Raw genomic sequence first — 144,179 nt, 5'->3', positions numbered from 1 at the left:
AGTACTGACGAGTAAAGGAAAAACCAACTCTGAACTTTCGTGGAAAATTACTTACTACTTTTCTAAATGCCGAAAATGTTGCAGCTAAAATTCTAATAAATATCAAGAACCATTTATCTCAACTCCGACGAATTAAGTTACGAAATAATTCAAAGCCCATTACTTTTTGTAAATATTTAATTTTTCCTGGAACAGAATATAGATATTCATTAATTTAAAATAGTCGTTTATTACAAATATAAATATTTTAGTTTAAAAATAATTTCTTATTTCTTCCATTTGAAATATCCCTTTGTAGGCTTTTCTATATATTTAAAAGGCTGACAACTTACGAGTGTTTCCCATTGTGTTGCAATTGCAAGTTTTCATAAGTGACGGTAGCCACTTTCCAACAGGTGGACGGGAAGGTTATTTGCGATCCTTTATGATCCTTATTGGTATTATAAATGTTAAAGTGTGTTTGTTTGTTTATTTGTTACCTATTGGTGTCTTAATAGTCAGCTAATAGTCATGAAATTTATTTAGTTTACATGTACTACATAGGATGGAGAAGGATATATACTTATCCCGATCTCGCAGACAAAGCTGCGGATGAAATTTTGTTATTTATATATCTTCGCAGTACTATAATCTAATTGAGACTAACTGTCTTCATCAATCATTGACCTTCACTATTAATAAAGGCTAAGGTTGCAGTAATTGGGCGTGCACTGACAAAATGGCGGCTATTTTTTATTTTATTTTAGTTTGTATCGCTCTTGAACACTAAATTACGATCAAATGTCACTGACCTTATAAGCACCGACTTTATTTATCTTTTGTAACACTAAAACCTTTTGTTATTGCTTTATAAGTGTGAGATTTAAGTCGTTAATTTTCTATTTATAAACTGGTAGGATTTACTTTTTATTTACTCTTAAGTTGAATTAGGAATGAAGTATGATAAATTATTTTTTTTACTTATAAACAAGCAAGAATAAATTTTAACATTAAAATATATATTCAATGATTTAATGTATTGTACTTTTTAAATTCTGTAGAACTAATCATAATGTGACATGGTAGATGTGATAATATCAGTGTGTTATTTTTTTTTTATTGATTTGACTAATCAATTATAAATACAAACCCTTAGGGGATCGAGTAAGGGTTCAAGTAGTAGAGTAAAATTTGTTATTTTTTCTTTTATCTAAAAAAAAATAATTACATAAACGAGATATTTTAAAATTTTTATATGAAAAAAAATGCTATCACCAAGGCATATTTTTTTGTATGAAATTAAAAACTTGTAAAACTGAAGCTCAGAGTTTCTACAATTATAAATTATACATACATTTTACATAGCACCGGTTCCTTTATCTCCTATACAAAATTTCCAAAATTAGCAATTTATATTTGCAAACCGTCTTTTTGTTTCCTTTAAAGGTGGCTTTAATTGGTCATGTAAGCATAGTGCGATTTGGCGCGGCTAACCACACTGTCAGGATTTCTAAAGCACCGGAGAGCCTCTCTAATGTGGGATAATGACAGTTATCTAATTGGTTTAGGAACGCTTCAATATATAAATATATTAGTTTAAAGTCTGAACTCATTTAAATTTTGTAAAAGGTTGTTTATAAGGTAGGAAGTTTCCCATGTAAAATCAAGGCATAATTTAGCCATGTAATAAAATATAAGATCACTTCATTAGTATAGTAAAAGGAATTTATATTAAGGTAGTGAGTCCAAATTCGCATCGAAAGAAATGTAAGAATAAATAGTTACATGTAAAGTTGTAAATCTAAGGACATCACTAACTTAGATGACATCTTTCATCATATTCTGTAGCTTAATTAAGATATTATTAATAAAGCACTTTATAATAAAAGCTTTCGCCCCACAAAAATAAATTGTGACAAAATAAAATTAATATGTTGCAGGGACTCAATTAGGAAAAGATGGCTTGGGGCTACTCTTTATGGCAGTCTATGATTACGTTCAGCAATGGACAACAAATGGATGATATTATGATAATAATGATGTAAAATATATATAATGGAGCAATATTGACAGCAACAATAACAATGATTTGGATTGTTTTGATTTTAATATCTCTTGTTATATGATGTCTCCTACTATGCAATCATAATAATTAGGATAGGTACTTCGTGTACCTATGGACGCCTGTAACACTAGAAGTGTCACGTTCGCGTTGCAGACTTGTAGAAATTTTGATACACTCAATATAGTATATATAATATTTAGTACTTTGGAGAAGGACATCGACTATTTTTTTATACGTGACTACACTATTCACATAAAGACCTTAGATAATTTTGAAAAGTTGTTTTCAACTGAGATTTGACATGTATAAAAAATGCTTAAAAATATTATTAATGAAACAAATTGATACTAAAACAATATTAATAATTTTAAATTACATTTATATGTTAATTTTATACGTGCAATTAAAAATCTCTTTTTATTTATTAGAGCTAGCCATTACAATTTAGCTACATTCATAAAATCACGTAGATTTATTTTGAATGATTTTTCAAATCTACAATTTGTACATAATTACATAAGTAAATAATTTTGCCAATTAATTAATAATTATTATTTTCATATATACATTCATGAACTTCTAGGTAGTTAGATACAAATTTAGAAATAATAATATATTTGTTCACCATTTCAGGTCGAATAACAACATATTCTCTAAAAATAAGCCTGTGTTGAACGCAGACATTGATGAGGTGATAGAGTGGGGTCGCGCTTGCCTAAAAACGGTTCATTTTTGTAATATGAATATGATGCAGTAAAAATAGGTCCAAAATGTTATACGCATTAAACATGCCGATTTGGTGAACCCTTTAGAGGTGAAAAGTTTGCATTTGATTCATATTAAATTTTCACTGACATCACAAGTAGTCAAAGGAAAATAGTGATAAATTTCATGTAGGCAAGATATCCATCCACATATTAAGATTATTATCATCATATCAGCCTTTTACTGTTCACTGTTGAACACAAGCTTCCCCTTTGAGGGGTTTTGCCAGTAGTTGCCACGCTTAGCTGGCGGATTGGCAATTGCAGTCAGGCTTTAGAGATATTTTAAGAGGGACGCAGCTACCTTTCCCTCGCCCTCCCTTAGTCGGCTCTTACGACACCTACACGGTAGGAAGGGGTGACCTCTTCTATGCCGAGACCATATGGCTATTATATTAAGATATACATATTAAGATATTATTAACATATTATTGTAGACTAACATTTGTAGATTGAGTAAATAAACTTGAAATAACAGAAATAACCTACGTCTTATGTTGGTTTATGTTTTCTTCAGAACTATGTTAGGTCTGTTTGTTTTTCTATTTACATTGTGATTATTGTGTGTGGGTTATACCCATTTTGTTGAACATGATACTTTTAGGATATCGTTTCAAAATAAATATTGGAAGATTTGTTAGGAAATAAGTTGTTAGTAGTGAGTATCTACATGTTATGTTTGTGATCTTTCTCTAATGTACGAGGTATATCAAAGTCAATGAGCTAAGAATGTGTTCCAGAAGAACTAAAGAGGTTGATATATAATGTAAGATTAGCTATTAGAAATGGCAATAGTCATATTAGATATATTATGTCATAAATAAAATAAATAAATATATTTGAGTTATGTTGGTGATATAAAAAAGGTTGTTGCATGGTGATACTGTACAAGCAAATGCAATGTTTCACATGAAGGAGTGCTGATCTTGAAACGGTGAGTTGATGAATGTGAGTAGTTTAGGATTGTACTTTGTGACGTCTACAGTTGACTGCGGTCGAAGTTATGCCGCTGGTGATGTTGTATGCCAGTGGAATGTTTTAAGCCTTGTTCACATCATATTAAAGGAAGGTGAGAAGTAACAGACTTCGCTTAGAATTATATATCTACTATAATCTTTATCTCAATAATTTAATATTAGTGTACAGCAGGTATATATAGGGGTATCTCGGGCGATATAATAACTATATCCTTTATTTATATATCCATATCCAATCTATTCTTTATAGTAGAACAGAAAATCCTGAATTAGTTTTAGTTTAGAATATAAAAGTCACAGAACATATACACCTAGGTTATATAAAATGCTCAATAATAATTTTATATATTATTATTACCTTTTAATACATTATTGAGAATTTCTAAAGTTATATTGAAAATAAATGAGCAACGAATATAGGTAACGTGCCGTAACGATAGTTGGGGAAAGGAATCATTCAATTTAAAGTTGTTATTGGCGAATGATTGTTTTAGATTTTCCTCATGAAATACATTTTATTTAGTTATAATGAAAAAAATAAACGTGACTTGATTAGGAGTTGGATAGGCACCTACGCAATTAATTAAATTCATTGTTCACACATTTTTAAGAGAAAATATTTCACAATCGTTTTAAATCTTTGTAGTTATTAGGCATTGTTCAGCTTAATAAGGTATTATTTTGTGAATGGTATACTGATTTCACGGAGACTTAGTTTTCCTATCACGTATTAGGGGATTGAGCGGACATAAGACGGAGGTTTTTGTAGACACCTAAAGGTTTGACAACTCAAATGCCGCAAAAATACTTTATTCGATTGCAAAGAAAATGTTGTTCAACTTAATATATATAGTTACGTATATATTACATATAAATTTATAATTAATAAGTACCTACCTTTAAGCTAGGTACTTATGGTTTAAGTCAAATATTATAATATGTTGGACATAATGGATTCACAAAATTATATGTTATTCAGTTGGTTGTGATAGATGTTACAGCTTTTTTATTGGATGGTAATGAAATGGTAACCCCGCTTGCGCTAACGGTATACGCTGGCGGGGGGATAAAGTGAGGCATGATAAGTAAAAATAAAAAGGCAGTTAGCCCATTGTGATGAATACAGCTGGAATTCAGCACGATGGTTTTTAGAGGGACCACGTAGAGGTCAATTATGACGTGTATAAATACTTGTACTTATATAGGTGGCGCTTTCAGAGGTATTTGTATACTGCTGCCGTTGTGGCGAACGCAACACATGCCAAGTACAGTAATGACATTAAAATTATAATAGGAAATAGATTGGTATTGATTGACACTGTTAAGCCACAATGTGGTCATTTCTGAGGTAACATTTATCGAATATTTGAATTTGATAATTTCGTGAAATTACTGTTTTATGGATAATCATAAGCTAAAATTATAATAATTTTGTTTTAAATCTATTGGAAAATTGATTCATATAATAAAAAATTGTTGTGATGTAAAATAGAAATTTAAATTAATATAAACGAATGTAAAAGATGACGCTTCAGAATTGACCTTCATATTTATAATTTTAAGCTATATATTCAACGTAATATATATTACATATCTATTTGAAATTAAATTCTACCCTAATTGATATTATAAGTGTAAACATTTGTAAATATGTTTGGATTTTTTGAAACCTGTTATTTATTTGTGAAATTTAATTGGCATACGGTATTAATACATAGCATTATACACATTTTTTTACGAGATATAGCTAGTATTTAATATGTGTATATAGATCGAGTATATAGTTTAAAAATAGATGTAAGAAATATTGCAGACAGGTGAATGGCGATGAAGGCAGTGCGCTGTCTGAAGAATGAAACCGCTTGAGTTACTGCAGTCTAATGAAGTTTTTCCTGGAACACTGCCGATGTAGCGGTCCTACGCTCCGTGTATGAATAATGACTTCTTTTATTGCAACTAACTCTTAATATATGAGTCTTAATACGAATATACTATTTATTTCCCAAGCGTATAGTTCTCATAAAGATTTGAGCTCGGAATGATAATCCGCTACGGATGCTGGTAGGTATTATTGTATATAGTTTGTGTGTCTACATTATGTGGAGATGAATATAACTAGAGGGAGTTTTTGTACAAAGGTCACCCGAGATACCCAAACTTTTGTTTCATCTGTGTTTGTGCCGTGAAAAATTTGTATTTGCAAGTCTGTGTTTCAGTTTCAAGAGTGGGATCATCATCATCATCATCATGTCGGCCGTTAACTGTCGTAAATACACATAGGTTTTCTCCGTAAGGAGGGTTTTGCCATTAATTGCTATGCTTGATAAGTAAATTGGTAACAACAGTCAGGTTTTTGGTGATGTATTAAAAGCTCATCCCTCGACCATTAAGTTCTCTTAGTAGCCTCTTACGATATTTACAAAAAAGGAAGGGGTGGCCCATTCTGCGCTGGCCTTTCGAACAAAAGCTGAAATATAAGTTTCAAATTTTGCAAATAATTAGAGCGATGTAGGTAGAGATTAAAAGAGAGATAGAGAGAAGAATAGAATATTCGTACAAAGAGCTGCCGTTGACGAGCTAGTCGTGTCAGCTATATGTATATCAGATTTAAAAAAGAAGTAAGTTTTCAGTTTGTCGGAATCTTAGATTTTTTATATTTTGTGTATGTTCTACGATTACTCGTAGATCAGAAACTAAATCAGAAAACTCTGTTTTGTTTAAAAGGATATATACGTATATACTTTAAGATTCGTCCAATAGACATTTTAACTAAATCAATTCAGTATTTTTTATCGCTCCTTCTTGTGGGGGATCGTCTTACACATCACATGTCGTTTCTTCGAGCTACGTAACTAGTCCATTGCCACTTCAGCTTACTTATCCTTCAGCCAAACAACAAATAGCAAAGTAATTATTATTTATTTTCTCCAAAATTATAAACAGAATATCGTACACGGCTCAAGTAGCTCTAAATCAGTCTTCGTCGCAAGTGGTACATTCTTTTTCTTCTTTATGCAATTCTTTTTAATTAATTTACTCCCTATTATTTAAAGAATGTTTTGTATTTACGTTTTATGTTTTGCGAGAGCAACAATTATTCTTTACGTGATACTGACAATATACATCTCAAATTTCTAACTCATTCTTCCTCTTTCTACTTCAAATAGATTTTTGTGCAAGTAATTCGTTTATGAAACTCCTCTCTCAATTCTCAGCTATTTTTAGAAACTTAGTTAAATCCCACTACCTATTTTCATAATAATTTAGTTCTCCTTCATTCTTACAAGAATTGTGGTATATATGTATATTAGTATATAGTAGTATTTATGTACTTATCTACGTGTTTACCTATAAAATTTTTTCTACGCGTCACCTACATTAAATTGAAATAAAATAAATTAAATTTAAATTTTTCTACCTTAAGGTTATCTGAAAGACATTGCTCAGAAATAAGACTGCCTCTTCTACTATATTGTATATTCATTGAAAATCCTTCAACATTTCATGTAATATTGGTCCAATAAAGTGTTAAATAAATAAAATAAAACGCAAAGAAAATAAAAATATTGTGTTCATAATTATTATAATTTACGTCCATCGTCAATCCAAACAATATGACAACTCAAAGTTCTTAATAAGAAAATTGTTTAATTGTTACAAAGTTTTAATGAAGGTGATACGTGATTCTATATCTATATATAAATTTGTATATGTCAATTTATAACTTGTAACTATTTACAAGTTACAAATTGATATATACAAGTTTGTAATTTGATGAGCATTAGCTAGTTCACATGCCATCTGTTTTAGTGGTTATAGTCAAAGAAATTAAAGTAATAAGATGATTTTCGGATGTATATAATATTATGTATCATACCTATGTGATACGTGTAGATGGTGTTCTATTTAAACGAGTTCAAATATTTTCAACCGACTTCAAAAAAGGAGGAGGTTCTTAGTTCGGTTCCTTTTATACAACTTAGAATGGCAAACAAGCTGACGGCCCACCTGATGGAAAGTAGTAACCGTCGTCTATAGACATGAGCAGTACTATGTACCATCGGTTGTATTTTTTATTACTGTTACCTTATAATTCTGACTATATGATAGACTTTCGAATTGTTCTCATATAAATTTTATCAAAATCTGTTTAGTAGTATAGTTCTATATATATAAATCAATATAACTGGTGTTCTTATGATTGAAGTCGGTTCTTTATTTGTGAAACACAATCTTAAATTATGTAAGTCTTTTTTTTTACAACACAGGGGGCAAACGAGCATGCGGTTTGAATGAAATCGTTTTAATCAATGAACAATATAATAAGGAAATAAATACTACACATAAAACAGATGCCAAGAAAATATAAAACAAATGGACATAAAAAACCTAAACAAAAATAAAACATACAAATATATAGAATATAAAAAAGGTCGCCGTCAGTACATGTTTGCTGTAGAATTTCTTTCAATGTTTACAGCATGATTCAAATAAACAAGCATTATTTGAATCATGTTGTAAATATGCGATTAGGATTCTTGAATTTTTTTGCACAATTGATTGCGTGAAAAATTAAAGAAGTCCAAGATAACTAAAATAAGAATAGAGAATTTATACATTTCGATGTTAGTAAAGAAATAAATTATTTTTATTCCAACTAAAACATACAAGCTAAATTATAGGAAACACGCTATATATGTAAATATTTGAGTATGTACGATTAGTGTTTATTTCATTTACATCATATTATCTTAAATACTTAGAAAGTTGACGTAAAATCAAACATTCGCCACCTTCAGTTTACGCATACGCAATTTGTAACTTTTTCGTGGAGAGTTCGTTACAGAGTTTGCTCATTTGGAAGTTAGTACGAGTACGTATCGTAGAAAAATATTTTGATCACGCTTGAAATACACGACTGAAGCCACGGGTTGTACGCTACATAGATATTTCATTTGATATCAGTGCTTATATTTTATTTACATCACTTAATCTTAAACACTGGGAAAGTTGACGTAAACAAACTTTTGCCGTCTTCCGTTTACCTCTGTAATTTATATTTTTTTCATGGAGATTTCATTGCAGATTGATTCTTGGAGACTCCTCTCTGTTTTGAATGAAGCGCGAAATGGTTTCCAAGTCAGTGAACTGTGATGATTGGAAATGAATTAATCAATAATTCTGTTAGCTGATTTGGATATTTCTTTGACCATTTACACGAAAACTGGTGGAAAAGTTCCGTATTTGAAACTTTAGATATTACTTTTGTTCTGTTGTTCACTGCCTTATTAGTAATTAGATATTAGATTTTAGAATAGGCCTTTTGACTTTGTTCTATCTCAATTTACAAAGAAATAAATGAAAAAAGATATTATAAGATATATAGGAAATCCTACTAACATAATAGCGAAAGTTTGTAAAAATATCAGGATATTTGAAAAGATTCAAATGTATTTGGGTAGTTTCGGTGGATATAGATGGACTATATCCCAGTTAAAAACATAGGAGACCTTTTAATTTATGCAGAGACAGCTGCGGGAAGGGACCATTTAAAAATAACATCGATTATAGATACGATTAAAGATTGGCTGTGTGGTTTCGGCATAGAATAGGCCAGCCCTTCCTTTCCAGTGGGTGTCGTAATAGACGACCAAGGGAGGCCTAGGGACGGGCAACAGTATCCCTCTTAAAACATATCTAAAGCTTAACTGCTAACCCGTTTGCCAAGCGTGGCAACTACTAGCAAAACTCCCCAAGGGGGAGGCTTATATTCAGCAGTGGACAGTTAAAAGCTGATATGATGATGATAGATAGATATGAACGCTATCATAGATATCACGCAATATTCTTTATTCATCAATATTATATTTTAATATTTCAAGACTAAGACCATCACAATGGATATTGTACTAAATTAATTAATTTTACGCAACTTAGAATAGCAAAAAGCTGACGGCCCATCTGATGTGTAGTAGGAACTGCCGCCTATAGACATGAAAAGCACCATCGATGTTACAGAATATATCGAATACACATAATATTACGTATATAATAAGTGAAGTGTAATCTGATTTGCAATGAGCCAAGCTGTATCAATTGTAACCAATGTTTGTAAAAACTTGTTATTGTCGAAGTGTGTGGAACACTACAAGTTTTATAATGAATAAATTTTGAATGTATTGAATGAATAAATTAAATTTCATTGAATTAGGTGTATTTTGCAAAGTTAAAATAATTGTTTATTTGATTGGAATTAAGAAAAATAGTTCTAATCAACTGATCAATAAAACCTATCTATTGACAATACTATAAAAATATTTGCTGTGTAAATAATATATGTTGGTGAAATACGATTTTGATAAAGTGGTAATCACGTGAGGCTCAGCATTCAAATTATTCGAACGAGAAATTCTGAGGTCTGTTCATCTAGAGAGAGATTGCGGTCTTACCGATAGCTAAACGTAGAAATTGTGTGTACCTAGTATTGATTATTATTAGTTATTTGATCAATTGTTTAGCCTATTAATATATTATACAGTCACATTGTAAGACTGAACTTTTTTGGTTACTATCCATTAAGATCTTGGCATTACATTTCTGTCTTTTTTTACAATGTACTCCAGGTTGTTATTAAATTAAACTACGGTTAGCACTTTCTATAAGGCGGGCTGTTTGCCATTCGAAGTTGCATAAAAAATATTTTGTTACCTATATTAGAAACGAGTGAATGTACACCATTGATACCCGATCGTCACTCCGCCCAACTGGTGTTTTCTAAAATCGGAAATACAGCAACCGTGCATATTGCTTCGCATTTGTCCATGTACAGGCGTGGCTCGATATCGGGTGTTAATTATATGTATACTTTATTTCCATTAAGGATAAAATTGCCAAATGTATGCCTGAAAAAGGGTTTTACTCACAATACATGTACATGGTGATATAGCAGTTTAACATACTGCTGCATTTTTCGATGGTTGTGTGTATATAATATTATACACACCATAATATTTGTGTAAACGTTTAATATACTACAAGCTCTGTTTTAGTTTGGAAGTAGTGATGTTTATTGATACTGATATTTTCTGTTCGGTTCTATGATATATACTTATTTATTTAATTACCTCAACTTTTTAATAAACAAAAGAATGTATGAAGTCGTTAAAAAAATTATGCACTTAGACTACGTCGCGTAACGAACGGTAATTGCTGAAACGTAATCTTGTTCAGTAGATACCAACATTTCTCAATATAGTTTGTCGGGAATAGATATAGAGTAAAACATAATTTATGGTAATAACTCATCTCATTCGACATTTCGACTTACTAAATAATTCATATTAAGACCCAGCAAGCCATATTTATAATCCTCATAATCATTATTATGTATGTACCTATTACATCCCTGTATGTTTAAGACCCCTTCATCAACTTTACTTTTTGGATGACCCAAATGAATTATATCTCTACTTTATTTCGAGTAAATTATGTTGGGAAGTGACAAGGGACTATAATCTGCGGCGGTTTATGGGTCACTGTGGTCCTAAAGCAGTAGAGTGTTTTAATATTACTGAATAATTTATTTTGGCTGTAAATATAATGTGTAAAAAGTGCCCCTTATTAGAAATCCAATGATGTATTTGTCGTTTATAGTGGGCAAAGTTCTCCTTCAATTGTTTCCACTTCCAACGGCCATTAATCGAACGTATCACATACTCAAAAAAGAGATCTCAATTCGTCTATTTGCCATTAATTCTTTTTTGCATGATACGCATTATCTTCCCCAATTCTGAATCGACAATGTTCTTTTTGCATTCGCGAGGGTTTTCTTCGGGTTGGTCCCATATAAATCTTGCGCCGAAGTAATTTTTTATATAATAAAATCTTAGGTTATTATTTTATATAACTGTAGTATGTATAACAAAACGCATAATTATTAAATGCATAATATTTAACTTAATGTAAACCAATATTTTCATGAAGTTAGGAATTTCTATGCTTTTTAAAATTTTCTCTCATGAGAAATTTCTGAAAACGTATTTCCGAACCGATACATCATAATCTTAAGAAAAAAAGCATATTTCTTTTTAAAAGGCCGGCACCTTCAATGCCATTGATGTTGTGAGTGATCATGGGCGGCGGTAGTCACTTATCATCAGGTGAGCTGCATGCTTGTGTTGTAAAAAAAAACTTATATACAATATGGTATTGAATGGTATTAGTTAAATGTTTTTTACAGGATTTTAAATATCAAATATAATTGAACACATACTCCGATACAAAATATATGATGATTAAATTGATTTGAAAAGAGTAACTGTTAAGTTTTTTTATATAGTTTCTTTTCAACTTACCTTTCGAAAGAGTAATAGTATTAGTAAATTATATTGTATAAATTTATTTAAATAAAATTAGGTATTTTTTGATTTATTATTAAATAAAAGAAATAATTTAGATAATATTTTTAATCTTAAAGCAAATGAATAGGTACTAAGAATAAGCGTTCTTTATTTTCGTATGCATACTCGTATAATGCGGAAATTGCATAAATGAAATCGCGAGCATAGTTTCAGAGTTTACGTCCAAGCTCTGTGCTTATAAGCTTTCCTTTTTATTCATAAAAACGTCAAACCTCTCATTAATATATTTTAGTTGTTAAATTGTTTTGTTTCTTTCTTTTATGCTAAAGTCCCAATTTGAAAGAAAGTGACAAAACAGGGTATATTTTAAATAATTTTATTATAGTATTCAGTTACCTGGGTATACGAGAATAGTTGTACTATAGAATTATCCCCTTTGCACTTTACTATAAGGTAGTACACATATATAAGCAGCATCTACATCCGTACAAGTTCCTGAACATTATGCTCATAATTTGTTGAAATGATAGATGTTCATACATTAAGGAGGGTTATGTTACCATAATAACTGACTGCGTTTGTCGGCATTACAGGATCGCTCTACGTAAATGTTACAAGAAATATTTCGTGTTTTTCTTGTGATGTGAGAAAATGAGATCACGTTTGAAGGTAACTGCTCCAAGAGAAAACACATTGTACATATACGTTGAAAAACTGCTGATATTTATCGTCCAGTCAACAACGGCCGATATCATCATCATTATTAATTACCATATTAGCCAATAACTGTCCATTGTTGAAAATAGGCCTTCCCCTTGAGAGGTTTAGTCAATAGTTGCCATACTCTAAAATCATACCATAGTTAAATCTAACTCCAAAATAGTTTGTGAGAAAAGATTTTTATGGATACGTAATCCATAAAAATATTGAAATCTTTTTATTATTCTCGAAATCTTTATCAGATTTCGAAGGGGCAGGGAACCCCTCTCTTAAATAAGGCTTTGGTTTTATTTGTACTCGTATGTTTTATATATATACTGTTTGAGATGATATTCACGGTTATATTTTATCATTGTATCGTTCACCATCGACAGGCCCTTGTACTCACATCCTAGTATCTCAATAGTCGTGTACAGAGTGATTTGCATGATTCGCGAACGGTCAGGGGGCTAAGTAAATAATAAAATAATTAACAAATTTTAAAATATTTAACTTTAAACAAGTTTAATTCACATGATTACAAACAGACCTATTTTGCCTATTATTTTAGTATCAATTTGCGTGGCAGTTTCATTTAATTTAGAAAGCTGTCAGGTTTTAAGCGCTTACAATAAATCCTTAGGTTGTGAAATGAGTTCTCTGTTGTGGTTTCTTCTAGAGACTATAGTTTATCAAAAAAGACGTAATAGAGTTTCTTCAGTATAAGCAATGGTATGTCCAATGTTGCAAGTGTACATAAATTACGGTAACTTTATGTGGAGTTCATAAGACGATTAGTTGAGTCGTTAAAGTATCGACCGAAATAAACTCTTTTTCAAATTTGAAATATTACCAGCTGTCTCTATAATTTTGTTCGTATATCGACCGTCCTACTAGCTGACTATTGTTATACTAGTATTGATTGAATGGGATAAAACATAATCTATACCCTTCTTTACTGTAATATTTTAAGAGTATATGACACGACGATTAATTGAGCTGAAGACTGAAAGAAGCAATATACCGCGCCCACAAATATTAATATTTTAAATGAGTCCCGAGCTTGTGGCATAGTCTCGAAGGAAATCTTGTGTGAACGCTAATGTCATTTACTTGATAGATTGCGTGTCTAGTATTATAATTGTAGTTTTATCAAATGATTTCAATATGATGTATATTACGTTTAAAGATGTGAGTTTGATCCTAGCTATCACCTATTACTCATATTATTATTTATGTTAGTACCTAAGCATTTTCAGTTAATAAATTACAAAATACAGTAGGTACGTTTTCTGACAATTGAGATCTGAATATTGTTGGTCAAACGTTACTAATTGAGATTATAGTCAGCGAGTTTACTATTAAGTTTATTACAATGACAACCGTCAACAAAATGGCTCAACTACTCCTCTGAGATTACGGTCGTGAAGATATTAGTTACTGTGTCCCAACTTATTTATTTGCTGTTTTGTTGATCTCTAGGGTACAATCAGTTGTAGACACTACTTTACTTAACATTATGTACGTAGGTACACGATTATAAAAAGACGTCACTCTTTAAACAGTTCAGGCTCGCGACTTCACAATTTTTTTTTTTAGTTCTGCTGACTATTTATTCTACACACAAATTATTTGTAAACTATGTTTCTATAAGGACCTTATAGTATCCCTGGTTAGTTGATTAGTTATTTTATTCAATTTTAATGAAATAATTAGTGATATATATTTCAAGGGATGGGCAGCAGCGCCCCTCTTAAAGCGTTTCTAAAAGCCTAACTAGAGTTGCCAAATCGCCTGCCAAACGTGGCAACTACTGGTAAAACTCTCCTTATGGGGAAGGCTTATGTCCAGCAGTGGACAGTTAACGGCTGAAATAATAGTAATAACTACTAATATGGACTTCAGCAAAACAACACCTAAGTTAGTAAAATTTTTATAGTATCTAATACTTATCATTGATTTCCTATAGATGCAATTATTATATTTTGACCTTAATTTATAAAGTTAGCAAAAACCCCTATCCAAAACCATTGCATGGTATCGATAGCTGCAAGTACTGAAGGACCGTACTTTGTGGCGAAATACGAGGGAGACTTATCTTAGAAACGTGATTTTGCACAAGAATTCCTTATTATAACGTATCATTAAAGGAACAACAAGGAAATTCTAGAAATTCCTACGAGAATATGATAGTGGTTATAGCAATTGAGGAATCGTGATAACCAGCTACTTATTCATATACTAAACACATGTACGAACTATATACACTAATAGTTATGCCCATCAGCTAAAAATATAATTTTGTGTATAAAGATGTAAGTCAATGTAATTCTACAAATAAAGATTTTAATTGGTTATTTGACGAATGTTGAAATAAATAAAAGATTTAATTTATCTTCTTCTGATAAATGAAGTTACGAGAAAGTTCTGTTTTTTTTTTTAACTAGATTATTCGCTTTCTAGATTATGTTCGAATAAATCTATCTATCCAACTCTATATTATTAAATACCTACATTATATATTATATTACGCAACAATTGTCATCTATCTACATATTCAATGTAAAGATGAACAACTGTTACTAGAATTAATATCAATTTCGAAGTACTTAATTAAATTCTAAGGCGACTTGGTTGTCTGTCTACCCGCACGAATAACCTTTGTTACTACGTCATTTACTACTAAAATAAGTACAAGAATATTACATTGAAAAATATATTTGAAATTTCAAATACAAGTTTTAATTTAAAGTTTAAAAATTTTTTGAACCTGAACGCAGTGAAAGTTTGTGAAGATGTTTGGATGTACTCGTATGTACTCCATAAGTCCATACAACTTATAGATTTGAATAACATTTTATTTACTTTATTTCCGATAATTAAATAGGATTTTTTCCAATTTAGGCAAACATAGTCACAGGCAACATGTGGTAAAATAATAATATTGTACTACAGTACCACACTGATAGTTATTACATCTTATATAGTAAAGCCATCCAACAAATACCTAGCAATAAAATTTAAAGTAGATTTAAATTAAATAAGACTCTAGCTAATTTAGGAAAGATCGTTTGACCGAGAATTGAATCTAAAATTTGCTGTGTATAAACCATGACCTATTTTGTATAAATTAGGTAACTATGCCTTTGTTGTTAATAAGAGGTTTAAATTTTAATATATATTATATAAAGTCACAATTATGTACAGGACAACTTTTAATGAGTGAAGAAATTGCATATTGTGTTCAATTTCTTATACATATAAGATTTTGTGGTTTTAATAATTTTGTTGCTGCTGACGCGAATTTTTTCTTTATTATTTGTAAGAAAGCGCTAATACCAAACCCGCTAATGCCGTGTCACAACAAAAATACGTGCTAGTGATGCAAATGACAGGTGCTTGCTTTTGCACCACGTGGTACGAGCGGATTGCGTGACTAAAATGCGTCTCCTAGAATTATGTCAACGTTTCAACTAGGTTACACCAGCTACGATCACACGCCGTCATGGTACGCAATAGTCTTAATATTAATGTAATCATCTTAGAAGAACGTCAGATTTATGTCGAGACAGATATAGGTACATTTATTAAATGCTGATCCATGATTTAGCATTATAGATTTAGTAATTCATAAATTATATATGGCCACTTTAGCTATTTTAATAGAATCTGTCATATTTAGCAGTCAACATTGTTATCTAGTAATTACAGATTTACTCTATTTTTTATATTTTTACATATTATTTACATGTTTGCAAAAGAATAATAAAATTGCGAAAAGAGGGCGTCTGAGATAACTAAAATGCAAAAGAGATGGGTTTGTCTGGCTGGCCTTGAACGGTTCAGTTGTGAATATGATAGAACGCTGAAATAATAAGTCTATAGTTCCTTTGAAAATGTATTTCACATAATTCTAAATAGAAGGTTGTTAGAAAATATATAAGGAAGAGCCTGAGGATGTTCCTTTGCATATGTGATGTATTTTATTTCCGTTTTATGCTGTAATAAAACCAGAATATGTCCTTAATAGATCGTAAAAAGCACTCGCTAAAGGTCTGTAAAAATGCAATTCAGATCTTGATACCGACATAATAAAATGAAAACATTCGATTTAAAAAGTCAATCGACGTTACAGTTTATTATCACTTTCACCAGTGTCCCGAAGACGATACAAATTGATGACTTTAATTTTCATTCAACACAATCGTCAATTTATAATAACAACTGGCTATTTGGTTCAAGTTTATGCAAATTACAAAACGAGCTACGTCGCGAAGAGTGTCCTAAATAATCTTTATTGTTTTGACAATTGAACTAAGTTATAAAATTAATTTTCAATTTCGTCACATTTAAATATTCAACCATTTTCTTTACATTACGTATTTCCTCTAGGAGCGATGTTGGAAATTGATTTTAAACTAATATACGTTTAAAACTAAAATTTAAACTAATCATTAATTTGCATTGAATTGTTTGATAAAGTTCTCTAGAAATTACAGGAAATTTCGATTTCATTATGATTGGTAACAAATTAATCTATTTAATAATTACTATACTATTACTTGTATAAAGATGGACATTTTTGTTATCAGGAGGTTCTAGGTCACCTTTGATACCATGAGTACTATGAATTCATAAAATACGAGTATGTATAAATGAGTGTATAATCAAGATCAAAATTGACAATTAAATATTAATAAATAAATTTAAAATTAAGAAATTAACTATACTAATAACATAACAAATTGCTGGTATTAATGGTAATACCGTAATCCTCAAGTTCGCGCAGACGAATGGATCAAAGATATGATATGAATACAAAATATAACCATACAATCTATAATTGAAGATTTTGCCACGTAAAAGAAAATCAGAGACTTCGATCGTGATATAATTAATATGGGATTAAAATGGGAGTAAAACATATATCATAAAAGATCATATAAGAAGGAATAATCAAAACCGGCACAGATTTTATCACAAAGAAAATACAAGCAGACTGAGCTCTCTTTATGAGGTCGCTTAAAATATCGATCAAATTTAATAAAAAAAGGGCACAATATTACGAGAGTATGCCAAAAAAAATGATAATATTATAATTTTTTTGCCGTACTCTCGTATCTAGCTACAGTATACAGGCGGCTGTAAACTTTTTATGAGGTAATTGTTATATAGTCTATTTCAATAGAGCTAACGAAATTGTAAATAAATGAATAAATCAATAATATATTTTATTCATGTCCAATAGTAGTACAAATTGTAAATCGCTTAATTGATTGAATGTTTCGATTTGTTACAAATTTTATTAAGAGAATGTTTTTGTAAAAATTTTAACAAAATTTGATTATCGTGTTTTTAAACAGACTATGTATACACTGACATTTTCTTATTTTTAACATATATTTTTACTCTAATTGGATAAATGATTAGTGAAGTTTTACATTCGCGTTTTTGTGTCTAATTTATGTTGGAATAGAAAATAAATAACCAAAGTGTATAAAACAAATCAACATTAGTAAGGTCTGGTGAATACAGGAGGTGACAGGATATAATAACATACCTAATATGTATTTTTTAATAATAATGAAATAAAATATGTTCTAAGAACTACATATGCCATAACCATAACATTATTTATTTACGCTAGTTGTAGATCTAGTTTGAAAATGGAATCCAAATGCGAGATATCTAATTTCAATGTAGACTCGTATTTTAGTTATTTACAAAATGTTAATTAAAATTTCCCATTAAATAGTGTGACAAATTACAAATATCTTGCATGGAGTTAGTGGATGCAGGTGACTCAGCATCGTGCCTTAGGGTAGAGAGAATATTATAATAATAAATAACTGTGAATGTGTCTATTATATACCATCGTGAAAGTGTTTATCAAGTAATAAGGGTATGACAGTCAGTTACTACCTGGAAATACATACAATAAAGAAGAAATATGTAATAACACGAGACACGTTCAGAAAGAGAGAAAATTTCTTTGAAATGAACATGTAATATGTCATAACTACCAACTAAACTAATGAAATAAATAGAAATATCTTTACAAATATTAGTTTTATACACATCGAGTTACACAATAAAGTTTGGAAGCAATTTGTTAGGATTTTAAAGACAATCAATCTGTGTATTGTCATGGATAGGTTGATAATTTTATTCTCTCTAAATGTTTATTAATGGTAAAAAATATAAATGATTATTTTTCTTTATTTTTTAGTTATCCTATTTTTCCCAGCGTAAATGTGCTGACTGATAAGTTGATAGATACAACATAGCTACAATTGGTGGTTCCATATAGAATTAACAATATAAAATATAGAACAGAAATTCTTAAGATATAGTAAATTAGGTGAGCACTAAAAATTGATTTCCCGATAGTATGATAACGGGAGTAGCGGGTTCACGCGGGTAAATCCGAGGCTAACAATTTGTTATAATTTTGTTTAATTTAATACTATGAGGTACACATTTAATATGTAACGAAGATATGAATATAAAAATCATAGAATTTAATTAATTAGGATTCTAGCCTCGTCTTTATTTTTCCACTAATGAATGAGACTTGCTAATTGAAGCCATCCATATCTGAACGCTTTCCACGTATATAATATAAAATATTGAAATATATGATACCTATTTCATAAAAATGTTATGATTACGATAAATAATATAGCTATTTACCTAATAAGCCATTAGGATGTACAGACTACTACAGGCGATAAAATATTGAATTGACATCTACGAAATAGCGCCATTTCTGTGCGGCTTAAAGATGTAATTGTATTGTTATGCCTACACATTTTATACTTCTGTAATCTTCACTTGAAATATATTATTAGTGATACTTAGAAACAGTTTCTGAACAGTTCTGTGAAGTTTCGAATAAAAAAAAAACGACAAAGAAAACCGTTAATAATATTTTTATTCTTGAATTTTTATAAAACTTTAGGTACAATGGAATTATACATACTTATGGAATAAAACTTGTCGCAAAATAGAAAGTATATTATAGTACAGAGACTTCACATGATCCTTTAGAGAGGTTTGATCTTATTAAACTTTTTTAACTTAGCGAAAGCAAACGAGTGAAAATTCTTCATAGGCTTTATGAGCGGCGCGCACCTAAGAGACTGATTACTTGTGAGGCAAGTCCTACTGCACTTTGACTTTGACATTACAAGATACGTACGTATATTACTTTTTCTCTAAAGGCAGTAGACAAATCCCTTTGGAATATACATACTTTAAAAATTCCAAATTAGTGTGCTTAGTTGAGACAAGGTTTTTACGAATTTGATTGATATTTTTTAAGCCAAATATTCCATTACTGTTCTATTTTAAGTACTTTTGTCATATTTTTGGGAAGGATTGGTTCATCAGAGTTGGTAATGTGTACATTACGATATATTTTACGTTTCGTGGGCTACTTTGCAACTTCGCACCAATTACGTAGTATATATATAATGTACGTAATTGTTGCAAATCCTATATTTGCAGATTAACAGTATCCCGCGACTTCACTTGCGATCTTATGGTAATGTTGATTAGCCTAGTACAAAAGTCGATTGCTTGGGTACCTCTGTCCCATTCGTGTTTCTACCGTGAAGCAGTTGTGTTTCGGTTTGAAGGGTGAGAGGGTGATTCGGTTAGATGGCGTGAATTTACAGGGTACAGAGGAATAACATCTGAGTCCTCAGGAATGGTAACGCATAGGGGGTATCATGGATGAAACAGTATACTGTGTTATGTCCATGGTACTGCTCATGTCTATAGGCAACGGTTACCACTTTCCATCAGGTGGGCCGTCAGCTTGTCTGCCATTCTATGTTGTATAAAAAAAACCAAATGCAATTTTTTTTTAAGAAATAAGTAACCAAATGCAAATATTTTTTTTAAATGTTATTTTTTTGTTAGTGAGGAAAGGGATTAGTAATGGGGTCTAACTAAGAGTTCTATTGTTAGCAAAATATTAGGTCGACCTCTACACAGTTCCCTTTGAACACCATCATGGTTAATTCTTATGAAATTTGTCATGTTGGGCTAACTGTTCTGTTTTTATCCATCCATCATCTCTTACTGGTGCCTCGCCAGTGTATACTGATAGCGCAGGTATATCTTGCACTATCGGAATCTATCAAATACGATATACCGTATTTCATTTTTACCCATAAAAAAATCCTAACTGATAGTTCTAGAGATGATCGCATTCAAACAAACAATTTTGCTTTATCTTATTAGTATAGATTATAATAAGTTTTGTAACTCTTCTAATAAAATAATAATTAATGAATGCTTTTTCTTGGAATATCGTCATGCCTAAAAAACTAAAATAAGTAATCACAACGTATTTTGTTATTCTATTACGTGTCCCTAATAAAATATTGAAAAAAAAGCAGGTAGCTACTATCATTTATTATATTGATTCATAATTCAGGAAGTATGGACCCCTGGAGGGAAAAGCATCTATGAGAGATTAAATATTGAAACTATCCCAATAATCTTAGTAACATATTACACTGAAAGTTTCCGGAAATGTTTGAATGTTCAGATGCAAGATTGAGATAGTTTATAGAAACATAGAACATAATACGCAACTGAGACAGTTCGTTTTATTTTTATATTATCTTTAAGTAATCAATTAACACATTTTCTTATTTACCTTAGAAAATATTTTTAAAATTAGAATGTATAACAAAAAGCAATAGAAAATAATAAAAACAGTAAACGCTCTTTAAAAGGAATAGTTAATGGTATTTCTTTATTTAGTGAACCATTCCTCCACCAATACAATAAATATATTACTTTTTTATTGTTCTTGCTACAGCATTTACATTTCATATATAATATTTCCGATTTTATCTATCCATTTTATGACTAGGTACGAGTATTACCGTGATCAGGTTTATTATATTTAGATAGAAATCTTCTATTATCAATAATTATGTTGATAAATGTTAATAACTGCGTAATCATAAGCATTGTATTATATCAGATACATAAATTTGTCAACTTTATATCTGTTATTATGATGCTGTCCGGACTGGCAAATACTAACGTTTTATGATGTGCCAAAATGACTCACACAAAAATTCGTTTATTACAGTGTTCTGAAATATAATTTATTATTGTGATTTGTTTCAAAGTTAACTAAATATGAATACATCCATGCGATATGGTACGTTAAAACGATATCGCTTCGATACTAGAAAACATGACTAAATATTATTTATCTTTTGTCTATTTCTTTTGAAAGTTTATTCTGAAATTGGTATCAAAAGATTTCTTTTGAACTTTCATTTACGTATGTAAACTAACTGCATTAATAGTAGAATAAAGATAGTGTGCCACAAAAAAAAAAACCTATTTCAATTGTGATAATCAACTAGTCATTTTGATTTAAAAATAATACTATATAATACTAAACTACATTATACGGAACCGTTTTTTAAAAAAATATGGAACCAATCCACAAGTATAATATCTTTTCAGAAAAAAAAATAATTTTATGGATCGATTTACAACAAATGGATTTTACGAGATAATAAACACAGAAAAAAAAACCGAACCGAGAACCTCTTTCTTTTTTAAGTATGTTTAAAATATTAATAGTTATATTAATAATTATAAATAAAAATGAACAGTAAAACTATAGATATGTACATATAAATGTTAAAATATAGCGCACTAATATACAATTTAATCACATAGTATCGCTTAATAATTGGAGCGTTTGTTTAATTTCATAATTACAAAAACATCTACTCAGTGTAATTGGCAGAGAATATTACATTTTAATGGTATTAATATCAGTGTGGGCGTTTCATAACGATTCATCGATGTGGTCGTGACGTAATAATACAGGTTCCTATTACGATGTCAGGCCACGCGTGTAACACGGACAGACAGATGAATGAAACAAGGCGACGGTGCTTGTAAACAGTCTGATCTGAAAGACTGATCAAAATTCTCATCACATTTGCCAATGCTCTCTATTTTATTAAGTCATTGTCGTTGGTATATGTATTTATGCATCAGATGCGGTGAAAGTAAATGGATGATTGGCGATGTGAGTGAAGTGATTGAAAAGGGGATGTCATGTTGGTATGGCTATTTGGAGAGGATGGATGGAAGGAGAATTACGAAAGAGATTTATCGAGCACGAATAAGTGGAGGTGTCAGAAGGGTCCGCTCTAGACGAACGTATGTCCAAATAGGTGACATGCTGAAAAAGGGCCAAATTAAATCGTAACCGGCGAGTTTGTATGAACAGATTGATGAATGTGGAGAAAGCGAATGAGGTCTGTTTAAAGTGAAGCATTTGATGTTTCATTATTTCTGTCTATCCCAATCGTATACAGGCGTCTTAAATATAATTATATTATTTACTAGAATCAGGTTTAATTATTTTTTAGGGTATTAAAATCGACAGAATAACAACGTATCTAATGTAAAAGTGAGAAGTACTGAGAAGAAGTGATGATGAAGGATTATTTGATTAACATAATATATGCTAGTGGCCCGTCCCGGCTTCGCGTGGTTTTTTGAAAATAATATTCAGATTATGTTACTGCTGACAAATATAGCTTTCTATAAGTAAAAAAAAAAAATTAATCACTTAAGTTGTTTTGGAATTTATCTATTATTAAAAAATATGAAAAAAATGTTTTGTTTTTTGTCCTGATAATATTAGTTTTCTTTTTATAATATTAGATTTATCAAAATACTTGGATGAAACAATATAGTATGGTATTTTTTTATATTTTGCATTATTTAGAAACTACTGTGTGAAATTGGTTTCGAGTTATTATATAAAGTAACCCCTAAGTCCTTCAGAATGATAATGCATGGGCGTCACAGTATATTCTGTGTTTGTGTGTAAGTATTCTTAATTAGTACATCAGATACGTTACATATATAGCAGTAATTCAGATTACTAATACTGTTCATAACGACTTACTTCGTAAAATAAATATATAAAGTTTTTTTACTATGCAGAGAGACATGTGTTTCTTAGATATTTTTAAACAAGCATAGTGATATTTCCAATGTGAGTATTTGATTATTTCTGATCGTTCCTTTCAATATGCATTATTTCAAATAAGAAAAGCAATTGAAATGTTCGCAAAATACACAATCCAGTATGTACATACGATATTGGATCGTAATTCTTTTTTTCCATTTCCGAGAATCTGGGTTGTAACTTGTAATATCTAATAAAGTTGATATCTTTGAGATATTGATGAAAGCACCTCAATTTCTTGCTCAATTTCTGCAACCGAGAATGACAAACATCTTTATGTACATAAAGGGAATTTTATAAACCTACTATATATATATATATATATATATATATATATATATATATATATATATATATATATATATATATATATATATATATATATATATATATATATATATATATATATAAACTTTAAAAAATAATTGTAAGTTTTAAAAATAATGCTAACACAATATATCTAATAAAAAGTGAAAACGTTTGTCTATAGACTTGAACATAATACGTGTGGTACACAATAATATTTCTTAAAATTAAGGTATTGTGCCTGTGTATCCTGTAATTTTACACACTATATTCTGATACTATTTTGTGTAAATTCTGAAATGATTTTTTATGATTCTTTTGTTAACAAAACGAGTTCTAGTTCTCATGTTGGCCTCGTACTAATTTTATTAAGTTTTTTATTATAATAAAAGCTTTGCATGTATTTATAACTATATATTATTTTTTCTTCTTATTCTCAGTTAATGCTTTTTTTTTATTATTTCAAAGCTATGTTTGTTATATTTATTTAACAGCGCATCAATAATACATGTATAAATATAAGTAAAATGAATATCTACCTACTATAATGTGAACATTTCTAAATGGAAAAATGATCAAACGACTGATCAAATATTATGTTGGTCCTCACAATGTGTTGTCTCTTCCAGTGTAAATACAGTTTATGTTACCCACTCTAATGAACCATTCATTCATCATCATTAATCATCAATATTAGTGATTACATCAGTATCAACAGAAAATATTTTATAATAAATATTTTTGTTATAGATAGGTCCAAGCAAAAGTATTAAATCTGAATACAATTCTTTGTTGTTTAGGTTTTCTTCTTTGTAAAAAATTTTGGAATAATTATTTACGTTAAGAGAGGGACATGGAGTGTGCATGTTGTACAGTAGCTTATGGTATAGTACTATAATAAAGTAAATTATAGTACTGAACTAAATATAATATTAATAAGCAGTTGTATCAGTCGACTTTCCACTGTTGAACATAGCTTACCGTACAAGGAGGGTTTTGCCAATAGTTGCCACGCTTGAGGCGGATTGGCAACCGCAGTTAGTGATGTTTTAAGAGAGACGCTGCTGCTCATTCCTCATACTCCTCTGACTATACGCTTCCTTAGTCCCCTCTTACGACACCTACTGGAAAGGAAAGGGTGGTCTATTCTGTGTTGGGACTAACACAGCTAAATAATAAGCACTCTATACTCACATAATTAATCTGCCTGTATAAGGTTTTAAGATCGTTCCCATTTTATTATAAGCAATTATAATTTGTTTCGTCTATTTAGATACGTAGAGAGCAATTAAAATAAGTCTACCTTAAAATGATGTAATAGATTAAGCTGCTTTTATTTTAATTATGAATAGTATAATTTTATAAAAATGATTGTATTTAATATGTTAGTATTTACACAGTGCTTATACATTGTAGGTGCTGTATGCTAACACGAACGTGATTTTGCAGTGTTAATAAAAACTAATGAAGGTTTATAGGGCATGAAGAGAATTAATTCCTGTAATAAACCCTTTCTTGATAAATAAAAGAAAAGCGTATACTAAACCTATTGCTTATATTTCACTCAGCAGGCAGGGAAGCAGACAGACTCACATCCTATCGCGTTGGTATATTATTCACAGATGGTTGATAGTAAACGTCGTGATATTGTCCTGAGTTTATTACATAATAATGTCGATATAAAAATTTACCCCTCCTACGGCGTATTCAGTTACTTATTAATTTTTTTATTGTATTTCAACTCATGTTTCTTTAGGAGCTTTCTATTAATGAAAAATAATATTTAATCTACTGGTATATATTATACCAGTAAATATATATATGTATATTTTACTAGTAGATTATATATTATGTATACCAGTATAAGTATACCATATATAGTATATGTATATATACTGATAAAATATAATCTAAAGTGAATATACGAAATGATACAAATATTGAAAAATTATTTTTATAAGGCCACGCAAACTTTATACGCATTCCTGGTGATTCAGATTTTATAATTTTACATATCAGTAAACTTATCATTATTAATCCTCTTCCTTAATAATATTATAAACGTGAAAGTGAATTTGTTTATTTTTTGCACTGAGAGCAGTGCTTATAAATAAAAAAATGTAACATAAAGTTCCTATAGTATTAGGAATGAAGAAGAGTATGGACTATGTATTATTGCGGTCAATTAATTTAGTAATGCAGATGAAGTTGGAAGTAAAAACTGGGCATTTATATAAACTATATTATATAATTAACTATTATAATTATAACTATATTTATATAACTGATATTATATGAAGGTATTACTTACAATGAAAAAATAACTCAAAGTTGTTCTGGTGGTTTATGGTATATTATATAGCGTTGTTTTGTGAGCAGTAAATTGTGCTCAGTGGCCCTTTTTCTTTGGCGAGGCCTTTTAGCCGTTATATTGTGCATTTGCGGGCTTTATGTCATTGTACTGATTTATGTCTGCGTGCTCTGCTGCATGTTTAATGGCATATTCTAATTTCTAGTCACATTTTGTAAAATGGTTTTGATTTACTACTTAAGAAGGAGATCTGAGTTAAAATTTCTACTTATATATACGATGAATGAATGTTTTAATTATACATTATTTGTCCAATGCACAATTAATAGTTATGGTTTAATTAAAAGTATCAAGAATGCAAGAATAGTAAATAATTACAGTTTTATAATTTTGTGCCTTCATTTGAAAGTTGGTTATGGTGTTGACAACTGTACAAACTCAAATGATTAAACAAAAAGAAAATTGTACGAATACCTACTTATTTATTACATACCAAACATAATATTTTGAAATGTTTATGAGTATGTACGTACAACTTTAGTATTCGCATTTTATTATTGTGTTACACAGAATTGTATGTCGTAATATAAAATATTCCAGAAAGAAATGTTACTGTCATCAAGATACTTAATAGAAAAGGCAAGGAAAAGAATAAGGAAACATTGAGATGTTTCCTTATTCTGAACAAAAGCTTCGCTGCATCTATGTCGCTTTTGTAGCGTTACACAGTTATCGCAATTATATGGTTCATTTAACAAACCTCTGTATAATAATGCGATAATACATCACGGAAATTAGACTAGCGACGCATAATGAATATTAACAGGCACGCCTGTAAAACTTCAAAATAATCGTGGAAGTGTTGTAAAACAAATTAACATGAATATAGGGTGTGGTTGGGTCGGTGCTTACAAATTAGCTCTTTATTAAATGCATGAAATAGGAATGAAAGTCCATGTTGACGGAGCCTACTACGCTGTTTTAGTAATTACAATTCATTGTAGGTACATACCTATATTTCACATATTCATAGTCATATCACTGTGAATTCATATAGGTACCTTTTAACATAGAGTGGAATCGAAATCGTTAGCATACGAGGAATGAAGTGTTCTACAAGCATGTCTGAATTATATCACAAAAAATAAATGGCTCATTAACAATAAAATATATTGACCCCCATTTTCATTTATAAGAATTAAAATTTTCTATAAATCTACTTTAACTATTACACTGTTTTAAGACTTTCTTACAAATTGGCAATTTAGTGTAAAAGAAAGAGACAAAACAGTGTGTATGTGCGTGAAAAACATATGATGGGTTGGACGTTTTTATGAATAAGAGGATGAATCTTCCATATGAACACGTGTTCATGTATGCGGGTTTTTTTTGTTGTTTTTAATTTTTTTTCATTATGTTTCTGTTCTAATATATTCATTTGATAGTATGAATGGATTCTTACTTTTATGTATCGCTAACGGTTTCGATTTGGCTTTGTAATGTGCTCTGTTTTGGACAATTTATTGCTTTGATTATAGCAGGTATTCATAGAAAGCTGTAAATTGTATTACTATAATCGCCTTTGTCAGCGACTACTTTCAGTAACAAATGTTTTTATTTAAAATAGCTAAAGGTCATGAGATAGTCTTTGTCTAAAGATTAGGTAATAATGTTTTATCTCCCTTAATTTTGTTATTATATAAAATTGTATAATAAGTGACCAATTTGTACTGATGTATACGAATAAGCAAGATTTTCAACTTAGTTTTTATACGTATCTAAATTTTTAAATTACCTGTATCGCTACTTAGACATATGTAAATATTAATTTGATTTTGATGGATGTGGAGTTTTACAGGAGACCAATAATGTTATTTAATATTTTAAATATTTTATTACGTGCAATGTTACAACGATTATTTTGGTGACAAGACACAAGTCCTTTTATTTCTCTATTTAATTGAGCTGTAGGTCTATGGCCGTGTACAACCTCTTTCTTACAGATTTATATCATTATAAAATACTTAAGAAACAAATAGATACATTTTATTACCAAATGATATAATGTAGAAAATTCTATTAATTAATTTAAAACTTTTGTTTTATTTAATAATATGTATACAAATGTCTATAACTAATTTTAAGATTTAATCAAGTATTCTATGACTTTTAGGAGAAGTTCTATAATTATTATTTTAAAATTATTTACATTGCTATAAAGATGATATATTGGATTTGTAACTAACTTACTTATTCACAAAAATGTCAAACCTCTCCAAAATCCATTTTGACTATTGAACTGTGTTGTTTCTTTCTTTAGTACGAAATTCCTATCTTGAAAGAAGGTGACAAAACAGTGTAATAGTTCAAAAAGGTTTGTAGAACGTTTTAGTTTTTATGAGTAAGGAGGTACGCATCTAGTGGAGTGAAGTAATAAATATTGTAATATATTTATTATTATTTTTAAATTCTTATATTTATCTAAATATCTTTAAAAAATTGTTGAAAACTATATAGCATTTTATTAGTACATCCATTTTTTTTTATGTAATAAAAAATAAAGGGCTTGTGAAAGTAACGAAGAAATCTTGACGTCAACATTTAATAGTCACGGTAAAATAAGGCAATAAAAAAAAGAAACATAAAATCTTTTTTTTTATACCAAGAATAACCCATAATTTGATGTTTCTATAAATACTCTAATTATATAGTTATTAAGGGATATTTCGTAGAAGGGTGGTTTTTAGAAACAACGATTTGTTTTTAATTACCATTTGCATGCATGGAATACTTAAAATTGTATTAATATATACATGTTTTACTGGGATAATGTTATTATAAATAAAAAAAAAATTGACGAATACCATATCGAGGCACTCAATAGGATCCTGTAATTACCGAGGCAATAATTTATCATGGATATATTTTTATTAAACTCCAATTATCTCTATAGTATTTAAAATATTTCCACATTGTGTTTATTAAAAGGCTATACTGAATTAATTCCGATTTTTACGTGAAAATGTAAGATTGCAAGCAACATATTCTGACTTCACACATTTTTTTTATAAATAAAATACAGCGTATGTTACTCGTCGCTAATGTAGCTTTCTACAGGTGAAAAAAATTTTAAAATCAATCTAGTAGTTTTTCAGTTTCTTGATTATAATCCAACAAACTAATAACATATGTAATTTGTATTATTATTTAGAGGAAACAATAAAGTGCTTTTCATTTATTTTTTCATTCAAACAAACAAAAAATCAAATATTAATATTTAAATATACATTATAATGAAGTATGGCGACGGAGTAAGATTACAGTGTGCCGCCACACCTTTTTATTCTCAGGAAGTCATTAGAGGCTATTACGGGAACGAAATACAATTACACTACTGCAAGAGAAGGGAAATTCGAAATAAAATGCTATACTAAGCAACCTAGTCAGAGCGTCGATAGTAAGGTATATTCTCTTCTCACCACGAGTCAGTCTTTTTATTTGGGTATTTTGGTACTCATTAAAAAAAATCTTAACTCGAGTCAAATGATTCGGAGAAGTATTCGAGTACTTGTATTATATTGGTATTCGTGTACTTAATTAGACTCGAGTAATGTTTCAATTTAAATCATTTCTTTAGCTTATTTTTCATGTAGAATGATGTTTAGTCATTTACTAATATCGGAATTTGTGAAAAGATAAGACAGAGGTATAAAAACTTACGAGAATGACGCGATTAGTATTCGAGTACCGTGTATCCGAATTTTGTATATTGTATATCGAAGTAATTAGTAGGTATTCAACTTGGTATCGAGTTAGTACTCGAATCAGCCTAATGCGGCACATCACTAATGTGGAGCTGAAGCTAGCTATGGGTTATTATATGTGATTATGGTAATACATTTAAACATTTCAAAGTAAAATTTTCAATTACATTTGTCTCTCAACTCTCTCACTCTAACATCATTTTACAACGTCCAATAAAAGTCTTCGTATCTAAATACATATATTCTAAAAACCTGCTATTAATTTAGGTATCGAGAAATTAAGAGATTTTTTTTTTTATAAATAATAAGCGCTGTTATTTCTATCGCTTTAGTTATTTTTCTAAGGATTATTAGGTCATCTATAAATAGTACAATGTCTCTGCATTCTATTTTATGAAAAATATTGCGAGAATGTACTAGTAATAAAATATTGTAGAATAATTATTAAAGTTATTAACGTTTCTTTTTTGTTTTGTTGGTCTTTCTGCTAATGAAACAATAATTTAGAAAATTAGAACTGTATCTCTTATTTCGATCGATTTTTTACAATCTTCAAAGGTAGTCGACTGTACCTGTAACTATTTTTATTAGCTCTCTTTGAAATAAACTTACCTCAAAGAAACTAATTGAAATATAGGCACCGTTGTAGGTATGTATTTGCCAATGAATAGAACCTTCTCTTATGTCGCAAATTGGACCGTTCTTGTGACGTAGGAGGACGGATGGTACCATTATTTATTCCGTCAGATGGTCCGACACCTCGTTTGATGGGAGTTGCATTTATATATTTTATGAGTGGAGAACCAATAAACTAGATAGAAGAAATGATAAATAAAAGAACTACTATACGGAATAAGAAACATTCATAAAACTTCTAAATGGATAACATGGAAGTAATAAAAGTAATAATGTTATGCTGATTGGTAAAGTTTTACGTAGGATTATGTTCCACATATATTTGTTTGCGGTTTTTATTTACAATTGTGATAAAATTAATATGGACCAACATAAAAGTCAATCTTATCGATTAAAGAAATTCATCAAATCCATTCGGACTTGGCGAAAATATCTCGTAATTTATTGTTATTTACATAAATATAAGAACATTGTAATTAGACAATGTATATGTACTGTAATGTTTCTTTATTCATCATTAATAGGTATTATTAATATACGTTGTTTGTACGTGATATGTATGTACTTGTATGTTACTAGGTACCAAATTAAAAAGTAAATTTGTAGTCATTACTATAACAACTCACTACTGAGCATAAGTGTCTTCTCATAAGAGGAGGACCTTAACTTACTGTTACCACGCCTATTACTTGTGAGCATTTTTATTTATTTACTTTTAATAAAAAGATTGATTGAAAAAAAAAGTCGTGGACATATCAAGTAATAATTTTCTTTTTTCTATAATACAACAAATGTATTAAATAGGCCGCAGATTTGAGTATAGTATTTGAAGTCTATCGTGTTGATTACTTGTTACTACTATTTCTCATGAAAGTCAAACACAAAAGTTAAGTTCGATTCGTTATTTTACCTGTCATGTCATACCCTGAAACTATTGATCAGTACTCCAGTATTACAAAAATCACGTTTCTCGGTTACTAACACTATGTCAAATGATCGTAGAAAGGTGGCGGTAGAAAGTTATGTAGAGAAGTCTACGTGACTTCTAGATTAGACTAGATTATTATGGTAATACATACACAGGGCTATAATCGTAATGTCCGTGAAATCGGCCGTGGGATCACTCGGTGGTGATATCGTATCAAATCATTTAATCGTGCGACTGATTACAATTAAATTTTAACCCTGAAAACAGGTATTTAATGCAGTATAAAAACTGTTCATCATATCACATGTGAACACCAAGATTGGATGCAATCATTCTCCTCAAGTACAGTGTCGTTAAGTTTTGCAAAATCTAGCGACTTTTAAATACAGTATGATAACTCAATGGTTTTTAGTAATTCTTTAAAACTTTTTGGCACTTTTTAATTTCAATGAATTCTAATACATCAGACTTTAATCCCGGTGGGGCACTCATTTATTTTATCTCATCCCATGATTCTGTCTTTATATTTCTTGAAAATAGTTTGTATCACACGTGCGTAGTAGGTATAAATAGAAAAATGAATTTTTATCGATCGAAGTCGATAAATCTCTTCAAACATGTGGGGCTTTAAATTTTCTAGATTTTGATAGTTTATAACTGTCATATTTTTAATATCATTATTTAGTCTATAAATATGCTACAGTTTATTACAATAAATCTAGCGATGAAGGTTTGCAGGATTTGGGTTATGCAAGCTACAACAAAAGGCATAAAAATGAAGACAATAAGGTCGTACTATTAATTATTTTATCTGTGTTAAACATATAGACTTACTTACATTATGGGCAAAGTCAAGACTGTTATTATCAAAACATTTTCGTACGTTTCAAAAACTAGACTACGTAATGTTTGAGATTCATTAAATTACTGCGCCATATTTGCAGTGAGACGGTTGTAATGACATGTTTACGGTATTTGGACAAAAGTTGACTCGTACAAATATAATATGAACATAAACCGATAATTGTATAGACTGTTCAATCTATGTCAATCAGCGAATGAACTGTTAATATATTTATGACATCTTACTTTTAGAGTCATATGTTATCATATTTGACTTAGAAAAATAATATATTTAGAAATTTTATAATTTTTTATGTATACGATTTATTACGATACTTAACATTACTTTTCCAGCTATTCCACTTCTTCAAGAAAATACCAATAATTGCTTTTATGAAAAACTAATCTCATGATTTTTTATCTGTGATGAGTTTATGACTTTTGTTTTTATTATACTGTTTTTGTTAAAGAAATTTAATGTGATATATGGTATATATATGTATATTTTAAATTTATTTTTATTTCCAAAGAGGGTTGACGTCACGCCGTCGCGTTACGCCGACCCCAAATAATAATTGGGATAAGGATATTTATTATATATATATATATATATATAGTGAGAAAAATTATACTATGTTATAAACGGTACTGTTTGTTCGGGTTATCAATTTCCCTGTATGATTTTTGTGTATTAAGTGATTTTAAATTTTCACGTTTTATATTGTATTCTAAATGTCGTAGCCTTAAGTAGTATGTTAACCCTATATAGATCTCAGTGTGAGTTTGGATTTGGTCGGTCGGTATTAGAAATTTTGTGTGAACATACCGACAACAAATTATAATAATCCGAGTAACTCTTTTTTTTATACCACTATCTATACATATATACTTATGAAAGCTCTGGCCGCGTTCGGCTTTAGACTTATGCCTCCTCTTTATCTTTCTATCCCTTGCTACTTACATCCACTTGGTCCCGGTTTGCTGGCGAATATCATTCGCATATCATTCAGATGATCGACCCCTAGGAGGGTGCTAGAAAAGAGGAGTGCAGGGTTTCCAGTTTAGCACCCTTTCACCTAACTATTTTGGTTTATTCTTGTTATATGAGGGATTCTTATATCCTCTATGAAATATGAGCATATCAACTGTTATGGAGGCAGTCGACACATTTTATTGACTATCCTTATAGAGATTATAGTCGAGAGTATATTTATTAAAATAGATATTTAATATGAAAATAAAGTTAGATGGTAAAATATTTGAGGAAATAAAACTACAAACTGATGTAATTGGTGTAATTTGGCATTCAGAGCGATAAAACACGTGAGAACGACGAACACACATCATTTGGTAGAATTTAATTAATAGGTATTTGGTGACAAAAACTATTAGACACTAGATACACGATGAATCATTAGGTACACTCTTGTGATTTCGTAAAAATATAAAAAAAATATATTCACTAAAGTTGCCATTAATAATGTCTACTTATTAAATAATTTGTGGGACAATATTATTATTTACAAGTTTTATAACGTATAAATGCAATATCTATATGAAATAAGACAAATTCGTTTATTCATTTCAATTAATAATAAAATCACTCTTTGGACCCTAGAAGTAAAAAAATACCTACTTTCTTTAAATTAAAATTACTTTTATACAGAATTAAACCTACCTTAGAAAATGCGTTAAGTTTTATTTTTGTCTAGGTCTTGCGTCTTGGCTCAAGAGACGCAAAAACTAGTTGACAATCATATTAAAAACATCTACAACATACAATTATTGTAAATCTTACAGTACATTTTTCTATACTTATCCTTATATTATTCTATAATATTGATGTCTTATATTAGAGAGCGTAGTCACCTGAAAAATAAATAAAAATAGATTAGTCGCAATAAACTACATACTTATTTGTGTATATGGATTTTTGAGAAAAATGCTTAAGAAATATATACTTCTATAAATGTAATATAAATATTTTTCTTTTGTTTATTTAAAATAAAAGTATACAAACTCCCTAATTACAAAGTTTAAAAATATTAACGCAGTACGAAAATAAGTACAATTAGTTGTAAATTTACTACTGTAAATAAAAAAAAGTAAATAAAAAAATGCATCACAGAACAAAGGTATAAAAAAAATAATATAATTTAATATAAAAAAAAATTTAATGATTTTACTATACTTTACAGAAATAAGTTTATTTTACGGAAGATCAATAGATCAATATATAAACTAACCACTGAATTAACTACGTTTAAATATTCGAAAAGTTTTATAACGAATTTCAATGTCAACATATATTTAATTAATGCATCCTAATTCGATATTAGGCAGCAATTTTTTTAAGTGGTCTCGTTCTGGTTATTCGAAGTGGTAACTCTCGTGTACTAATTTTCTGGTCCCTTATAATACAAGGTAATCTAGTGTGAGCATGAGACTAGAATGATTGTATAGTATTTTTAACATTTTTAATAGATACGTTAAATAAACAAATTGTTAATTTGTCAGACTTTCAAATTAAGGTACGTTACGTTATATCCGACCTAAGTTAGAAAAAACATTTTCAGGTACTTTAATCATAAACATAAAAATTGAATACTTTTTTTAATATTTGATATTCGTTGGCACAAAATTATGTTTTTGATTTTACCATTTGTAAGAGAGTTTGGAATTTCAATGAAATTACATTAAATTGTGTTTAAAATAACTATTCTGAATATTTACTTGTATATTTGTAATATATTCAAAATATGTTGAAATATAATAAGTTAGTCGATAAAGAATGAAGGCGACAGGTAATTGAATACATTCTGTCGTTCAGTTTCGTCGAAATTGAATACGCAGACAAGTGGAATTGTCAGACGGATATCTAAATAAATTTACATTATGCATCACAACTATGTAATATGTAATGAGAATAGAAAATGGAACTACCAATATTTGTTTGTCGTTTTCAGCTATTTTGTAGAAATAAAGCAGTACCCTTACCATTAAATAAAAGAACAATAAATGCAATTGTATGAAGAGGCTTAAATTTCCGTATTTGCATAAAATTCCATATTATATATTTTGTTATCGTGGCTGTAAAATCATATGATATTGTGTCGTACTGTGATAAATTATAAAAGAGCCCAAAATGAATATAGATTTGTATCCATCCATTAAATTACGTCTTGCCTCCAGCAAGAGACTTTTAAAAATATTTGCACATTTCCTTTGCGTCGATATACAAAAAATATAAAAATATATCAATGTTCTTTTAAAAAAATTCCAGCATTAACATCCAACAAGACCCATTCCTTTCCTTTCATCATTTTCTTATATTTTTTTAGTAAATGTCTCCGCTAACTGATGTTAAAGAAAATTTTAATTAACATGCTTCATTATCCGTCTGCCAAAGAAAAGGAGGCAATGTATCTTTGGCATGATGTGTTATTATTATGTTTTATTATTTTACAATTGGGATGTGGTTTTAACATGACTGTACCTTATAAAAAAATATGGAGGCCATAAAATAATGTACAATTAATTTTATAGTTGAGTTTCAATAACTAACACATGCATTTGTTTTTATGTTTATTTTAACTTAACTAGCAATTTCTTGAGGCTTTGTCCATGTTACCAGTATACAAAGTATCCTATTTGTCAAGTTAGGATAGATAGCACCCGTGTACCAAATTCCATTTAAATTCCAAACAAATAAAGCGATTGCGTAACAGAGAACACTCTGTGTTCATGTCTAAATTAAAAAGTTGATGTACCTCGCTATTACGTTTTATTTTTATTTTGAATTTAATTTGAGTAATTTGAATTGTTGGGTGTCATCGGATGAATGTAAATTATTGTTTTTATTAATTTGAAGCCATTTAATTGTTTAATAATTTAATTCTATTTTAACATTTAAACACGCATGCTGTGGTTGCCTTAAAATGTAAGAACAGTAATCCATAATCCACTAGTGTAATGCATCGAAATGTTTCGCTGTATCTTATGTTGGTAATCCTAAATAAATAAATAAACAGATAGTAAAATTTTTACAGACTTTCAATTCATAATATTAGTAGGATTTGGGATTGAGTAATAATTTGATTACTAATTACTTATTGATCTTGTTTACTATCATAACATTATTAATTAGTTACAAATATTGTTATATTACACATATAAAAGATTGTTTGGCATCATAACTAATCAATTGAACATTAAACCTGCAACCAGTTGATTAAATTTTTAGTTGGTTTCTTTTTTTTTGCAACTTAAAATGGCAAACAAGCTGATGGCCCACCTAATTAAAAGTGGTATCTGTCACCTATAGACATGAGCAGTACCTTGGACATAAGAGAGTATATATACTGTTTCGCCCATGATACCCCCATGCGCTGCCATCTCTGAGGACTCAGCTGTTATTCCTCTGTACCCTGTAAATTCGCTGCCATATCCCACCCTTCAAACCGAAACACAGCCACAACTTTTTCACAGTAGAAACACAAATGAGAGGTGCCCAAGTAAACTAATTTTGTACAAAGTCTCCCTCTATAATAGAATGTCCCATAGTCTTTAGAATTAAGATTAGACTGCTTTTTATTCCGGTGAAATATCACACTCCAATTACACGAGAGAAGTCGTAGTTAAACTAATCAGTTTAAATAAATCACTAAGTAGAATGGACAGTTTACAAAATCTCTAAGGAACTAGTTTCAAAAGTTGGTATAATTATCTGTCTACTTTACAGTTTTACTGAACATAGGGTATTCATAGTCACACGATATAGTGCTTTGAACTTTAAAATGCCACTCAAATCATAATATTAATTTTCATTGCTGACTCTTGCAGAATGGGCTAATGTAGAATAATAACAAATTATTATGATATTCATTTATTTACTTATCGTAGTGAAGCAGAGCCACATTAATAATTATGTAAACGGGTAATCATATTTAATTTGCAAATTTGGCATTAAATATTAGTTTATTAAGTGACTCCTACTTTTAGACAGATTTCAAAATCTCAATTTTTCTTTTTACTTAAATAAACTATTGTTAATAATTTATTTAAGTAAATTTTAATGAATACCTTATAACTATTATTATCAAGTCATCCATCATAAGTTTAAAGGTAAATAAATGACAGTGACGATGCAAGAATTTATATAATAATAATAATCATTAGTAAATTTACCAATAGTTTGTAGTACTAAGTCGTTACTTATATAGTTTAACATTTATATGATTAGACTCTTGGTTATTTAATATTTGAAAATTTGTATACAAATATTATTAATATTATAATATTCCAGTAATTATAGTTAGGTGCATGTCCAAAACACACCCGCTTTGATATTTTCAATTCAAATAATATTTATTAGAATATAATGCAAGTATCGTTAATAATTATGTTTATACTAAAACTAATTTGATGTTACAAAAACTATTTATTTGTAAAATTTTCCGAAATAATCTTTTAGAAAATACTTTCTATAATGCTGTTATTTAAATATCGTTATATGCATAAAGCACATACAGTCACCATATCTATTCAGACCCATGTAGGTATATGAGATTAATTAATCAACGTACTTGCAGTAAAGTCTACTAGGTATAGATACTTGAAATGCACAAAGGCATTAACGATTTTTGTTATATTTGTTTCATATGTTAGGAATAAAATATTACCATTTACTAATGTATTAGGATACACAACTCATTTGATTTTAAATCGCTGGTGATCGATTACATTTTTCTTTACCTGAATGCCTACGTGCTTCACTTTTATAACTGTTTTTATCAAAAAGACTATTTTAATGTAGGGCATTAAAATATAGTTTGTAACTATATTATACTACTATGGTTCACAATAAAAATGATTAATTTGTGCTGTTCCTCATTTAATCTAATAATAAAGAACGAGTTAAATTGCAGACCGCCGTAGAATTTGCTCCTGCAATAGTCTTGTCTATTGTGAAAATGGTTCACTTAGTAACAACAATAATTTACTACCTTTGAGATTGTAATAAATCCTGTGTATTAAAGCTATGTTCCTTAATAACTCACAATATTTATATAAGTACATATACAATATTTCATAACATAATATGAAAAGCTTGGCATTCTTTGTGTTCATTGAAACTTCCTTACTTGTACCTACGTCATTTTGATATACCGGTTATATTGTACTACTTATATGTTTCTTCAGTAATCTAACTTAATATGAATATATCAAAATCCCATGTCACGATGTTCGTTCCTGCTAATCTCTAAAATCGGTCAAGTGATTGTTATGAAATTTTGTAAACGTATATTGTTTGCTTTAACTTTAGACATAAATATATATGTGCTTAGTTTTTATCCCGTAACAAAAGATAATCCCGGTAAATGGCAGTATGGGGTAAAAAATAATTTGCCCGGTTATAAATAAGACTTAGTAAAGTTTAACCTGACTTGTATTAAAATATCGTGGACAGTGACACTTTGTATGTTTATAATTTTTTTGAATTATTTAAAAAGCGGCTTTAATCAATAGCCAAAGTTAAATTACTTAAAATATTTTGAATTGAAACTTTATATTGAAGCTATTCATGGAACATTTTAGATATTTTTTGTTCTAGTTTTGGTGTTTCATTCATAATTTTGTAAATTTTGAAAAACAATTTTAGATAAAATTGCTCACTTGAGTAATATTCGGTTGAGCACGTCTTTCTGAAAATGAATTTTTTCCTGCCATTAAAAAATGTATTTAAAACATTAATAAGTAGTATATAAACATAGTTACGTGTATATTTATTTTTTATACGCCATATTTTTTTTAATGTGACTTAGAAAAAAATTCTACCAAAGTACCTACTTGTCGCAATACATGTCACAAACATAACATGTTATGTGACATACATTTTTGTAGGTCATAATTTAATCGACTTAAGTAAATTTATTTGGCGTAATATTTTATTCAGAGACCGGTATTTGATAGCTATTTGTATTCTATCCAGATCCACCTACGTGTGCCGTTTTCATATGATCTATTCATATTTTCTTTGATCTTCTTCTCTCATTAAAGGCTTTCAAATTTATAATTACGACAAATTATCTTTTGATGTCGTGACTTTTACGAGTACATCTTATTTTATATTTCATTTAAAAAATTTGTTCAAATATAATTGAAAAATTAAGAAAAAATTGTACATGGATACCATCTAAAATTAAATTAAAAAAGTATTGCAAACTTTTTATGTCACATTTGTTTGAAAAAAAAAAATAAAAACGTCATGTATCTCATGTAGATACGTGACGTTTTTAATTTTTTTTAAAGTGTTAACCAAATATTTTTTGAAAACAATTTTTTTTTCGATGTTGAGTAACCACTTATTGCATTTAAAATACCTAAGTGTATAAAATCTTAATAAAATTATAATTGAATATAATCTGTTTAAATACAACTTAATGAAAAGGTAACTAAGTTCTGATGAATTGAAATTATTACAGAAACATTAAATAAAATTACTAATAAATCAAAATAATCAATATTATATTTGAATTTCAATTAATTGAAATTCTTTACTTGAATATTTGTACTACTATTCGGCATTTGCATACTATTATGGTCGGATCAATTATTCGATTTTTTTTTCACATTTTTATTAGTTTTATTAAAATAGACGATAGTAATTTGTGTGTCAATTTGCTTACCTCATTAAAGTTTATATGATACTTTCTTCTACCACCCTAATTAGGGTGGGTATTTGTCGCTATAGCGGGCCGGTGACCTGTGTGTGATAGAAGATAATTGTTAGTAATTAGGAATTAATATGTCACATACGGTACAGATGTGCCTAATTAATAATGATTTACTAATAATAACAACAATCTCATTAGTGACCAATTAGTAATGAAAATTGACATTATTGTTACATCGACGTTTGTACATATTGTCACGACGTTTAGATGTAGGTACATAATATACAATATTTAGTTTGTAATTGTAACTCGTAATATTGTGAGTTGAGTGCTTAACTAGATAAAGAATACAGAGATATTTATCTACAATAAAATAAAAATAAAATTACAAATTTGCCCCTTAAACAAACAGCAGTCTATTAATTGCGAAAAAATTATCAAAATCATTTCAAACACGCAAAATAACAAAAAAAGAGTAACATTTACATTTTGAAATTGCTTTAAAAATAATAACAAAAAAGAATTGGAAATGTTACTTTCAGTTAGGTATTATGTTGTTCTATGGATTTTCTTTTGTTCTAATATTAATATGGAATGTCTAATTCTGATTTCAATTATACCTAATGAACTTCGAAAATACTTATATCCTTATAGGAAAATAGATAAATCCCACATACATATCAATTACATATTATCCTAATGTTAAAAAAATAATAACTTCACAAAAAATCTTTAAGAAAAAAGTAAGGTATCATATATAATTAATAAGGTATCATAGGAGTAATCAGTCCTGCTTTTCAAAGTCTGAAAACAGATTCTAAGCAGGTTATGTAGTTGTATAAACATGTGTTATTATGGAGGGAGCTAAGGACGTGTCTATCTGTCACTTATCCGTCAGTTGATCGATGAGGGAAGATAAAGTTTGGCAAGCGTAAGGGTTTCCGATATAAGCGTAGGAGCAGCTAAGAATTTAGCGTCAATCAATAGCAATAACGAGAATTGTATCTTTATCCATTTTATTTATCTACAACAATACAAACGACATAATTCTACTAACAAAATGAAATACCAAAGAAAATAAATCGCTCAACGTAACAGCTTAACTAAATAATGTCGGCAGCATCATATTTTATTTAGCTTTTATGTTTTTTTTTAAATAATATTTTTATTATTTATTTTAGGTAATTTGATTTACTGTTATCGCCCTTACTACACTAACCATGAGAGTAAAATAAATGAAGAGTAAAAGTGAAACATTGTAATTATATGTTTCTAGGCCTACTTTGTTAGACATGATTGTTCGAGCTATATCGGTCACTTTGGTTATTTTACGGATATCTTCACAGATTTCTTTATAGCTCACTGAGCAACTTGGAATCGTTAACAATGTAGGACGATGTTTCTGTTTTGCAATTCATCACTGGCAATATTTATTGGTTAACGAGCTTTATCTATAAGTTTTGAAGTAATTGTATTAAAATGTCTACATCGTGTTGTAATTTATTTTTATAAGATAATAAATAAATAAAGGGATAAAATTGAAATAACAATTATTATTAATAGATACTTTCAAAATGATTAATACCTAACAAATGTTTATTGTAATACAGAAAACAAATACAATGAACTGAACTCGAGGCTCAAAGAGATTTGGGATTAAAAGTAGGCTCTAACAAAAGACATTTACTTAAAAGATTTGTCAATTTACTCCAATAAAATGTCGATTTATTGGTTTCTTTTTATTTCTGAAAAACGACATCAAAGACTTTATTTACTCAGTTTAGGTTAATTATTATTAATTTTGTTTTATCGTTGTGCAGAATCTGTAGAGTAAAGTTGGTAGACCGCATCTAAAACACAGAAAACCATGGAGTGAGAGAAAGAGTTTGAAAAAGTTATTTTAAGTGTTAGTTAAATATTGGTGTTAGTAAAATGATAAACGACTTATTATGTTGTTTCAGACCATATAATGTAGTGATTATTTGCTCTGTGATTTAGGCCCGTGGAAAGAATGTTGCATGAAAAGGCGATGAAGTGGATATACAATGTGAAAATGAAAGGATGCAGATGTCGGGAAGGCCTAGTAACTATGGTAATCAGATAGACTGTGTGTTGTCTGCCGGAAGGATCACAATATGTACCACCAGTATATGAAATTTGATGAAGCCAAAACATACTCAAGTATAGAAGTCTTTAGCATTCGATACATCTATTGGTTGATTTTCTAAGAGATACTGTAAGGACTGTTCATATTTATAGACGATGGTTACCCCATTCCATCAGGCGAGCCGTCAACTTGTTTGCTATTCTAAGTTGCATAAAAAAGGAGTGAATATATACCATTTTATTTTATTAAAATGTGCTACATTAGTATAAAAATATTAGGTACTTACAAAATTTAATACAATAATGGATACATGTGAAAGCAATTACAATATATAAATCCACAATATGTTCCATATTACGTTGATCCAGGAAATGATATTTGTGTGCCATATTTCATCTCAATTCATTTAGACGAATGGACGTGATTGATTTAGCAAACACTTTTGTATTACTAATACGGATAGACATATTAATGTCATAAGAACAGTAATTATTGGAGTAATCCTGGTACAGCCGCGTTTTTGTTTTGATATATTAAAAGTATCCTCAATATTTACTAACGATATAATGTTGTTTATTTATATACCAAATTCTGTTTAAATTTATTTAACTGTTCAGGTATTGATTTATAAGCATTTAGTTTCACAAAATTTCATTTGGTCAGATGGTCATCTGGTTTCTCTTATAAAGGCATGTAGATTGGCATTTAAAATTGTAAACTTAAGCCTTATTCCTGTGTTAAACGTATTTGCTTTTTTGTTAAAAAGTTGTTAAATAAATACGAGTTTTGATTTTATTATTTCCGAGTGTTTAGCTATTTTTTTCATGAAGCTAAAACTTAGATTAGTATATTATTATTAGCTTTTACCCGTAACTTTGTCTGTGATCACGATATGTTTATTGATCAAGTTAAAAATATCCTACATCCTTCTCCGTCCCATAAACTACGTGTATATAGACGCTGTAAGGTAACAAACAAACTCACTTTCATATTTATAATTTAATAAGGATTTTGAAAAATCATTTGTAACTTTATAATGCAATAGATAATAATGTTCAATAAACAAGAACAATAAATGTCTAGCAGAAAAATATGTTTGTAGTTGAAGCAATTGCGAAATTGTCATACTCTCTATTATTTTGATTCAAACTGAGAGCATTGTCAGATAAATTCATTTAAGAAATAAGTTGTAAACATACTTGTAGTGTTTTATTGTCTTAGAAAATTAGTTATAGCATCTTAGTTGGTAGAAGAGTAAATAAAGGAACAATGGAAGATGTCCGAAAATAGAAAAATACTGCACAGAAAACTCCATTATGATAAATATGTTACCATAATATATCATTTCCTTGTATGTTTCTTACACTGAGTGTCATAAAGATGAACTACACATGTGGTTCAACATATTTATACCTAAATATTTTGTTTTGTTCTATCTTCAAATGTATTTGTATAATTCTAAAATAATTACATCTCAACTATAATATTTGTTACGTTTTTACACAATTTAAATTTAAAGTGGCGATTATTGCTATAAAGGTTTCACGGAATACACTGTGACGCCTATATAAACAATATGGTCTTATACCTTCTAATTTGTAATTTTATGGCTATTCTTACTACCTACCCTTTAAATTAAAATATTGCTATGTGTGGACAGTTATGCAGTTCTTTACCATAAAAAACACGCTATACAGGTACCCCCATATTGAATTTATTAAAATCTCTCACTGTTATATTATTTTTACTTCATTAACATAATTTTGTGCACATAATAAATATAAAATAAAATTATAAACGATTCCATTGTGCGAATGACTAGACAGTCAATTTTTTACTTAAATTTGTACAATATGATGTATAAACTGAAATAAATAGTTACGGTGTAGGTATACATTCTTGTGTAATTTAATAATCAAGACATGCACATAATGATAATTATACTACATAAGTTACTCATATATGTGCTATAAAAGCGTTTATGATAAATAAAAGTGGCGATATATATTCTAGGTACAGTTAAATCTGTTTTAGTCTAGCAATCTTTATTTAAAAAATACAGTACAATTAATTATTTATTAGGCTGTACTATTTTTGCACATAATATAAAAAAAAAATTAAATAAAAAGCATACCTACATCATAGCTACAATTCTACGTGGATTACTATTGGCGTATGGTCACTTACACAATGGAATCTCGCCTTCTGATACCTGCGTTGTAGGCTCGAGTTTCGTAGCGAACTTCGCCGGTTCCTCGGTAGCGGACAGCATGCGTCGCGCTAATCTGGCGAACGTGCAACGGAACTGCCTACTCATGCTGCAGTACAGCACGAAGTTAACAGAGGACGTGAATAGCGCTAGAACGTCCATCAAGTCACCTGTTAAAGAAATTCACTGTTAACTAAATGCAAGTGTTACAGTCGTTATAAAACAAGCTACGTCAGTACAGGTAAATGACTCCTAAAAAATAATAGGCATTCCTGTGTACTAAATTTAAGTTCTCATCAAAGCTTTGACGTGGATTGCACTACGACAAAGCTACGGCAGAACTAATCGAATCATATCGAGTCCCGAAATAAATGTAAGTTTACTTATAATAATTTATAAAGTGTACATACATTCTATTTAAAAAAGGCTATTTATTAAACACCGATAATATTTACATTCATATATCTACAGTCATTCGAGGATAGATAATATCGTCGAGAAATATGGTCGAAAAGAAAATAAATTTTCCTAATCTTTTTAGTTTTTGTAAGTCCTCTTTTTATCTACTTAGGTATAACTTTAGTAGGATATTTTTTACGTATAACATTTATTTTCGTACAAAATTCTCAGTTTGCGAGTTTTACTCGTACTTGATTCGTTATATTATTAGTAGGTGTTTATATTCGTGCAGGTATATTGTAAGTTAAAATTTGTTTAATTTTAAGCAAGTACACAAGGTAAACCGCTAAAACTTTATGAATTATGTTGTACTTCATTTTTATTCTGTTTTAAAGACTTATTATTTTAACGTAAACTATATTACTGTTTTCTAACTAATTAAAACCAGATTTGAACAAAACGAACAATTTTGAATTGCCACAAAACAATATAAAATTTCCATGACATTTCAAAATGGAATTTTATTAATATTTATTAAAAATGTAGATATGACTTAAGTATGTGGATTGTAGGTTTATTTATTCTTAGTTAAATGTAATTTTCGTTCGAACCTAATTATAAAAAATATTGGCTATCCTTATAAATATGCTCCGTATACAAAATACATAAACGATTTGCAGGGTTTTAATAAATGGGGTATCGTTATGCTTGTCTTAATTAAGGGAAGTACATGATAAAAGAAGAAGAAAATAAATAAGGCGGCCATAAACTGTCAAAAACTTCGCAAAAGCAGCTGCTTTTTGCGAATTTGTCACGTCCGCTTGCTACTTTATGGTAGCCTTTTAAAGCTAGCTGCAAGATTAGAGAGCTGGTCAAGTGCGGACTAATGTAGCAGCGATCGAGTAAAGCGCTTTGCGCTAATGAACGGCACATGAAGTAGGTGCATTTGAGTGGTCAATATATAATAAATAATAAAAGCAGAAGAATATTTAGTGCATTATTAGAACGTCGAATGTTATCCTCAATAGTATTTTTATTATTTTATTAAGGTTTATATTTACAATATTATGAAAAACATAAAAAATAAATTTCTTATTAAAACTATTTTAGAAAATAAACTATACCATATATTAATAAGGAAATGAAATATATATGAATAATTTATGATGGTAACACGAACGGGGCTGCTAGAATAAAGTTACTTAAGCTTGGCTTAATGTGACGTGATGACTTTGTATAAAATTGGGACATACACTGTCACTGTGATTGGCAAGATTAATTAAATTGGATTAGGTACGTGGTTCCGCAATCCCAATGTCATACGTCAACATATTTCTTTACCTTCTTCATAACACTTTCGCACATCATAACCTAATTTCTTTCATATATATGTTATACTGGTATATGTATACATAGTAATGTCTCATTGCAGGGCATGGGTTTTATTTTTACATTTAGTAATAAGATATAAGAATAGTACATACATATAGTTTAGTATAGAATTTAATATTGAGGTTTCATTTTCTTTAACAGACGTATCCAATCGTCTCTTTTCACATTTTGGAGACAAGGGAAAAGGATTGTTTCTAATAAGGAATAGCAGTTTCATTATTAGTAATATACTCGATTAGGTTAACATTCAGGTGATCCGCGGTTAATTTCTGGTAAATTCGTCACGATGGACCAACTAACCTGATATCACCCTCACTGTACTAACAGCGCCGGCGAGGCTACTATTCTATTTTCATCAATTAAAAAATAAAATATCTTGGCAATGAAATTGAGTACAATGTATCATTACTGTATAAAAAAGAGTCTTTGTTATTTATTACTCAGAGATTATTCTGTACTTTCGCATACAGTATCCAAAATAACCAGCATCATTCAAAAGCCTATGACTCTTCGTCTTTTAATGTTAAAGAAAAATAAGCAATTCCACAAATCACAGATTCTATTGATCGTTAATGGATGTTATTTATTTGTATTGAAACGATTCATCAAACTCGTTAATGTATTCGATTCATAATATCACAAATCAATCTTTTTCTTAGCGAACTGTACTGGATCTAACTTATAATAATATTGTAATCTTTTTTGCAATTAGTTACATTTAGAGTAACTGAAATCAGTATTTTTTTTCGCAGTTACATATGATGTATTTATTATAGATTTCAATTGGCGTTTATTGTGTAAACATAAAATCGACTACTTGTGTAAACAACTTAGTTATCTCCATTTAATATTCAAAATAATAATATTTTAATTTACATATGTAACAGGCTTTTCTAATATAACCTATTACGTTTATATTATTTTTAAACTACTTTGATTGAGATTTAGCTTTCAATCAATTAATTTGAAATAAATATTGAAAACTCGTGAATACTATTCATTAATATGAGATCTACTGTTATAATCATCAAAACTACATTTTATATAATAAATTTAATATTCATAGGGTTCAACTCTAACAGAAGGAAGATATATTTGTTTCAAAAATTGAGGTATCTACTTAAGTACGTATTGACTCCACCGATAAAATTCATATGACTTACTGTAATAAACCAGAGACAATAATGATTAATTTAAAAGTATCAAGAAAGAAAATTAGTTTTAGTATATACCAATACACTTTTTGATGTTTCTACTACCAAAACAATGGTTATTTATTTGCTGCAGATGAATATAATATAAATAATAATTCTTTCATATGATTTTATTTTACTGGTATTCATCCAGTTTAGTGTACTATGTATATTTACTTAAGCTATTAGATTTGCTAATAGCTTTCAATTCCAGGCTGGAAACCAGTGGCAAAGTGAATAGATTTTATTATTAATAAAGGTATTTTTTCCTAAAAGAATCAGTTATTTTATGATAAAATGAAAATGACACAAACATAACATCAAAAAAATTATAATTAGGTAAAAAAAGAGAACTGAAATATTAAGTCTAAAAGCTCATGAAGCGTAAAAAAACTCGTCTAAAATATATTTGTTCTTTGCCCCTTTATTAGCTACTCGTTGTTACGGAAACTGTTTAATTGATTTTTAATCCTACTTTGTAATTACTTTCGAATGAAGTAAAGTTGAAATGTTCGGTCTTATTTACTGTTTTAATTTGATTTTTTTTTCTAGACTATCCGCAGTGCGCTGTTTTGAATTTGAAATATTTTTATCAATTTCGAGTATTAATTAATATTTTTGTAAAATGATTGGATATTAGGTACCTGTATGTTTGTAACATACCTACCTACATACCTACTTTTTTATATACTTTCCTTAATACATATGATTAAAGAAATGCGGTGGATCTATATTGATTTTTTTAATACCATGAACTATTAAGTATATGCGGCCTGCCTGATGGTAAGTCACCACTGCCATCTATACATGCTTGCAATAATAGTGATGGTAGTAAGACAAGATATTTAGTAACAGTAAACGAATATATCTACTAAACTAATAAATAGTAGATATGTTCTTAGCAACAGTCTATTTTTCATCGGTATGTAGCTAATAAATGTCTGAAACGATGATGATGAAGCGCTATCTAAGAATTGTTACACTTTTAGAAACTCGCTTGGTAACCTGTAATATAATATATAATACCTAATAATGTTCCGATATATTTTATGATTCTCATAAACTATTACAAAGAATATTTGCGCTGGTGATTGTAATTCGCAAGAGTCTCTATTCCGCCGTGATATATTATTCTATATAAAAGATATTTGTAATATTTATCGGTGTTAATAAGTAGTTATTTATATTTTTTCAAACATGCGTAAATTAATTCTACCTTGTAGGTTACGTCGTAAAAGATACAAATTTTAATATTTAGTCAAAACAATTTTGTAATAGCATTTTATTTTCGAATAAAGTTTTGATGTTGTGGCTAAAACTGATTAGACAGCTGCTTGTTAAACTGATGGATCGTGAAATTAATTTACGTAGCAATGTGAACGGTTTATTTATGGGTTTCTTGGCGCAGTTTTTGGCTGTTACACGAGTAATATAGGAACTTTATGTGCCCACTTTAACGAAACCGATATGTTTTTTACTATTTTTTTTTTATTGTTTTACAGATTTCCATTAAATTCCCCAATGAATATATATAGTAATTTATATGTGACCGTACCTTTCTCTGTACCTCTTTTTTAAACTATTTATTAAAACAATTTTTTTTGTATATCAGTCTAATGAGTAAAATAGTGCAGTCTTTGATGCAAGAGGCAAAATTCGGGTACCACGAGTTGTTCTAAATAAAGTACATTTCTAAGCCTTCCTTGTGTCCGTCAAAATGAGTTCATAACATGTTGTGTTTATGGCGTGTATTTTGGTGGAAACAGTTATTGTGTCACAGAATATAGTTGTAGTACAACAGTAAACCTACACACATTTAGTTATCACCACAGTATAAGTAATAATATTAAAGCAGTCACTATTATGATCACACATAAAAGTTATAATAAGTAAATGATGCTTCGTTAAGCGACTTCAATACGTGTATAATACATACCAAATACATCGAGGAATAACGAAACGAAGACGCCATTCTTCATTGTATTGTTGTATTTAAAATATTTGAATTTAGAATACTATAAAATGACGAATAGCCATAAAAGTAAATTCAAGTATAAAGAGAATCACTTTTTTTAAAGGCGTTTAAAATAATACAGATAAAAGCGTAAGTAACTTTATGTGTTACGACAATGAAAAGGTAACCAACTCATAGCAGCAGATTATGCGCAGTGGTATTCTTTGAGTACCTTTATAGAGATATTTTTATTATATTACAAAAATGTAGAGAAAAGCTTTTTAACCATATAAAATAGTACCTATTATATAATCTTTGCATATATGTGTAGATAAAGTGTGGCTATATAATGTAATATATAGAGAAGATAAAAATTAAAAAGCTCCAAAAAAAGGAAGTTTTTAATCCGTGATGTTGGTACGGTAACCTCGCCTGAACTTGCTTGGGTACCTCTATCCCATTCGTGTTTCAACCGTGAAGCAGTTGTGTTTGCATGGCTGTGTTTCGGTTTGAAGGGTGGGATATGGCGTGAATTTACTGGGTACAGAGGAATAACACCTAAGTCCTCAGGAATGGCAACGCCTGGGGGGTATCATGGGCGAAACAGTATACTCTGTTATGTCCATGGTACTGCTCATGTCTATAGGCGACGGTTACCACTTTCCATCAGGTGGAACGTCAGTTTGTTTGCTATTCTAAGTTGTATAAAAAAAAAAAAAAAAAAAACCATCGGTATACACTGGCGGAGCACCAGTGAAGTATGATAGATGAGGAGGAGTCTATGGAAGAAATGAAAGTTGACCTATCATGAAGAATTAAACTCGAATTAACAATGATGGGACCACGTGGAGGTCGACCTGACAGGCTATTACTAATAATCCCTTTCCCCCCAATAAAGAAAGTTATCAGTGACAGGTCAATTTATTTAAGGTATTTTGATTATTGTCATTAAAATCAGATAATAATGATGTCTCAAGGGTCTCCCCATACTTATATGCCATTAGCGTATTATTGCGTCAATCAAGCGAAAGGACATATTTTATTTTTCCTTATATTAGTTGTGCTTTCTCCCTTTGTCATCTCTTACAACCAGCGTCTAATGGTAGTGGAGACGCTATTGTATTTATGCTTCGTCACCATATCACTCGTCATAACTAAAAGCATCTTATACTTATTTAGCAGCAGGATATTTGTCTATGATTTCTATATGTATTACTTATTACGCAATTTGTTATAAAAAACAAGACACGGTAACAATATTATATAAAAAATTATATAATTTAGTTTATCTACTACTTCAGTCACAATACATTTTGGCCACCGTTTGTTTCTTGACATAAAAAGGATATGAAAAGAGAATCTCTAATATTACACAATATATTGTGTTTATTTATTAGATAATATTGTCAGGAATATATGGTTATGGGTGTACGTAAATTAAGTATTTACCTACATACTTTTGCAATGATGTAAACGTTAGTACACGCATTACTTGAGAACGGATGGATTTGGATTCTTTTAATTACACAAATAATAAGATTTTTAGGAAAAAAAGAAGTGGAAATCGGTCAGAATGATGTCTGACAGTTTAGCTAATAAACAATAAAACTAAGGAAACAAAGCAAAGATGACGAGTTTTGTATGTAAATATATTGTCCTATTATATACTAATATACATATAATTAAAATAGAGCAAATAATTGGCAATCCAGTTATATGTAGTATTCGTGAATGACTGAGAATAATTAAATTATAATAAATTTGAAAAATAATCTAAGTATCGATATATGTGCCTATATCGATTTTATTTAGATACTTAGATTATTTTTCAAATTTCAAACGAGTACCCGAGAATAATACGAGTATAATTATTCAACAACATTACATCGTAGTCGTAGAATACTGACGAATCTTTATATGTAATATTTGTCAGATCCGTCATTATTCTACGACTATGACGATTATTACATGTTATAACTACTTTGATTTTATTTATAGTTAGTCAGGCATAATATCTATTATCTGTGGTGTTCATTAATTTTTATGAGATATCCGGTCACCTTACCGAACATGCTGTAACAGCTTTTGAAGAAGTCCGGCGCGAGGGCGCTGGCGAGGCCTAACAGGCCTTGGGGGACCTCTGTCGACAGGAATAGGCCCAGGACTGCTAGCAGCATTCTAGTTGTACGGTCCGTCCTACTGGCACGCCGTGCACATGACTCCTCTGCTAGGCACTGCTTCTCCGGCTGCAACATATTTACATAAATTTATAAATTAACTTGCAACCCGTACCGGATTCACACGAATACATACAAAGAAGGTATTTTATTATTTCAAAGAAAATACGCCTATGTTAGTCGTTGATAATGTAGCTTTCTATAGGTGAAAGAATTTTAAAAATAGGTTAAGTATTTTTTGAGTTTATCCATTATAAAAAAAGAAAAATCATATTTTTTTCTTCATAGTTTTTTCTCATTCTTCACAACTCAAGTAGTTTAAGACTTCGATTTGTTTACCTTCTACGTATGAGTAAACTAGTTATTATGGCAAAACAAATTATTTCTTTAAAAACTGAATTAATCGATTTCGATAAAGTTTTGATGGTAGTTCCATCTGTAAGTATATCCAATAAATATATTATATCAGATAAAAAAAATCCAAATCGGCTTACAACTGGTGGAGTTATAAGGTAAATAACATACATAAAAAACATAAAATAGTAGCCTATGTATTACTTTATATATATATATATATATATATATATATATATATATATATATATATATATATATATATATATATATATGTGTGTGTGTGTGTCAAGTTCCGAAGTCAATAGCTAAATTGGAACCTTATTAATTTCATCATGTGTATCTGTCTGGCCATATATTATAAATTTTGGACCATATGTATATATAAATATAAATAGATAATAAATGTTAATAAGTTTAAAATTAAATGACTTTCAATGCAAATAATACAAGAGACAATAGTTTTCCCTAGTTCCTTAAATTATTGATTGCAAAATAGTGTATAGTCTCAATTTAATTGCATTTATTGCTTGACATCTTTCTTACGCTTTACTTGGATACTTCCTTTGATGCCCCCAATCAATAAGTACCGTTAAAATTTAATTCTAGACTGAGCTATATTAAATTAAAACGCACGAGTTCTGTTCACATTTTCCCCAGGTTTATGTTGATAACGGAAAGCAAAATCAATATGTAGTATGTCACAGTTATTTCATATTTCGTTAGATATTATTATTTATTTTTCCATCGTTACTTTTGTAAATATACGCTTTGTTAGGAAAATAGTAAGAGAATGTTACAATAAGAAGGGGTCAAGGTTTCTAGTACGTAGTATGAAAAATACTCGATTCACAATTCTGAACTAATTATAATGCTTCTTTATTTAATATCCTAATTTACCTATAATTAAAGTTATAACTACGTATTAATCTTATACTAATTTATTTATAATTTAAATTGATATTTTTCTTGGAACAAGCTCTTAATTCATTCATGGGTCATTATTTAATAAGGAGTTTTGAAAACGGCAAGTTATAAATATTTGTCAAAGTGAAAGGGTACTTTAACAAAATCAATTAATTTTAGCATTTATTAAATCATTAATCCTTCTCAAAATGTTATACTCGTAGATCTAATTTATTCAAACTTACACAAATTTAATAGATATTTTCAGAGACCGTGTAACTTAATAAGTAAATTAGAGCCAGCCCTTGCTTGTTATTGGACTTCTTATCCAACAAGATTTTATTCCATAAAGAAAACTGGCTTAAATCGGGACATAATTAGTATGGAAGTGACACTAGAATAAAAAAAAGAGGTTTTGTAAACAATAATATTTTATTGTTTACAAAACTTCTTTTTTTGTCAGTTTAAAAAGTATGCAAGTTGGTAAAATTTATTGTAATTATAATCTTTTACAATACATCTAAAATTAAACGTCACCATTTGTAAAAGAAGTTCTTATTTTTATATTAACCTTTTTATTACATTTTTTTATTTTTTGAAAGCTAGAATATTTTTTATTAATTGAAAGTTAATAAGAATATAACAACGTGTTTAATATTCAACACAGATTTGCAATAATTATCTTACTTTCTACTTTCACGCTAAGTCCTTTATGGGATTGGCAGAAAAGTATAATACAATATTCACCTCTTTCTACCAATTTTTCTATCCTTTAACTATGGATAGTCAGAGATATTTGCTCACATTATATATTTATATTTGTGGTAAACGTAACAATTTTTTTGCCCGATTGTTTCATAAGAAACAAATCAATATAATCTTTATAAAATTAATATAATGGTAGTCAACCCTTTTAATAAAAATAGCAAAACTATCTTATTAATATAATTATATTGTAATTGAACGATGCCTATACATGAAAGATATATAAAAATATATGTAAGGGGTTTGAATAGGAGTAATAAAAACTAAAACTAAAATTTATTTGCTTTTTCTCTCTCAGTCTGTCTATACATTTGTTTTAGCATCACGTAAAAATACTGCACCAAATTGAATGTGGTTTTTACTGATGTATTTCTGAAGGTCTCGCTTAAAGACTGGTATATGTTTCAGCTTCTACGCCATATAATAGTGGTATATTTTATTAGCTTTCCTATTTCTGACCTATTCGTGCGAAGTTGCGGACAAAAACTTGTTAAAAGTAGAATAGAGACGAATTAATTAAGAAAGTTAAACATAATACGAATTCATATTATAGTACTATAATACGTGAGTACTGTATAGAAAATGATCTTTTGAAAGACGCGTATGTCTAGACTTAATAACAAAAGCAAATCAAAGTACTTGGTTACATTCGGTTTGAATACGTTAAGTAATACTACTTAGGTTATGCTTTCAGAACAGTTGTTGTTTGTTTATCTAACAACTTTATGATGTTCTTACAAACTTCAGCAAAATTTACATAGAGCATCAATACTTAAGAATGTTATCGGAATGAATTTATTTCTGAAAGGTATTATTTTTAGTTATACCTACTTAATATATAACGATGATTTGCAATTTACATTTTAAAAACTAGGATCTGTATTAATAAGTACTCGTACATCTAAGTGAATAACAACATCGAATAAATGTTTAAGATGTTATTTTAATTGTCAATTAATATTTTCTTTAATGTACACTCAAGATTGTTGTTATATTTGAGATCGTTTTATTAATGTGGATCAAAGTGACTGGGATTTTATTTATTTATATTACACTTTATTGTACCGTTTATAAAATAGTAAATACATTTAATTGTAATGAGAAATGATACAAAAGGCGGCCTTATTACTACTAGCAATCTCTTCTAGACAACCTTTGGGTAGAGGACATTGAGAAAAGAAAGAAAAACAAAGGGTAGGTGGCGCACTATTATATATAAACAAACATATACAAAGATATATATATAGAAGAAGAAGAAGAAGAACACGGGAAAATAGCACTTAAAGGGAGAGATAATAGGATTTAACAGAGGTTTTGAAGCTAGCGAGAGATTGAGCACACCAAGTAGAGGTGGGTAGTGAGTTCCATAGGCGAACTGCTTGTACAGTAAAGGAATTAGAATAAAAGGAAGTGGAGTGAGTGGGAAATTTGAGACGGAGGTTGTTGACACTGCGTGAAGTATGGGATTTGTCTATATTTTTGTAATATTGTCGTTTATTCTAATCCAATATTAGTGATATTTTTTACAATGGATAAATTTTGCTTCCGAATTGATTCCATGAAAATTTTGTTAAAATCGAATTTTGTTATTGATTTTTAACAAATTCTTAAATAATTTTTAATTAACAGAAAAAAATAATTGTTTTTGTATACATATAATTTCATACCAAAATATATAGTTTATATATTTTAATATTTTATTTAACTGTATATTTGTTTATGTATTAATAGTTGTAGCACTTCAGCTACCCACTTACTGTACCTGGGTTGACTGGAAGAGATCTCTGTCAGAGATAAGTCCACCCTTGCTCACAACATTTATAAATACATTATTTTATATGTAACTTACAAGTGCGATAAAGAATATATATATATATATATATATATATATATATATATATATATATATATATATATATATATATATATATATATATATATATATATATATATATATATATATATATAGTTAAATAACATGTCCAGATATCTTGTTTAATAAAAATAAACTTTTGAATAAGGCATAGATAGATCATTAGATGTAAGTTAATTATTAGAAAGTGCGTGTATAGCACACACACTTTTTCTTAATGTTATACAGTATCACATTCTACAAACTTGAGATATCTTCAAGGAAAACTATGCAAAGACAAAGTTACGGTAGTTCAAATTGTGTGAAGTCACTAAATGCGTTTCAGATTGAGGAATTGGAATACTCAAATTGCTCAAGGCTAATGCTTTTCCAATGCGTTCAATTAGAACAAGGTTAGTTTGCAATATTAGATGCATTAATGGAGATAGGATATTACTGGGGAATTCTACTACGTTTATAGTTGACGGAATGAGCAATAGAATGTGTTTCAGTAGTCCAATAATGTTTCAGATCAAATGGGATTTATGTTCGTAAGTCCCGGGATTATTAATTAATTCCAGGTTCTAAGTAAATATATTAATTAATTTATTTGCGTGATGAGCACACCAGATTAATTAAATTTTCTCCCATTTGCTCAGAAATTATTATATTATTAAAAAATATAGGTAACACACACACACATATTTATATATGTACGAGTATACTCAAAAATTCCTAGTAATGATAAATAAAAGAATGTTGGTGGCCCATATTACAACAGAATGCTTGACAATTCCGTTTTGACTTGTTTTTTTTTTTAAATTAATCTTGGAATGGCATATATTAAAATAAATTATATATTTTTAGATATTTATTGAAGATTGCGTAAGTAAGTTTTTTTTTAATAAAAAGAATATGATTGAAGTTTGTATTTATGGTAATCAGCACGAATGATTTTCATAACATAATTTTGTATTGTTTAACCAAAAATTTGTAAAAGTTATGATACATATTTTTCGTTATTTAACTATACAAAATGCAATGTAATTTTAACTATAAATAAAACTTCCGTTTCTTTAATTATAGAAAATTTTCGTCTCTGTGAAATTAAAAACCAACGTTTAGATATAGGTATAACTCAGCAGGCGCTTCGTCCCTTCAAATTCATTTTGGATGTACTGGGCTTTGTCTCATCTTGCTAATATTTCTGGTTCTGACAGTAATGTATAATTATTTCTACAATGTCTGTTGAAATTTTCAGCTACACTCGATAACTTTTGAGGGTTCCGTAGAAATTCATTGTTTCGTTAAAGATTTCTGTTTGTTTATCATAGTACTTTTTAATGCTTCTAAACGAAATGATTAAACTGAATTGGAATAAAGTCAAATAAAAAATAAATATGCGCTTAAGTGATAGGTTAGTCAGATCCTAGATAGATTAGTCAGGACCATCAATCGAATTTTATTATTACGGTGAACGTAGCACTCAGTTGTGTTCATTTAAATCCAACGCAGAAGACCCTAGTATTACCTCACGGATTATTTCAGTTTGTTAATGATATTTATAATTTATAATAAGCGTCGGAAGAAATGTTTGATATTCAAACATGTAATATATTTACTTAATGTTAAACATCGAAGTCCAAAGCTAGAGAATTTAACAAAATAAAAATTTAAAAGGGTGTTCCGAAATAAAACCTATAAAAAAATTACACTATTTATTATAGGATATTTTTTGTATGTACTTACAATATATACTTGTTGTAATTTAGAATTAAGTATAAAACTTTTTTAAAAAGGTTGAGGTAACTAAATATAAGTAATGAATGGATTTTTTTTAAGAAAATACGCGGCTATTATATCACCACTTATCTTCAGGTGGGTCGTATGCTTGTTTGCCACCTCAGTGGTATAAAAAATGTACTTATGCCATGTTTGAACTTGGTTGTTCATATTCTTTTCTTTAGTAAAAGTACCTGCTGACAATATTGCAAAGGTTTTGGAAGCAACCACATAGACAGGCGCTGCCCCTCGTCAGAGACAATTCTTGCAGATATCACAATCTCTTATTCACACAGCCCCAGGTCAGAAACATGTCATCCGTTACCCGCGTTGACACGTATATCAGACAAGTCGGTATCAGTGTATTCTGGCATTTCATACTAAACTCTGTGACCAATATTCGACTTAAATATCTGCGCAATTTATATAGGTGTGTGTAAAATTTATATATATTTGCTCATCGAAGTGACTTTGTTTACTGCAGACAAATCGATAATTATCATGTACATTTTTGGTATTAATTTTATATACAAAAGCACAACTTCGGTGGCTCACAATGTGATCATCAAATCAGATAGCACATCTGATGTATAACTATACCATGCTAAATATTGATTCTATATAATACGATCACATTTTGCCAAGTATATTATGTACAGAGAATATCTTAGTTTATTAAAATAAAATAAAATATATTTTAATAATTTAAAAGAAATAGAGATCACAATTTGATAAAATCCAGAGAATTAATTTATGTCTTTCATTCAATTTTAAGAAATTTTGGAGAGGCACTTCAATATATAACGAGTACCATACAATATATATTATGTAAGTTTTCCAGTAATTTTATAGTATAAAAAAGATTATTATGTGCTAGTATCAGATATAAGAAAAGTATCAGTTACTTATAAATAGCTAACATTTATCAGCTGCTATAGGCTTAATATATGTAACTTAGCTGATATTATATGTAAAAATTTCAGTACGTATTTCCTAAGTATTTCGACTTCCTTTTCTAAGTGTTGTTCGTAATTCTACACTATTGCATTCTTTCAAGCTATTGTGAAAAGTAATAGGTTCAGGGGTTTCTTCAATGGCCTCTTGAAACGCAACTTCTCCGTCGTGTACATTCTTTTATTCTTTTTTGGGAAACAAACAGTACTCGCGGTGTAAGTGGTTTGGGCTCTGGGAATGTATCATTCGTTTGTATTAAAAAGCCTGTTGATAACTTAGGTACGTAGTATTATTATCATGATAATGACTTTTTGCACTTTTTCACTTTTAGAGAACAGTGTAATTAATGTAATTATATAATAAAATTATAAAGTTATTATTAATCGAAACATTAAAGTCAATATTTTTTTATACTTTTTTCCGCTGTTTTGAGAGATTTTTAATAAGACTATATTTCTATTGTATTTATATTTATAAGTCTATGTGTGAATAATATATGCCACCATTTTCGGTAGTTCTGACTTAGTTTTGTTATTATATTTGTATTGATCGTATTGATTACGAAATTCATTTCTTTTTTTGAAATATAATAAAATAAAATAAATATCATGTAAACTATAAGTATTTTTTTAATAATAATATTATTATGAATATACTGGCTAGTTTAGGTATGCAATTTCAGCTGAAAAAAATCTGCTGTTGCTTTTTTAAATAAAAGTTGAGTTTACAACATAAATAGTGAATAATTTAAAAACTACCATAAAACTGCATGTTTATAAAAAATAACTAGAAGAATAACATTATTTTTTATTTATATAAATACTAATAGGTATTAGGTAGGTAGGTATTTAGTACTTGGAAAAGATTCAGGCACAGAATTGAATGACGTCGTTTTGGTAGTGACAGGTCATATAAGTAGATATGATGATGGAAGTTGGTCCTGTAAGATCATGGAATAGAGACTAAGAACTGGCTGGATCAAAGCCGAGAGACTACCTATGTGGTGGGCAGACGTTATACCAAGCAAAAACAGTGGGTAGCATTTATATGCGCACAACGAAAGATCGAATCAATTGGCGGAGCCATGAACAGACCTATATCTAACAATAGATAAACCAGAGTTGAGATATATAAATAGATATATGTGTAATTACAAAAAATCAACGTAGGATCATTTGCGAACGTACATTACTAGATTAATTGTAATAAACAAAACGTCTAAATAAAATACGTAATGTTTATATAAATCTGGAAATAAAAAAAAAACATGAAAACGATCTAAATGCTTTCTATGTTTATAAATCACTTGTATATGTAGATAAAAGTATTTTAGGTTCAATTTTGAAAACAACAGAATAGTGAAAAAAAACTATTTCTATATTATTTTTTTTTAATATTTTTTACAGCTGCACAGTTACATTTGTGTTTTTAGTTTTATCAAATTAGTACAGTAAAAGATTCTTATCAGATCGCTAGTGTACTTCATGTCTATTTTCAATACAGTCTCATGAAGTTGTAATATATTCACCCTTGTGTTATGTCTGACCTGTCTGTTCTCGATCAATTTCGAAAGTTCAACGAAACGGATAAGTAGTTAATATTTCTTATAATTGGTTATCAGAATTACCTACTTATGGCTAATCTGTATTACTTTCTTATAACATACTCGGAGAATATAACTCAAACAACTCTCTTTTTTTTATACTTGGTTCACACGTGCGAAAACGTCTTAACAACTTCAATTTATGAAACACGTTTTTCAAACAGAAAAACGAATGTAGAAAGTTCCAGGTAATTCTTTTGTGTTATTACTCGTGCCTAACTTTTATATCGAATACAAACTTTGTAGGGACCTAAACAAGTTAATGGCTCAGCTGGTGGCAATTGATAACCGTTACAATGCAGAGTTAAAATTACATTAGGTCTTAAAGTCGAGGGATACAGGCATAGTATATACAGAAAGTTATAAAATCGAATAACTTACTTTATATGCAAACTGTGAGAATCGTTTTCATGCTTGTGTCTTTCATACATTGCTTATTATATGACTTAGCAATATGTTTGAAGGGTCGTTGTATTTTATTCCGACTTTTTCTATTATTTGGATAAGTTTTATTTTTAAATAACATCATTATACGTTAGAGTATTATAGCTTATCATTTTCCCTTTGTACCTTTTAAATGTAAGGAAGTTCAGAGGAATAAAATAATGTATGGAAAAATATCTTAAAAAGTATAGTTATTTTTATTACTGGGAGTTTTGTAACAATTTCATTATAAACTTTAGTAATTAAGAAGAACTTACAGAATGCGCTATTTGAGCTGGTAGGTCTTCTCGCAAAAAATTAAACTTAAGCCCACTTTAACTTGTAAAATTAAAGTTTTTAGACTTGAAATTTACTAACTCAATTATTTTGTTAACTAACTATATAACTGTATAGAATTATATGATATTATTAGTGATCCGCCTCGGTTTCTCAATAATAGATAGAATTTTTGAAAATAATTTGCAACTTACTTTACTCTCTGATCATGCAGCTTTCTATAAGTAAAAGAATTTTTAAAATCGGCTTAATAGTTTTTGACTTTATCCATTACAAATTAACAACAATAAAACCTTTCCTGATGAGGAAATATATATACATTGCTACATTATTAATTATTTTGTGGCAGGTAATGTGTAAATTGTATATGTGATGCGGGCCCAATTCTCGGCTGGACAAATTTAGGAAATGAATAATTCTAAATTGGGTTGGGTTGATGTGAGTGTAATCTGGTTAGTTACACATGCATCTATAGTATACCTAGCTCGAGAACCAGCTCCCCTAGACAAGTAGCAAACGAATCTATTGATAGAATTATGATTGCTACCGAGTCTATGACACAGAATGAGATGGCAATGTCCATTGTCAAACAAGTATATAAGTAAAAAGTACCAACTAAAAAGTGTTTATAGATAGAGTCTATGAGTTTTTGTTGCGGTATATTTATTTACTACTTCAATATAACTCGTATTTTAAAGTGGGTATATACAAATTTGTAACGAATTTTATTGCACTGTAACACCTGAATTCGCTACCATGTAGATACCTTTATTACTTACAATGACAATAATATATAGCATATACTTGCTGATAATATAGCTTTCAATTGGTAAAAGATTTTTTTTTATTTGTTTAGTAGTTTTTGAATTTATTCATTACAAACAGACAATTAAATATTTTCTCTTTATAATATTAGTATAGATGAAGTGATAAATAAATTGTTGTAACTATCGATTGCAAAAAGAATCATCAAAACTGATGTGCATTAAGATATCGTGCTGTTTAGATATTATTAGTTTCACAGAAAACTTTCTTCCTTTTTGATATGTTGAAAATATACCCCGTTCCAAGAACTATATAAAATTACATACATACATACGAGTACATATCTGTCACGCCTGTCTCCCACTAGGGTAGGCAGAAACAATGAAACGCCAAATGCTTCGATTCAAACAAACAAAAAAATATAAAATATATAAAATTCTTCTTCCTAAACTCTCTATTTATGTTATTAATATTTTAATTGAAAATATAATACGATTTCTTAAAATTCCAAACTTAAATAATGGCTTAAGCTTAAGACCAATAGGAGTTTAGTTTACTTTATGGATTTTATTAAAATATTTATAATAGCTTCATTCTTTTAAAAGTAAATAAGTATTATACCTAATTTTTAAAGTATTATTTACCAGAGGGAGACTTTGTATAAAAGTCAATTGCTTGGGTACCTCTGTCCCATTCGTATTTCTACCGTGAAGCAGTTGTGTTTGCATGGCTGTGTTTTGGTTTGAAAGATGGGATATGGCGTGAATTTACAGGGTACAGAGGAATAACATCTGAGTCCTCAGGAATGGTAACGCATGGGGAGTATCATGGACGAAACAGTATACTCTGTTATGCCCATGGTACTGTTCATGTCTATAGGCGACGGTTACCACTTTCCATCAGGTGGGCCGTCAGCTTGTTTGCCATTCTAAGTTGTATAAAAAAAATCTACCTACTAAGTACTATATCTAATTTAAGTCTACAAATTTAATTCAATTATCAAATTTGAAACTAAGTATTTGATAGTGCTCTATATTAGTATTTAGAAAATTAGGTAGGTATTAACAGTCAAATCTAAACTAATATTCCCGTAAACTCTTGTGTATATACTAAATCACTTTCATTACTAGAGTATGATTAATTATTCGTCAAAATTATTCCTAAACAAATTTTCTTATTATGCAAAGGTAACCTAGAAACATGCTAAGCAGTAACAACTGGCATTATGTGCTCGTACTAATTATACATACACAATTTACTTAAATATCACGTGAGTGTATACGTGTGTGTAATTGGGTCTTTATTCTGGAAGGTTCTTATGTCATACTAAATTGAATTTATGAAATAACTTTAATACACAAAAGCCGTCTTACAACGATGATTTATTAAGTAATAAATAGCTTAAACGTAATTAAACTAGTAACTCCTTAAATTATTATATTATATTGTTGACTCGTCATATTAAAATAAAATTAAAAATATTAATCAATTCATTAAACAGTATGTAAACTTATGTAATTCATCATGAATGTAACTACTCATATGTAATAAACAATTTCTCTAGGTGAATCAAAATGTCATATTCAAGTCATCTCAGTATTATATTACCATAAACATCACGGTGATAAATAGCTTACCAGAGGGAGACTTTGTACAAAAGTCGTTTGCTTGGGTACCTCTGACCCATTTGTGTTTCTATCGTGCAGTTGTATTTTTATGGCTATGTTTCGGTTTGAAGTCTTTAGTCCTTAGGGCAACGCATGGGGGGTATTATGGTCAAAACATATACGTATACTTTTTTATGTCAGTGGTACTGTTCGGGTCTGTAAGCGACGATTACTACTTTCTATCAGGTGAGCCCTCAGCTTGTTTATCATTCTAAGTTGCATAAAAAAATAGCTAGCATAAATCGATAACGCACAGCTTCTTATCGTATATGGTATAAATATAACTTAAAAAAATCCATAAACTCATTCGATAACTCATGTTGTAGGAAAGAGTGAGTCACTTGCTTAGAGTGATATATTAAATATTATAACGCCCAACTAAGATAATATTTTTTTGGAAGAAAGTCTTAAATATAAATAAATTGACAAGGTTATTATAAAATTATACTATTGATGGATCGAATCATCGTAGTCATATTTAAAAAGATGCATGGAATTAAACGTATAAATGTAATAAGTACAATTAAGACACTGTGACTGTACATTTTGCATAATCAGGACAAGAAAGCAAATAGTATTTAACCCATTAGTGCGTAGGAATATTAATATGGGGCAAATAGCTGCCTTATTAATATGTATTGCACTAAGTTTGCTTCACATCATGACCATTTAAGTAACTATTTATAAGTATACATACAATATAACAACGTCAATTCAATAAATTCATACACCTGCGTGGATAGAATAAGGCAGAAACACAGGTGTACCTGATTATACGTCGTGACATACGTTTTATATTCAGAATACCGCTTTGTCATCTTGCATTCGCTTTGTAATCTTATTATGAATATATTTTGGGAATAAATGTAATTGTACATCGTTAGTAAGGATATTTGATTTCTGTTAACGTTTGTTATAAAATTTAAACGTGGAGTATTTTTATGAAATGTGGAAAAAATATATGACGTTTGTACGTAAATTATGATCATATTTCAAAAGTTATTAAAATGTTATTGAGCTATTTTAAGAATTAAATTTTTTTTGGTAAATATATAGCAAACTTTTAGTAAGATAAAATTAGTATTGACTAGTTATTGCTATTCTAAAATATATATAAGGAACTGATGGGCAACTACCATAGAGACATTAAATTTCAAATAAATTAATTTACAGTCGTACGTAAAACGTGAAAGTTGAAAAGTAAAATTCAGAAAAAAAAATTACTGTACATAACAACAACAAAGAAATAGCAGCTTTAATCGTATAAATAAAAAAATATGTTAAATTAAAAACAATTAATAAAATTGGTTTAGAATGTTTTTTTACGCAACATAGAATGGCAAATAAACTAACAGCCCACCTGATTGAAAGTGGTGACCATTGCCTATAGACATGAATAAGTACATGAATAGTACATGAGCATAACAGAGCATACTGTTTTGCCCATGGGCATTCCTGATAACTAAGGTGTTATACTCCTGTATCCCGTAATTTTACCCTTCAATCCGAAACAACCATACAAACACAACTGCTTCACGGTAGAAACATCAATATGACAGAGGTACCCAAGCAAATGACTTTTGTACAAAGTCTCCCTCTGGTAATATGCACATTCTACAAAATTTATGGTGAACCTTTGGAAGTCACATAAAATCGTCAACGTATTTTACAATGAGTGTGAATCTTCATCTTAATGAATGAATGGACAGCTGTCTAATTATTACGGTCCAATTAAATTACCTACTAATAAAGGTACAAATGGTCCCATCTACGACACGTCTATAAATTATTCACGAAGTTGGGATCTAGGCGACATTTAATCGAATTTGTAATCAGGAGAGACAAAAGTTAGCAGATCATCGCCGGCAGAGGGAACATTTGATGTGACAGAGGTATTAATTGCAGCTTTCAAATGAATGATTTGGTATAAAAGTTTTGGAATTACACTGAAAAAAAAATGAAACTTTATTTATATAAACATGTTTTGATAATAATAATTAAGTATGACACTCACTGTAATTAAGTACACTTAAATTTATTATAAAAAGGGGTTATATTTGTAGCGTTAAACTACAATAATTCCATGACGAACGTTCTATTTTTTTAACACATGAGTATCACATGTACTTAGAGTAGCTAGGTAGTTTAAAGTTTTATATTTCCAGCATTTATGATGAAAATTAAATAATATCCTCGCCTGCACTTTATAATGGACTAATGTATACTCGTAAAAACAGAATTTTACAATTAGATTTTCCTTTAAGTTTACACGTTTGTTGCGAATGAATGAAATGAGAATAAATATCCTCGTAATAATTATTTTTTGTTTGATTTAAATTATAAAAAAATATACTACCTAAAAGGTCTTTTCTAAAATTCAACATGAAACTGTATTTTGTGAACAAGGTCGTATTTCTAATGCCAAAAGCTTTATCAGCCTTTTACTATCAAATTTTAAGAGTCAGTATAAAATCGATCATAAATATCTACGAGAATACTCTGGGCATCAGATTATGTACGAGTAGGTAAGCATACTCATGAGATATAGCTTGTTCAGTTGCATAAAGTCGCGTCTAACGTAGTAGGAGCGTAGAACGTGATCACGGTTCCCTAGGGATATAAGGGTTGTATATAAATAAAGAGGGGTTTTCAGAAATTCCATTGGAACGAAAAAAAATACAGATTTCGCGAGGGAAAAGTTAGGGGCAACAGTTAATTTATAGAATAATATGAAATAGAAATGGCAATAGAATTGAATATAAACTATATATAAATATATATAAACTATATATATAAAAAAAATCTATTAGATTTATAAATGTGAAAGTTTATAAAAATGTGTTGGATATTTTATATTTGTTATTCAGGTATGCTTTAACGGTTGCCACTAACTAAACACAAACGTAGGATTACAGAAACGTACAGTGATTCACATAAGAAAAGCTACGGGAAACAGTATATAATAATAATAATAATAAATAACTACTTAGACGTTTTTCGCCAGTCTCTTTTTTAGAGATGTAAAGTGATTTTACAATGTAAAACGTCATGGCAATCTTAGTAATTCAGCAATTGTACCGTTTCAATGGATAATATCTTCCTTTTAACTTGTACAATGGCTCCTTGTTAGAGTACGTATAAAAGGAAATCCCCGATGGCTGATTTAGCAGCGCGTCCCTTAAAAAGCTCGTCTCACTGGGACAACTTACTGAAATTTGAACATCTTGAAAATCTCTGCTCTTTTCATGTAATAAGCCATCTAAAACGTATACATAAAGTAACTCGGTTGAGGTCTGTAGTACCTAAAAGTAGTCTAGGTTTCAAACGAAAAAGTTTACTCACTATTTTTGGCTATATAGAATATCATTAATGTACCTATATCTTTCAGAAGAAAGTGAAGTAGTTGTGTTTGCATGGTCGTGTTGGACTCAGAAATGGCAACGCATGGGGGGGATATCATGGGCGAAACAATATACTCTGTTATGTCCATGGTACTGCTCATGTCTATAGGCGACGGTTACTACTTTCGATCAGGTGGACTGTCAGCTTGTTTGCCATTCTAAGTTGCATAAAAAAAAAAAAAAAAACCGTACTAAGCCTTAATTCTATTACTATTGGAACTAAATTGAATGATGACTAAAAACAAAGTTACAATACTTTCAATCGTATTAGATTCGGTATTGTTTTGTCCTTATTTTCACATGACTTTAAAAGAACAGCAAAGAAAAGCCAGCAGAGTCTATTTCAAGTAAATGAAACCTTTATTTTGTTTCGACAGAAACATGTATAATAGTAGTACAAGGAACATTAAACCAATTTAAGTAACATTAATGTTCGATTTACGTATACTAAAAGTTATATTGCAGTTTATAGTGATAATTTTATCAACTATAATGTAATTCTTCTTGCAAATTGAAAATAACAATGAACTACTAATTATTATTAAAGTTAATAAGTGAAATATATAACATAATAAATATATATGAAACTTTTCATCATTACCTTCCTCTCGGGGGTTTTGGCAGTGTTTTTCAAGCTTGAAATTCGGGTTGGCAATGGTAGTTAGATTTTGGTGATCGCCCATTAAATTCTCTTAGTCGCCTCTTATGAAATTTATTATTAATATAATTATATAATATTATATATTTAATTACCCACGGGAAAGGAAGAAGTGGTGCTAATAATAAACTTTTACATATTCCAAAATACTTATGAATATGTAGGAGTGTCATATATATATGTCACGTAGAGATCGAATTCACAACCTTCAAGCTGAGATAGTATGTTAAACTATTATATCATTAAAGATACAAACACATAAAGAAATAAACATAGCTTAGAACCACCTCAAGTAAACCAGTTATTAAAAAAAATTGTCTATATATTTGGGATACCTGCAAATAGACACCCACACAGATTAACACCCTTTTTCGCATCAAGGGCAAAAAAGGTTATGAGTAGTGGTCGTTGACGTTCGATAATTTGATATGCTTCTATGTAGTACAGATACATCACATATATTATTAATAGTTTTTATATTATTATTTATCAAATTCGAAATTGGCTCATCTTTCTATTGTTTCCATTTGGCTCTCTTTTGTGCCCCTTGTTTTCTTTTTCCAATTGAACATTGGGGAGGAACGGATTTTTAGTAAAGCGGACTACCAATTCAATTGCCAGCAAAATTTTTTTTTATACCACTGAGGTGGCAAACAAGCATACGGCCTACCTGATGGTAAGCGGTTACCTTATGAACGCCTGTAATACCAGAAGTATTACGCGCGCATTGCCGACCCTGAAGAAACGTCTTTACCCCCCTTTTAAAGAACCCCATGCTGTAGTCTCTTGGGAAAACCTCGGCAGTATGCCCTATTAGGTCGACCTCCACGTGGGTCCCTCTAGAAACCATCGTGAACAATTCTTGTTGAATTCGTCACGATGGGTTAACTGACCTGCTTTATCTTCACCTATCATCTTTCACTGATGCCCCGTCAGTGTATACCGATAGCGCGGGTGGGGTTACCATTTCATTATCATTCATTAAAAAAATGAACACCACTCCTGGTGTACTTTTCTTGGTTGCCTACAGCTTCTTATCCCCAAGGAAAAATCATACAGAAATATAGAGGTATCTGATAGATAGTATTATATTATTAAAGTCTAATTTAGTGAGGTGTATAGCAATTTTGGAAGTTTCGCCCACGTGTTTATTCGCCACGTCTGGCACCAAGGCCTACTGCGCACTTTACCCTCGTCAACAACGCTTACTTTGTCCCTAACATTCTGAAAATGGTAGCTTAAGAAAACATTTCGAAGCCATTATGATATTATTGATAACAAATTAACACGATCGGCTGTTAAATAACGGAGGACAATGTTTTTTCTTGTACTTAAAAAAGTCTTACTGGCTTTAAAAAAGTACAAGAAAAAACATTGATAAGTGGCAAATGAATTTATCATTATTAGTACATTTATGTGTTTTTATAGAGATAGATTCATTTGCAGAGATAATATACTCTAATATATGCAAAAGGGGGGGGGGGGGTTGTTAATAAAGCGGATTACCAGTTCAATATACCCTATCAGGTCGATTTCCATGTGCCCCCCCCCTGGAATTCATCGTACTGAATTTCAGGTATACTGACCTGTCTTTTAATTTTCACCTATCACCCCTCACTGGTGCCTTGCCAGCATATACCATTAGCGTAGGCAGGGTCACCATTCCATTACCATCCATTAAAAAAAATGCATGCAAGCTCTTTCTTGTATATAATTTTTTCAATGGATATATTACTTGATGTCTCGTTTCATCGCATGCACGCAGTGCGATAACGTATTATAAATAGATTCATTTATTATTGTTGTAAAAGTGTGGAATATTTGGTATTAAGGTACTTGAACGTCTTAACCGATTTTTATAAATGATAGCGTCGTTGAGTGCTACATATGTATATTGGTTACACGATTAAATTAAGGTAAATATATCTATAAATTTTACATCCACTTTACAGTCGCATTTTGTCGCATTGACTTTGTGTCATCCACTTGTTGACAGAGTGTGAACGGTATTAAATATTATATAATAATTTTTTTATTATCTTTCAAGCAAAATGAAATTATTTGTAATTATATATAATTATCTAATAACAGAACTACCATATACAATTTCTATAGTTTTTAATAGCCAGTTTCTTATTATTTTAATCCCACAGTGCTTTTTTCAAGGCGTTTTCGTCCACGCACAATCACTCTTTGTAATGAACTTCCAGCAGCAGTATTTCCGAACCGATACGACATTCAAGAAAGGAGCACATTCCTTTTTAAAAAGCCGGCAGTACACCTGCAATGTCTCTGGTGTTGTGTGTGATCATGGGCGGCGGTGATCACTTACCATCAGCTGAGCTGCGTGCTCGTTAGCACAGGGGGTGGTATAAAAAACATATATCTTGAAGGCCTGTTTTTTATAAGTCCTTTTTATTCGCTAGATATTTAAGGACTATCAGCATAAATAATGGGATTAAGATTTTTACGTGAAACAAAATAGTATTGAATATAACTATCATAGTTATTTTAAAATTATATGATTATTAAGCATTCGAATTCACAAAAAACGTAAGTATTTTGTATAATAAAAGCATAAAATCAAATTGCCATGGAATGTGTGCATTTGGCTGCGTGCGTCAACTCTGTCTGAATCTGTAATGAAACTCCCCTATTTTAATTTCTTTATCATGTAAAAAATGCTGTAATCAGTAAAATACTGAACATCTCACAAATGTATCTTTAAATGAAGATCTTTATAGACATTTTTTCTTTATCACATAATATTGAAAATTTGGGTAATATTGCGTGTTATAAATTGAACATATTATAGGTATCTATGTATATATATATGTATAAAAGTAAAATAATGTGACTATAATATAAACTTACCTCGTTCGGTCCAACTGTTGACCGCTTGAGAAGTTTTTGCCTTTTTCTTTCTGTTGTTGTTAACTTCGATATTAAACATGTGCTTAGTATTGACAGAGCTATACTTGGAACAAGTTTAAGTATAACACTATAGATCCACATTATTGCTGTGACTAATTCTACATTTTTGGACATTTCTAGCACATACACGGTCCGGTTATGAGGCAGTGCGAGATCTTCGGCAAATTCTGAATTGTTTTGCGGCGTAACTTCACTGGGAACTATATTCATTGCGAAATAAATAGGAAGACACAAAAAAGGGCACATTATATATGCACTCACTATGGCAATAGTCGTATTTCTTTTACTGCACCAAGTTCTGTTCTTTTGTGGATAGGCGATAGCAATGTACCGCCACACTGCTAAAGTAACGGCCAACCAAATTGAGATTGTATGGAAAGTTTGACTGAATATGGAATGGAAATAAACAAAAACTGTCCACGCGTATGTGTTTTTGTTAACTTGAGGCCCAATTTTGATGTTCATGTGAAGTGCGTAGGGTATATATTCGAGCATGACTAGTAGGTCGGCGACGGCGAGTCCGGTGAGGATGGAGTTTGTTGGGCTCGTCATCTCTCGGCGGCTGAGTACGGCAATGTTGATGGAATTCGTAGCAGAGCCTACAATGCAGATGACCAGAGCGATGTATCCGTGGAGCCGACTGTACGCCTTGTTGAAATCGGTGGCGCCGGGCACGCATAACGCGTCGGTCGCGTTCGCCATGCTCGCCGTCCACTCTCGGTTCAGTTGATGTTGTCATCGGCGCTGGGACGGTGGTACACTCACATCCAATTCAGACTTCCCCCAGTTCTTCATTACGCAATCCTGAAAACAAAATAAAATCTTTATTAGTGACATTTATTTAGTTTAAAAAATAGAAGTTTATAAAATCCGACTTTATGTTCTTTGTATAACATAATATCTTCCCCGATAGGGAACGGATTTTAATAGTTATTTTTTAGTTGAAATAATGTGTTTTAGGTTTATCTTACACTAATTAAGTCAATATGTAATTCAATGTTTATAAAAACTTATTATCAATTCATAACTAGCTATAATTCTGTTCTATATAAAGAAATATGAAGATATAATCTCGATTAGTAATTATGTGAACCTTCATAAATTCTGATTTAGTTAAGCGTCAACAGAAAATAGTTGATAAATTACTGTGTTTATTTAATTATCATTTAGGGAGGAAGACGTAATTAGGATCTAGTACGTTATGTGGGAGTATTATGTTATCTATGATAGGGGTTTAAGTATGTTACTTCACATAAGCGGACGGAATGACCGAGTTGATGAAGGATATATTTATCCGATTGTCGAAGAAAGGGGAATAATGTTTGTCGTTAAGTGTGCATAGCCTTTGTTCAATCTCTATTACCTATTTTTTATAAATTTAATATGTTAGATTCGTTTTAATTATATGACAATAATATAAAATTACTAATTACGAGTATATGCTCATGGGTTCGTATTTAAGGGCATATTTTATACGTATTAAATAAATTGAATATTATAAACGACAAAAATTATTAAGCCGAATTTCCCAGACACGTTGTAAAGAAGACATCAGTTTGGGTACTCCTGTCCCATTCGTGTTTCTGCCGTAAAGTAGTGTTGTTTGCATGACAGTATTTCGGTTTAAAGGGTGAGATATGCTAGCTGTTAGCTTGTTTGTCATTCTAAGTTGACTAAAAAGCCTCCTGTAAAATTTTCGTCAATAATTTTTAAATTTGAGTATTTCTCTGCTATGGTGTACTTCCTGATTTAATTGAATCTTCTAAGTGATACATAATAATGATAAAAATTAATAATTACGATTTGAATATAAGAAAATGGCTATAAGCAGTTTCAGTGTTTTTGTCGTTCTCATACATACTAATTGCTGGTTTACTCTTAATCATACTGCTCGCAGATGCTTTAAAATTTTAATTATTTAATGTACTTTGATAATAAACAATTTGATGTCTAGCATATTTTTCAAGCTTCAAGGTTGTTGAGTTGAGTGTCTATTGTGCGTGTATGATTGATATACACAAACTCAGACAGCCATTGGCGGTATTGCATGTGCGTCATACTTGTTATGTACCAATAGTTATATATACGTACGTATATACACCATTATATAACAGATTTGGTTTGTAGGATACAAAAATATCATATTGGGGGATAAAATTGTTAGTAATGATTGGTTGGTTTGGTTTGATATCATCCATAAAAAAAATGTTTTTTTTGTTATGGATTATAATGAAATAGATAATGAAAAAAACTTCGCATATAGCCCTGGTATATAATGGCGGGACATCAGTGAGGGATGCTAGGTGTGGATGAAGTAGGTCAATTAGCCCATTGTAACAAATTCAACGATAAATCAATCACGATATTTACCAGAGAGAACCATGAGGAGGTCGATCTGACAGGGTTTATTGTTAGCAATAGGGTTGCCAATTCAAATTATTAACAATCCTTGGTCCCCTAGTAATAAGGTTATTGGGCCCATTAATAGCAACATGTCTTGTCAGCTCAACTTTCACGTGGTCCTCTATGATAACCATTATGAATAACTCCTGGTGACATAATTACAATGGACAAACTAACTTGACTTCATCCTCATCTAACACTACTCACTGGTATTTCATATACCAATTGCGTAAATCGAATTACTATTCCATATCCATTTCTTAAAAAAGATAACACAATAAATGTGCGTATTATTAAATTAGAAATAGTTTTTTACCTTACTAGAATTTGGAAGCTAATGGCTACCTAATGGAAATTTGCCTAGAGACATTGTCTGGTACCATGACCATAACATAATAATGGGTTATTCCGTATTCGTCGTATGACGTCTAAATGGCTCATCTGATAGAAAATGGTATCCGTCGTCTATCGACTTCAATACCATGGCCATAATAGAATAATTGCTGCCGGAAGAGTAAAAAATAAAAATCAGTTGAGCTAGGAAAAAATATTATGGGCGAATGTAAAGAATTATAGTGTTGCTTAGTCATCCAACATTCCAATTCAGCTTGTTTATTTTCCGAACTAACAGCAAGTACTGCGTAAAAATTCATGTATCAAAATCAACCGCCACCACCACAATTATTATTGATACATACTATTATTATTATTGTCCACTGCTGAACATAGGCCTCCCCCATAAGGGGGTTTTGCCAGTTGTTGCCACGCTTGGCAGGCGGGTTGGCAACCGCAGTTAGGCTTAGGTGATGTTTTAGGAGATACGCTGCTGCCCATCCCTAGACTATTAAGTTCTCCTAATCGCCTCTTACGGTACTAAATACATATGAAATACGAAAATTAGTATATATATTACTAATATAGTAGTAAGAATAGTACTATAGACACGTATCATTCACGCTAAGCTGAGGTTTTTATTGTAAAATTAATAGCGCTCAACTGTTGTCATTCTTAAAAATTGAGGTATCATAGTATCTGTACAAAGTTATGACTGCTATATCCTACTTTACAAAACCAAACATAGTCATCGAAACAGGTGCTTAGCAAAAGTAACACGAGCGAAAACGGATACCCAAGCAGACGACTTTGTATAAACTCCTTCCGGCGTGTTTTTGTTATTTACTTCAGATTTATCTTTGTATTTTGCAAGACTGACGTCGTCAAGTGTAATATTTTTATAGGTTAGAGCAATTGTTATTGTTATTAGATGATGGAAAAAATTTCTGATAATAATATAAATAAAAAGAAAACAACCTAACGGCTCAAATCTTGAGATTATAGCCGTGAGCGTATAACTTTTTAACTTATTATTGGATATACGAGTACATATACCTACTGGTCGCAGGCAGTTTATCGATTATTCTGTTGTAAATGGCGTAAGAGTAGCACTTATAACATCGTTCTCTGGTGTCAAGAGTGTTTAGGCCGTCTTCGTTATACGACAAGGGGTCTGAGGAGACTTTTGGAGTGAACAAAGAGTATGTATGTATCCAACCACAACAATACGTACTCTCTGAAGCAAGAGGTATAAAAACATTTTCATACTTTATATATGTTTCGGAGAAATTGATATGAAAATTGTAATAATGTTTTGGTTTGATAGTAGTAGCAAGTGATTTAGAATATATAGAAATCTTGAGATTGTAATCAAACAACTCACAAATATTCTTTTATGTTTTATAAATGTTGTAATTTGAAAACAATTTGCCACCTTTGTGGTATAAAAAAAAAACCGTTCATTTTATGAAACTTGGAATAGGAAACATCGAACGGTCCACTAACATAGAAAGTAGTGATCGTCGCAGAACGTTCTCAACAATATACATTATCAGTATTATGGATATCACAGAGTATACTGTAATTACCATAAAATTACTATGTATTAAATGAGAAGATTAGGGCTAATACCCTGCTATTATATATAACGTCTAAAGTCCTCACTCAATAACTGAGATTTGATATATCAACTATGGTGTACACAAGCGTAACTCGAATGGATATTGTAGTCCTACTGTACATATATTTCAGTACTTCAATATACCTGTATTCATTTCTTGTAATTGCTTGTATCTATAATAAGTTTACTATTGTAATGTTTTGGATGAAACAATAAAGAGTATCTATCTATCTACACCGATAGTTTGTGTGGCACAGCTGGAGGGGTAGTAAAAAAGTCTTAAAAAACTGTAGAATCATTTGGCTTTAATATTGGCGGGATCAGACTGTGACTACGATCTTTATTATAATTGTATATACATAAATAAAAACAACTTGAAATGGATTGGAATGAATTATAGAAAAGTGCAAATGATATTGTTTTATTGGTTTGGAGGATAATCCTAGAAGCTTATTAATATGACTAATGACTGTTTGATCCATTTTATAAATTATATATAATATTATATCGATCTTGAATGTTTTGACATCAACTATAATATTCTGAAATAAACTGTCTACACAACCCACGCAATAAAACCCATGCAGTTAATCTTTAGTTTTAAAAGAAGTTTGATAGACATACGTAGCTCTTAAACAAAGTGTGTTAAAAAGAAAATGTTTACAAACGACTGTAGAATAATATAGTAGAATGGAAATAATCTTTATTTACATAGACTTGTTTACCAGCATTTTAATACCATTAATTAGATTTTAATATTGGAATTAGAAGGTTATTTGTGGAGATCTATCACCAAAATCTCGACAGATTATCTTTTCAAATAATTTTGCATCCTTAAGAGCCTATTTATGTCCTACTCTTAGATTATATAGACAGAGCCTCAATGCTCAAAAACAGGTTAACTTTTTGTCAGCTAAATGTCAAATTAGCTCACTCGTTTTCTTTTATTAATCTTCTACGTAAGCATACAATTTATTTTAACGTATTATTTAATAAATAAAATGAGTATTTACGCATTAAAAAGATGAAGAAATTATAAGAGAAAATAAATAAAGAAGTTATAAAGAAATCACCCATAACTATTTATCACGCAAAATTGTATGAAAAAGTTGACCTGCTTTTCTCGAAGCATTTGTATGGAGACATTCTATCTATATAATCTGTCCTGCTATATTAGGATATTAGCTTGTTATTAACACGCTTTTCTTTCTCAACATGGGTTTTCCTTGTCTTATATACTTAGTTCCCATATGCGACTCTTATGACTTTCTGTGGATAGAAAGTAATGGTAACATTTTATTGTAATACATAAAAAAAATATGCTCAGGAAAATATATCATTACAAAATCAATTACTTCATTTAAATTAAAATTAAAATTGGCATACAGAGAAGGGAAATCAATATAAGATGAAAGCGACCAGCAGCAGAAGGTATTTGTGAAATTAAATCAATTTTCCTAAGGAACATGAGCCGAAATATATGGATTTATTTTCATATTGGATCTGGGGGAATAAAAAAGTATTTGTAAAGGGGGAATTAAAAGTTATATATTTTGGCTAATCCATTATTAAAGTTACTAGAGTTCGTTTTATTATACTTTGATTGTTACACCTTCTACAAGATTTATGCATATATTTACAAAAATATTTATTTATATTATTTATTTATTTATTTTTATTTATTTCTAAATATTTTAAATTATATTTAATAAATAGAATTTTTTTGCTTCATTTACAGACCATAAATAGATCAGTCTTAGTAAGTAGCTTCTGTTTATAAATATGACGGATAAAATAAATCTCATTAGGGTATATACAATCGTGTTTTAGGAAGCCCAATAACTCCATATAAACATTTCTGATAGCAAAAGAATTGAATTATCTCCATTACCTATAATTATGTTATTTTCGAATAGAGTTACATTTTCCTCTAACTTCACTAAATGTAGTTACAGTTAGGCAGAAATTTCGGAACAATGCGATGTCATTGTGCTTGAAATAAAATTCCCCTAGTGGGTGTAGTTATTTTATTACTTCTGCACATCCGACTTTGTTAATAGGTACTGGTAATGTAATTACATCTACTTGCATTGAATGAAATTATTACGTCTTAACACTTCTAGAAATCGCCAATCAAATAACGGTTTGATGCTTTTGATGGATAGAATAGGAAGTCAGAGAAATTAGATTGAATAAATTTTGTCTTTGATATTCAATTGTTAACTGCCCACGTAAAATTATTTCAACCTATTAAGCAGCTTATCAAACAGTCGAAACAATAATCCAATATTGTGTTTCTATATCAAACAAGCATGAAAAATGTTCGAAAAGCTACGAATAGTAGGTATACGTTAAAAATATGAAAAAGCTATTGTTGTCGTTTCAAAACAAAGCACTCTTTTAGGTATTGTTCTATTATTAAAATACAATTAAATGACAAATGGCACTTGAGCAATAGGTACTGTATATATTTTTTTAAATCATATGAGCGATTCTAACAATTTAGAAAAAAATTTAGTTAACGGCGTAGATTTTCATAACTGCGTATTATAATCGTGCCACACTATTATTCGTATTAACAGATATTATTACTAGTATTATAATCATGTTAAAATGTAAATATTTATATGTTGCTTGCCAGGCAGTATAAAGTACATTATAGATTGGTACCACAAATTAAAAGTTCGTTGTGTAACTTGAGTACTAATTTTGTGTGTTTTCTTGGAATTTCTAAGGAAACGGAAATGGATTTGAACACAAATAGCTGCGAGAAATAATTAGGTATGAATAAACTCTTCATCATTATAACACCCTATCACCTAATACTGAACATAGGTTTTACACATAATTTCGACATTTATGTTCCACAAAAACCACCAGACTTCAATCGTGACAGTTTTATTTAAAAATAAAAAAGATCACTTGCATCAATCCCCCGCAACATTTTTGAGGTCGAACCTCCATTATGTGAGGGTCACCACTCGAGAACTTTTCTTTTTATACCGGTTATTAGTTGCTCGAACTGTGTGACCAGCCAATTGGCTGGTCACACAGCTACTTCAGATGTAATAGAATGTAAGTTAAAATCAAATATAATTCAATTTCAAATAATTCAACGCTTTCAAATTTACATAATTTTGATGTAATTTCTTATGAATAAAGATTTTTAAGTAATATGAACTCTAATATAAATATTTGTTAAAATGAAATGTAAGTAATGTTAACGGGGCTCGAACGCGACGGATGCAAAACTGAATATGATTTTTATGTCATAGATAAATTATAAATAGGTATTTTTACAGTACATTTCGTTTGTTTCTTGATAAGAAAATTGGTATCCAATGGTCAAATCTAATGCTTCATTTACATATAGGAAACAGAAGAGATTGACGTATATCACTTATTATAGAAATTTTGTTTCAATATTTATCTCGGTCTGAATATTGAACTCAAAAACAGATTTGTACAAAGCCATAACGTGTTTTATTTTGCCATCTCCTCTACAGAGTTCGATAAATTTATACAAAACATTACCATAGAATAATTTCGGATTCATTAAATTTGGGTTACATCCAATCTTTTCAGATTGAATCTATGCCGGAGGGTTAAAATTTTTCAATGTAATAGGTAAATTGGTAAAGGTAGATTAAGTATTTTAACTAAACATTTTTTAATATTTAGATAACATTCCTGAACCCAGGATATGCGTGTTTGGTAATATTGTAGAATGCAATAAATAAATTGAATTGAATTGATTGTCATGTGAATGAAAATATATGTGAATATATATTATATTTTATAACAGAGTGTTATTAAATTAAAGAAAGCAAAACTTTACAATATAGTCTTTATTTTAAATCAAACTATGAAACATATATAATGAGATAAAATATTTAATATTGAGTATAAAAAAAAAATATGGACTCATTTAATATTTACATACATAATATGAACTAAAGTCTTATAAGCAGCTAAATGTAATTAAAGTTATTAGGTAGGTAAAACGTCATATTTTTTTTAAACTCTCATTCTGTTTGATTTGCATGGTATTGTAACTAGGTTAATTAAAGAATATAATAATAAAACAATTTTTTTTTTTATAAAAAAAACTAATAAAGGTTTAAATATAAATCGATTTGATTCAATCTGAAGCTACTAGATTACAGATAGAAATAAGATAATAGAGAGTAGTAGAAGAAGATTACACAGAAAGAGCAAATGCTTCAAACTTCTGACAAAAGTCTTTTTATCTCGAGTAGGAGTTAAAAGTAGGTTTCATTGTCCTATTGCTCGACGAAAGTGCAGTATTTAATTAAATGTTAAACTTCGCTTTGTAGAACGTTCTTTTCATTGCAAAACTTCATTGTATTTCAATTTTTCACACTACATTTTTTATTTGTGGTTTATGAAAGTGCAAGAAGAAAAGCATTGTATTAGCAGTCAATTATTAACCATAAGTCTTCTTGTTAATGGAAGTTTTGTTTGCGTCAATTGTTGCCTTTTCTATAAAAATGTTTTATAATGCAAATAAAGTATAAGTTATTCATTCATTCATGGTCAATACATCATTAATGATGACATATATATATATATATATATATATATATAGGACATAAGACAACATATGATAAAAGACCTTGAATGATTTGAATCATTGAAGGTTTTTTAGACATTTATAAATGATTTTTGCACAAAACTAAGAAGTACACACTCGTAAATAACAATAACTTTATTGACATTAATAAGTTCATAGTTATGTATTCCGTTTATAATTGGTAATAACTAGGAAAATTGAGCGGTTTTACAGAGACCAGTTTATATGAAACGTTAATGATAATTATAGGTAGTAATCATAATTGTGAGAAATCAATAAAACAATGGTAAGTAGCAATTAACATTAATGTAATATCATACAATCTGTATCAGCATGAAATTGGAGCACCTTATCTCTTTAGTAGTATGCGTTCGTATTTATTGTAGATATAGCTTTTAATATTCAAATAAACTATACGTTATATAACTATAGGTTATATAAGATTAGATACTTTTACAACATTACCAAAGAAGTCAAATTGATTTGCGTGAATGACTTTATTCAGTCTGCGAAGGTAAATATGGATCCAATTTGTTAATGACATTTCTAAGAACTCGTTAAGGTTCTATAAGTTCATGTTGCCCCCGGATATTAGTTGTCTTGTGTACAGGGTATCCTAATTTCAAGACTTTATAGTATTTTAATCGAAATCAGTTTTCACATTTTCTCATCTTATTATATCAAAATATAAAAGATAACATAAAACTAAATTTTTTTTGAGAACACTATTTGCTGTTACTTGTATAATTTTCTTTTCAGACTAAATATAAATTAAATTATATCTACAGATTTTACTAATTAAAACTCAATTAGTACTTTAATTGTTTTTTTTTAATCCAATTTCGAATATCAAACAAGCTTACCTCATGGATAATATTTACCGTCGCTATGAATACCATAGTTATCACAAAACAAACACTGTTACTATTAAGAGTGCTCTCGTGACTTAAAATTTATTAATCCTAACTCATTTTTTAAACCAAAACCCGTAACCCAAATATAAAAGCAATAAATAAATATTTATTTAGTGCTTAACTCTTTAATAATAAAAAAAAGAAACTGAAACCCGTATGAGCTAGATTATCAATTTCTCTCCAGATCTCTGTATTTAAGAGGCTCTTTTCATAGATTAAGGACTTTCCTAAATCTATGCCTTCCATGTTAAACTCTATTCCAAATATGAAATCCTATTTGAACCTACAAACAATATCCGACTTAAAGTTGCTCTGAATAAGTTTAATTTCAAACTAGTCTTCATTTAAAATAAAAACAAACAGAACTTGATATTTTGAATAGAGCTTAGATTTATAAATTACAATGTCTCGTTAGGTTTTATGGTTATAAAGTATACATAAATTTGTACCATTTATACCCATGAATTTGTATGAATGTCCGGAATATATTAATTTTGATCGGAATAATGTAATAATTCTTTAAGTTGAAATTTTCGAAACATTTTCTTAGCGGTGCTAATAAAAATAAATGAAAAAAAATCAAGTTTTCTACACGTAATAGTTTCGCCTGTGGTTTGATATTCAATATTAGTTAGGACAAACGATTCATTAAACGGTATAAATAAAAAAATCGTAACTTAATCGTTGTCGTTGTCATTTTATAGATACGAATAAAAACCCTTTTTGGCACAAACATTGTTAGAATAAATAAACAAACAAAAGATTGGATAAATATAAACATAGAAATAATAAATGTCGTTTTATTAAACTGCCTATCAACAGTCGTACCTATCTACCCTAGATAAGCAAGTACCTGTTTATTTTGTAAAATTAAAATAAAATTCAAATAAACAATACCAGCAAAATTTATCTGATCTGGTTAATCCTGGCAAAATGAAAATGGTGATTTATTTATTATATTTGGTTATCACCCAATAAGCTCACGTATCGTTTAATTAATTTTCGAGTGTATAAAACAATAATATAACAACATGATACGAAAATGCCAGTTGTCTGAACAAAATAAGTACGTTTACTTTGAAGTCATATTTCTACTCAAAGAAAGTTCAAAGCGACAAGTTCAAACAATGCGGCAATTTCACAAATAAAGACGTTGGAATTAAATTATTTCTAATCCGGGCTTTTTACTTTAGTTCGAGATACGTAATGGATTTACAAGACTTATCCTAGAAGGTTATTTTATCTATTCAACGTTCATTTTTAAGGCAACAACATTACTATGATCCTTTAGATGTTATATTGCGTACGTCTGTACGAGATTACCACACAGGAATCATTCATTCGATCAGTTATCGGTTTATGAATGAACTTTGTATACCGGGTTTGTTGAATGGATTTCTCCTACATGCCAATGTAAATTGAATTTCCAACATGTCATTTTCAATCTTTGCTTTTCAAATATGGAATTAGGACCTGTAATAAATGTTACAATATTTATTTTATTCATATCGCATAAATTGAATTTGCAATTTTATTTAGGTAGCTGCAATTTTATATTATTTTATTTTATTACTATCAATATTTTTTTAAGGATTCTTTGCATTTGAATTAGTTAGTTAGTTAGTTATATTTTATTTATTCATGTTGTTTTTCAAAAACATGACGTTAAATGAAAATATTTTTTAAACATTTATATTTAATCAAATCGCTTGTTTCTTTGTATTTTAAGCTTTGATCCTCTTTAAGGAAAGTTGTTTATTATTATAAAATTAAATAATCTATCGGATTTTGGATATTTTTACATAAACTGTACAATAACAGATACGATACCATATTGTAATCTACAACAAAAATTACTGTATACAGAAATTTTTATTGTCAAGGGGAAATTTAATGATAGATCTTCATTCCAAATATTAATAATATTAAGAGTTTATCTTCGAATTTCACGCAAATGGATTAATAGTATTTGTTAGTTATTATAAATACCTACACATCTATGAAATAATAATATAGAATAAGAGAATAAACATAGAAATTTTACCGCAGGGCATATTAATTTAGTCCTACAAAAGGGCTCCTCACAGTAAAAACACCTTTGTACACACTCTGCAAGTCACGACTCGCGCGAACTCTCTACTTGGAACATAACCATAATAGAATATGTAACCTTTAGAATAAATTAATAAAGCTAATATTTAGCTTAGATATTAAGGATAGGAAATCATTTCGTGGAAAAGTCAAAACACGTAATGTATAATTAATCCTTATTAATATAATTATTATAAAGAGGAGAGACTGTTTTTTTTTTTTTATACTTGTTTGTAATGGATAATCATAAAAACTATTCAACCCGTTTTAAAAACTCTTGTACCTATAAAAACTATATTATTGGCGTATAACACAGACTACACATTACAATAATGTAACTTAAAATATAAACAATTAAATCTGATATAAAATACTAATTTATTTTACTATGTAACTACCTGTACCTAACCTGAGTCATAGTATTATATTATCTGTGCCCGAGTGAATGTTTAATGTTTTATATTTTTAAAATAAAGCGATTTTTCTAAAAAACTTACATTTTAACATCTTTTTATGAATATGCAGATACTTATTTGATTAATTATTTAAGTTAAACTTGGCATGAATTTTAAGAATTTATTGAAAACAAAGTGCTAAAATAAAATAAAATATATAAGTTGTGTTCTTTTTAAAAAACACAGCATGAATAACATATCGTGTGAGATGGAGATTCTTAATCTATGGTACGAAGTAAGTAATGGAGGCGATGTGATGCCTCAATTTAAACATAATGACATTATTATTATGGGAGGAAATTTAGAAGTTCGTAGTAGGTACTTACTCGTATACTTACAAGTTAATTGTGTATTAAGTATATGAATAACCAAAAGTAGAATTATCTTTTCTATAGATTTATTTTTATGGTAATTTTGTAAAAATTGGCCTGACCAGGAATCAAATCCGGGGCATTACATATACACAAAACAACGTGCCTACCACTGCGTCATTAGACGTTAATATTTCATTATTGTTTTGTTGAAAAAAAAAATATCCCAATACATATTCAAATTTCGATCCGAGCCCAATCCTAGCAGCTCAGGCTGTGTTGATAGATCAATCACTTAGGATAAGTCTTTTCAAGCTACTTTCAAAAGGCTATAGGCGGAGATTATTTATTCTGTATTTTTTTGGATCATCAATTGTCCAAGATTTTGACTTTTTTATATTTAATTATTAATATTGATTACGCTTTCAAATAATTTTGTTTATGAAATAAAATCTTAAATTATAACAATAAATAAAGACCGTAAATTGATTTAAAATATTATACTTTTTGTGTCCAACCAAACAGTGATTACATTAATCAATATTTTATCAAGTGACAGCCTAGGTTACGGGGGGACTTCGAATCGCGAAGAGGGGAGAATGAACGATGGATAACGGCACCGATTTGTCACAAAATCGATGGAAATTTCCCACTACCGGTCAAGGTACTTTATGCAATCGACTATTTTTTTGGAAATAATGATAAATACTGTTTTATTTTACTTAATAAGTTCTTACAATATTATAATCTTTTAATTTTATTTTTATATTAGAACTAGTTTTACTATCGATTTCAAAAAAAGCAGGATCTCAATGTGATTGCATTTTCGATGCTGATAATCTTAATATTTATTAATTTTCATTATTATCAATCGTAATTTCGATTGAATGAAAATTGACAAACTACAAACCCAGATTATTTATTATATTATCTTGTTCACAAAATATCGTACAGTTTGATCAGTTATACTCATAATACAAACTACAAAATAATAGAGGACTCCGTTTTACATAGAGCACGCCAGAGAGAAAGTTTTCCTAGGAAATAAAACATACTTAATAACATATGTTACATGTAACATAGGTTGAACTGCTATTAAGTGGTTTGTTGTAGAGGAGGATTATCGACTTACGCCATAGTCACTTTTATCAGGACATTAAATATTAAAAACCAAATGCGTGTTTAATATGTCTATTAACTCATATTCATAAATTCGTATCACTTAATTGCCTTATTTTTCTTGACATTTTTTTCATATACTGCAGTACTACGTTTATTTATAATAATGTAATTTACAAGTGTAATATGAAATATATAAATTACTATCATAATTTCAAACATTTCTTGTTCAATACTGAAATAAAAAATCAAGAATCGTCATGGAATCAAGAATCAATTCCACAACAGTTTGTTTAGTGGTTAAAGCACCAGTAAGGTTAAAAAATTTCCGATACGAGTATATATATGTAAACCTGGTTAATTTAATTTGCATTTCAGTATCTTAAGTGCCATTATATTGTTTAGATTTTATTAGGTTTATTTATTAAATTACTTGCCATGCTGTTTGTATGTTTGCATTAGATATTAAGTGAGAAGTGAGAATTGACAAATATTCTTATTTACTTTAGTTTGTGTTAGAAAAGAATTTACTGTTTTCTGCACAGGTTCGTTCATGAAATATTGCACGACGCAGTAGATGTAGTGTAATGTGTGATTTAAGGTATATTTTGTTTGTAATCACACCGTGGTTTGTCTAAAAGAATTAAGCGAGTAAAAACATTTTTTGTAATGGAAAAAATTGAAAACCCTTCCGGTTTAATAGTTTTCACTGGCGAACACAAGCGAGAATTGGATAGGAGAAGATGAACTCGCGTTTGAGATAATCGTACAAACTTTGTTCAAAAGTGTGAAAGAATAATGAAGGTAAGAAATCTATCGCATACATACCACTTCTTTTCATCTGAAATATATTTTCATCGGGACTTAAAAAAAAGAGGGGTTCTAAATCGGTTATATCTTTTTATGTTTCTTATGTCATAAATTTGACACTTAGAAACCGATTTGTAAAATTATTTTTTGATTGAAAGGATATAGTTTTTCAGATTAGTGTTTCAGATTTATTTTTTGTTTTTCCACGATTGAAATATTTAAATAAAATTAATAACTTTAATTAATCACTGATATAAATGGAATAGGGCCGTGTGGTCCCGGCATACAATCGGTCGAGGCATGGGTCGTCTCTCTCATCTCAACGTCCCTCTCACATCACCAAACATCACCATCTGTGGTAGCCAACCAGTCTGCCAAGTGTGTAACTACTGGCAAAGCCGCTGTTATGAAAGAGGCCTATGTTCAACAGATGACAGTTAATGGCTGATATGATGATGAAATGGAATAGTAAACCCATTTGCGCTATTGGTTAAGTACACTACGTCGTATGTTCCGCTAGTAATGGCGGGAGGGTACCCCGTCATACACTACCTCTCATTGATAAGTGAGAGATAATAGGTGAAAATGAATACAGATCTGTTGGCCTATCTTGAGGTATTCTCCAGGAATTAACCACAATGGTTTCGTTTAGGGACCGTGTATAGGTCGACCAACTGGGGTATATAGAGGAGGAGTAACCAAATCTTGCAAGCTAATCAAATCTTAATATTATCATCATAATTGAAGGCCAACCAACAGTGGTCTCAGGCATACCCAATGATTACATGACAGTTCAGGACATATTGCTTTGTATATTGTTTGTTGGACATCTCGTAAGAAGATTTCCTTGTCTTTGTCCTATTACTTCTTGTCAGCGCAATATCATGGGCGATAGAGTATACTCTGTTATGTCCATGGTACTGTTCATGCCTATAGGCGATGGTTACCACTTTCTATCAGGTGGACTGTCAGCTTGTTAGATATTCTAAGTTGCATAATATATATATATATATATATATATATATATATATATATATATATATATATATATATATATATATATATATATATATATATATATATTCTTTTTTTATGGTCCCTATTCACCGTTTTACTTGGAGAGTAATGTTTCATTTAATTTTAGCATAATCTTATTCATACATATATTAGATCATATAAAAGAGAATAATAGATATAATATTTGTTCCAGTTTAATCCAGATGCTACACGTCTAGTCACGGACACTTAAGAAAAGTAAATATTTATTGTATTTATTATTAGACAATGTCAAAACTCGATAGACGTAAATTTATAGAGTCAATAAGAGACAAAAGCATTTGGCATTTTATCAAGGCGTTAAAATAGCAAGCAAGTACCAGATGCTATTTTAATAAAAAGTTTGGTTACCGATAACCGCATGAAGATTCAGTTAGATTGCTTTACGTCACTCGCTATAAATTTCTGTTCATTAATTTTGTAACATTTAATAGGAAACCTAGCAATTTATCTGCTCCAGTTAACATGTTATGTTGAAACTTAATAAGGCGAAATATATTAAATTATATTAATATACTTCACGTTTATTTCCACGGGAAATCTCTTTATTAAATTACGGGAGTATTAAAACAAAGTATTATTTTTAATTAATTGTCTTCATTACACAACTGTTTCCATCAATAGATTGAATTTAATGATTGTCAATAAAAAAATTTTTTTCTATTTAAACATTTAGATACTGTTTCTTAGTCATAACTTTAATAAGACTACGATATCTATCCGAGGACAGAACCATTTCAAACGCAACTCATTTCAATCTAAAAACGTATAAGATAGGTGATGCTAGTTGCAGCTGGTGTTAAGCAAATCAAGTGTCCATAGATGAAATATCACTCATGATGTAGAAATCGTCACTGATAGGTATGTACCTAGATATATACACTGTGACCATTACAGAATGCACGTATCTATAACCCATAGCTTCTCCTAAAAAAAGAGATATAAAAATAAATTTTTAAGTTTTATATTCAGTTTTTACAATAGTTGACAATGAATATGTCGACGTACAAGTATATATGTATTATGTACGACGTATACGATGGTTACAATAGACAGTTGTTATAACCATTCATTAAAAGTCTGCTCTCAGAATAGCACTCCCTCATTCTGTCTGATTATTGGCGTATCATTTTGTATTAATGGTAACAGTATTAACCTTTTAATGAGATAGTACACCTGCTATCACACATAATCTAAATAGGTTTAGATATATTTTTCCACTTCTATTAAACCCCACTTAAATATTTATATGATAGCACTAACAACATCAATTTGACTTTTTTTCCTTGGATCAAAACACTATAAATTTATATAAGTAGCTTATTATAGAGCTCTGATGGCTTGATTTATTTACAATTATTATAAGCAATTACTTATAACATTTAAATACGAACATCATCATGTTATTTTTATCTATACCCTAGTAGTAGTAAAAAAGGTATCACAGAGGAAAACAAGCGGCTAGTTCGCATACTTATTTTCCATGGAGGCCTAGGCCCTTAAAAGGGGTATCATATACTATTAAATATGTCTTTGTGCATATTCAAGAGTACTCCACCTTCTTTTTGGTGTGGGTGCCAGACAATTCTGAGATGGGCCGACTCATCCGGTGTTCCCCTTAAATAGGCCTATGGTATCATGAAAGCTAGTGCATTGCTTGTCTTATGAGAATATAAAGGCACGTTGTTTAAAAAGCCGTGTATTGTAATGAAAAAGAAAAACTTCATAAACCATTTTAACCTATATGAACCTACATGTGCGAGGGCGACATTTCGATACCCAACTGTTATATATATATTTGGATATTTCCAGTTCTTTGGTGAGTGGTGCCGTTAATTAATTACATAAAGTCTTAATACATGTACACGTACCTAAGTGTCATGCCCAGCTCCGATTGGGGTCGGTAGAAACAATAGGATGCCCAAGTTATGGTGCAAACAAACCTCTTCCACTTACTCCACATTCATCGATCTATTTATACAATAACAAGCTCTCAGGTTTCGAGTGCTACATGTGATCTATGTGCAAATAAAGCTGATAGGAATACAACGCATTTTCATCAAACATACATACATGCATATGTATGTATGTTTAATGAAAATGCGTTGAAATATACATGTATAGAATACTTGCGATAACTTTTATGCATGTTACAATAATGATGTTGTGTTACTTTAGAATATGATTTATGCTTAAGTACCACTGCAATTATTTTTTTAATGAAAATAAATTTTTTATACAACTTAAAATGGTAAACAAACTGACAGCTCACCTGATGGAAAGCGGTAACCATCGCCTATAGACACGAGCAGTGTCATGGACATAACAGAGTGTACTGTTTCGCCCATAAAACCCCCCATGCGTTGCAATTCCTGAGGAATGGTAGTTAGGTTGTTATTCCTCTGTACCTTGTAAATTCACGCCTATCCCACCCTTCAAACCGAAACACAGTCATGCAAACACAACTGCTTTACGGTTAAAACACGAATGGGACAGAGGTACTCAAGCAAACGACTTTTGTACAGTCTCCCTCTGGTCTTACAATTTACGCTGCATACCTGTTGTTTTGCAACAAAAACTTTTATAGCTTTTATACTACAGATGCATATAGAATCTGTTCAGAGAACTGTTATTCTGTACTATTGTATATCTACCTATAGACAGATCCTATAGTAAGATTGGATTTATACTGTACTATATTAATATAGCGAAACATTTTTATAAGGAAACGGGCTTAACCAGTTTTTGTATTAAATTCATCATTATCGTATTCAAAACAAGTTTTAGTAAAACGTCAAGTTAATTAGATCTATGTAATGTCGATTTATTATTCAACATTTAGTAGAGAGGCCTTATAAAAAATAACTGAGCCTTAAGCTATAATGTTTTAAAAGATTTGTTGAAAGATATTATTATTCTCAGTCTGAAATATTTAGTCTCAGGTATAATTAAGGTCATAGGAAATATACAGTTTTGTATAGAATTTATTTTTAATTTTTTTTAATGGTTATTTTATTAATCGAAGAGACATTCCATTACTGTGGGTACGTTCTCGTCGTTTTAATAAAAATACAAGTACATTTTTGTATTTAATAGACAGCTTGGGGAAGAGAATTGATGAATTCTTTATAGGGCCTTATCGTCGCCTTTCGGAGTTGAAATTGTTCTCCTATAAAAAAATGTTATAGTATTAAAAAAAAGGAATTCGATTAAGAACAATATCTGGAGTAAATAGCAGGTGATAGAGTTTTACAGTATAACAAAATATTTTTTTAAGTTTTCAAATACCATGCCAGCAAAAGAAATATATAATAACTTAATAGTAATAGGAAAATTAATCTTACATTTTTTATTTCAAATAATACATACAATACCTACTTCTAGTACTTTTAATTACCTTTTTGATAACATTTACAGCCTTTATTCTCAAGTACATATTTCGTTTTCCTAACATAAAATCTTTAGGCGATAATGTACCAGTATATAAAATTTTTCATGTAGAGTTTTGATTTTATTATATGTAGAAATAAGTAGATATGTTATTTAAATAAAATAATAATAATAATTGCTTGCGTAATGCGGTTTTACAATAAAACTAAACCTATAAAATAGGTATTATTTTTGTTTGGGTTTATTTATTGACTAAACAAATGTAGACAAAAATCTATCTGTAAAAGTTAATTCTCATGACGAATAAATAAAGTTCCTTTAATATTTATAACATCAGCTTTATTAAAACCTAAAGATACCTTATATTAGTAAAAATAATTTAATTATCTTTACTTACATGATTGTGAATAATATTAATTAAAACATACATATTAAATAAAATTATCGTAGCACGTACAAAAACAAATTGTATTTTATAAAAGGTCAAAAGAAAATAAAAACGAATATTATTATTATGTAAAAGTTCGTTCGAGCATTCAAGTACGTAGATCATTTATGTATATAGGATGTTTCGCTCAGGGCAATCGTTTGGCTGCACATGGACCCTATTGTTTACTCCCAGTCACCCTCTTTCTCAAACAACCCATTATTGTCATTAAATTCATATTCAGAAAATTGGCTTGTTCAATATAAATATCGCATCCGAAGATACACGTGTTCGATAATGACCATTTACGTATAAAAAATTGAGAATACATTGCAGTATTTTTTTTTGTTTTCGTAAATGGCGGTGTCAAAGTTAAAACTTCCATATTTTGTAAGCTAATTACTCTATTTCAAATTAAACACCCACAAACAATGTTAAATGTATTTAAAAAGTTTACCTCGCGACATAAATATGTTATACGCATAACAATCATTATCACCATACTGCCTTAATACATTCACCTAATTTTATGTTTTATTCGGAAAATCATACATAATTTAAATTGTATAAACATGTTTAAAATTCTACTTTAACCATTTGTCCTTTATAATATTGCCCACATAATGTATGAGAATAATATTACAAATAAATTGAAAAACATTACGCTATAACAAAGCATATCGGTCAGACGGACAAAGTGACACTATCTAAAGATGTCACTTGTGATTGAACAACTAGACGACAGAAAAGTAATAACGGCATAGTTTTTATCATAACAATAACAATTGTATCGTTGACAAATTCAAGTTATGAGTTATGTCATTGGCTTATAAAATAAAAGTATTTACATCATGTATATTGGCCGTGTGGTCCCGGCATAGAATAAACCACCCTTTCCTTTCCCGTGAATATCGTAAGAGGCGAATAAGGACGAGTGAGGGATGGGTAGGAGCGTCCCTCTTAAAACATGTCTAAACTGCTGTTGCCAATCGGCCTGCCAAGCGTGGCAAATATTAGCAAAACCCCTTAAGGAGGAGGTTATAGTGGATAGTTGAAGGCTGATATGATGACGTCATATATATATATACATGATGTATACATGTGATTTATATATATAAACTGAAATCAAAAGAAAAAGGGCGTGACTTTATCTGCCTCTAGCTGTCTAGGTTTATTTATTATTAAATATTAATCTTAAAATTAATAAATGAAAGACACTGACTAAAACCAAGAAATATAACAAATACATGAGATAAGAAAGTAGACAGGTTTTGTTGATGGGTGAAAATGATATGTTAACCCCGCCTGCGCTAACGGGATACGCTGGCGAAGTACCAGTAAAGGGTGATAGATGAGAATGAAAACAGGCCAGTTAGCCCATCAGGAATTAACTATGATAGTTTCCAGGGAGAACTGCGAGGAGGTCGACCTGGTTGGGTATATTGCTAGCAATGGTATTCTCAGTCTCCATTACTAACAATCCCTTTCCCCCCAAGGAGACAGGTTCCTAGATGTTATATACATTTTCAGATGTAGATATCTAATAAGAAAGGATTTCCTGAAAAGGAGAGATTCGGATCACGCGGGAAAGAAAAAGAATAGCAAAAGTAACCGAACCTTGTTACATTACTATTCCTTAATTCATAATCATATCAAATACATTTGGTTTGTCTCACTAAATAAATAACATTTTCATTAGTATACAAAAAGTAGGTTTATTATATGCGGCCAAGGACACATGGGAGTGGTAAATTAAAAATTATATGTTTTTCGACTATTCTTTAGGCGTTTCCGACAATGGTGCTGACCACGGTGTAAATCGCCCACGGAACGTTGCTTAAAATGAAAAATGGGGGCTATTTGGATCATGTTATATTTTTGATGATAGTCCAAATCACCTCATCGACAAGTATATTTTTTCTTTTTTCATTAGAATAAAGACAAAAAACATTGACAAATGATGGGATGATACGTAGATACAAATTTAAACAATTTGAATTTAGAACGCGGAATATAGAACGCATGTATCTACAAGTTAATTTTACCTCGAAACATAGTTTTTTGTTTAACAAAGAAAAATAGTAGCTTCAGTCGTTACTAAATTGATATGGAATCAACACAGAAGAAAGGCCTATTGATTGCGGTTTCGAATTAGTGATGTATTCGTCATATAAATTGTAGCAAATTAAGAATATGCTCCTTTTCATCCTTTCTCTTCCGTTTTTCTTATGGGACTTTGAAAGGCAAACAAATTGACGGCTCACCTGATAAAAAGTGATAACCGTTGCCTATAAATCAGTGAACAGTGCCATGGATATAACAGATCGTATTGTATCGCCCATGATGCCCTTGTGTTGCCATTTCCGAAGAATAAGGTATTACCTCTATACCCTGTAATTTAATTGCCATATACAATTGCTTTTAAACTGAAACAACCATACAAATACAACTGCTTCACGGCAGCAACACGAATAGAATACAACAGAGCAAGCGACTTTTGTCAGTCACCCTTCAGTGTGTTTCCCTTTTGTTTTGTTTTAAAAAACAATTTTGAAACATTTCGTGCTATGGAGTTTTAATAAAAAATATATATATATATGAGAGAATTACATTGTTCCAAAGTATTACTGAGTAATTACCGTGGTCCAAACTGCACGTAATTTTAAATATTCAAAACCCAGTCCAATAAAAAATATAGTCTGTTTATTTTTAATTAAAATGTTCAATATTTATCAAAATCTAAATGTTTTGAAATAATTTATGATGACACCATAATTTAAGGATCTCAAATCTATTCATCCATGTGTACGAGTATGTAATAGTACCGTGATTTCAAGAATTTTGCTTGTTTGTTTGTCAGGTTAGCAACTATCATGGTATAAAAAACAAGGAAGAATAGGCTAAACTATTTTTGATAATGAAATCAACTTCAGTTTTCTCTATTCTTTGTCCTACTTCCTTTGGTATTTAGATGTATAAACTTTTGTAAAAAATGTATGAAAAATAACTGTATTGAAGTGCGCCTACGGTTTCTTTATTCATAAAATTTTCGGGTAATATTTAGAAAGTGATATACATAGGTCTCTAAATTAAGTTTTTGAAATTATTACATATAAAATTGGCTAAAAATTGTCGTAAATTTATTTATTTATATATATCTACACGTACCACTGTTTTTACAGGTACATTTTATACGTTATGGTTGATAATAAAATATCAAGTAGTTGTTGATATTTTTTTGCTATCTTCTGCCTTATATTACTAAATATAGAATCAAATTAAGAACCATTTTTTTTAAATCGCTTAAAAATGGACTCACTTTTGTACTTAAAGAAGCCCTTCTGATGAGATATTTGTGAAGTTTCTTGGTTATTTATTATATCGTCAGTTGTCGCAGACATTTTGTTGACTGCTGCCGTTGTTGTTATCCTAAATTCTCCTCGCAATATTTCGGCGTGCATCAAAACCAATGGTCATATCTCGAATTAAATTGCTTTTTTTTAATATGGGTTCCATCACTAAAATTGGACTAATATGTAAACAATAAATGTATATAAAAGTATTTATGAGTAGACGAAGACTTTGTACAAAAGTCTCCTGCATAGGTACTTCTGTCCCGCTTGTGTTTCTGCCGTAAAACAGCAGTGTTTACATGGCTATGTTTTAGCTTGAAAGGCAATGTAAATACACGCTACGAAGACACAACACCATGGTCCTCAAGAATAGCAACGTGTACTCTATACTATGGACACCACAAAATATACCATGAATATCACAGTATATTTTGTGGTGTCCATAGTGCTGTATGCTGATGGCCTATAGGTGACGGTTACAGTTTTTTATTACGTGGGCATTTAGTTTGTTTGCTATTCTATGTATGATAAAAAGTACGTATAAAATGAGTGTATTATAAGAAATCTTGTCTTTCACGAAAGAATACAGTATGACTACCACCGATTTTACGTATCGCATGTGATATATCCTCTAAATGGGTTCATGGTACAATCTAAACACGTAAATAACTCTAATAATGTCACGGGATTAAATAATGTAGCAAGTTTGTGGCTTGAAACGTGCTAAGTAATAAATGTAAACAATGACTTGCGCTACGGAACTGCTTACTATCAGACGGCTCTTGTTTGTCACTTGATATAGAAAATACGGCCAAGGTGTCGTGTTTATGTTTTTAATTTTGTCGTTCATTCTTTTTAATAATATAGTGTCTGAAATAATTTTACGTTGAAATATTTTTGTTGTAATTTATTTCAAGTAACAAGTTCATAAACATTGACAGAAAGTTTCTTTTTTTATTAGATGATACTAGAATTCTAGTTGTCGGTATACTATGACGGGGTCATGTCACTTAGCTCATTGCGACGAATTCATCAAAACTCACAATAGTTTCCAGATAGATCAGTTGGAAGTCGGCTTAACAAAGTTTATTATTTAATATTAAGACTGCTACATTCCGCTTCCTCCTGTACTCAAGGGTTCAATCTATAAATTGTATACTACTATCCTACCGTGTAATAACAACAATGTATTTGTCACACAACATTGATTAAAGGCACAAGAAAAACAAATATAGAGACAAAAACAAATCTATTCTGATGATAAGATAAAATACATACGTCGTAATATTTTTTATTATTGGTTTGTTGTATGTATTTTTGTCGTATATGTGCAGTTCTAAAATATTATAAACGTTTATTTCTCCATCGAAAAATAAATGTTTATATATCAAAGATGGTCTATTGTTTGTGTAGGCCTTTATTCAATTTAAAATGGTTCTGTTGGCATAATTTTGTAATAAATAAAAGAACGTTTTCGACAATGAAATTAACCTTATTTTGCATTGAATGCGCATTTGACGTCTAAAAATATTTCAACGGCTGACGAAAATAACTACTAGGCAATGTCTTTGAAATAACTTATGATAAAAAGGAGATTGCTAGGGTTTCTTTGAATTGATGGTTTCTCACAATAAATTTATGAATATTGTTTTATCATAGTAATTAGGTACTTATATACAAAAAGTTCTGTATGCTTGGTTTTTATCGATATTGCTAAATCTATAGTATGTAAATATGTCTATATTTCTACATATTACTGCAAATTCTCATGATAATATGGTATGTGTTACCGTACAAACGTACCGATACAAATAATGAAAAGAATTTAAAATTTAATGAGTATTTGCGAACCGATACGACTTTATAACCTTCAAGAAAAGAGCATTCCTTTTAAAAATAAATATATAAAATGCCGGCAGCATAGCTGAAATGCCTTTTGTGTTGTAAGTGATTATGGGCGGCGGTGGTCACTTACCATCAGGTGAACTGCATGCTGGTTTGCCTCTTGTGATATAAAAAAAATTTTTTAAAAACGATTTTACTATTATATGCTCGTATTATTATTGTAAAACCCGATAAATCGTGTGACAGTATATTATTTAAGCTTCTTATTACAGTAAGGCGCGGGCGAGGGATGGGTACCAGCGTTCCTTTTAAAACATCCTCAAAGGTTTAACTGTGGTTACCAACCTGCCTGCCAAGCGTGGCAACTACTGGCAAAACTTATTGAAGTTATTCAGCAGTTATGTTCAGCAGTGGACGTTAACGGCTGAAATAATAATAAAAAATACGGTTGTTATATTTGAATTATCTCGTTTTACTGTATACTTTACTCTCTCATTTGGTAAACTAAAAATATCTAGATTCGTTTCATTTATTATATTGCGGCCTTGTTCAATTATTATACCTTGAAAAAGGGCTTTTATCTTAGGCCTTTATTAGCAGTGATTGTTGCGGCCACTTGAATTACCCTTTTAAATCATTATGCAAAAATTATTTATTAAGATTTAATTAAAAACCCGCAATATTAGAATCTTGCTTTTGACAATGATTTTAGAGTTAAATTTACTAATATTTAGTTCAAGTTTTTGTTCAAGTTGTTAAATTAAATAGATCTTATGAAATTATCTTGCTATTTTGGCTTTTTCCAAGAAATGACTATTAACTTTGTTATTAAGATGATTTTTTTATATAAAAAAAGCTAAACATTAAATTCAGCTTTTTTTTATCAATATTATATCTTAACAATACAGTAAATGCTGTAAGAGCAGTAATAAAAGAGATATTTTATTTCTTGAAATATTCGTTTTGAAGGATTTGAAGCAAAAGAAAGCAGTAGAAATTAAAATAGGGAAATAGCAAGAGAAATTAATAATCAAACAAAACAAAGTTTATATTAATATAACCTATACTCTAATGGATACTAAATAACTGAAGCGTTTAATATATTAAGTAATTACATATCAGATAGCATATGAACATCCTTTATATACTTTGAAATAAGCATAATAATAGGTATGGACATTTTAGACTGCATACATTACAGCACAACTACATTAAATTAATTTGCTGAATATTTTTATCTTGGATTTTTTTTAAGTAAAATGTACTGCTTATAAAAATGAATATATTATTATAATAAATGATACTGAGAAGCTTATTGCTCTTGCCTTGCGTTGCCTTAAACATACAAGTGTGGTGTACTACCTATTTGTTACAGATGTTGCTTAAATTTCTAACTTTGCTATTTTTTAGCAGATTCTTGTACGTCAGTAATATGTTATTACGATATAGATAGAGAAAATATATATTCCAATGATCTATACAGTTATATGAGATTTACTCAACATGACATAGACATGAGCAGTACATGGACATAACAGAGTCTACTGTTTTGCCCATGATGCTCCACATGCGTTACCATTCCTGAGGACTAAGGTGTTATTCCTCTGTACCCTGTAAATTCACTGCGATGTCTCACCCTTCAAACCGAAACACAGCCATGCAAACACAACTGATTCACGGTAGAAACACGAGTGGGACAGAGGTGCTCAAGCAAATGACTTTTGTACAAAGTCTCCCTCTGGTGAATGGAATGAAAGTGGACAAATAAATACATATTCTCTTGTCCATTTTGTCTAATTCATATATATGGTTCGTGCTTTCGTGGCTATTATTGTCTATATAAAGTATTCAGACTCTTTAATTAAACAACGTATTGAGTTAAACGCCATTGTAGTTGATAACAATAAATTGGACAATTTTCCAGGAGTATGATAACAGAACATATCAATTAATGCGTATACATATATGTTGTAATTTTGTCGCACTGTAAACGACAATATGTAGAAAGCTTGACGTTATAACATGATGAAATAGTAAAGGGAGAGTAAATAACAAGTTAAATAAATCATTAGTACATAACATGTAGAACAACTACGTAATGTCAGACTGTTTATTTGGTTTTGTCTATATTTGCTGGCCTTTAAATATAAATAACAAGTAACCCTGACTGAATTCGTCAACGTGTAATGTCAGGCAGTTTGTTCCGAGACATGTTTTATAATTGATAATACTTTCTTATAAAATATATGCCCATTGTTTGGTGCAAGCTGTTATATAATACAAAATTTGGCAATTTGACTCGGTAGGTACCTATGTCTTGTTTCATTACAAAAAACTTCATTTAAATTTATTAATTAATGTTGAGAACCTTCCTATGAATATAATTACTTTATTTAATACTAAAAGAGTGTACCTAGTACAAGTAAATATAATAATAAAAGACATTTTTATTTCTTTGAATTGTAAAAAGTAGAACTTGTCATTAATTAACGTAGAGTAGGTAATCATCTGTTGTCCGCATTGCCTTTGCGTTCTTATTACTTTTCGTCTTTAAGTGTTATTTTTTTTTAATGAAATCATAATATTATTTTTAATACAATACACTACAAATTTGTGGCACATTAATTTTACTTTTTCATTTTTTCATGACTTTAGGTAATGAATGCATTTTTGAAATGTCTTAAAGTTTTTATATTAGGTATCTTATTAGAAGAAAAATAGTTATCAATTATTTCTACATATTATATTAAACATATATCTATAACTTTAATTAGAGATTTTTCTATTTTGTTCAATTTTCATATGGCAATGCATAGACCTAATATCATTACCAGTGAACAAAGTACACAAAATATACAATATTAGTATACTAATAAATACGGAACTCTTAAAACAAATAAGCATGTAGGTAGGCATTTATTTTTTGGTAGTTTTCACTTAATCTAATCATTATACACTTTGAATTTAAGATAATTTACCTTATAAACATAATCATAATACGCTGTGTTCAATGAGATCTCTTTGTTATTGACTAGTATCTATAGATATTAATTTCCATTTAATGAATTTTTTATTCTTCTTTAATTTCTATATTCGCTCTCCATTTGCCCTTAAAATATATATTATTTTTATTGTTGAATCTTTCATTTTCTTATTATTAACATTAGTCAACTAATAGATTATCTAAGGATTTACTTTGATATGAAAGACACATGTATTTATTGAGATTGACATATACTAACTATAAGATTCTTATTCTTCGAATAATACTTACCATAGATAATACGATTTATCTTCGTTTCGTAATAGACTGACTTTTCATAAGTATTGTCAACTTATATTATTTTAAAATTATCCCTATTATTGAAATCTCGTGGGACCAATTAGTCAGCTTTCTTTATGAAATAAAAAACAATCAAATATTGGTTCAAAAAATTCAGGAAAAGTCAATATAATTCGTCATCTTTTTTTTTTTGGTTAGTATAATGTTTAATATAAATTTCCGTTACATATACGTATATATAAAATAAAATCGGTATATATTTATATTATTTTACTTCATAGTGACTTTATGTGGTAACAAGCCCGTGAAATGATTTAATATTACTCCCAGGTAAAACTACACGACTTGTAACTTCACATTGTATCTCAACACACATTACGAGGTAAGTACCGTAACCTAAATGCTCAGGCAGGTTAAATGTTCGCGAAACGTAAATGGGTCCATAACGGCGTTTCATGTCTAGATTTTATATTACGCCACTTTACAAGATACACGTCTTCAACCTATTATGTGTTTATTACATTATCTATCCCTTCGAACATTCTATACCAATAATAAAATATTTATGATTGTAAACCCTTTAGGAACATCGTATGTGAAGTAAATGCTCTTTTTATATTTATATATACGAGTTTATATACAATACAAATTCAAATTAATTCAATATCCGTAGCTTTATTTTTTTAAAGAAGAATAAAGAACATCTATACTATATAATTAAATATGTTTTTGATATTTTTTTACAAATGATAATTTTAGTTCAGTTCATGTTCATATAATACGAGTAACGTTATTATTACTATTTAAGTGATTCATTGTCTACTTCCAATCCTGTGCATTCTTTAACTACTGATGATAAAAGCCGGCGATTCCTTGCACAATGTCTCTTATTCTTGTAGGTTTTAAATTGTGCAAGCTACGGGATGAACTTTCATATTTCAGTGTGTGTTGATATCAAGTCTTCGGTGAGTAAATTCATTTCTATGTCTATTTTCTATTTTTATTTATTTTTTTCTCTTTCTATTTTTTTCTATTTTTCTATTTTTCTCTGTATTCCCAAAAGTCGTAGTAAATGATGTAAAAAATCTTTGCGTGGGATTTTGGTTTTATGGTGTTCATTGGAGAAATCAGGTGATTAGATGTTACCTATTTGTAAGTGATATTCTACTTTTACATATATATTTTCATAATATAGAAAGATTTTTGTTTTTAAAAATAGTTCCACAATATTCTTTTAAAAATAGTTTAATTTATCTCTTCTAAAGTGATCTGTTCGCAGATTATATACGTCAGTGATAATAATATAAATGATGAAAACACGTGGTACATTACGTTAAATAATAATATATTCGATACATGTCACAAAAATAGACTGATTATAAAAAAAATAACAAAATAAAATTGAAATAATAATTATAAAAATTTTATCAAAATATAATTAACAATAAATTGAATAAGTAAAAATTTAAATTAAAATAATAACAAAGTATTTTGAAACAATGACAATCAATGATATCAGCAGCTATATAAACCTTCTTCAAAATGCATATCAACAGTGACAACCATTATTCTTTCAAAAGACCTCGAGATAAGGGCTATCATACTGTTAGGTAGGCAACCCAAACCATTAACTTTCTTTTAAATGTGTCTACATTGTTTCGGGGCACAGTAGCAAGAATTTGATTTAGATTGTTCTGTAAAAAAGAACGACCATTTACAAACAGAGGCTGTCCAAGTTATGAATAAATTACTCCTGTAACAAACTTTGGTCCTAGAGCAATTTATTAACTTACAAAAATATGGATTTATTTCAAAATAAATTGCATACTGTAAACATTTCTCGTTTTTATATTTATCTTAAAATTTTCAAGTGCTTAGACGTTTCAGAACTTGTTTGAATTGGAACATGGTATGAATCATCTAATCTCTTTTTAAATGGGGCCTTTCCAAATAGTGCTAATAACTCATTTTTTGTGCACATCATTGTAGGTATTTTAGATAATAGATCAAATCTCTCCATCGTTTGAATAGTGATGTACTAAATCGGCCTCTTTTAGTATTCGAATACTATTTATCAAAAAATAATCGAATTCTGACTTGAGTCTAATGAGTCAGATTAGTACTCATATACTTGTACGGGTATTTGAGGACTTTATCAAATTCGAGTATATTCTTAAATGATATCTGAAGCTTACTTTTGATTAAGATTAATTTTTAGTTGTTAAATATTATTTCCATTGTACTTAAAGAAAAAAACATCAATGTAAAGATGGAACAGAACACACGTACACATAACATATTACACGTACACATGATTAGTTATTAAGTACTACAAGTATTCGAATCTAGCATTCGGATATCGAGTATTCAAATGCTACATATCGAGTATTCGAATAACTGAGTAGCTATTAGGTATTCCAGCCAATACTCAAGCCAGCTTGACTCGCCACATCACACCTCTGACATTGTACAAATAGGTCAAGCATAAATATTTACCGATTTCAGCCGTAGTTAGGAAGGTTTTTTGAAATAAAAGTACATTTTTTAATGTTACTGTAAACGTCAAACAACCTGACAGCACACCTGATGATAAATGATAACTTGGGTGATTTATATCGTAGTTTCTATTGCACATGATGTGAAAAGTTCAACTAACGGAAACTAACAAAATTTTCGACAAGTGATTGGTTGTTTTGCATTAAACTATTTATATTTTTTGTTCTCCTTAAAATGTTATATGAAAATGTAATGTAAAAAAATGTTATGTTTCATAATAAGAGAAACAATAGAATTTAAAAATGGATATGGAGATAGATGACTATGGAGTCACAGTATATACATACAGCGTATTGTAATGTCTACGTAAGCGAAGCTTTCTATTTCCATCGATCGAGTTATCTTATTTAGCATTCGAAGTTAGTCTTAAAAATAAATATTTATTTTATACAATTTCATAGCTTTGATATTCTTCTAATTCCATAAGAGATGCTTGGCTACGCAGAATTCTCTGCACGTTTGTTTATTGTTACTTTGCTTATATATATTTTTTTAAATCAAACTTTTATAATCAAATTATAATATACAAAAATACATTGGTACTTTTGTGTATTATAATTTCAAAATATATTGTATAAAAACGATAAAATTCGTATTTATAAGATAATCCTAATGTTTATATCATTACTATTTGAAATCGGTTTTAACATGTCAATAATCGTAATTATTGCTTTTATCGCAGACAGTCGGGAAATAGGAGCTAATAAATTAGATAAAAAGGTTTTAAATCGGAAAATAATGCTATTTAGCAATAATTTTTTTAGCATTTTTGTACCCTGTGGCTTTACCCGCGTGAATTAATACATAAAGTATGTAGTTAGGATACGACCCACCTGTGTTCCAAATTTAATTCAAATCTGTTCAGTAGTATTTATGTGAAAGAATAGCGAACATTCGTCCATCCATTCTTCCTTACAAACATGGGCATTTATATATTTTTCACTTTTTTAGCATAATAGTATAGAATAAAATTTATTCTATTCTACTATGCTTAAAAAATTAGAGTTAGAATTATTATTCATTTTATAACAATGAAGATGTAGCGGAGAATAATCGAAACTAAAAATTATTAAAAATAATATAAACAAAAAATTAAACTAAAAATAATATAAACATATAACATTAATTCCGGCTTATAAACATTGTTGATTTTTTTTGGCAGCGCGGCTAACTTTGCGGGTACTCTCCAATGCGCGTATTACGTATGATATTTAAATTATTATTTGTATAATCTCACCTACTTTAATATTTTCAAATAATCATTTTATTGTCTTAAAACACTTGTATGACTTTACTCTCATGTCTGTTAAGAAGTAACAACTTACACTTATTTTATTTTCATTAACATCTACTTAAAGTATCTTGTAAGGGTACTGAAAACATATTAGTATTAGGTACTGATATTTCTAAGGACCTATCTTATATTCCTTATCTACAACTGAACAAGGTATAATTTATATATTGAGAATATATATATATCTAAAATTATACTGAAGTGAAGAGCCATTTTGATTACTAAATCCAATATTATTTATGAAGTAACATATTTTTTTAGATAGTATAGGTACGTAAAATCGATTTTCTGAATAGACATGTATTTTTTATAATATAAAAAAAAATTATTGAGAGTTTAACTCACACGCCGAGTGTTCCGTACATAAATATACAAATATGAGATAAAATGACCTTTATTGTATTTCTCATACGAAATAGACACGTAACAAAAAATTATTATTGATACTACAGTTAATAATTTCCTATTTTGGATTATAATTATGGTTAAAAACTGGAACGTTAACTATTTTTTTATAGTTTATGATAAATTCTTAAAAACGATGCTAATTAGAAACATCGTTTTATTTTTTCTATAATATTCATATTTTCCTCTATAAACTGCAAGTTTTTACTTTACACACTTTGGAGATAAGGGAGGGAGAATGATTTGTTTTCTCACATTATCACTCTCAACGAAAATACTACACATCATGTAAATAAAGAAAAATCGGTTTTAAAACATACAAATGAAGCCCTTCCATATCATAGACTTGAACAACTAGGGCAATTTTGAGTATCCTTTTTAGACATCAAATTAATTATTACATTGAAGATTGGTACACATGTATGACTGTAACTACTAATGAACTGTCAGTTTTCTCATATTGGGTTTTCTGCAAGAAAACTCTATTGGAGATAAGCTCGCCTTTGTACACTATTATGTTTGTTTTTACATTTCAATAATCTTTTGTGTACAATAAAGAATAAAGAAAGAATATGTAAAACTATTCCAGAATCCAAATTGATAGATTTATATAGATTTAGATTTACAAAAATTCTAACTGACGGATGGACGGACAGACGGACAAAGTCGCACCATAAGATTTCCTATTTATCTATTTCATTGAATTCCACACGCTACTTTTGAAATCCACGTATACGAAGTAGCAAGCAAGAAACTGGCTAGTATTAATTATATAAATAAAATACTAATATAATTAAAATTATATAATACTACTACTTTTTATTGAAATCAGTATAAAACTAAACTAGGTTATAAAACCTGCAAAATTGTTTGTTATTTTTAACCTTTATTAATTCAGAACTATAACCTCGTTTAAATAATTACGTGTATAAAAAGCAAAGAACCAGTCATATATTAGGAGTGAATGAACTATATTCATTTCCTGCTTGACATACATTCGACTTAATATTAATGTAGTATGATAAGAGAAGTATGTTGAGGATCCAATATCTATTAATATTCTATAAACAATATTAATGGAAGCAATAAAGAGCCATCTCTTATAAAGATAGTAATGATGCGATGTCCTGACAATTTTTTAAGCAACTTGGAATGGCAAGTTGAAAGCTCTCCTAATGGAAAACGTAAACGTCACTTACAGGCATAAAAAGCACCATATAAAAGAAAATACATAAAATGTTGCCCATGGTGCTCTGCCTATATTTTTATTTCTATTATATATACCACACCACACTCTGTAATAAAGAAACAGTATAAATAAAGACTTATTATTTTTGTTTTTAACAAGAGTTCTATTACGCGATATTTTGGTGACTGTGAAACAATGTACCTAGGTAATTATTTTTAATTGAAAAAAAAAATTATTCTTATGTACCTATTACGATTTTCTCAGAAAATTACAAACTATATGGTTAATAGTTAATTTTAAACTTAAGCGTTGTTGACACATATTTTAAATACAGTATTAGGGCTTAACGTGACGCAATTGCAGGTAAATAGTAGCTACATACATTATTTTTATTGATCAGTCTAATCTACAATATACGTCGAAACGTCGTATGTTTAAATTGTCTAAAATGTTTGCGTAATATATGGATAAATATAATATTATTTTATATACAAGTACAAGACGAAATTGAAACCATTAGCAACCTTTTAAGGGTCTACTGGCGAAACTGAACATTTTCACTAAAGATAAATCCCAACATGGCACGTTAAGTTAGTAAGGTAGACTCAGATTTGTCGTTGTTTAATTTCTTAATATGTATAGCATAGATCAGTTTTTAATTTTATGTACTATTATCGATTTCTATGTCAACATATATAAAAATCTCGTGTCACGATGTCTGTTTATTCTAATTTTCGAAATCACTTAACTAATTTAATAAAATTTTGTTAAAGTGTACTGTTTACTCCAACTTGAGAGATAGGATATTTTATATCTCAATAAGGAAAAATAGATCCAGTAGGTTGCGGTACGGGGCAAAACAATTTCTTATTTACAAGTATACTTAATTCTATACAGAATATAATTCAGTACGGAATTCTAAAATAATAAAATTAAATAAAAATAATGTAATTTGTAAAGGAGATCCTACCGATTCTTAGCAAGAAGAACCTCTTAATTCAATCGTTGTTTGCAAATTATTTCGACCCAAATCTACATACAAATTGAACATTTAAAATTTGCTTTACAAAATGTCTGTTAGAGCCTACTCAAAAAGATTATTGCAGATATATAATAGTCGACTGTACATTTAAAAGGTCTTATATCAATACTCATAGATACTTATACTATTTTATAAATAACGATAAAACAAATATTTAGATTAGTGATTTGAAATCATCAGTCAGTGAATAAAAATAAGACATGTTGTTTTTCTGAATTTTATAACTTCTTTAGTGCATTAGTATTAGTAGGATACTTTTCGTATAATTAGGGTTCAGTTGATTTAGAAACAAACCAATATTAAGAGACAAATTTTACTAAACTCACGTGTATGCCTAAGGCTATTAAATATGATTCGTTATACTCGTAATAATATTATTAGTTGCATTATTATAAAGAAACATATGTATCTAAATTAATGTTTGTATTTACCAGAAATCCTTAAATATTTCTTACGCTTTTTAAGCGATTTCAATAAGTAAATATCGCTACACAAAAGACTTTATTAGTGATAAAATTAATACACAAGAATAAACCCCAAAATGTTGCAATGACACAAGAAATATAGATAAATTGAATTAAAAGCCTTCTCCTTTTGATTGTTTAAAAAAAAAGGTTCTTAAATCGACTGATTACTTTTAAAATTGAAATAGTTGTTTTGTTAACTGTTATTTAAAATTGATAAATAATTCCACGACTGTAGTTTATATATATATGTACGTGTGCGTTTTTCATAAATCAGATTTGAATTTTTTTTTTATTTCTACTACAAAGAATGGTAAACAGGCTGACATCCCACCTGATGGATGGACAGCCATCACTTATAAAGATCAATAACACTCTCGAGTTCACAATATACCTACATACTCGTATTAGGTATATTGAGTCATAACTCCTCATGTGTTTCCATACATAAGAACTAACGGTCCGTTCGTATTCAGGTCCATTTCTCACATTACTATTATGTACAGAGAAATAGACGTTCACATTTACAAACATGTCGTGATCGTGACGATTCGTTATTGACGGATTCGTATATTAGAGACGTATCATCGTGATTTTGTGATAGGAATAGTTCGTAATTAAATTATTTGTTATCAAACACCAAATACATTTTTAAAAAATAATTCGGGCTTTAATGTATTTACATACATAAATCGGGTTTTTAACGATTTGTCACAAATAGCAATTATACAGAATGGAATTGAAATTGTTAGAATTCTTTTAAGACAGTGTATCAGTGAAATCGGAGATTTCCCTAAAGAAATATGGGTCGAAAAACAATAAAAAAACTTTCAGTATCCCATACTAACATGACAGCTGGACGTGCCGTAAGAGCTTCAAAATTTATTGTCGTTTTACGATCCATGTTCTTTTGGGAAAAAATATTCAGTTTTACTCTTGGAAAACTATTAAAAATAGTAATGACTTAGAGTCCTCTTTGTACAAGTATAGTAGTATTATATGTAAAATATATAGGTATAATAATAATAGAAGGCACACATCTTATCATCACTAGGCAACACATCGTGAGAAGTCTGACGATTTATTCTGACGGGTTTCTACATTTTTAAACGACTTTAAGATTTTTTTATTTATATTTACAAATGTAATACGGACATAAAAGTTCGCAAAATATTAATAATTTATTTGTCATCCTTTCACTTGTATTAAAAATTCCTCACATTTGTATTAAAATTATACGATATGTGTTATTTTCCTATGTAGTCCTAACATAGAGATAGACCATCCCTTCCTTTCCCGTGGGTGTCGTAAGAGGCGACTAAGGGAGGACGAGGGATGGGCAGCAGCGTCCCTTTTTAAACATCTTCAAAGTCTAACTGTGGTTGCTAATCTGCCTACCTGGTGTGGTAACTACTGCCATAACTCCCCTATGGGATAGGCTTATGTTCAGCAGTGGTCTGTTAAAAGCTGATATGATGATGATGATGATATGTAATATTAAATTTCTGAAGCTCCTCATGTTATCTCTTGTAACATTTATTTACTTATACTTGTCGATTTTCATGTTATTTATAATGTAATAATCTAATCTCTCTTTTATCCTCATCGTTTGATCAACATTTTTTAAAAAAATATTACTTAGTTTCTTTGATAGTGCATTAGCACTATCAAAGAAACTAAGTAATGAACTCGAAATTATTAAATTTCGAGTTCTCTCTGTATAAAGATAAATAGATATTTACATTTGGAAGACGTATCACACAGAAGTTGTAACAGTTTATTCTGACAGACTCTATGTTTTAAAACAACTTCGTGATTTTCCATAATTCGTATTTAAATGATGGCCACATAAATTAATGGTGGCCTATAAGGTTTTAAAATCAACTATTTTTTTTTAAATACCACTCATTCTAATACACGATTTGTATTATTAATTTGCTGAAGTTTATCTTATGCCTCTTGTAAAATTTGCATGTGTTTACTCGTGCTTGTCGATTTCATGTAATTCCTTATCTAATTTATTAATCTAATCTCTTTTTTATACTTATATAATCTTTCTACATACATTCAACAGATTATGTAGGTAATACAAAATTATCCAACATATTCGATAAGATCAAAGATAAAACTAAAAATTGAAAGTAGTTGAAGTGTGAACTGCAATAAACAATGTTATTAGAATTTTATCACTCAACTTACTACGTGCTTTAATTCATTTATAGACTGTGAGTACGAACGGAACTCCAAACGGGTTAATTCATTTTCCCAGAAACTGAGACATTTAACAGCATCAAATAGGATTAGGGGACCGAGAGCAAAGGAATAAAGGAATATCGACAGATTTTATCCTAATACATAAAAACGATAACGTGAGCTCTGAAATGTAATACCCATAGTCGATTATCCCTACCAAGAAGTTTTCATATGAACAAAAGGAAAAATCGGTTAAGAGCCTGTTGTACTTACATGAGAAGCGTTCCGTAAGATTTCTTTTTAATTTCATATTACAGTATATCTATGGAAAGCTCTTTGATCTGAACCAGTATTTTTGCATAAAATTTGGTATACAGGCAGGTTACATCTTACCCTTTAGGATTTTCTATATATTCATTTATGTAAATAATATATATATATATATATATATATATATATATATATATATATATATATATATATATATATATATATATATATATATATATATATATATATATATATATATATATATATATAAGGTACAGTAAGTACTACAGACTTTTTTTAAAAAAACGATCGAATATTATATTTTTTTTGCCCCATATTAACTCTTATATATATATATATATATGTAAACATATAAGGGTTAATGTACCTTTTTGCGAAGTTTAACACCATTAAAGTTCATAAAAATAATAAAAAAAAAAACAAACTCAAATCGAAGTATCAACAAAAGAACTCTTATAATTCGATCATCTCTGTCTTTAAATCTCATTTACCGCTATGTTCCATTATTATATCTTTCATAACTAAAATTCTATTTATATTGTTGAACAGAAAAATTATAATGGGTTCCAGCTACGAAACCCTAAAAAGCCCCGTTGTTCATCTGATCTCCATAATAAGCCATTGTACTTATTTATATATGTGAAATTATATATAGCTATACATATAGAACAATGAGTATATATATACCAGTTATACAGTTTAATGAGTATATATATACAGTAGGGTTAATATATGAAATACCTTCATTTGTACTTTTTAAACTAATTGTTATTCATGTTATTTAATTATTTTTTTTACAACTTAGAATGGCAAACAAGCTGACAGCCCTCCGGATGGAAAGTGGTAACCGTTGCCTATAGACAGGAGCAGTACCATGGATATAATAAAGTATACTGTTTTGCCCATGCCTCATACTTTGCCATTTCTGAAAACTAGGGTGTTATTCTTCTGTACGCAGTAAATTCACTGCCATATCCCACCCTTCAAACCAAAACGCAGCCATGCAAACACAACTGCTTCACTGTTGAAACACGAATGGGACAGAGGTATCCCAGCAAACGACTTTTCTATAAAAGCTTTCTCTGATTAATATATATAAGTATGTTATTAAATGTAAGAAAATAAACCACCTTATCTCCGAAGTTTATGAAGCAAACATTATTATAGCAAAAGAAACTAGTATATGTGAACTAAAAAAATTAACTATAGGAAAAATAATACAAAGTTTCTAACTAACGCCATTTTTGAAAAATTTTATCAACCTCCAAGTACAAAATTAGTTACTCGGTCCTTTTTCTGACCGAAATAAAAAGTTACGAACTGCAGTATCAATAATAATAACTATCAAGTGTCTATTTCGTACGAGAAATGCAATAAAGATCATTTTATCTCATACTTACGTGGAACACTCAGAAAGTTTTGTGACACTAAAAAAAATGTTCTATAGGTAAATATATATTTTTATTACATCTTTTTTAAGTACTCTCCACCAGCCTCAAAATTTCATGCGTCTGAACCAGTTTTTGAAATACTTTTTCCAGTCCGCCGCAGACACCTCGTTTACAGCCTACTCGAACGCTGAGAGCACATCATCCGGCGACGAAAATTGTATCCCTTTGAGCTGATTTTTTATTTTTGAGAATAAAAAGAAGTCACACGGTGCTAGGTCAGAGCTATAAGGAGAAGAAATCTAGAATGTCCCTCGTTTTGATTGCGGTGTGGGCGGGCGCATTATCGTGGTGGAGCAGTAGCCCCCGGAGCCCTGTGTTTGGTCGTTTATTGCTTACAACAGAGAAATTTTCTGCCAAGCATTTTGTAGTATACCATTCGGCGTCAATGCTTCTTTGGTTTTGTAAAGGAATTGACAACAAGTAGCCAGTCAAATTGAAAAAGCTCGCAATCAAAATCTTCCCCCCGCTTCTAGGTCGCTTTACTTTGGTAGTCGTTGATACATTTTTGACGCAAACCGTCGACTGGCGCTTTGTTTCTGGATCGTATTGATAAATCAATCTAGGATTCATCACCTGTAACGATGTCGTAAACACGCCGAGATGAGCCTGCTTCAAATTTGTCTATCATATCATGGCACCATTCCACCCTTGCCTGCTTCTGAACATCGGTGAGGTTGTGCGGCACCCAGCGTGACACTATCCTCCGCACCCGTAGATGCACGTGTAGAATCTCGTGAAGGCTTCCTGATGCAATCTGCAGTATATGCTGAATCTCTTGGTATGTAACTCGTCTGTTGTCTTAGATCAAATTTTTCACTGCTAGCACGTTTTCTTCCGTAACAGTCGTCAAAGGGTGACCACTTCTTTCCACATCCCCAAAGTTAATCGACCGCGCTTAAATTCATTATATCAACGATACACAGTTGCCTTAAAAGGGCAATCATCCATGAATACCATTTGAAATCTATCGTACGATTCGTCTGGTTTCAGGCGACACTTAAAATCGTAAAAAAACATAGCGCGAAAATATTCTCGACGCAAATCCATTTTTCAATGAGACTCTGTAATTTTAATTAGCTCGCAAAAAATGTGGAGGGAAGTTTTGAATTTAGAACTTACCTAATTTTTAACTTATAAGAAATCATATTTTTTAATAAATTATAACTGACCAGTATCACATACATAAAAACATTTTCTCGCAATACTTTTTTAGTGACCTGGTTTATGTACTGAACTCTCGAAGTGTCAGTTCAGCTCGTACCTGATTGGTTTTATTTTATTTAATACATTTATTCTACAGTAATTTTTATAGGGATCAACATCATTGATTTATAAATATGCCACTTTTAATGTATGCCATATAATGAACCGTATATTTAACAGTCGATAAAGCAATCGGCGAAGCCGCAGCGCTGTGATGTGGTTTATAAGGGGATAAATTCTACCAAATGCTTTTCATTAGAGTTACAATCAAATTAACTTGGGCTAATGGGAACTGTATGGAAACGGCTAAATCGTTGCTATAATGCTGAATCCTATTACAGACCATTTCTGTCAAATTAAGCTTTATAACATTTTTTTGTTTTTAAATAATTATTACTATTTTATAATATAAAATTCCACTAATAACCACTCAAGACCACAAAATGAATAAATTGTATTGAATATTAATTACAGCCATGTGTTACACAACTATAAATTGTGTAGCAATGTATGCAAGGATCCTGCATTACAGCGCAACCGTGAAACAGGTGTGTGGCTGTGTTTCGGTTTGAAGGGTAAGAATTTACAGTGAAATAACATCTGAGTACGTACACAGATCATGGGCCTATCTGTTTGATATTGTGTAAGCACAGTAACAATGAAATATAATTTCATATTTAATATTCATCTTGAAACATAAACCCACTAATTTAATAAAAATGTCGATACAAGTAAATTCTACATTGAAATTTATTGTTATAAAGATTATCTGTTAATAATCTCTCTTGTTTCTCTAAAATTCTTGATATCAAAATGTTTTTGATTGAAGGTATGAATAAATCAAGATATTCAGTTATTAAATCAACGAGTTTATGAGTATTCAAATGTAATGTGAATTAAATTTAAAATCTTTATGTAGGTAAATAAGCTCTTTTTATTATTCATTAGGCATCGGCTTCACAATTGACTTTGTTGATTATAATATAAACAATATTGCCTATTGAAAGCCTTCGCAATTGTTTAGGCTTTGTCGATTCAGTTTCATGTTCGTATACAAAATAGCTAATCGATACGTTATGTAATCTGCAAGTAGAATATTATATCTATATATTATCCTTGGCAACTAGGTATAAGTCGCTAAGGATAGGCGTATTGAAAATATTCGTTCATGTATAATATTAAAAAAGCGAATGTCCATGGCATTTATTTAAGAAGATTAGCTAAGGAAAAGAATATAATTCATCCATATAGATCCTTTTTTAACACAATATTTTCATATAGATAGATACCTATACATTTTTAGAACGCAAAAACTTTTATGAAAAAGGTTATAAGTGATTTGGAACTTTCAAATCATTTTTTCAAACATAGTTATTCGTGGGTTATATATAAACTTTTTTCTTTGCTAAAAATCATGAATCCATGATCGATCTGTTTGAACATGTATATTAATACATATTACATAACAAGTCGTGTCAGTAACTTTATCAGCATTCTATGTCCTTCTCCATGCTAAATATTACATACTGCCATTACTAAAGTCAAGATCTCACAAACAACATACTTACATACTTCAAAAAACTAGTACAAATTGACCAAGATGAAACATGTAATTAAATAATTAATGAAAATATTAATATGTCAGAGACAATCTAGAATTTAGAATTATATTGTTTCCTGCATCGCAAGAAATACGAGTATTAGTAGTAATGCAGATATCAAGCTGTAACCCAGATTTTCTATTTATTTGAATAATATGATCTATGTAGGTATTCATAAAAAACTACAATGGCATGGTAAGTTATCATACTATTGTAGTATTTTGATAGAAAAAAAAATATAATTACTTGAAAAAATTTTAGTTCACAAATGTCACAAAAAATACATCAGAGATTTACTAGGAATAAATGAAAGTTTAAATAAGTTTTACATGAATGCTAGCACAGTTTCATGTATGTAATTAAGTGACCAAATAAGAAAATCTTTGTAATTTCTAGTATAAAACGAACACACATAAATAAGAAATTTAAAAAATATGTTTATGTTGTATATATGTGTATGTGTTCACCCATAAATGGCTGAATACATTTAAATGCAAACACAATATATATTAAAATTCAATTTGTTTATCTACATAAACATCGTAAAGATATCAAACATACTGTTGTATATGAAATGTGTTAATGTTCCCGGGTTTGGTTCTCTGTCAAGAAAGTTTAGGGAATAAGCATTCTAAATTGGCTCCAATCTCGGTATTCTGTGTTGTGTTCATTATCCGGTTTCCGAAAATACAGTGAGCTCGTTCATGGAGCGTCACGTCAATTGATTCATTCAATATTGACTCGCAATCTCTGTCTTCTGCTTTATACTCAACTGTATACGTGTACAACATCAACGTATTTAAATAATAAAAATCTAACATAAACCTAAAGTGATTTTAACAAATGCAGAGTATTCTAATGTGAGGCAATGCTTCCGATTTTAATTCGATTTAATTATAAATAAATGTTTTAAATTCTTTTAACAAAATTATTTATTGTCAATTCATTAGTATTTTATTTTTGTTTTTTCATCATTACACATATATTTTTTTATTCAGCCACTGCCCTTCTCAATTAATATGTGTAGTTTTTTTTGACATTTATATATATATATATATAAAAATAAAAAGTCATATCAATTTTATGAGCTCGATGTTTTGAATGTCGGATAGATTTGTCTGACTTCCTGATTGAGATCTATATTTTTGTTCAAGATTGTAAACCCTAGTTTGGGTACAGGCAATTGCAATGATTGTTTGACACTTATTTATTGTTATTGAAGTGGGACAACTGAATAATTGACGAATAATGGTGTCTTGTTCTGTGTTGCTATTCCCTGTACGGATTTCTAAAATCAAAATTGTAATTAATATTCTAGCAAAAGTATTATATTCTGTACCGATATGAACTTTTTTAAATAAATCTATTAAAAACTTTGTTTATACTGGTCTATAAAATAATAATTTGGCTCTAATATCAAATTGAAATTTTATTTTTAGAAAATGGTATTTCAAAACCAATTCCATTATGTATCTTTCTGATAAATTTTATATATTCGTACCTCAACCAAATTGTATACAAAAAAGAATAAGAGAAACTAACTACTACCCCGATGATGTATAGTCTGACCTCATGAAATTCAATGTTACATATATTCACATTACTGTCAAAATTCTAAATCTCCTCGAATTTTATAGGGTCACTTCATAGACATATCACGATAAATTTGTTATTTACTTATTATGCTACAGTTTAACAATCCAATATTAAAATATTGGATTGCAATTCATCTAAATTTTAACTATAAATTATATTTATATATATATATTTTATTAATTATTCTTTTTTAATTCTCTGCTAAATAAAATGACATTATTTATAGGTGGTTAGGTGACAGTTTATAGGTCTGTTAGTACATGAAATATATATTTTATAAATAATTTAATTTAATTTTAAATTTAATTTAATAAATTTTAGAAATAATTGAATATTTTTTACAGGGATATGTCCAAAAAATACAAAAATTTTAAGCTCAGCGCATCCAGTTATTATTTTAGTAGGTACCAATAGGACTTCATTTTTTGTCTTTTTATTTATGTATTTTTGAAAAAAAGTTTTAGTTTTATTAAAAGATAAATACGTTAAAAATAATTTGTGTTTAATCCTGTATATTCAATATTACTAAGTGTACTATAAACTGATTCAATCTTTTATTATTACTCGTATATACGTAGGTAAGGGGTAGAGATTACGAGCCCCATTACTCAATGGGGCTGGTAGTTCCTATTACAAACAATTTCGCGGAGAAGTCGACTTCCCCGTAGTTTCTTCTAAATAGACTTTCCCATGGAAATCATCGTGCTGATAATCATCACGAAGTAATTATCACGATGGGCTAATTGGCCTGCTTTACTTATGTATATATTAGGTACGGTATTAACAATTTACAACTTTTTAAAGGAATATATAGGAATATTTAGGTAATTTAAAGTTATTTAAATATTCTTATATATTTTGTGTTTATATTCTTAAATATTTGTATAAAAAACTATAAGATTCAAGAATAAATTATTCAAATTATCTGAACAGTACGATAGTTTAATGTTTGGATAAATAAATGTATGTAAAATAAATTTTAGTTTCTAGAATATATTTTGACTAAAATCGTATTAATATTAATATCTGTATTCGTTGTTGAATTTTACGTCTAGCTATCAAATTGTGTAGTACGCAAGGGAAATATGAGACTTTTATAAAAGCTCGTCAAATAAAAATCTTGTGGTAGATATAAAAAATGTTATAACAAAAGAAAAATTTGGAATATCGTAACTTTTGTACAAGTGGACTATTAGGTACAGAAAAAAGTTTAAAGTGTATTGGGTCGTTCTACTTAATGCCAATATTTGTTTTATTGGATTATGTCGATAGGAATATTTTTAATGTGTATTATGTTTAGGACTACAAAAAGATAATACATCTCGTAATCCACGAGATGTATTATTACTAGAATACTAGAATAGATTGAAACTAAAAAGAATGCGTTTAGTATTAAAAGCCCTTATCTAACTGGTATTTAGTTTAAAATTATTATTATAGGAATTTTTACTTGCGCTTCATTCATGAGGCCAGTATTTATTGATTTAATGGAAGAAAAATTAGTCTATTTCGCACTTTCCCTTTCTATTTTGTGCCATATTTCAAGGCACATACATAGAGAGGGTTCATGGGTCAGTGGCTAACGCATCAATAACAAACAAACACACTCATTTTCATATTTATGATATTGGCAAGGATATTCTACTCTATTTGTTTAGAAATCTGTAGAAGTCCAATTAAAAAAATGCTGACATACCTACTTCCCATAGCTTAATAATAATTATATTCCTAAGAAAAAATATATAATTATTATTAGGCTATGGGATAGGTTATATACATATTCCAAAATGATTACACTGATTAAATGTAAACATGGCTACAAACAATTTCATTTGTTTATGAAATTTACAATCAGCAAAAGGACAGTAGAAAATATAAATCATCGCTGAAAGTTCACGATCACATATACATCTATTAAATACATCATAATGTAACGTATAATACATCATTAGTTCCGCATTGCGACGCAATAACGATTTTGATTAAGACTTAATTTAAATTAATATATTAAAAATACATGTAATTCTCGAAATTGTGAATATATTTTCCATATAAAAAGACCGGTCTAGTCTTTAATTTTTTTCTTACACAACTTAGAATGGCAAACACGCTGACGGCCCACCTGATGAAAAGTGGTAACTGTCGCCTATAGACATAAACAGTACCATGGACATAGAGTATACTGTTTCGTTCATGATACCCCCATGCGTTACCATTTCTGAGGACTCAGGTGTTATTTCTCTTTACCCTGTAAATTCACGGCATATCCCACTCTTCAAACCGAAATACAGCCATGCAAACACAACTGCTTTACGGTTGAAACACGAATGGGACTGAGGTACCCAAGCAAACGACTTTTATACAAAGTCTCCCTCTTATATGAAAATAAATCTAATTTCTCACGTTAGTATAATGCTAAGCGATATTCATATTATTGTTTGGAATAAATAATAAAAATATTTTTTAAGTATTGTAATAAATATAACATATAATTCTTTTTATTTATTTCAATGAGAAAACATAGTTTTTATTATTTCTAAAATAAGAAAGAGTTCTTGTTTTAACAATTAAGTAAAAATATGTTTAAATTACTTTTAGGTAGGTATTTTTATGCTTCTTTTTTCGTTGGATGCAGTTAAATTAATAAAAATAATTTATAAGTAGTTTATGAGTAAGTCTAAGTTTTGTTTTTATATTTAATAACACTCTTACAATACAATGATAAGTAAACAAAACTAATACAGGCAAAGGGGCGTGTACTTACAGGTCATCTGGGTCGATTGGTAATCTGTCCATTGTCATCAATTCATTCATAGGATAGCCGGCGACTGTAAGGATGAAGCAATATACAAATGCGGGTTTAAAAACGCGGCTCCCGGTATCTGCGGAAAACTGAGGCGCGAGGAAAACGTCTCACCTCAACGACGACTGGCTACGCACTGTCTGATTTTTGCACTGTTCGCCACTTCGCTTATATATTTCGCCAATTGCCATACAACAGGTTTAATACGATGTTTTGTAAATTTTCATCTACACATTTTACTCGATATGATAACATTAAATAAACACTCTTACAAACATTGTTATGTTTCAGTCACACACAATTTCTCTATAAATATCACGTGCCTCTGTGCCAAGAACAGAAAGAAATCAAGTGTTCCTCTAAATACAAATTGGATTGTAGTAGGTAGCAATATAAATTTATTGGTGAATATGTTTAGTACCTATTATTTTTTTATATTTTATATTTTTTTTGTAAGCGAGAATGCAACTCACCTAATAGTCACTATAATTGTCGCTGTTCGTGAACACCTGCAACATTGGAGGAAAAGCAGATGTGCTGCCATCCTTTTAAAATGGAATATGCTCTTTATTTCTTTAGAGTCAATTAGAAAAATTTCGGCCTTCAGTTAAATTAAAAAAAATTAGATAATTATTTCATACAATTTAAATTAATGTTTTGGGAATGTTTAATAGTGAACAATGGATAATTTAAAATGGTAATATTTAGACTTTGTTTTTGTTGGATAAATAATCGAATTACATGGCAATCAAAATAATGTAAATGACCGTGAATACTTAAAATGAAAGAATTCATCAAATGGACTTGCTTTAGAAATTAAATTGTTGATTATATTCAATTATGGAATTGTCAGATGTAAGTTGTTGCTAAATTAACTCCTATTACGATTAAGCGACCTATTTAGAAAATTTTCGCAGTAAACTGTAAATTAGATAAATTAAAAGCACCATTTTAGGATTTGTTTTAGGAAATTATAAATCATTAAAGTTTCTTTTAGATCCCGAGGTCTATGATTTAAATGTATTTATATTTGCAATTTTAGCACAATTAGTGCTATATATCAAAATTTAAGAAAAAGATACATACATACCTTTCGAAAACAATAAAAAAAATCGAAACTCAGTGACAACACATTTGAGCATTTATTTATACCATTTATATAATACGAGTATACGAATAGAATATTATAAATGCGAAAGTTTGTAAAGATAGTTGGATGGATGGAAATCTGTAACTTTTTAACAAAACTACTGAACGGATTGGAATAAACTTTGGTACACGGGTAGATGTTATTTTAACTTATCACATAGAATATTTTATGTATTTACAGGTTTACGCAAACAAAGCAACGGGATACAGCTTACAATAGATTAATTTATAGGAGACGATATGATTAAAGCAATAAAAATAAGGTAACTTGTGTTTGTCATTTGCACGGAAGTGAACAGATATCCGCTAGTAAATATCTATGATTTAAATGTTATTAAGGCGCTGCTTTAGCGTAATCTCCAGGTTTTATTTTCGGTGAAATATCATTAAATTGTTATAAAATCATAGATATAGCTGTAGGTGGTATAACGTAATTGTGTACTTAATGAAACTGAAAAGTTATTTCAGTATAATATAGATATAATTTCTTTTTAAAGTATTCTACATGATAACTTACAGATTTTTTTAAATCAAAATAATTGGGAAAACCCTAACCTAGTATTCTCTTAGGACTATAATTATATTTTCGTTAAAATAAGCAAAGTGGTTTTTAACTGTTTTGAAAAATAATGTTTTTATGTTATGTTTACATTTTAAAAATGTATGTTTAATGAAAAAGCTTCTAGTCAAGAACTATGAATATAATAAATTAGCTGGTAAGTTATAAGTAAATTATAAATAGTTGTACGGATGTCTGTCATTTAGTCTGATTAAAAAATAAAAAGTTACGACATAAAATTATAATTTAAGTATAAAATACATCAATTACGAATATTTCAGTTTTATAACAGATTGTAGCAGTCAATCAGATTATTTTTTTACTATCTTGAATAAAATATAAAATTGTGAATAAATAAGATTTTACTCAATTCTATTCAACAAAACATCTATTCGAAACTGTTCACAAATTCTGGTCACGGTATTTGAGCTCTTTAGACAACAGAGCAAAATTCTGTATAATTGCTGACTTGCAAGAAAGAAACAACAATTTTTTACCAATGTTCAATCTTTTTTTTCATTTTTGTATGCGAATTATTCACATTATTAGAATTATGCCAATGAACTTTTTCTTTCATATACAGAATAATAATCAGCCTTTGTCACGATCGTTCCCGGCTATAATTACCCTCCAACATTTCACTCAAAAACTGGTATTTTACTGAAAGCTACCAGACTTTCAAAAGTAGACTCTAAGTATTTTTTCATGCATCTCTAAGTAATGTTTCATATTATTTTTTTATTATTAATCTGATCTCTGTAGCGCAGTAAAATCGATCTTTCTGTAAATTACGAGGACGTTTTCAAAATCAGAGATTTAAGTCTTACTTTACTTCTGTCTCACTCATGTTTCTGCCATCAAGCAGCTGTGTTCACATTGTTTCAGTTTTAACTGCGATATATAGTAATCCCTTATAAAAATGTCATTAATAATAAAGTTGACAAAAAAACCTAAGGAAGTATAATAGCAATTAACAAAATTGTAACATGGAAGCCTACTAAAGAACTTTAATGCTAAAAACTATCTCTTCCTTTGTATAAGTATTGTATAATTCCATAATATCCTTTGAAAAATACTGTAAGACAATACATATCCAGAAAAACTTCTGTTTATGCTTGTTTTTTGGACATCAGCCGTGCTTTTGATACAGTTAACTATAATTTGCTTTGGAATACATTGCGTGAGACAAGGGTTCCACCTAATATTACAAATATACTGGAATTTTGGTACGAAAACCAGTTAGCCAGCCTAAATAATATCAGTTATGCGGACGACATGGTCTTGCTGAGTCCGTCAGTCAATGGTCTTAGAAAACTAATTGAAATATGTGAACAATATGCAAAGATACATCATTTAACATATAATGTTAATAAATCGGAAATTATTATTTTTAAATATGGAAAGGGACCTAAAATTTTGCCAAAAATTAATTTATGTGGGAATACTATAAAAATAGTTAATAAATTTATAATCTTGGACATATGTTGACAGAAGATCTGAAAGATGATAGCGATCTGGAGAGACAAAGGCGTAACATTGCATGTAGAAGCAATATGCTGGCTAGACGATTTAACCACTGTTCGAAGCTAGTCAAATTGACATTGTTTAAGTCTTATTGTCAGGCTTTCTACACTAGCCAGTTATGGTATAGTTATACGAAGAGGGCTTATAACACACTGCGTGTGCAATACAATAACGCATTTCGAGCGATGCTCAACTTGCCATGGCGGTGTAGTGCGTCTGGCATGTTTGCAGTAAACAGGATTAATGATTTTTTTGCTATTTTACGTAATTATAAGGCAAAATTTCATGACAGATTAATGACAACAAGTAATCATATTGTAAAGACTGTATTTCTCACAGCATACCTGACGACAAGAGATTTTATAACGAAATAATTTAAATTGGTATTTTATAAATAATGTACATTTTAAAAATAATAATAACAGTTTATTTAATTAATAATATAAAAATGTAAACTATGGGTATATACCTGAAAATAAAGAGATTTATTATTATTATTATATAAGTTCCTAAATATGAATATATAAAGGTTTAGTAAGTATTAAAACTTCTTGATACCAATAGGCATAAAGAGAATTTTTGGTAATATTAAGACTGCATAGAGCACTATTGATTCGTTTCCTCTATTCGTTTGATCAAGTAATAATTTGTAGGTCATATTGTCCTATATTTGGTATAAATTTGCTGCTTAAATGTGACCTTTATAATTATCAGATTTGTTGCGATTTAGGTTATTAATTATCAAAATAGACTTGCCAACAATATCATTAAATTTTATTCTTAAATATTAATTTAAAAACTGGGATGTAATGTACCAAAGTTTTCATATATATTTAGCAGTAGGTATATAATTCGATAACGCACATCCAAATATCTTGTTGTGTCTTGAATCGTGAATTTGCAGATGCGTAAATAATAGGTATTTGGTATACTAAATTAGTTTTAATACACAACACAAGAATTTCAATTTACAGAAAAACGTATTGAATGTAAAAGAGTAAGTTGACAGGGGTAGACAATATAGATTACGATGACAAGCAAAAACTACTCTATCTTGACATCTCACACAATAGTGCACTATTGTATGCGATATTATGCGCGTATTCATATCACATCTTTATAAACTTTCATAATACTATTAGTAGGAAGTAGGATTTATTGGTTAAATGTGTTTAGTATTGTGTTTTTTATTTCTTTTAAAATAATGTTGCAATATAGTAAGGAAGTTTATGCACATTGCATCTTTTCAGTAAAACCTTAATTCTTTCTGATGAAATAGTTGTCATAAAAATATATTATCTACTATGTACTTTCTAACTTATAATAATAGTTTTGTTATGCAATTAAGTTTTAATTCTAACTTTTTATTAATATGAAAACCGACACAATATTCTATAAATATTATAAATGCAAAAATTTTCTACGATGGATGAAAGGGCAGCTAGATAGTTGGATGTTTATTACTCTTTCACGCACAAATTACTGAATGGATTCGAATGAAATTGTAGTACACGAATGTAGTGAAGACTCGAGATACAACTAATATCGGTATAATTTCTAACACCAGCTGCAATGAAACTACTTGTGGAACCCAAGATGGCACTTTACATAAGTCATTACACAAGAACATTATTAGTTCGGTTCTGTTGCGCCACCACAATAACTGGAATAGTAGTATTACTCTTTTAATTATTAGCAGAGTAAGAAAAAGTAATTACTGTCTTAATATCGCTAAAGGCTTGTGCAGTTACTGGATGGTCTTTGTGTACAAAGGACAATTTACGAAGGACTTGTCTTTTTTGTGATGGGTAGAAATATATATACATCGAAAATTATTATTGTACATTGTTTGAGTAGGTTATTGTAGATTGGATTAGATTATAGAATAAAAAATTAAGGTTTTATTTAAAAAAAATATCTTTACCATATGTAGTATGGTATAGATATTTTTTTAGAACATATAAATACATATTATTTATTCCTCCATAATAAAATAAAGTAAAATATTTATTTAAATAGTATTAAAACGATACCATAAATACAAATTATATTAAATAATAGATATTTAATAATAGCCAATGAAAATTCAGCTTACTTAACTTACTTTATATAGCATTCTATAATATGTTTCAGGTAACGCTGGTTATAGTTATATCGATTATAGTTTAAGGAACGGTTTAAATGTTCTATATTACTGTAGTCAGATTATTTATTTGAAAGCTGAATAAAAAATTTAATACACTAAAATTGTACGAATAGAGAAGAATTTTTTATCTATAAAATTATTTATTTATAATACAACAAAATTGTATTATATAATAAATTGATTGCTAATTATAATTAAACTGCAGGTTTAAAGGTAAAACTTGCTTGAAATTAAGACACGCGCTGGAATAGCCTGAAATTTTATCAAGTATGTAATTAAGTTGTAATCTCCGAAGACAATGACTCATTTTATAACAAACGATTTATTCGTTAAGTCTGTGCTGAATATCTAACCCAAATTGGCTTCCTAGTATCGTAACTGTCCATGGAAGACGTTTATCATTATATTTTTATTAAACTTGATAATTAATTTTATATTTTCATACTAATTATTATAAATGAAATAAAAAAAAACTAATATATTAGAAGAAAACAAAAATGTAACTTGACTAGATTTCAGAAAATAAAATAATTGTAATGTAATAAATGTAATTGTTAATTACAAAAATATGTTATGGTTGGGTAAATCCATTACATATTTTTTTATACCATCGAGGTGGTAAATAACTAAACAAAACCTGATGGTAATCAGTTACCGTAGCCTATGAACGCCTGCAATACCAGGGGCAGTACGCACGCATTACCGACCACTACTATACTATATTTGTACCAATGCTTCTTCTATTATTCTATTCTATAAATCTTGAAACTGTAATATATTTTGTGCTAGCGTTAACCAGATTAAGTGATATTTTTTCCGCAATCTAAGGGTAAAAATTTATTTTCGCTAAATTTTTAAGTGAGAAGAAAAGATTTAGGTAGTTTTTTTTTATAATAAAAACTGTAATATTTATAAACCATACAGCATATAATATAATATAAAAAACTTTACATTCTATATCAACGAAGGTGGTAAAACAGAGGGTATATGGTTGCTTTTCTTTTGTCATTCGCTTTGTTATATGGCAAATCGTAATGAAATCAACACAGTTTCCGTATGAGTAAAAGGTAAAAGTAAAAGAAATCTTAGCGATTTGGCAAAAAATATTCGACATTTGAATAAAAATCAAAAATTATATCTGGCAATCCTGTTTTATACCATGCTCTTTGGGCATATCCGACGCCCACATGAAGTCGTATAATTTCTTCCGTCCCGGATGTTTTGTTGGACAATTTTTCCCGATATCAAAAAAGAACCGTAAAGAATTTGTGGGTGGCGTGAGCATTGGCACATTTTATACATTACTATATCATACCAACATAATAACAAATATCAAAAGCATTATTACTGTGTACACAATTAGATAAACAAATATGACAAATGCAAATGCTTTTGCCATTTGACCTAAGGACTACTCATCTAATAAATTATATCTAAACTATCAAATATTTGCGAATACAGTCTAGGTTTAGATAAAACAGATCAAACTGAAAGAATCAGAAGATATTTCTTGTAATTTTAATTCTTTATTGATTATTCTAATAATCGGTAGAAATTTTTTCACGAAATATGCAGCTCTTTTGTTTTCAACGTGAATTGGACTTGTTAACAATTTAATACAAACTCGCCCATACTCGAGCCTGCATGAAATTGTTAATGCAAGTATTTTTGTATTTCACTTGCTAAAACCTCGTGACTTCCTTAATAGAGTTGTAACGGGTGGACTTATTTGGTTAATGCTTTTAATGTTCTTAGGGAAAGGAAAAGAAAATTGGAATTCGGACGAGGAAGGGCAACATGTGTTGGGACATTTAATAGATAATAAATAACAAGTCGTACAAAGGACCACTGTTAGAGCAATACCCAAAGGGGATTGTGGAACTTAATCCTTACTATGAACTAATTTGAATTAGTAGGTTATGGTCAGTAGTTAGGTACTGTGTTACTATGTTTCTTAAAAGCCTATAACCTACCTAATTATAGCAATGGCAAAGTATTATTTAAGGTTATTGTTACTCGTATATGAAAAATAACTCTACTTATTTTTACAGCTAAATGAGTTTGATAGTAAAAATTTAACGATTTTAACCTAAATTTGTAATGATGTTATAATTATTATACCATTCCTAAAAGTTTTGGAATTGCAATGCACTCAAGTTTAGTATTATTTATTACAATTTCGAAAAACGTACTGAAATACACACACACATGCACGCAATCACGCACGCACGCACGCACGCACTCACGCACTCACGCACTCACGCACTCACGCACGCACGCACGCACGCACACACACACAAATTAAATTATCCTATTTCCTATTTAGTAATCAGCATTACAAACTAGAAAAATCAAGAAACATGTATTTTTCTTATACGACAATTTTATAGCGGATCTTTTTCTAAATCCACATAATTTTTTTATGACCTATACGATTTATTCCCGTCCTCCCCAAATAATATTTTTTAGTAGATTTTTCGAGGAACATAGCAACTTTAAACATGAATGGATCCTTCACAAAATGGAGTTATTACTCCGGTCATACTTCTGAGATCATTATCTCAGAAGTGTTACAGGGAGTTGCTGAATGCAAATGGTGCAAGATTGTATTTTGTAGTGAAATATGAGGGAGACCTGTCCTCTCCCTTATAATAGTTTTTAGTAGATTTTTCGAAGAACATAGCAAATTTAAACATGAATGGATCCTTTACAAAATGGAGTTATTACTCCAGTAACACTTCTGAGATCATTATCTCAGAAGTGTTACAGGGAGATGCTGGATGCAAATGGTACAAGATTGTATTTTGTAGTGAAATATGAGAGAGACCTATATTCAACAGTGGACAATGGATTGGTCACAATTATGATGATGATGCAAATAAATTAGTCATATACTTACACATTGTAAGGGTAATTTCACAATGTATGCCTGAGTAAAAGTTTAATTAGTTACTTAATTAGTGAACTACTTGGAGCTTAAATCCTTTCGATAACTCCATTTGCCTTTCACACGATTAAACCTTCTGAAATATTGTGAAACACAAGCTACCAGTATACACAACAGTTAAGTTTGAAGTAAGTTAATCAGAACTTTACTTATTGATTGACGTGTCTACTGCCTTACTAATCTTTATCCCTTAATTATAAAGATTTATAACCATATATTACAAATGTAAAAGTAGGATTGTTTGTACTTCTTTATGCCCTAACAACAAATATGCTGTTGTTGACATTAAAAATAAGGATGTATTTAATTTGCCTTTATATATGTATGTTGTATAATAATTTCATCAATTCCAAATTCAATTTCATTTTTTTTAGCGATTGATAGATTTACTCCTATATAGGTCCCATAATAATTTTGTCATGATTAAATTAGCTGTTTTTGAAAAATTTTAGTGCATCTCTACTTATATAAGGTGAAATCGAAATCGTTAATGGAACGTAAAATTAAAACTCTACCCACAGTATAGAACATATTAGAGCACAAATTTTGAAACTTACAAATTACAAAAATTCGCCCTTACTGAACAGGAACGTGTCGTGTTAATATGAGAAGTTCAAAATTTTCTTTGCTGAAAATGTAAATTTTTCCTGGTAGTACATTCTCTTCAAAAATTGCTAATGATTTCTAAATTAATCTGTATATAAAATTAACCATTACAAAACCTAATTCTTCCGGATCTCTCGGTTTAGGTTGTATATTTTTGTCTCTTAATCAATGTTAGACATAGACAGATAAAAGAGTTTTATTAAATACGTTGTTTCAAGAAGATATAAAAACTATTTGAAAATCGAACCACTATATGTAGCTAACATTATTTATACAGAGCAAACAAAGTAATCGACGACTCAGTCTCAAAGACGCATGACAAGCTAAACCCAAAGGCAATTGTAACTCACCCGTAGTGAAGACGTAGGTGTAGCGACCCAAAAGTTAACACACTCGAGGCCCTTTCAAGCCACAAGTACTTACCGTATTATGGAAAATTTGTGATATAAGAGATTAATTTTCTGATTAACCTAATGTTTTATTATAATTTTCTATATTTTTATTAGATCATTAGACTACTTCACTAAATAAACACTACCTAAATAATTCTAAATTAAAGGTTGTCTGTAAGAGATTGCCATAGCGATAAGAGCACCTTTTGTACCTTTATGTATTTAGTTTAATTTCTACTTTATTTCACTTGAATTATCTAATTGTCATTGTTTATTCTTATGTTTTTGGTGCAATAAGGAGGTAAATATGCAATATGTAAACAGGTAAACATGTAAACAGCTTATATTTGGTGATATTTATGAAAAGAAACACAATATAACAATCATAAATGAGTTAGATATATTTAATTAAAACTTCATTCATAATAAGTGATTTTAATTGTATCGAAATAAAGCAAAATAATTAAAATACGAACGCATTTTTCCAGTGAGGCGATATCCTTTTGGCAGATTCTGATATATTAACTGGACATGTAATAGTATTAACGATAGGCGATCTTATTCATTGGTCAGACATGTTAATTTTATTATTTATTACAATTATCGTAATAAAGTTACAAACAGACATTAATATAATATAAACAGATATTTACATAAATGCATAAATAATTTTTTCAGCAGTTCAATAAAGGATAACTTTTAGATATAAAATATTGTAAGTAGGTATACAATAAATCAAATATATGTTGATTCAGGTTTACTATATCTTGCTTGTACGATAGATAGGGTAAATACCGCGTTTGTTTTTCTTTTATATTCATCATGTAAAAACATTTACTTACATTATATAAAATCATTCCAAATAACTTTAAGTATGTATGAATATTCCTACTCTCTAGCGCATTTCTATTAACATGTCTACTCTATATCTTTGAGGATCGAATCCTCTTAGAGACAATTACATAATCTAATACCAGCAATTATGTTTTTTGTCCATCCTCTAATTAACTTCATGTTATGTTAGCGTAACAAAAAAGATCACATAATTTTTTAAAGAGAATATAAAATAATGTAAATAATCAGGAAATACTATAAAATTTTGCCCGATTGTCCGCAATGCATTCTCCTTCTTGAACTAAGCTGATTATAATCGAAATCTTATCGAATCGCTTTAAAATTAAATACTTTAATCTATAGCTATTTATTAAAACTATTCTACCTTATAAATTTGGCTTTTAAATTTATTGTATAATAAAGAAGTATTACTGGATTTTGACATTATTTCTTAATTGATAAGTCAATTGTTGTATATAATACGGGAATCCAAACTTTCGATAGGATTTCAGTCAAACAATTTCTCAATATTTAATGATATTTAAACGATTTGTTTTTACGGGAATCGGGCTGTAAAAATGAAAGAAAATACATATTTATAAGTAGGGATTCGATCTCTATTACATTTAATTCTGGTTTCAGACAAATCGGATTTCTTGCTTGGTATTAGAAACCTCACATTTAAAATTCATGCAAACCTATTGTTTTAATACCTTATCTTACTTAAAAGTTAATTACAGCCACTATTACAAAGAAAGTTACGAAAGTAAAATATACTATACAAAAAATCTTATACTGATCTAATTAATTTATTAAACCTACATACATTCTATTTCCCCAAATATGTACATTCATGGACAAAATGTGTAACAAAATATTTTACACAAATGTACCAGTGTAAGTACTATATATCGTAGAAACTATTATTAATTCCATAACTAATAATAAAATTTAACAGATTCCAATAAAATTAATGCACGGAAGAAGTATAAATTCTAAAATAATTTTTTTTATTAATGAGGGCAAACTACAGCAGGTACACCTGTATTAAAATGAGGAGTTTCAAAGTGATGATTTTTATTTATTTCTTAATGAAATTTACAACTTTTACATATTTTATTTTGATATATATTTTTTTTAATATTGCTGCGCATTGTTACTTTTTTATCTTGCTTTTATGTAATTAAGTTTTTGTGATTAATTATTTCTTATTATATATTATTAATCTTTATAATATGTGTCATTCTTTGAAGGGAATAATAGTTTTTATTCATTCATTCACAACTTTGTTGGCACTAAGTAACGATAAGGTCGAACGCATTACACGCAAGTCAAATAATGCGTAATCACTTTAGCCTTGAAAGACCCCATATTAGACAAATCTGGAAACAGACGTCGGAAGAGAAACAGCTGTAATTGCTTTTGACATACCTAATACATAATTATTGGAAGAAGGGATTGTTAGTAATGGAGTTTGATGACCTCGTTGCTATCAATATACACTGGACGGTTGAAACTTACACAGTCCTTTTTAAGGTTAATTCTTGACGAAATCGTTACGATGGGCCGACTGACCTGACTTCATCTTCACTTGTTATCCTTCATTGGCACACCTCCAGCATATATCGATGGAGTTGACGCGGTTATCATTCCATACTCTTTCTTAAAATAAAACAAAAATTAGGTATACATAATATTTAATGAAAACTTTTTCCTAATGCTGTTTATTGTTACACAATATTGTCACATATAATGGAGTGACGATAAAAATAATATTTTCTATAGGTATTCAAACTCCTACTTCGTCAAATGAAACGAATCTTGAAAGAAGAAAACACGAACATTTAATCAATTTTCCATTTCACTGACAGAATTTTCTGCTCGCTCTCAGAAATGTATTAGATAAAACACTGAAAACGCCTTAATGGTTATTCTCAGAATTACACCAAATTATTACTTTGATATCGAAAATCTTTTTGATATTATGTAATTATATGTAGATATCACATGTATGCTGTTTTGATAGTACTTAAATTAATGTAAAACTCAAACGTTATTGAATATACATATTATGGAGATACGTAATAACGCTCCTACTTTGTATTAAAAAATTAATATTGTTAATGGTTAAATATATAATACAATTTTAATGTTGATGACGATTATATGTACAAATTAATTTGTCTGTATTGAACCCACAGTCTGACGATAGGAACGATTTGGATGAAATATGATAAATTAAATCTTGTGGTAGTAAAATGAAGTGAAAAATATTTCCATAGAAATTTTTTATTAGATATTAGACTTGTAAAAATCTATAATAATAATAAAATTATTTTTGATATTTCTGAGAATTTAGACTTTAATACGAAAATAACTATAAAACGAATTGTTTACTGATATATATACATACATGTAAGTTATAATTAGAATAATGATATTTGAAATGAAAAGGTATACTTACTAAAAGTATAAAAGTTTATACAATAAATTAATATTTCTGTAATAAATAATATTGAAAGGAAACAATGCATCACTAATGGAGTTCTAGGATAATCTTATCGTATAATCAATATAAAACAACAGTTACTTTGGCAAGAACTTATAAACTTAAGCGAACCTTTATAGGAGGCACGGAAATCAAAATTGAGTTTTCTCTAACACGGTGAACGCAGATATATCTTGAGATCTAAGATTGAGATAGACTATTTAAGTGATTCAATGTATATGAAAAGTAATGGCTGAATTACTTTCTGTAATATAACAAAGGACGATTACACCATCGATGATTATGTGACTACAGTACTTATATGAATTTAGATTATATGATTGATATTACCAATACTTCCTAAGTTTCTAACCTAAATTATCTCCTTTTCTATGGTACATATAATAAAAGTATTTTTTGTATATTATAAAAAAAAATAGAATTGCTCTTAAAAGAGCTATTTGACTTATTGCTTCCATTATATTCTAAATTTGAGTTTATTTGATTGTAATCTTTCGATACCTTAACAGCTTGATCAATCACTATAAAATTTAATAAACAGATATTGTATGGGAGGGAGAATGATATAGGATTATTTTTATTTCTAATAGTGAATATATTATATCTCATTCACACGAACAAAGTTGCAAGTAAAAGTTAGTTTAGAATAAATTTAGAACAACAATGTTTTCTGCGCCTCCTGTAATATTTTATCCGTGTTATTTAAGCTATTTTTACATTTAAGCGTAAAAAAATCCTCTGTAAAAATATATGAAAATACCGTCCACAAAATTATTTCCGAGAACCCACATTTTTTGACATTTCATCAATTTTAAATTTAAATTTTATTGGAGTCATAAATGCATATTTAAGTCTGCTTAAGTCCCTTCGCAAATTATAAATAGTTGCGTCATCTGTTTGAATTCATGTCTGTGGTGATAAACCAAAAGTTTTTAATTTCGATGCTCGTGGTTACTAACGACCTTTCACAAAGTCGTAATGGTTTCTTTGTATAAGAAACTCGTTAGACCAAGTCTAAATAAATTAATCCCTTGCCCTTTGAGTATAGTTACTTTGATGCTATACTACGAGTACAAGCATTTTCACTAATCAGGTAACAGAATTTGTATAAATTACATTTTAAAAAGAGACATTTATTATATTTTGACTATCCACTACTTCGACGACTAAGGTTGGCTAAACAATAAAGGTTAGTAAGCAATATTATATAAAAGTGCCTATCTTAAATTATATTTATTTAAACTAAAGACGAACCTAACGAGATTTGCAAAAGATCATTCTATTTCTTTTACCTATTGGTTATTAGTAATAACTTATTACATTAGGTAATTGGTTATATTTCAATTTAATAATATGTTTAGGAAACCTAATTTGAACTTAGAAACAATTAAGTGACAGAAAGTTGACCTATAATTTTTACTTGGAAAACCTATCTTGTCTAGTTAGCCCACATAGCAAAAATTAACTACATTGTAAGAGTTGACAACTGCCTTATATCTACAAAACTTAAAATACATATGACCTTTTCGAAATAACAACACAATGACATAAATTAATATTCGTAGTGTTGAACCACTATCTATATATGGCTCCATCTAAAATATCGATATCGACTGTAGTTATAATAAAATCTTTTTTATAGACTTGTTTTTAAACTAAAGACAAGACAATAAGTTTCTACCTTTGTACTAAACACTTTATTTTGCTCTACTTCAATTTCAAATCTAACATTTTGACAGGTAAGTAATGCAAATTTTCTTTGGCGCATAAACGATAGTTGTTGTATGGGCGGAAAACTAAAAGTCCAAGGGTCGGCAGAGAGACGGGTTAACAATGACTTTCCTAGACCGGTATGCCGTTCGCAACAACTTAAATTAATTGTACCTCTTTGATGTGCTGGTCCTCCTGTCTCCTGGGTTTGCTGTTTTTCTCCATGGCGCAGCTAAGGATCCTCACGGGCTCCGGAGCACGCACAAATGTTGTATTTGAATAGGGTGGTGTAATGTCGGGTACTTCACATATCCATGACACACATATCAGTTTTTCCATTAATAGAAACTTAGTCTTATTATGAAATATAACAAGTTGCACACAGTCCTTTATTATTAAGTAAATACTCAAAACAGAGCGTATACTGCTAATCCATCATCACTTTTTTCGCGCCAACGCCATATTACTTCTTTTTTTTTTTTATCAATCTGAACATAGTTGCGCTCAGGTGCGATGCGACAGCACTCTCTTGTGTGGTAAAACGACCTTCGAAAAAGCGCGGGAAACGTTTAAAAAAGCGAGAGTGTTTTTTGATCTTCTTTAAATTAATTTTATTTTTAATTATATAAGGATTAGTCTTATTTATATATTGTGTATTAGATTGTATATATAATTGTATATTTTGTAGTAATAGTGTTTGTTGCTGTAAATATTGGTAAGTAAATTACCTATATTAATTAGACATTATGGATCCACCTATAGACCCTGGGGGGACAACCCCCCAGGTGTCTGCAAATATAACTATCCCATTTAATAATAGTTTTGATATATTGGGTGAATCTAGTATGGACACAGATGGTTCTAGCGTTGCAAGTTCTAAACGTAAGCGAGTACGTGGCGAACGTCGCATTTGCAAACATTGCAATAAAAAACGAAGGAGGCACACCAAAGGTCTCGAATCTAAAATTAAAGATAGTGATTGTCAATGTATTGAGGATGAGAATCAAACTCAAGTATCAATACCAGTTGTAAATAATACCGAGTCTGTTAAACCTGCTTCTCCACCCAGTACTTTAAGCAGAACTTTGTACAATGCCGAGGATGTAGCTCCTTATGTTGTTCATGTACAAAAAAATGAAACACATCCTAATGATAACACTACATTACATCCTATTGCATTTGGTCGCTTTTTACACACTAATAAGATAAATAATATAGTGAATGGTAGCCTCAAAAGAATAGGAAGAAACCGTTTATCGCTTTCTTTCTCAAATTTTGAAAATGCAAATGCATTTTTAAATAATAGTCACTTAGAAACACATAATTTTAAGGCATTTATACCTTCTTTCCATGGGAATTGTGAGGGGTATTCCTAAAGATTGGACAGAAGAGGAAGTAATCCAAAATATATCAGTACCTATAGGTTGTGGGAGAATTCTAAAAACCAGAAGAATTAAGAAAAAGACCATTAATGAAGGACAACCAAGTTTTATTAATACTGAAACCATTGTTATTACTTTTGATGGACAAATATTACCAAAAAGAGTATTTATGTTTTACACATCATTAACTGTAGATTTGTACATTTACCCCACTATCCAATGCTATAACTGCTGTAGGTTCGGACATGTCAAGATGCAGTGTCGTTCAACTCCTCGGTGTTATAAATGCAGGCTAAATCATACAGGTGATAAATGTGAAGTAGATGAGGAAAATGTTTCTTGTATCTTGTGTAATGGTTCTCATTCAGCAATTAGTAAGAAATGTCCTGAATATGCACGTCAGAAAGCCATTAAAGAAACAATGGCCCACAGTTGTGTTTCTTATGCTGAAGCATCAAAATTTCATCCTCCCACTTCTAAACTATATTCAGATGTATTAACATCATCATCTCCGTCCAATAAATCTCATTTTCAATCTTCTTTCCTCAAAGAGAAATCATCATTACCACATATTCAATCATCATATAAAAAAACAGTTACACTTAAACCACGCTCTCCTCAAAAAGCACAACAAGGATATGATCGTTCTGCCCATGAAGCCATAGTTAAGGAATATAATATTCCTGCTCCCTCTAATGGTTGTGCATTATCATCAAATAATATTGACAATAATCAATCCATCTTTGATATTATTCTCATGCTTATTAAAGTGTTATCGCAATCGAAAATGATACAAACAACTTTACCACCGTCCAACGATGCCATTTACAATGTATTTTCTCAATTATTAACTTCTCACAATGGATTACAAAGTCCTAATAATTCAGTGGAACTGTCGTAGCATAACAAACAAGAAATCAGACTTATTTTATTTGATTAATAAATATAATCCTTTTATAATAGCTCTCCAAGAGACTTGGTTAAAGCCAGGATATCCTTTTAGGATTTCAGGCTTTACAAGTCTCCGTGATGATAGAGCTGACGGATATGGCGGTGTTGCCATATTGGTCAAAAACTCCCTTCCTTTTTCTTCTTTTTCGCTTCCTATATATAGCGGCATTAATGCAGCTGCTATAATTATAAATGGTATCTGTTTTGTTACTTTATATATTCCTGATCCTACATGCCAAATATATTCACAACTAGAACAATTATTTTCAATTTTACCTAAACCTTTTCTCGTAATGGGCGATTTTAATGCTCAACACCAATCGTGGGGCAGTTCTACTTCTAATTTTTATGGTGGAAAACTCCTGACGATAATTGACACTTACAACTTATGTATTATTAACTCAGATGTACCGACACGTAGAACTGCACCGAATGAAGGGTTTAGTGCTCCTGATATTTCAATATGTTCTTCTGATTTAGCTTCTTCACTGTCGTGGTATCCTCATTCCTCTACCTTCGGAAGCGATCACTTTCCCCTCATTCTTTCTTTTCCAATTTCCATTCCCTCAAGTCAAAAGAGTAGTCCTCGACTTAAATATAATTTATCAAATGTAGACTGGAATATTTACAAACAATATTTAGATAATAAAATATCGGAGTTACCTATTGTTTATCATGGAAATGAACATCAATGTTGTAATGACTTGATGATAAATATGAAGGAGGTTGCTGATTTATTATTTCCTGTTAAAAATAGTGCTTCAGGGAAAATTCCCTCGCCACCTTGGTGGGACAAAGATTGTACGGAAGCAATTAAAAATCGTAAAGAGGCTGAAAAAAATTATGATAATTACATGACACCAGAAAATTTTGAAATTTACACCGCAGTTTCACGTTCTACTCGAAAACTACTGAAAAAAAGAAATTAGAAGGCTGGAGAAGATTTTGTTCTTCTATCTGTCCAGAAGTTAATTCATCAGTCGTTTGGAATAATATTAAAAGATTCAGATCTGCCTTTAGTGATCATACATCACGTTCTGCACTCGATTTAACTTTAGCGAATAGATTTTTAGATCGCCTTGCTCCTAGTTATGTGCCGGAATGCCTTTACAATATTTCTCTATCCGTCTCTGACGAATTATTCGAACTTGACTCTCCTTTTACTCTAGTAGAACTTAAAGGTGTTCTAGCTTCTATTAAATACTCTGCACCGGGAGAAGACGGTATACCGTATTCCTTTTTTAAAAATGCTAGCGATGCGACATTAATTTACTTTTTAAATATAATTAATTCCATAATTATTTCGGGAAATATACCTACTTCATGGAAGTCTCAGATTATTATACCATTTCTAAAGCCTCATAAACCACCTTCTGAACCATCATCATACCGTCCTGTTGCACTTTCCTCTGTCTTACTAAAGCTAGCTGAACATTTAGTGAAAAACCGTCTAGAATGGTTTTTAGAAAGTAATAACTTACTATCCCCGAACCAGTTTGGTTTTAGGAAAGGTAAGAGCACCTTAGATAATGTGAGCATTCTTATTTCAGATATTCATATAGCTTTCTCACAAAATTTGTCAATCCTCTCAGCCTTTTTAGATATAAATTCTGCCTATGATAATGTAATAATTTCTATTTTAAAAACTAAATTACAAGCTCTAAATGTACCGGTAATGCTTTCTAATTTCATTATTAATATTTTATCAGAAAGAACAATATATATGAATTTAGATGAAGATACCAAATTATCTAGAACAGTATGGAAAGGCCTTCCACAAGGATCTGTTCTCAGTCCAATCTTATTTAACATATACACATACGATCTAGAATTATTCCTTGATAAATCCGTCAAAATTTTACAATATGCTGATGATCTTTTATTATATTTTATTGCGAAGTCCATAGAATCTGCTTCTGCCAAATTATCTGATTCATTAGATTTGTTAAAAACGTGGTTAGATGCAAATGGTCTTAATCTTTCTGTAACCAAGAGTAGTGTAGTTTTGTTTTCAAGAATGAGATCACCGCAACAAATTAAGGTGCTTTATGATAACTCATACATTCCTATAAAGACTGAAATTAAATTTTTAGGTATCGTGCTAGATAATAAATTAACAGGTCTGTCCCACTGTAATTATATTTCTACGAAATGTGAGCGTAACCTCAACATTCTTAGGTGCCTTGCTGGAGTTTGGTGGGGAGCACATCCCGTTTCATTAAAACTTGCTTATAATGGTCTTATAAGGAGTGTCATTGATTATGGAATTTTTTTGTTAGCTCCAGGAAGTTCATTTGCTTTTAAGAAATTGAATTTAATTCAATCAAAGGCCTTGAGGATTATCTCTGGAGCAATGAAATCAAGTCCAATCAATGCTTTACAGCTCGAAGTCGGTGATCCACCTTTGGTTTTAAGAAGGCAATATCTATCTGATCGCTTCTTTTTTCGTTGTTTACAATTATCTGATCATCCGCTTATTCAAAAGTTATCTCAACTACATATCTTTATTTCGTCTTCATCTTATTGGAAACATAAAAAACCTCCATGTTTAATACAAAGTTATGAAAAATATAAATCCATAGAATCTCCCACTTTTACATCGTCCTGTTTTCCCATTTATAAATGCTCATATCAATCTTTAGTTTTATCTCCTAATATTAAATATGATTTTGGGTTATCAAAAAATGATTCAGAATTGAATGCCAAATTTATGTTTATAACTGACATTGAATGGAATGAATGGCACTACATCTTTACTGATGCATCAAAACCAGACAATAGCGGTTGTGTAGGTGTGGGTGTGTTTCATTCACAATTTAATATCGTTCAAAAAATTAAACTTCCACCGGAATCTTCAGTTTTTACCGGGGAATGCTATGGTATTTTAAAAGCTGTAGAATATATACTTTTAATGAAATTACATAAGGCAATAGTTTTCACTGACTCTATGAGCTCTTTGCAAGCTCTAGCCAAATATCCGTTTAAATCAAAACCAGTTTATCCCATTATTTGTGACACAAGACAAAGTCTTTATCTTTGCATGTTGAGAGGGTATTCCGTTTCTTTTGCCTGGTTACCAGGACACAGTGGTATTAGCGGCAATGACAAAGCTGACCTTATTGCAAGAGAGGCTGTAACTTGTGGTGATATGTATCCGTATCATAATTACTGTAGTGACCTAGCTTGTCTCCCAAAAATATATTTAAGGTATGCCTGGAAGGAATATTGGGAAAAAACAAGTACAATAAAAGGAAGATTTTATCGCCTTATACAACCCGATATTCCTTTCAAACCATGGTTTTGTAAATTAAAGCTTGGAAAGACCGCAACAACTATTATAACTCGTATGCGTCTAGGTCACGTATGCACACCTTCTCATTTATACAAGCTTGGTATTGTACAAAGTTCGTCGTGTAATTGCGGTGCTGAAGTGGCGGACTTGAATCATATATTCTTCTCATGTTCTAAATTTGACCACACCTCCCTTTTTAATCATCTCCGATCCATCCGTGTTCCATTCCCAACTTCTATTCTTACTCTACTTTCTTCCAATGATCCTATTATCTATAAAATACTATCTTCATATATATATGATAACAATATTAAGATTTAGTTATATTACATGAATACATTTATAGTTGCATCAATTGCTTTTCCTATATATTTATAAGTATATTCTCATATGTACAAGTATATCCTTCATATTCTATAAATATCCTAGACCTAATCCTTATCCTTTCTAAATTCGTTTGTGTTAGGTATTTTTATTACTATTATCGTTTCCCCGTTTTGTTCTTGGCAAAATACCCTAATATCGGGGTGAACGCCACAAAAAAGAAAAAAAAAAAAAAAAAAAAAAAAAAAACGACCTTCAAGCCGTGCGATGCAACCGGTATTGGATTATCACCATTAAACTAGCCCAAACAGTTGTAAATGTTGTGCCGAGTTAAACAGCATCTGAAAATATTTGTAAGATATAAGGTAAATAACCACATTTGTAGTCATAAATTATTTTGATTCTAAAAGGTGACATTTTAACGAGAGACAGTATACTACAAATATAATTAAGTAATTATTTATTCATAATACTAATTATCTTCGTAACATATATCATTATTTATAATTCTTTTTTTTATACAACTTAGGCCGTCAAATTGTTCGCCATTCTATCTAATGGAAAATGATAACTGTCGCCTATAGATACGAGCAATACCATAGACATAACAGAGTATACTGTTTCGCCCATGCGTTGCCATTCCTGAGGACTCAGGTATTATTCCTGTGTACCCTGTAAATTCACTGCCATATCCCACCCTTCAAACTGAAACACAGCCATGCAAACACCAAGTGCCCAAGCAAATGACTTTTATACAATGTCTCCCTCTGGTCCAATTCAATTTCAATTCATATCGATAAACAGTAGAAACTATAGTAGGAACAACAATACCGAATTTTCGTTAATTTTACAAGTTTATCAACAGTAATATAGTAAATAAATTAGCTACGCTACTATATGAATAAGTTAATTAATTAATGTAATAATACATGTAAACTTTAATTATATTTAACGATATTAACTTTATTGTTTACTCACCGTTTTAAATCAAAATTGTGCTAAAACATGCTTGTTCTTTGTATTATATCACACTGAATACAAATTTATTTATATTTTGTTATAATATATCAAACACATAATATATCTACATAATATATCAAAACACATATTAATTATTACAATATTAAAAAATATACATATGAATCGCCATAATAGAACATAGTTTCTTAATGTTAGCTGGGACACTAAATAGATTAATACAAAAACGTTATTGTTCCAACTGTCGCAGCTCTGGGTTAGTCTATAAACAAAATAATGTTTAAACCTAAAGTATCCTTTACAAGACGTAAAAAGAATACCACAGACAATATAACATATTTTGTGATAACTAAAGTCCTATTCGCATCTATAGGTGGTAGAAAACAATTTAACTCAACCTTTTTATACTGACTATCTAACTAGGCCCTCTAGACAAGTGACAAGCGAATTCATAGATGGAATCGACATCGCTACCGAGTCCGTGAGATAGAACAAGATAGCAACGTCGGATGTCTCATTCCAACTCATGGACTCGCTAGCGATGTCGATTCCATCGATGGATTCGCTTACCATTTATCTGAAGGTCCAGGTCAACTTGATCTTTTAAAGATTATAGCGCTATCTATAGTCTGCACAAACTCAACTTCCCGCCAAATGTGTGCGTCCGAAGGCTTTTCAAGCGCATGCGTCGTCCGAACCAATGAGAGACTGTGCCGCACCGCCCACGCTCCTCTATATGAATCGTAACGAAAAACCAATGCACTAAATTTTCGCTAGCTAGAGAGCCTAATATGGCTACCATCCGTGCATGTAATTATAACTAGATTGATGTTGCTCTGTAATTTCGTATTAACTATTGTTGTTAGTGTTAGTTAAAAGTGAAAAAAAAAATTGCACTTGACATCTAGTCTTTGTAAGAAAAATACATACATATGCGCCTAAACGAAAGACATATTGATGACATGAATATAAAAATAATATTGTAAGCCACAAGCATTGTAAAATGGGACAATATGTACGCTATGCAACCAAGGTCACCATTCCATCGTAAGCATAAAAATGCCGTAAACACAAATGAAATCGTTCCAACCCATACACGACGGGATTACATCCATAAATTATTGAACATGATGCCATTTTTATACATAAAGTGTTTTCCCTCCTCTTTCGTATTGCATACCGTTAGGAATGGGGAATTCTCTACAGGTTTCATTTTTCTTTAGAGTTGTCGTGGGAAACGTTTAATGGTAAAAGGGAATACGCATTTCGAGTCTTGTTGGTTTTTACGTTTCCTTTATATTAAATACCTAAATGAATACCAGATCTATTGGGAATAAAAACTTAGAAAGGTACAGTAGAGGACTAACACGGGAGGAGAGAGGAACCGAGGGCGGAAGTGGCGGCCTGCCTCGAGCCTCTGGTCAAGGGGGGCTTCCAACCACTTCTATTTTCCTCCATATCCATATTTTATGTATGTTTATTTAAGTCTAATTTGAATTTCACTTAGGACAAGATTATAACTAAATTAACATAAACATGTATACATATAAATGTAAACTGAATAAAAATTTTGTAAAATTACATCAACGTCTTAAACTGGGGGCATCATTTAGCTTCATCGCCCCGGGCCTCTAACTGGCTTAATTCGCCACTAAAAAGAGTTTAATACGCAAATTTGTTCGCATAAATTAGAATAAATATTTTACTATATAAAATATTTGTGTATCTAATTCAATTAAAATTAATTCAATTCTCAGCAATACTCAGGAAAAAGTACTATAGTTTTGATTAAAATACACGTAACTCAATTAGATTATGTTTACAACTAAAACAATTAAATCGGTATTTTTTTGTTGATAGTAAAAATATAATATAAAACAAAAGATTTTTTTATTCATGGATTTTCTAATAATACTCGTATCTTGATTCTCTGATCAGTTAGTCAAGTAATTATTTATCATGACAAACCCATTTGATTCTCACTCAAATTCGAAGAGATTGAGTAATTTTATTACCAAACTTAATCCAAAATAACTATTTTGGATTAAGTTTGGTAATTGATTATATTGAAACTTATTTGTGACCTTAATGTAAATTTAGGTCTGGCCACATATATATGTTGATATTATTTTTTTGTTTTTTTTTTGTTTCTATTCAAATGGTTGTCTGGTCTTATGTCTATACGTATTATATATATATATATATATATATATATATATATATATATATATATATATATATATATATATTGTTTATTTTAAGAATATTATTTCTCACTGTGACCCTCTACATATTACTAATACTGAAGTAATTCTTGGGTATCATCATACACTTGAAATCTTACGAATATTATAAATGTGAAAGTTTATAAAGAGAACTGGATATCTGTATGTTTGTCGCTCAATTGGACTTAAATGTCTAAATGGATTGGAATGAAATTTGGTACATAGTCATTTACATATATCCAAATTTGACATATAGGATACATTACATACTGATTCACGCAGACACAGAAAATAGGAAAATAGGTGGATTAAAAATTTTCAATTCTAATCACAACCGAAATGATATAACGATAAAGCGAAATTAATATGAATATTTAAAAAAATTGTAATTAATAAAAAATATCGACTCTATTTTGGACGTCTAGAAACTTATTTTAAATATATGAGATACGAGTATAAGTTTATTAATTTTATGTTTTAAAATTATTGAATCGTATTTAGAGAAACAATTTATAAGCAGAAAGTTTCGATTCTCATCACAAACTTTTTTAATTTCACGTTGCAGTTAATAAAGTAGATACTTCAAACCTTTTCCATAATTGTAAGAATTACACAGTTAATTAAATTATGTTACCGCAAAGTTATTAGATGATGTGCACTCATCAATTAGGTACCTAAGTACGCTATTCCTAAAAATATCAAGAGTCACGCGATTACAATGGCTCCCTAGAGTGCTAAAATACTACGCATTGCTTTCAAAAATTGTTAATTAAATATCTACGTTTACAGAAAGGTATTTCTTATTTGTGCAAATAAAATTGATCAAATTAGTACAAGGCAGTAGAATATTAATTTTTCCAGATTTTTTTATTTTTTTAATTAAAACATTATTTATTAATTATTCTAGTCTTATTTTATTATTGCGTATTTTATTAAAAAAGGATATTTGATTATCAAAATACTTAATACCTGATCATCAATGGTTTAATCTGTGCATGCCTAAGTATATACGAGTAGTTTTTATTAAATCAGTTTTTCTCAAATTCTCTGAATTTAGTTGTCCAGTAATGATTGTTGAGTTTCAATGTTCTAATTGACACATTGTTTTCATATAACAATTAAGTAATAAGTACCACATAATCGCATTAATCGAATGTAAATGACACAAATAAAAATCGTATCGTATTAGGAACCAGGCAACGAACATTAGAGAACATAACTCAAAATACTCCAAATCAAGTCACTTTAGAAAAGTACTTTTTCTATATTAGTTCGAATGAGTTTCGAACCTGGGATCCCATTACCCAATACAATGTGAGGTAATATATAAATATGTATAGCTAACAGTTATCACCTACAATCAGGAAGGCCGTTAGCTTGTTTTATGTATATTCCAAGTTGCATAAAAAGTACGTATATTATTCGTTTCGAAGTTCAGTTTTTGTGGCTGTTGAATCTTTGTTGGAAAGTTTTCGCATTATTTTATACTCTTAATATTCCCCCAAATGCTATCGAAGGCAAAAAAAAAAAAATAAACAGAATAATTGAGAAGGCAGTTTTTATTTTTGTGACAGCTATAATTTTTAATACTCCATTTATAACTTTTTTACAGATAAACAAAACGTACTTAAAAAAAATAAAAATGTCTTTAAATCATAGAAAGAGGATGCTTTAGAACTATTATGAGTGTATGCATTATGGAATAGCAATAAAATGATGTCATTAAACAAACAAACAAATAAAAAATTTGCTTCTTTATTTGCGAGGAATATTAATTAATTAATTACTATTTTATTTAAACTGGTAATATAAAGTCCTCAGGAATGGCTACGCTTAAGCAGTATCATGGGCGAAACAGTATACTCTGGTATTTCCATGGTACTGCTCATGCCGATAGGCGACAATTACCACTTTCCATCAGGTGAGCCGTCAGCTTTTTTGCCATTCTATGTTACATAAAAAAAGTCTATATACAAATATCTCGATTTCTATCAATTCATGATAAGAATTTATAAGGATACCTTAGTTTCTTAAATAAAGTAAACGATGTCTAATACTATTGTAATATTAAATCTTACTTACTTGTGAGAAGTTAAGTATCTCGTAAATTATTTCTATTGTGAAAAACGAAAATACAATAATATCATTTGTTTATATATATATATATATATATATATAAGTGTTAATGGGGCAAAAATTTAATAATATTCGATCGTTTTTTTAATAAGAGTCTGTAGTACTTACTGTACCTTTTTGCGAAGTTTAACACCATTGAAGTTCATAAAAATAAAAAAAAAACCAACTCAAATCGAAGTATCAACAAAAGAACTCTTATAATTCCATCATCTCTGTCTTTAAATCTCATTTATCGCTATGTTCCATTATTATATAAATTCACTACATTTTCAATATTACATATAAAATACAAATAAATTTAATCAATATGAATTAATTTTAGTCAAATGTCACTTACGTATAATAGCTATCATTTGACTTTTGTGTGTTGATTAATTACTGTCAACCAAAAATAACAGGGTACAGAAAGCAAGACGAAAAAAGTATTTCCCATCTTGTTTACACTTTTATGTTTTGCTTCTAATAATGTCTCGTTGTGAATTGAAACCATCTAGAAACCCACTGAAATACAGTTCAGCAGTTTAGGAGAAGTTTAGTGACATATATACATACGAACACCAAGATTATAAATATATATAAAGTTAAGAATAGTAAAAACCAAAAACCGTCAGTCTAGTGGCATACGGCATATTTATTGTTGTATATTATATGCTTATTCCTCATGCACACAAAGCATACTTTTTACTTTAATTAACGCGGCCAGAGCAGTAGTTTACTACCAGTGGGTCATAATTAGCTAGCCCCGAATGATAATTAACCTTATCTCATTTATAAGGGTTATATATCCCAATGACCTTGACGGTTTCATCGCATCATGAAATATGCAGCGTTATAGTGACGGAATAAACTTACAGTGATATGAGAGGGATATTTTTATTCATTATCAAATAAATCTACCACATGGAGATCTTATACAAAAGTAAAAATGATTTTTGTAACGGCTTTTGTAAACACGAATGGGACAGAGGAACCCAAGCAAAATTCCAAACAAAATACCTCTGTCCATTCGTGTTTCTGTCGTAAAACAGTCATTTGCATGGGTTCACAACTATAATGTTATCTAAAATGTAATCAATGAATTTCAAAACCAAAACAGATAATCTAGGATAGAACCAATTACACAATAATACATGAATTAATTACACCAACAAGAGAAAACTTTCAAATTGCAAATGAAATTAAATTACTTATTTGTTAACCAAACATTCACATAATGTATAAGATTTCTTACATACACTAGCGAGCAAACGTTGATACTCAAAACTTTATTGCAAGTTTTAAGTACAAAAATATTATTCCTTATAACTTTTACTCCATATTTAACAACTTTGTCAGTTTTGAAAAACAATAGTTCATTTTTCATGAAATTTATCTGAAATCGATAATTTCTAATTAAGTGAAAATGTAGGAAGTTAAAACTTGAAATGTAAATGAAAATCTTGTCTTAGTTCATTTATCTTCAACTAATCCGTTTTACATTGTCTGCGCTATGTTTTGCGATTTAGTCCATTCTGTATATTTCATACTGTGTTTTATTTTTGCGTCTTACTTTTTACAAGGCATACTCCAAGAAGCAGAAAAAAATATACATAAAATTTTATGAACGATTAAAATGTGAAGTTAATATAGATATATAATTAAACGTAAATGAAACCCTGTTCAAACATTTAATGAACAAATATTGAATGCTTTATTCTTTATTGCTTTTTATTACGTTGCCGTTGGTGACACCTATTAGTCCAGTATAATCTGATCTTTAGAATTTTATCCCAGTTGACAATTCGTAACTCAATTTCGTACATTTAAAATAATATAAGAGTTCATATTAAATAGGTGTCAAATCATAATCAATTTTATCTAACAGTCTCAGTGTTAGCTGGTGCTAATTAACCGCTTTAGTAAACTGTGACAATTAATATAATACCATCAAAACAGTCATAATTAAATTTAATTAAGATACAAAGTATGTGATACAAATTAAAGGTAATGTAATTCTGTATTAAAATAAATATTTTACAACAGATATAATTAAACACTTTGTTACTAAGTAAAGCAAATATTGAAAGTACGAATAAAATATAAATATTTATTTTTTTGTATATATATATATATATATATATATATATATATATATATATATATATATATATATATATATTGTTAAGAATATTGTTTTTTTTTTAGAAATCCTGAGACCGTTCAATTTTCTGCATTCCTTTTGATATTTTATTCTTGCATACTCCCAAAAGGGTATTAACATACGAGTAGTTAACAATACGACGGAAGTGCG

General features: G+C 29.5%; 1 protein-coding gene across 3 annotated transcripts; it reads right to left on the bottom strand.

Annotated features, from left to right (window-relative positions):
- Window positions 1–33,945: 33,945 nt before the first annotated feature.
- Window positions 33,946–116,381, bottom strand: LOC113517266 (G-protein coupled receptor dmsr-1-like). Of its 3 annotated transcripts, none has more exons than XR_003402264.3 (6): window positions 116,187–116,381; window positions 70,073–70,936; window positions 51,660–51,840; window positions 44,660–44,826; window positions 40,353–40,429; window positions 33,946–34,533 (listed from the first exon to the last, which is right to left on the bottom strand). XR_003402264.3 is itself a non-coding variant. In XM_031912491.2 (6 exons), exons 2-5 carry the CDS (start codon window positions 70,832–70,834, stop codon window positions 40,389–40,391), a joined length of 1,176 nt encoding a protein of 391 aa, XP_031768351.1. In that variant the 5' UTR covers window positions 70,835–70,936; window positions 116,187–116,381; the 3' UTR covers window positions 33,946–34,533; window positions 40,353–40,388. The 3 variants fall into 3 exon arrangements, 2 of the variants coding, with proteins under 2 accessions (XP_031768351.1, XP_026757699.2); XM_031912491.2 differs by having other exon boundaries at window positions 44,635–44,826; XM_026901898.3 differs by lacking the exon at window positions 40,353–40,429.
- Window positions 116,382–144,179: the final 27,798 nt, after the last annotated feature.

This window comes from Galleria mellonella, unplaced genomic scaffold (genome assembly GCF_026898425.1).
Source record: "Galleria mellonella isolate WM207_F2 unplaced genomic scaffold, CSIRO_AGI_GalMel_v1 utg78, whole genome shotgun sequence".
In the NCBI taxonomy this organism is placed as follows: domain Eukaryota; kingdom Metazoa; phylum Arthropoda; class Insecta; order Lepidoptera; family Pyralidae; genus Galleria; species Galleria mellonella.
The sequence above is the reverse complement of the archived record's forward strand: the minus strand, read 5'-3'. Positions and strand labels throughout refer to the sequence as shown.

Coding starts and splice junctions, on each gene's coding strand:
- LOC113517266 (XM_031912491.2), bottom strand. CDS start 70,834: ATGGCGAACGCGACCGACGCGTTATGCGTGCCCGGCGCCACCGATTTC. Junction 51,841..70,072: donor CAACAGTTGGACCGAACGAG/GTAAGTTTATAT, acceptor AATATGTTGCAG/CCGGAGAAGCAGTGCCTAGC. Junction 40,430..44,634: donor AGAAGGCGAGATTCCATTGT/GTAAGTGACCAT, acceptor TATCACACACAG/GTCACCGGCCCGCTATAGCG.